The 124,046-nt window shown below is 42.7% G+C and overlaps 1 protein-coding gene across 1 annotated transcript; it reads left to right on the forward strand.

The window, feature by feature from the left end:
* The first annotated feature begins 49,808 nt into the window (after positions 1 to 49,808).
* VWC2L (von Willebrand factor C domain containing 2 like) lies at positions 49,809 to 100,083 on the forward strand. The gene is made up of 3 exons (XM_054381357.1): positions 49,809 to 50,219; positions 69,072 to 69,201; positions 99,935 to 100,083. Exons 1-3 carry the CDS (start codon positions 49,809 to 49,811, stop codon positions 100,081 to 100,083), a joined length of 690 nt encoding a protein of 229 aa, XP_054237332.1.
* The last annotated feature ends 23,963 nt before the right edge of the window (positions 100,084 to 124,046 follow it).

The raw sequence follows: 124,046 nt of genomic DNA on the forward strand, positions 1-124,046 counted from the left end.
TTGTAGAGTTTGTGCAGCTTGTGCATCTGTGAAAGATTCCATCTCAGCTGACTCCATTTAGAAGTTGCTCCCTCTTTGGCCTCTGGAGAGACAAAGAGTTATTTTCTAAATTATGATTCATCTCATCCAAAAATAAATAAATGAATCACAAGTATAATCTAGACATATAACCTGTAGATAGCCCAAATGGGGTGAGGTGTACCTCGCTTTTGATATGCGACACTCTAGGAGTTTTCATATGTGATTATGAAGATTAAGGATTTGTTTAAAATGACACATAATAAAGCTCAAGACCACATTCTAGTTCTTGCAGGTTCTGAAATGATACATGTGCATCTTCCAGCATATTCATGTTAAAACAGTTTAATCCTGAACTTTTACCCTTCATGGCTAATTAATATGATGGCAAGAGACTGAAAGGAAAAGGCAAGATTTCTGGTTACTTCTCACAGCACCTTTTCACCTTCTTCTGGTCCAGCCTGGCCTTGCTGCTTCCTTGGGCACTGCATTGTGTGCCTTGTGAAATGTGCATCAATACAAGTTTCAGTGAAGCTCCTCGTCTTAACATAGTACTTGTACTTGCAAGGTTCCCACTGCAAGGATGACAAAGGCTGGAGGTCACATTTGAAGATGAGGTTAGTTATTGAGGAGGAGGGAAATAAAGTTTAATCCGCTGTTAAGGGAATGAAGGGGAGCTGAAGCAGGTAAATGATGAGCACGAGGGAAATGAGACAGCAAGTGCTTAACAGAAAGGAGTGATTGAGAGCTCTTAAGAGTGCCAAGGTGCTGGGAGGAAGAGAAGTTTGGAGAACAAGTTCTTATCTCATTGTCACCTCAGGAGTGTTCACACCACAGTACTTTTCATTAGAATGTGTGTCTTCTGTGACCCACTTCAACTTGTGTCAGGGAAGCAAGCTGGTTTTACACTGTTCACTCTGAGACTGGTGCTATATCCTATTCTGTATTTTGAATTAGCCAGTCTATCTTCATGGATAAAGCTTCAGCTTTCTCTGTTATAGCAATATTATTCTTGAGCTGATTCAGATTCATATCTACATAGTTTATTTTGGGGTCCCAAGATTGCTTTAAAATGTATCTTAATACAAACTTCTGTTGGTGGTTAACTGAGCGAATCTGGTTTTGATCCAATATTCCCATGATATTAATACCAAGAGCTGTATTCCTCTTTTTTTTTTTTTTAAGAAAAAGTGCACCTTCTGTAACAAATACACAGTCAAAAGAAAATGTGTTAATGCTTTGAACAAAGCAAGCTTTGATTTCATGGTTTAGCAAATCAGTCAGATTTTATCATTGTTGCTAGTTGGTGTTTCCACAGACACAACCTGTAGTAGCCCTTTTTCTGCCTTTGGAAAGCTTTGGAAAGCTTAACTCCCTCACCAACTACCAAATTCCCATTGATCAAAGCAAGAAAAAGGCAAATCTATTCATATCAATGACAAATAGGTTTAATACATTATATTTGGGTCCTTTTAAAGTAAATAATCTCTATAAAGGTCTCTCTGACTTCGGTTTTAACAGGATTTCCAATACTATTTTTCTCTGTGTTGTATAAATCTCAAAATCAAGCAAGAGTCAAAATATGGTATGTAAATAGATATCCTCCAAAACTCAATGGCTTTGCTGAATATCTGTGACCTGCAGAAAAAAAAATAGCAGTACCAGATCTCATCTGACTTGACGGTGGAATAGGTGAAACCCTGACTAGCTGGCATTAACACGGAGTGCTGTAGTATACCTGTAATCACAGAATTAACCAGCTTGGAAAAGACCTTCAAGATCATCAAGTCCAACCTACCACCCAACACCATCTAATCGACTAAACCAAGGCACTAAGTGCCTCATCCAGTCTTATTTTAAACACTTCAAGGGAGGTGACTCCACCACCTCCCTAGGCAGCCTACTCCAATGGCCAATCTCTCTTTCCTAACATCCAGCCTAAACCTTCCCTGGTGCAGCTTGAGACTGTGTCCTCTTGTTCTGTCACTGGTTAATGTCACATTACTTCAGAATTAGACATAACAATGAGGACCTTGCAAAATTGGCTCTTCCCATCTTTACTCTTTCTATTTCACGAGGAGATATGTAATGGGGGACGGTGGGCACAAGTGGCACCTAGCGTGTAGCATGTGTACTCACCATGGCCATGGTAGTACAGTATCTTTGAAATTACTTACTAAATTATCTTAGCTAAAAGAGTAAGGCAATAACTTAGCAGAAATGAATTGTAATATTTCCCCTCTCTTTAATAGCCAGAAAAATATAATAAATAAATAAATGGGGGACCTAGCAATAAAAGATGTTGTCCACAGCCAATTGGAGTCAAGTGAAAACTACCTATGAGCATCAGTGGAATTTGGACTTTGAAGGATCTGAGAAAGGCAGAATGGTCAAAATTAGAACTTCAAAACCCGAAAGATTTCTCCAAGATTCTGTTCCATCCCCTTTCGATGCAGATATTTTCCCAAAAGTACATTTAAAGAATGTGAAAGGCCAGCAAGGAAAAGAGAGAGCTCACAATAGAAAGCTTTCTTGTAAATGCAGTCTGTACCCAGAGGATATTAGAAGACTTTTGAGGAAACAGTATGATTGTATCCTGGATGAAAAACACAAGAGTCTGCAATTATGTTGTGTTGTATTTATTCATTGGTGAATTCTTTTAGCTCTTTTCCCCCCATAGGATATTCTTTCTTTACAGGTCATGTGTTTTGGGTGTACTTCATTTTTAATACCATTCATAATTTTTGTTTTGTAACCACAATATTTATTAGAACAGTATAGCATATAAAAGCCACCTTTTTGCCTTTGTGCAGCTAAAATAAATAACATATATAATACATATCCATCTCAGTGCTGAATATACCAAAGCACATTCACAATACTGTACTTTACAACATCCAACTCTATGATTTAACTCTGCTCTGTGCTATTTTTTTATTAAATCAGGTAGATTGGTGATCTATTTTGCAGTGCAGGGAATGTTAGCAGTCCCTGGTACTCTTCATTCTCAGCACACACCCTCTGTTCCTTAAGATATTTATTGAAATGGTTGGTGAGGTGCAACAAGCCAGACATAATATTCCCCTTGCTTTTTGTGCGTCTACACTGTAATGAAGAATTAATAACAGATTCCTGAAGAATATTAATCATACTTTCACAAGCCAATAGGGAACCATTTAAGTGCAAGAAAATTAATGTAGCAGTCCAACTCATAAGCCCATGCAGAAAGTCAGGAAAAATGGGACCTGCCAAAGGGCTTTCCCTCATCTCTGATGCGGTGAAGCACTAGTGCAACTTGTCGCACAGACCGCTGAGCTGCCTCCATCCTCAGCAGATCCTGGCCTTCCAAAATATGTTGGTTATGTTGTCAGCACTTCTCCTGTGTTTTGTGCATAGGTACTCACTGAAAAGCCCTCTCTTCACAGGATGACCTAAAATGGAAACCATTCGTCCTTTCTTGTAAGAATATTCCCCTTTGAGATGAAAAAGTGAACTGACAATCTTCATACATCAGCATATGGGAGAAAATAGTCATATGGTCAGTAAAATATTTACTTTGGATACTTGCAAAATATTTTTTTTTTTTTGTATCTTCAAAATACTTCACTAAGAGTATTTTGAGTATTCTTTGTCATTTCATATTTCATCCCAGTGAGGCCTCTTCTTGAATCTAGCATTTGGTTCTGAGCTCCCCAGCTTAAAAAGAACAAGGAGATACCGAGAAGAATCAGTGCAGAGCCAGACTATGGGACGGGAACACCTACCTTATGAGGAAAGGGTGAGAGAGCTGGGTCTGTTAAGCCTGGAGAAAAGGAGACCAATGGGGATCTCATTAATGCTTATCAATATCTAAAGGATGAGTGTCAGGAGAATGGAGCCAGACTCTTCTCAGTGGTGTCCAGTGACAGGACAAGGAGCAATGGACGCAGACTGGAACTCAAGAGGTTTCGCATAAATATAAGGAAAAACAACTTCCCTTTGAGGATGGCAGAGCACTGGAACAGGCTGCCCAGAAAGGTTGTAGAGTCTGCATCTCCAGAGGCACTGAAAACCCTCCTGGATGTGTTTCTGTGTGATTTAGTCTGGGTGACCCTGCTCTAGCAGGGTGTTTGGACTAGGTGATTATCAGAGGTCCTTTCCAACCTCTATCATTCTGTGATTCTGTGATCTTAGAAATGGACATGAAATTAAATTTTAAATTTAAAAGCAGTTTTAAGTAGACTTGATTTTGAGATTTGTTGTCAAAAAATGTCACAATGAGCATTCTGGTCTTTTCTAATTTATTTCTGTCATTGTTATAGGTCCAGAGAATAACCTGAAATCTCTTCATTCAGAGAGGTAGTTACAATTTTGACAAATGGGTGTTTCCAGAGGAAAAAAAAATAATTCTGTCAGAGATAGTCTGACTAGCCAGAGGGCAAGGTTCCCAATGAGGCTTTATGATACCGTGTTTTCCTGAAATGATAAATCTATGACAACTCTGCAGTAGTTAGTGCCTTCCATTTTTGCAAAATGCAGGGTCAGAGGTTGACCTTGAAAAACATCTGTAATGAAAAATGATAACACTCTGAGTATAACCTGTAAAGAACTAATTTTTCAGAATCTCTTAAAATATTATACAGTGGGTAGCCATGTTTAAAAATGTCATTAATTAGACACGATGTTAAAATTTTAAAACTTTAAAAGCTTTATGAAGGAGCCTGCAGTGTTTCATGAAGGAGGGTGCAATGTTTCACTGTCATCTTGGGTTTTATTCATGCTAAACGTATTGCATCAGAAGAGCTATATATTTTAGTCAGCTCACTGTTGAGGAACTTTTCTAAATCAAGACTAAACCTTGGCCCCACAGCATGAAAACAATTGACCAATGGGAAGAATGGAGCAGGGGCTACTTGTGAATGTGAGGATTACTTTGAGGGAAAGCCTCTCAGCCCTAGCCCACTAAGGGGTTTGTTGCTGTTTTCACAGATATGTTGAATTGAAGAGACTCCTGTGAAGTAGCCACAAAAATTTGTCAGAGATATCCAAATCAATCTTTTGTTATCCCCGGTGACTTTTTCATTCCTCTCTAAAGTAAAGCGTGCTCATTGTGTGTAACTTCACACAGCTGCTCCCCCGGGTACTGCTGTGGTGTCCCAGGGTGCTCTGCCTCATGTTTGCAACCAGTGACAGAACAAGAGGACACAGTCTCAAGCTGCACCAGGGGAGGTTTAGGCTGGATGTTAGGAAGAAATTCTTCACAGAAAGAGTGATTGGCCATTGGAATGGGCTGCCCAGGGAGGTGGTGGAGTTGCCATCCCTGAAAGTGTTTAAAATAGGACTGGATGAGGCACTTAGTGCCATGGTTTAGTTGATTAGATGGTGTTGGGTGATAGGTTGGACTTGATGATCTTGAAGGTCTTTTCCAACCTGGTTAATTCTGTGATTGATTCTATGATTCTGTGTTGGGAAGCTGTACTGGTAGCTCCTGCTCTGATTCTTCAGGGAGATGGGATGCTCATTGCAGCAGTCACAGTGGGAGCTGCTCATGGAACATTCAAAGTCACTGGAGCTCAGTCTTTGTCTTCTTTCAGCTCATCCTGAGCGATGTGTGAAGATCTGTGTTAAGTCACTTGAACATGGCTATGCTTTCCCACCTCCTCTTTTGGCAGGAGGAGCCTCTCTCTTGAATTCTGTGACCGTTTTATCACAAAACATGGACTCAGGTCATTCTTCATCCCTAGTCAGCTTAGCAATAAACGTGGCAGTTGTGGTTTTATGGCTCTGGAAAAAGCCCACAATAATACAATTTCCAGAGACTCCAAGATCTTTAGGATTGCTCTGACTCTTGCTTAAGAGGGATGACGATATGAGGGTACTACACTCTGTTGTCTTCTACCTTGATTCATTTCTCTAAGTACGCACAATACTGCACCCCACGTTAACTCTACAGAGATCACACAGGAGAAATGGAAAAGACTCTCATTGGTCTTTTTGCCTTTGCTTTAGGGCAGGAGCATCAATGGTCCAAAGTGTTCAAATATTTCTTCTGAATCTGTATGCTGGATATAGATTTTAGGTCTTTCAGGCAAAGGAAGAATGACTTTGCATGTTGCAAGGAGTAATCAAAATGCACAGTGACTAAATTTAAGCTCTGATGTAAGCACCACACAAAACACCAATCAGCTCCTAGCAGAATTTCCTAGGAATACCTTGATTAAAACAGTCGTCTGCTGAGCCTACTTTCTAATGCTTCTTATTGGATTAATTCAAAGTTTTCCTCTTATTGGAAAACTAAGTAGCAGGTGTAGTTTAAATGAACTGTAGCAGACTGGGTTTAGTGGTGTGGTAAATAGATTGTGATATTCATTTCCAATTAAAGTTCTTTTGCAAAGATCAATGAAGCACATTGTCATAAATTGAATCACAGTAAACTAATAAACAAATTTCTTTCAGCCTGCTGATGGCAAATTCTTATTTCCTTACCGTGTTGGATCACATCACAGTATTAATTACATGATGCATGAGCAACAAAGAAGCAATCATTTATTTAGTAATAATTTTATTTTTACCTTGGAATTAGCTTTACAGATAATTCCATACCTATAGGCAAGGAACCCTAAGCATTAGGAAAAGAAAATTTCAATTGGATATTTTTAATGCCTGACTTCTGTCTATCATTCAAAGACTTTTAAAACCTTGTTAATGAATGTGCTGCATTATTTGTTTTGCTGATTAAAAGGGCCACTACATCAGGAAGAGCACACTGTGACCTTTGAACTCAATTAGTATAGGACACATTCACATCAGTAGCAACAGTGTTCATGAATAATAGAGCAAAGGCTTAATTTTGCATCTGTAAACACACTGCTATAGTAATTTAAAAATATTAAGATGTTAATTTACCAATCTTAAATGTCAGCAGTACCTTCTTTGCATACAGTAATGGTGTGACAGTTTTTTGAGATCCTGTTCTTACCATACAAGAATACATTTTGGTGCTGAATAGAGCCCTGATCATTGTTTGAGGTCCCTGGGGGGATACGAGCACATAGACCAGGCTAATAAAAATGATAAAATAAAGCTCTCACTGTATAGTAATGTCATTTCTTGAGATCATGTCATTATTGTAGGCATGTGAGATGCCTATCAGATTGGATTAAACATCCCCAGAAGCAGCTTTTTTAGGCTTGCACTACATGAGGTTACATAAACTAAGCTCAGGTTTGGAAGGCCAAAGTTTCTTTGATCCCTTTTTAGGCTGGTGGAGACAGATTGGTTTTGCTGCAGGCTGCTTCAAGGCTTAGACTTTTCTATCTAGTGCATTCTCTGGAGAGGCCTATCTCTCACCTTCAGCTATAGAGAAAATTGAGAGAGAAGTCTTCAACTCATTTTGTGAATATCTTCCATGTAAGTAACAGTAATTTCCAAATCTTTTTCTGAATAGATAGTTTTAAGTCCAGACATGCTTATCTTCTGCAGGCTTCTTCATGGCTCTAATGAATCTACAATATCTTTTCCTTGCACTTAACAGAGGCTGCTGCTCTATAGCATTTGGAGATGTTTATTCTGATTTTTCCATCTTTAGCTGTTTATCTCAGGTATGATGTATTGCTAATGGCAGACTCCTCCTAGATAATAGTATTGAAACATATCTTGAAAGGAGCCCTGAAGTTCTGCAAAGCTGCCTAGTTTGCAAGTAGAAAGCTCTTATTTCTTGCCTTGGGTAGACACTGACTGTAGAGAATTCCAGTTCTGAAGAGATGAGAACCTTGTGGTTGCCTTTGTCTTATTTTTTAATGCAAAACATGTCTTGATATTTTGCAGTCAGCCAAAAATCTTTTATAGGCTTAAATATAGTTATTGTGCAGGTACAGACTCTCTGGAAATCCAGCATTTATTTTCCTTATGAGACCAGAGCAAGAGATAAAAAGGAAAGATTTAGGTCATGTAAAAAAAAAAAAAAAAGTGGCTGGTGACTTTGTGTAGCTCACTCATGTGTCTCCTTTTTCAGTGCTGCCCTTGTCCTTGAGTTCCTTGTGTTCCTTGTGTTTGTCTAAGAGGTGAACTGTAAAGTGCAATCACAGTCATTTTCTTGTTCCTCAGTCCTCTGGCAGATAGCTGCAATTCTCTGGTGATAACATATTTTCTTTTCTTCTTAGTGATCTCTTTACAAAAGCCTCCATAAAAGTGATTAGTGTGTTTCAGTCATAGTATTAGGTTTCTTGTAGGGAGAAGGGGAACTGAATTACAGAAATCTGACTTTAAATAAATCATGAGGTTTGAAATATGTGACAGTTCTCAGAGTGGAGGTGGGGGTTTTATACTGATGTGCCAGAGTCCTACTGGTGATGTCAAGTGGCCTTCATCACTAGAAAACCATAATGACAGATAGTCCTTGCAAGAGGTAAACCAGTTTCTCACTTCCAACTGAGAAGACTGTCTTAGCTCCTAGATCTGCCTTAGACTTTTTCCTAATTTTTTTTTTCCAGAATACTTGAAGTTGTAATTCTTCCAAACAAGCAAAACCCCGCGTTATCTTCAGTCTTTGCTCACCGTGTCAATGCCTGGTCCTTTTGGTTCACTGATTGGCATTGGAGATAGCTCCAGGCAGTGGGTTCACACACACCTGCAAGTCTCTCCCTTGTAGCCACACATTCCAACTCAGTATTGCCCCATAAGTTGTATGAATTAATTGTGAACAGAACTGCTAGTGCTAGTGTTGATACTTTAGCCAAGGAGAAGCACTTTGTTCATCGAATTTGAGTTATTTTATTAAGCTAATGTTTGGAAAGAAAAGGAAAATAACGATTCTGATACTATAAATAACTTGTGATGGGGATATGCAGCTTAACAGACTGGGGAGTATTTATTGTAGTGCAAAATAAGGTTTGCAATATGATGAATTACTTGTGTTCTGTGGAACAGGACACAAGAAGAGAGAAAGTGACCTGTGTTTATTTGACAGGGTCATCCGGCATCCCCCCTTGGCAGAGAACAGCAACACACCCAGCATTTGTGTTAACTGTTAATTGGGGCAAATTGGAAGGCATATAGAGGGATGGATTGTGTGTTTTCTCACATAAAAGTTTGTAGAAAATCCATATATTCCTGAAGCTAAATAATTATGGGATTTCCTTAATGTGTACACTTCTTTGTGTGCATAGCCACCTCAGATTGGTACGCCAGGAGGGATTTGCTGGGTTTATTCAGGGACCTGGGAGGTCCCAGCTGACTGGAAGCTAGCAAATGTGATTCCCATCTACAAGAAGGGCTGAAAGGATGATCCAGGGAACTACAGGCTGGTCAGTCTGACCTTGATGCCAAAGAAGGTTATGGAGCAGGTCATTCTGAGTGCTATCATGCACCACATACAAGACAACCAGGCAATCAGGCCCTGTCAGCATGGGTTTATGAAAGGCAGGTCCTGTCTGACTAATCTGATCCCCTTCTACAATAAGGTGACCTGCCTAGTGGATGAGGGAAGGGCCATGGACATTGGCTACCTGGACACTGATAAAGACTTTGACACTGTCTTCCACAGCGTTCTCCTTCAGAAACTCATAGTGCAAGGCTTGGATAAAAAACTGGCTGATGATTGGGCCCTAAGTGTGGTGGTGAATGGAGTTAAATCTGTCCCACATGGTTCTGTACTAGGGCCTGTCCTCTTTAATATCTTTATCAATGATCTGGATGAGGGGATTGGGTGCACCCTCAGTAAATTGGCAGATGACACCAAGCTGGGAGGCTGTGTCAATCTGCTAGAGGGTAGCGAAGCTTTACAGAAGGATCTAGACAGGCTAGACTGACAGGCAAAGGTTAATTGTATGAAGTCCAATGAGGCCAAGTGACAGGTCTGGTGCATGGGTCACAAGAAGCCAACAGTAAGCTACAGACTTGGGGATGTATGGTTGGAAAGTTCTGACTTGGAGAGAGACCTAGGGTATTGGTTGACAGTCAACAGAACATGAGTCAGCAGAGTGCCCAGATGGCCAAGAAAGCCAGTGGCACCCTGGCTTGGATTAGAAACACTGTGGCCAGCAGGACCAGGGAGGTGATCATTCCCCTGTACTCAACACTGGTGAGGCCACACCTTGAGTGTTGTGTTCAGTTCTGGGCTCCTCACTATAGGAAGGACATTGAGATGCTGGAATGTGTATAGAGAAGGGCAACAAGGCTCATGAAGGGTCTGGAGCACGTCGCCTACAAGGAGCATCTGAGGGAGATGGGGTTGTTCAGTCTAGAGAAGAGTAGGCTGAGAGGAGATCTCATTGCCCTCTACAACTACCTGAAGGGAGGTTGGAGCAAGGAAGGGTAAGCCTCTTCTCCTTCATGACAAGCAATAGGACTAGAGGAAATGGATACAAACTGCACAAGGGAAGGTTTAGGCTGGGTATTAGGAAATATTTCTTCACTGAAATGGTTCTCAAACATTGGAATGGTCTGCCCAGGGCAGTGGTGTAGTCATTGTCCCCTGGTGTGTTCAAGTAGTGTGTGGACCTGGCTCTTAGGGACATGGTTTAGTGTTGACACTCCAGTACTGGGTCGAAGGTTGGACTAGATGATCTTCAAGGTCTCTTCCAACCAAATATATTCTGTGATTTCCACCAGCTTCACCACAACCTACCAATAGCAAAAATCTTAGCTCTTCTGAAGTCGGTGATGACATTCCCACCAACTTGACAGAACAGGGACTTCTGCCTAAATATTTAGAAGACAGAATAAAACAGATTATTGATAAGACAGATACATTGATATATGTTCTTCTCAATGTTGAAAATAAATATCGGAGCCATACATTGGTAAAATTATTAATTGGTACTGGAAATACCAATTTATTTTTGCATGTGAACTAATTTTTTTTTTTTCATAGAATCACAGAATCATACAATGGTAGGGGTTGTAAGGGACCTTTGGAGGTCATTGGGTCCAACCCCCAAACACCAAAGCAGGATCATCTAAGGCAGGTCACATAGTAACATGTCCAAATGGGTTTTGAAAGTCTCTAGAGAGGAGACTTCACAACCTCTCTGGGCAGCCTGCTCCAGTGCTCCATCACCCTTAGAAAGAAAAGTAAAGAAGTTTTTCCTCATTTGAGGGCGAAATTCCTGTGTTCCAGTTTATGTTCATTGCCCCTCATCCTATCACAGTGCACCAGTGAAAACAGAATGGCCTTTTCTTCTTGACATCCACCCTTCAGATATTTGTAAACATTACTAAGATCCCCTCTTTTGATTCATAAAAGCTCAGAATTACTAGGATACAACACTAATCTTCACAGCACAAGAGCTTAGTAGAAGAACACACGTAGTCTCTCTGAAAGTAGGGCACCTCTTTATAAATCTTTCTGTGTTCTGTACCAACAGAACAGCAAGTTTCCTTGCTTCCTCCCAGCCCTCCCCAAACCTCTTCAAAATCGTCTTAATTACATTCCTGTATTTCAAAGTTAAGCATTTTATCTCTGGCCTGAATTAGCATGGCATCCAAGCCACTCATGGGTAAAATGGAGATGGAGACATGGCATGTGCTAAAAGCTTGTGTAGGTTCAAATCAGCTAGACAGAATCACAGAAGTGTGGGCTGTTAAATATAACCAGACTGACCTGGCTCAGGAAAGCTGCAGGTTACTGACGGTCACAAAACTGCTCTGAGGAGGTATCACTACACTTCCCAGGTAGGGAGGATTTGGATCAAACAGACCTTTCGCCCCATCTGTACAGATTTTCTTCTATTCTTAGGGTTTCATCTACTTTTCTATTCAGATCTCTGGTTAAAATCCACTTCTTCCGGAGACTTTTTTCTTCCTTCTTCTCATGTTCTTCTCATCTTACGTGGCCTTTGCAAGGATAGTGTCATCTTTGATGACTCTAAAGCCTGATGTTAAAGTGTTTCTGATTATTAAAAATAGTCCAAGATTTCTGACAAACTGGGGAATAGCTGCTGAAATGAAAATGCTTTGTGGGGATTTGTTTATAAATGTAGGCTCCTCTGTTTTCTTGGGTGATTTCAATGATTCCAGATTACACAGTTTGAGACCTTTGATCACTAGGTAATGATGTGGTTAACAGAAGATTGGATTTCCTGCAAGAAGCAATTACCTTGATTGATAAGAAAATTTGAGAAAATTCATTCCAGGCTTAACAAGAGTGACAAGGTCATGGTTTAGCCAGGCATCCCCCTTGAATAGATAAGGTTATGTGTTTAGAAGAAGTAATCCAAAGACAATATGCCTCTCCAAAAAATGGATCATTTTTATCTGTGCTGAGATGATGAATGAAAACATTAGACTTGTGCCTGTGACAGAGAGTCTGGGGTGTGAAGATCAGGAGAGATTCTTCACAAAGTCATTTATAGCACTGGTATTGCTGCTGTCTCCTTTTTATACCATTAAAAATAATATAAAAATGACTTTCAGAATCTTTGTGGCCTCAAAAATCATCCCAGACCTTTATCTAGCAACTCTGTAAGGTGTTTTGTCTGTCAAAAAAACTGGAGGTCATAAGAGAAGCCATATCACTCCTGACTGCATGCTCATCTCTTCCTATCTGCAGTAGGGTCCCTTAGGGCTGTCAGTGAAGCCAAAAATGCTTTTTAAATTCATGAATCCTGGGCTCCTTCTCAGCCTGGGTTAAAAAAAGAAAAAAAAGGTATGGATGAGATAACTAAATAAGACATTAAAAGGAGATAGAAATAGATGAAAAGAGGTGATTTATCGCTTCAAACATGCTAGGAGTCATTTATGGAAAAATACATTTACACATATGTGATTTCTGTCCTGAGGTGGTGCAGTGGATTTTGTTATTTTGTTTTCTGTTACAAGTGATAAGAAATGGACATGGCCACTAGGAATGGTAACTAATACTTTTTAGTGTACTTTAAATTATGAGTGTTTGACAGCACATGAAAAACCAACCCTGTTCTTTAGTCCTTATCCCAACTCTATGGTGCTCTATATGGTGCTCTTCTGCCTATTTTTTTCTTGATATATCAAAGCTATTGGAACCAACTAATTTTGAAATTCTGTCTGTAGCTCACCTTAACTCCTGACTTACTTTCAGTATTGTATTAGTATTTACTTGTGCATAGTAAAATTCAACATACAGTAACTTTTTAACTGCACTTGGCTTCACTTTTGAAGACAGTTTGGCATAGGAACCTCTTAAAAAGCAGAAGGAAAAAAAAAGGCATGGAGCATGTTCAGAGAAGGTCAAGAAAGCTGGTGAAAGGTCTAGAGTACAAGTCTTATGAGGAACAGCTGAGGGGTTCTTTAGTCTGGAGAGAAGGGGCCTGAGGGGAGACCTCTACAGCTCCTTGAAAGGAGGTTGTAGTGAGGTGGGGGTCAGTCTCTTGTCCCTAGTATCAAGTGACAGAATGAGAGCAAACAGCCTGAAATTGCATCAGGGGAGGTTTAGATTGGTTATTAGGAAAAACATTTTAACTGAAAGAGTGGTCAGGCATTGGAATAGGTTATCCAGAGAGATGATGGAATCACCGTTCCTGGAGATGTTCAAGAAATGTGTAGACATGGTGGCACTTGGGGACATGATTTAACAGCCATGGTGGGTTTAGGTCCTCTATTTGCTTACATAGTATGTTTAAAGAATTTTCTTGCAGTGAAGGGGAAAGTATTTGAAACTAGAGTAGGAGATAATTGGATAGAAACATAGAATAGAATCATAGAATCAAGAATGTTGGAAGAGACCTCAAGGATCATCGAGTCCAACCTGTCACCCTAAACCTCATGACTATCTAAACCATGGCACCAAGTGCCACGTCCAACCCCCTCTTGAACACCTCCAGGGATGGTGACTCCACCACCTCCCTGGGCAGCCCATTCCAATGGCCAACCACTCTCTCTCTGTGAAGAACTTTCTCCTCACCTCCAGCCTAAACCTCCCCTCGCGCAGCTTGAGACTGTGTCCTCTTGTTCTGGTGCTGGTTGCCTGGGAGAAGAGACCAACCCCCTCCTGGCTACAACCTCCCTTCAGGTAGTTGTAGACAGCAATGAGGTCTCCCCTGAGCCTTCTCTTCTCCAGGCTAAACACCCCCAGCTCCCTCAGCCTCTCCTCATAGGGTTTGTGCTCAAGGCCTCTCCCCAGCCTCGTTGCCCTTCTCTGGACATGCTCCAGCAATTCAACATCTTTCCTAAACTGAGGGGCCCAGAACTGGACACAGTACTCCAGGTGTGGCCTAACCAGTGCTGTGTACAGGGGTACAATGACCTCCCTGCTCCTGCTGGCCAAACTATGCCTGATGCAGGCCAGGATGCCATTGGCTCTCTTGGCCACCTGGGCACACTGCTGGCTCATGTTCAGGCTCCTGTCAACCAGTACCCCCAGGTCCCTTTCCACCTGGCTGCTCTCCAGCCACTCTGACCCCAGCCTGTAGCTCTGCATGGGGTTGTTGTGGCTGAAGTGCAGCACCTGGCACTTGGACTTGTTGAATGCCATCATGTTGGACTCTGCCCATCTGTCCAGGCTGTCAAGGTCCCTCTGCAGAGCCCTTCTACCTTCTAACAGATCAACACCTGCTCCCAGCTTGATGTCATCTGCAAATTTACTGATGATGGACTCAATCCCCTCATCCAGATCATCAATAAAGATATTGAACAGGATGGGGCCCAGCACTGATCCCTGGGGGACACCACTAGTGACAGGCTGCCAGCTGGATGTGGCACCATTCACCACCACTCTCTGGGCTCTGCCCTCCAGCCAGTTCCTAACCCAGCGCAGAGTGCTGCTGTCCAAGCCACAAGCTGCCAGTTTGGCCAAGAGTTTTCTGTGGGGGACAGTGTCAAAGGCCTTGCTGAAGTCCAGGTAGACTACATCCACAGCCTTTCCCACGTCCAGCAGGCAGTCACCTGATCATAGAAGGAGATCAGGTTGGTGAGGCAGGACCTGCCCTTCCTAAATCCATGTTGGCTGGGCCTGATTCCTTGGCCATCCTTCAGGATGTATTCAACATGCACTCTTTGGACTGTAAGCACTTCTCTCTATACTTCATTCAGTTTTTCATTTAATAGATCACCCCAAAATGAATGCAAAGAAGGTAAACGTGCATTCATTTTTCTGTGGAGTTTGTAAAAGCATGCACAGAAACCTGCAGCTCCTGATCCACAGCAGGTAGACTAATCCTGCTTTCACTGAGCTAGTGCCAAGTATCTGCCCCTTAATTTTCTATTCATTTCACTGTTTTTGCAATTATAACAGAGTAAAAAAGTTCTCTGCTCACCACAGCAGGATTTTTACAGAACATTATGCTTTTACTGAACACTTTTAATTTAATTTGTGATAAATTCTGCAGGTTTCCTTAAAAGCCTAAACTGTACCTTTGATGAGGCAGTGGCTCTATTTTCAGGTTTCAGTAAATAATATGCTGAAACTACTCATATTTTATAGGATTTGTTTATATTGTTATCAGTAACCCTGCATGAAAACACACTTGAAATGCTAATAGATCATCCTACGCATAGTCTGTAAGGATCCTACTGCACTCTTAATGTTATTAGGAAGATTAAATGATGAGTAGTTCTACAGTCAATGGACAGAATTCTAACCTAATTTAATGCCTTTAGTACCAGGGCACAAGACATAATGCAGACAGAAAATTTAAAATTATGTGCAATTGCTTCTTCTGATGTAAATAATCCCTTTTTAACATCTGACTCGGGTTTGCATTTCTAATGGAAGCCGTTTTTCAGCAATAAGGGTGAAGGGGTGTCCTCAGTGACAGATAAGTTACTTCAGCAGGACAGTTTTGAAAGGAGGCTCACATGAGAGCAATGTGTTGGATAGATGCAAAGGCACCATGCAGGGCAGTTGGCCAGACTTCTTGATGCATGCTTAAACTTCTTGCCTCAACATCCATATGATTTCTCATTTTGTTCAGGTTATGACCATTGACATTGTTTTCCTTCTTTGTCAGTTTGTGGAACTTGTACTCCCTTCTCTTACACACATTGCTGTTCTAGTCAGTTTGGTTACACAATCCAGCAAATTTCTATTTGTTTTCTATGAAGACTCCCTAACTAGAAGGTGTTACAGACATAGAAGCCTTTAGCGCTATCGTTGTGTTTCCCTAATGACAAACATGGAACTGAATTATGGACATATTACAGGATCTTAAAGGCTTGATGTGATGAGATTTCCAACATATTCTTGGTGAAGCTTTAAAAAGTGATTATTAAAGTGCTGATAGTAATTAACCAGCTTTAAACAAAATTGTTTCTTACAGTTCTCAGCTGGAATAGATGGTATTGAGGTCTTTCAGTGAGCATTCCTATGCTGTTGGCTTGCCCATTGTGGCTGTGGTTTCTGGTTATTTCTTTCTGTTAGACTTTGGTGCTGAAGGTGCCTAGAGACTAGATAAGCAGCTTCATCCAACTGGATCATGCATAACGCCCCAGCACTTTCTTGCTCAAATTTAGAGGTATATTGCAGAGGTCATTCATTTTTATGCAGTAAGGAGTTGTGATTCCTGATGCATTCATTAGGAAAAGCAACTGGGATAAAAGATTTCAGATGAGCAGGTCAATTTGTCTTCCTTTATTGATGACAAAACCATGAATCTCCTTGAGCTGAAGAACTGCCTTGGAATGATGCCATGTTAAACTTAAGCTCTCTGAGAAAAGCTTCATTTCTTCTTGGGGTTGAAAGACAGTAATTTTGTGTCATTTCTCTTATTGCATGGCCTTTTATCTGCAGAAGAGGAAAGCAGGTTAAGTTGATGATAGATGTGAAGTCCAGATCTCCAGAACATTGACACCTAGTCATTCAGCTTCATGTGATGCAAATTTAGAAAAGACATAAATCAAGTGTTGGGTTGCATACCAGTGAGTGGCCACACTGATAAAAGAGAAAGAGAGTGGCAGCCTGTCAGGGAAGCAATTAATAATAGAGCCAAAGCGATAATAATAAGTAATCTATCCTCCTGATCTATCTCAGTACTGCAAGGAACATGTTTAACTTTTCACATTTGGATTGCTTCTTGGAAGCCATTCTTTCACTGAAAGCTGATGAAAATATTATTATACCAAAAATTTATATACCTTTAACTATGTTATAATGAAATATTTCCTCTTCCCTCTACATGCATCTGGTCTGTCTTTCTGAATCTGAGGCTCCTTATACCTGCTGTCTAGCAATTCACACATGGATAAAAACATAGAATGGTTTGGGTTGGAAGGGACCTTAAAGATCATGGATTACGAATTGTTTGTTCTGACAGAAGGAAACAAAATATTTTCCTCGTGTTCCTGTATATAAAGGGTTCTTCACTGAGAACAATGCCTTCTCTCTCTCTCTGTCTCTGTCTCATTCTTTTATCTAGTGGCTGACATTTAAGATGGGTGAAATCTTCCAAGAGATAATGTTCAAGTTTGGTAGAGATTCTGTTTTCTTCATCTTCCTTCTCCTCCATCAGTGTTTCCACCAGCTGTCAGCTACCATGTTAAATTTGGCCTCCAACTAGTTTAGCTAGTTTGGTTTTAATTGGTTTGGGGTTTGGGAGACGGGAAGACAGAGGTTAATCAACTTGTGTTTCTACAGCTTGTTTAACCTTTAAAACCAGAACATTATAGGCTGTGAGGGATTTGAAATGAAAGTTCCATTCAGATTATGGCGACAGCTTCAACTGGACTTTGCTTTACAAGGATTTAAAATCAAAAGAGTTTTCACTTTTCCAGAAATCATTCAGTGCCCCTCACCCCTCCACCCCCCCCACCCCCCCCCCTTTTTGTTTTTTTTCTTTTCTTAAACCCCAGGGCTAATTTTTTATTATTCATGGTAGGAACTGTTTTGGTACTGTCAGCCTCACCAAGTTAGCACTCATCCAGGCTTTCCAGTTCATGTTTTCCTTACTACCAAGAACTGTTGCAGTTCACATTAACCTTTTAGAAGGTCTGTCCAGTGCACTATCAGAGCAACTAAAAAGGCATCAAACTCATCTTCTCAATCTTGTTTGATGGGTTGTCAATTGACTGGGAACATCTATTGTTACCTGACATTACAGTGTATGGTTGTGCTGGTAAGGTTTCTTACTCATACGATTCTTATTAAAACCATTTCTAGGCAAAGCCCTTGATGTTATATTTTAGTTGTAGTCACAAAATATTCTGGGCATGTTACTGTCCTCCCTTTTTTCTACTGAGTATTTCTCTGAGCTATTTTTGTAAAGTGAACCATTTATCTGAAATCAAAATTGAGCTTAATCTGGACGTTTGTAGGAGCACAGAAACTGTCACAGCACATCAGAGCAATGTTTCATCTGGAGCTGCTAAGGTGTCTTGCCTTTGACAGAAGCCAAGACCAGATGCTACAGAAAATGGTTTAAAAACCATATAACGGATAATTGAGCAAAAACATGATGGGGAGGGGTATGTGGTTCTGGCCAACCTCAAGCAGGTAACAACTGCCTTATGTCCTGAAGTACGAGGGCTGAAATCCGTTAAACACTACAACACCACATTTGCCATCCTCATAGAAACTTACTGGGTCATTTAAATGTCACATTTCTCATTTCAATGAGCACACAAATTTCTGTTGCTTTCTCCAAAGCTTCATTTTCCCAGCATTGTACTTTCTTAATTATTTATCCTGTACAGCTCTTCCCAGCCCATGTTTTTCTCTCTGTCTCCACGTGGGGAGTTTACACCTGTTTGAATAAGAAATAGTCTTCTGTCTTGCAGCTTCCTGCAGATGCTTTTGAGCACTTGACAAGTCTCTCTGGTGACACAACAGAAAGGCAGTCTGATCCATCCCCAGTGCTGCAGATCCTGTCAGCAACAGCAGCGTCTGCTGCCAGGATACTACAGAACGTAAATCTGTTTGTAAAGACAGCTCTTCCACAGCCTCTTCAGTCTTCAGCTATCAGAAACCCTGCTTTGGACAGCAGCCATTCTTTCATTTAATATTTGGATGGGTTGATTTCTATCTACCCGGAGTCATAGTAGTTCTAAATTGCCTGGAAAACCTCCCTCTCTCCCAGTGTAGACATGACATTTCAAATAGCATCTTGAAAAGAGAATTTGGATTGTATTTTTGAAGTGTCCTTATAGAGAAGTGTGTGGCTCCCAACTGGGTTTTATTCTGGTATCTAAAAGAATATACACTGAGGATGCCTGGGCAAAATTGTCTAGAAACCTGTCTATGTTTCAAATGCACAAGTTAATAGGAATTTTGCATGCAAAAGGACCAGGAGATGAGAACTGTGAATAAATCTGCCTTCCAGTCATTTTTTCTCAACTGTTCTGAAGCTGACTTTGTACTCTGATACAAAGTTACTTAACGTAAATGAATGAGAATATGCACTATTTTGATCTCTTCTTTTTCTTATCTCCTCCTTGACTTCTGGTGCTTGTAAGGAGTATCTAGCAAATCACTAACATGCAGTGATAGTTCACCTTTTTTTTCTCTCAGGAGGAAACCCTTGGCTTTCTGTTTCATGTCTGGGAGGTTCCAGATGACAACTGAGATGCATAAAAGAGTGTGAGCTCAGGTCTCTAGTCTCCCCCCTTGTTAGAGAGGTGCTACACTGATTTGACACTGCTGTAAATCAGCACAAATGTACTGACAGATGAACTGAACATATCTGTATGTAGACGTAGCATGGATTGACATCTTTTCATCACTGAAACCCTGAGATGAGGTTCTAAGCTCAGGGATCCTTCTGGTACAATATAAGACATCTTGTCATGATGCCAAAATTCTGAAGCCAGTGATCTGCCCCAGCTAAGATGTACTCAGCATGAACACTCTTAAATAAATTCAGCAGCAGAATAAATACAAATATTGACAATTTTAATTTTTTTTTGTTTATTTATTTTCTGACTGCCTAAATAAAAGCTGAGCTCTGTTGCAGTAAATTATATTTTATGCTGGCAATATTAAAAATAATGTCCCTCTTAAATCCAATCTTAATAGAAACTCCCTGATGCTATTAATGGTTTCTTTAATTCTTATCTTGCCATGAGTTGCTTTGTTTCTCAGTAATTACTGATGATTAAAATAATGTGATATGCAGAGGCTGTAGTAGAGCCATAGACTGAGCTTTGGGCTAAATCACCATTTATAGCTGTGCTGCTTTTCCTATGCCACACCCACCTTGTTCCTTTTGTGCTCTTTCCGTGGTCAAGTGTATCTCAGTACAGAAACTTCAGAGCTTAGAGGGAGTTTTCTCATAGTGTTGCTACCTATTTTTTGATTTGGAAATTAGTAACATAGTGTAATTCAAGAAAAGATCCATCTTTTAAGTGCCATCTACTGCAAGTCATGGCATGATCTCATGCAATGTCAATAGCTCACTTTTGTGTACTCGACTCTACGGTGACGGTTTTTCCTTTCATCATAAACAAACACTGGAGACTATTTTTATTTACATTCTTTACATGAGAAAGGAAAAAAATTGGCCAACTTTCTTCATCATCACTTTCAAAGACTCTCTTTCTGAGAAGAGCCAAAGCAGATGCAAATCCAGTTGTCAGCTTGCAATGCTGTGCCTGAAGATTCCTATAAAGACACAATTTTTGGCATGATTAGAACCTCGTTACAAACATTATAAAGTGCAATATATTTTGTGTATTTAGCAGATTGTGAATTAGAAAATTGAGAAATTTTGCTGTTCGGAGATTGATTATAATTTCCATTTAGAATCAAAAGAGAGTATGTGTCCATTATGTGGGATGAATTGGAGATCTAACTAGCCTGCCAGCAAAGACACCTTTGGTGGCACTTGACCTGTCAGTGAAATTCAGTCATGTACATGCTTTTCTCCCACGTTGTGCTTGCAGAAATGCCCAGGGCAATCATCAAGCACTGAGTTAGCTGGGTTCTGCTGATTTATGAAAAAAACCCAAACCATTTTGCAGCTTGCTCTGGATGGGTTTTGATCATTTTTTCTAGTTGTGTCTTTGAAATTTTTGAACAGCTGAAGCAAGAAATCTGTGGGTGCCATCTTAGCCCCACCTTGGCTGACTAACATAATAAAAGTAAATTAATGAAAATTTTAACATCAGCCCTGCAGCTATGTCAAAGGTTGAGGGAGAGAGCAGTCCTGGTATCTCCTGGCACAACAGTTTGGGGCTATGCAGATGCCTGGTATCCTAGAAAAGCGCTTAATGGGCATGAACACAGACTGTAGCCTATTGCAAACAGAAAAATATCTGAAACCTGATCCACTTCTCTGAAGGGTGCCAGGCCTCCTAGTTGTGGTTTGCTGTCCCAATATAATAGGCAACTCCCACCAAACTTGTTTGTACTGAAAATACATTCATAAAGAAAAACCATATACTTAATCCTGATAATAATGGCTCTTCCCTGCAGAATTACCATATTTTACAAAGCAGATGGGTCATATCAAGAGTATTCTTAAGGGCCAGTAAGAAACTCATCTGTTCTTCAAAAAATTCTGCCTTTTCATTAAGTACTAGTCAGGAAAGCCAGCTTCAGTGCAGATCATTGCCTGCTGCTATCTTTCGCCCATCGCAGATGGTAGGAGGCACATTTGGGACCGTTCGTAAGAGAAGCTGTCAGCAATTCCTTTAATGATATAACAACACTGCCTCCTCTAAACAGAAAACAGTATGGTTTGTGTAGCAAAAACTATTGCTCAATGATAGGGACTTCATCATCTCTCATCTCTGTTTGCTTTATTTTTAAGGGAGCTAATGAGGAAACATACAGCACTTTAAGCTCCTACCAACTACCAGTTGCCTCCTCATCATGCAAAAGCAGCATTTGTTTTTTCATTCACCTACCAGTTCTTCTGAAATACATACAAGATACAGCTCTGCATTCAGCCAATGGGATCCACCATTCGATACTCTTAATTTTTCCAAAAAAGATGCTTCTGGATCTACTTGGCCTAATTCATCTGTATTCTGAGAGATTTTAAACTCCTTAGTAGAGGCTGTAATTGTCCTGTTTTGTTGCGTTGGTTTAAGGATATTGTAAACTCATATTTGACCTATTTGTTTCATCACTTTAGATATTCCCATTTCACTTGCAAGACTCATGCTTTGCTTTTGGCCCTTTCATGGCAAGTCTCCCTTTTAATTCTTGGATTGCTCATGGATTTCTTAACTAGTTTCTGATTCTCCATCACATTAGCTTCAGGGGAACTGATTTTCTCTGTAGAGTCTGAGTGTTTCCCTGGACACAGGCAGGTCAGTGGCACAAACATCTAAGTACTTTGAATATTTTCCTTTTTGATGACATGAATCATTGTCAAGAAATCTACTTTAAGCTTGCTCTGTGCCTTTAACTTCTGATGAGGTCCTTAGAAGTACCAGAAAGTGAAGCTTCTCCTCTTCAGCAAGTCAGAAAATGGCACACTTGTCTTTCTGAACTGGTGTTTGCCATTTGGTTTCCACTGATGGGCAATAATGCATATATAGCTCTGCACACAACTCAGAAACAGTATAGAAGGTTCTGGCAGGGAGGAGAACATCAGTAATGACATCTTGCTTATTATTTTAAAGTTGAAACTGCTGGATTTGTTTCATTTTGTTTCCTTTTATCTCTATTTTTTCTTGCCTGTTTGCTTTTCCTATTGACACAGTATTTTCTTGATTCATATTCCTTAATCCTTTATCATTTTCCTGTTAGCTACATTAATTTCCTTTTTCTCTTTATTTGTTCTCTTTTCTTTCCTCCTCTTATTATTTTGCATTAGTTTAATTCCCCAACTCCTTTTCTGTTTTCCATCCTTTGTGAGATACCAGCCACTCTTTTCACTGTGATCAAATAACATAATTGCGCTTCCTCTGACACTAAGGAGATAACTCCTTTGTGTGCCTCCCTTTCTTGCTAAGTGATACAGACAACTCTCAAGTGATGACAAAAGCCAGCTAAGCGGTGATGAAATATAAACATTTTCTGGCATGCTGCTGAAAGGCTGCATTAAAGAGAGGTGATGCCATTTTGATTGATTTGCTGGTGGGATCCAAGGGGAGGGATGGAGCTGTCCAAGTGTTAAGAGTCTTCACTAGCAGTACAGATGACAGACTTAAGACAAGCCCTAAGGAGTATGTCTTTGAAATTTAATAACATAAGAAGAAAAATATTCCACACTGCACTAGCAAATATAATGCTACATAGTAAAAGCATTATGAAATGCCTTTTTTTTTTTTCTTTTTTTTTTTTCCAGAAGATGGAAGAGAGCTGGTTTAGGAAAGTTTATTAAGAATGTGGTTTCCACACTGCTCCATTTTAGAAAATCATGCTGATGGCTGATGTATGTTTTCCAGCACATTATAACTTTTGAAGTGTATTAATTTTCCCTGCTGGAGAAAATGTTTAAAAAGATTGGGGGAGGAGAGAGGGGGCCTGACATCCTTATTATGCTGTCACATAAAGACTACTTCTTCAGACTCTTCAAGGTCTGTGTCTCTGGAAAAGTGACAGACTAATAGATTCTATTCTTAAATTCTAAGTATCCTTGATGGTATGCTGAGCAATTTATCTTTAAAATAAAAAGTGAAAAAAAGTTCTGCTGATACATAGTTTCAGAAAGTCACTGAGAGATAGCTGAATAAAATTGAATTTCTCCTATCTTCCAAAAATATAAACACAGAATATTGACACTCCTGCCTCTGAGTGCCTGTATCTTCACAGTATAGGACCCAATGTAATTACCAACTTACTGTGAGTTTCATTCCCATCACAGGATCTTGAGTCGGAAATATCACAGGCTCCCAAGCCTGCAAGCAACTGCAAAATTTCCAATGGGAATAATGACTTTGGATTACATGATCCATTGTGGCGTGAAATAAGTTCACATTGTTACACAATACCTGGGTGAAGCACAAACAAGATTTAATAATATAGAAATAAATCAAATACAAAACATGTATTTATTCTCTGTCAGGTCCCTGAGATCAGAAATGTGGAGCTTAACAGTAGTGGAAACAGAGAGAGATGACTGTCAGGACTAGATGATGCTGATACTTTTGCCTCTGATGTCATAATTTTTGAATCAAGCTGTAGGTTTCTAGCTGTGAGAATGCAGTAAAAGATTCTAGGTGTGCCAGAGTAATAGATAAGCTCTATAAGCACATAAGAAGCAGAAGTGTTGCTAGTACAGGGCATTTGCCTAAACAATTCAGATAGTGAATTACCTGTTCCTGCTAAATGAATAACTCTCACTTAAAAACATCCAGGCTGGCTCCAGACTGTGCAAACTAGGCAATATAAATACAGCTCATAAAGTTCAGCCACATACAAACAGGATGAGAAAATCTTGGTGCTTTAAGCAAATCAGATGTGTTCACAACATTGTCTATGTTTTGTTTTGTCTTGAGATCACAGAATAGATGGGAGGGAAATGGGAATGCTGAATAGTGGAGTGATATCAAGAACATACAAGATGATTCATGGGTCACCTTAAGGTATTGCAGAATAACAGAATGGAGGGGTTGGAAAGGACCTCTGATGATCTTCTAGTCCAACCCCCCCTGCTAGAGCAGGATCACCTAGAGAAAACCACACAGGAACACATCCAGGTGGGTTTGGAATGTCTCCAGAGATAGAGACTCCACAACCTCTCTGAGCAGCCTGTTCCAGTGCTCTGCCATGCTCAAAGTGAATGTGGAATCTCATGTGTTCTGGTCTGTGTCCGCAGTCCCTTGTCACCACAGAGAACAGCCTCACCCTTACTTGGGAAGTCATTTTTTCTAACTCTTCCCTGACACTACTTAGCTACTTTTTCTAGTGACTAGTATCAATCATCAAAAATGCAGTTTCTCACTTCACTCTAGAGATCTAATACAGTGACAACGATCCCTCGTCTCTGGGGGATGCCCAGCCCACCCCACCACACTGTCCCCCACAGATGATCTGGAGTGACTGCCAGTTTGTATCTTTTGTTTTTCTTTCTCTGTGACATATTCCAGCTACCAAGAGAACTTTATTTAGTTCATCTTTACTCCCTGACCCAATGATTCATGGAGTTTCTATACTTGCCTTCACCAAAAACCAAGCTGAACAAAAAAAAAAACAAAACCCACACCACAGTGAGCTGAAATTTTAGAAGCAATCATTAGTATACATCAACCAAATTACTCAGACTTGATTTCTTTTAATTATTGCCATACTTCAAAATTAGGCCAAGCTTTTATACATTAAAAAGTCAGCTCTCCACATAAATCTGACTTAGAAACAAGGAAACATCTCCTTTTCCATAGGGCAGATTAGTGATACAGAGCTAATATCAATAAATAACATAAAGCTACTGGGGCCACATTCTGTTTTCAGACCACTTAAATCTTGCAGCTTGAAGATACCAAAAAGGCAACACTGTTTTACCTAGCTGAGATGCAGATGAAGAATTTCAATGCTTGAGCATGTCTGGATTTATAATACGCTTTGAGAGGCAGAGAGTATAATGTCCTCAGTGAGGGAATTATACTTCTCCATTTGCAAGCTTTTCATCTTTGCCATATATAATGATACTATTTTTCATTGAATAATTAATCCAAACACAGTACAAGTTACTAATGAAAATAAGATGGAAATATAGTTGTGCAGAAGACAAATGGGTATATGAATTGCACATACAGGCAGTGGAGGTTGCTAACCATTTGTAATATGACCAAGCCTTTCAGTGGAATTAAAGTTTTACTCTTTGCATCCTGTTGAGGCAGGCAGTGTGATGAGAACTGATCCATGCAGCACTAAGAGAATTTAAAAAAGCCGTTTCCCGGCATGATTTAATATTATGAGGAACAGATTCAGATCCTTCTTCTGTTAATTCAGATCCAATACTGAGCTCTTTTCACTAATTTAAGTATTTGAATTATGGATATTGAGGTACTAAGGAAAAATGTGACTCTAATTTTTAAGCAGAATCTCTCTTTAGCATCCAAAATGATGGAATTTGGTCTGTGTGGGCTTCTTTTCTTTTCCCCTGATTTCTTTAATTTAGAGGGGATTCTACAATTTGGTCTTAAACTTCAGACTTAATGATTCTGAATTTCCTGAAAAGTGTCATTGTATATCACACAGGCCAGGAGACACCTACAGAAGCTTTGTTGGTATTGTGCAGAGGATGACTTGGTTGCTATTTATTCACCCAACATCTCAGTTTATAGATTCCACTAAAAGGCCATCTGAACATCTTTTCTCAAGATTGCTGCTGCACATAACCAATTCACCACCACAAGACCACCTTTGCAAATGAAGGGACATGTATCTGCATGACAGTGAGCACTGTGGTGGGCGTTCGCAAGCCAGCATGTTTTTAGTATCCAACTTTGTGAATTTCATTAGCAAATTAAATCTCATTGCATTAAATAATTAAGTGGATTAACTGGTACCCTCCCCAGTTGTTCAGTCACATCCACATGAATGTGTTCTAATAAAGTCCTGGATGTGTTTTGTCTCTGGGATATGTAAGTAGCTCCTAGTTAATGCACTCTTGCCATAATTGCTTTTTAATACAGTGGATTAGAAGATTATCTTTAAATTAAACAGTATTTATAACAACAAAATCACATAAATTATATGTTAATCAGTAGATTCAAAGAGTTAAGTGATTTTCTAATACTAGTTATTACAATTACTTGATGTCTTTAGAACCTCAGATTTAATCAGTAAATTACCCATGACTTATTGTGGTGCAAAACCAAAATTGTAAGGAACAAAATATTCCACTGTCAGGGACAGAGAAACAGATAATATCAAATTAGTTCTAGTCATTACCACCTGTCCACTGGAATTCTCATTCTTGTTATCCCAGACACATTAGCTCAGGAACAGCTGCAGCAAATGCAGGAACTAGATTTTTCCTTAGGCTGGGTCCCTTTAGAAACTCCTATTTCTTTGCTAAATGATTGCTACCCAAATCCTTATTTTGCTTGATATCTATGGCATGGCCAGTGGTACATCTTTTGGAGACAGCATCACTTGTGCTGGAATTGAGGAAGTTCATTCTTACTATACCAAGGATAGTAACCAGAAATATAATTGAGAGCTGGATGCCAAATCAAAATAACTTCCAACAGAAGTTGAGACTTTGGTGCTGTAAGTCATTCTGAAAACCCAGGCTATACCCTGATAATTAGAATGGACTAAAGGCAAAAGAGATGGCGTGGTTGCTGTCTATAGACATGTGGTTTTGATGTTGGAGTAAACCAAGAATAAACTGGTAGATACAATACAGGAAGCAATTTTATACTCTTCCCTGCATTCTTGATTTATTGCTGACACATTTCTATCTCTTAAGTCATTCTCAGTGTCTGCCCCTGTTCAGACTTCTGAATTTGCAGTGAGTCTTGTGAAAGGCTGTTCTCTCAACAGCCATTACCAAAAGCATGAAGAATGTTAAAGAACAGGTGTTTTTGCTGAAGCAGAAGGAACTGTGCTGAACAGCTTTCAGATTAAGGTAATTTGACATCAGTGGCTTAAATTGATCTTATTCAAGACCTCTGTTTTGAAGAAAGTGCCAGTAAGTTATTCGAACTGTGGAACTTCTTGACATAAAGACTGCTGGGTGAATCAGGCAAATGAGATATTGAAAGCTCAACAGGAGGAACTGAGGGAGTTGTGAAAAAACTAAATGAATGAGATCTGTGAAGAAAAGTCTGAACTGGTGTAGTTAAGAAATGGAGGCCACTGACAATAGTTAACAATGACGATCTCAGAGGCAGTATTTTGCTATGGGGAAAGCAGAATGACAGTAGTTGGTATTAGGGATGACATTGTGAGAAGCAGCTAAAGGAGATTCACTGGAGCTGTCAGGGAAGAAGTGGTGAAATTGTATGTAGCTGAGATGTTTTGATGGAAGGAATTGACGCTATTGCTAAAGCTCTTGACCTATTTGTTGCTCATAAAGAGTAAGGGAGTCCAGACAAGCTTCCATTAGAAGCTCTTTCAGTTATGGCAAGATTAAGGCAGAACAGAATCCTGGGTTGGATAGGGTTTTCATGATGAGTTTTCCTAAAGAATATTTCATCTGAGTTCTGCTTTAAACACACTCCTTGGTTTTACAAGCAAAAATGCGAAGAAAGAAACAAATGCTTTAAAATCAAGATTATCAGGCCAGAATCCAGTGCAGTATTGGCATCTGCTATTGCATTTATATCTGAAGCTAAAATCTTGGCCTTTAGCCTGTGAGCAGCAGTTTATGACCACTCTGGATATAGTTCAGAGCTACGCTAAGTGGTTCCATTTGAAAGACATTTTTCAATTACAGAAAAACAATTTTGGGAACAGGTTCTGTTCAAAAGTGCAGCCTGGCATGGCTGCTTTGGTTATGTTGCTAAAGGTCCAGTGAAACCAAACCAACTCCCTGGCAATTGCATAAGGAAAACAGAAGCTGAATCTGAATCAAACCATCGGAGACATATATAAAGGACTTGTTTGAATATGAAAGTGGAGCCTCTTTTTTCCCTTCAGTATTTGCTGTGATCAAAATCTCAATCCTGAGCAACTCAAGCTTTTGAGAAAATCTACAAACATGTGTGAACTGTTTTAGAACAAACGGAATTTAATGAAGCCACATGAATCTGCAGCTTTAACTCAAAGGCAGCAGATCTGAAGACTCAATTGCAGTAGGAAGAAAGAATAAACACAATAAAGCATTATCACATGGAAATGTCAGATTAATTTAATTATGGAGGTTATTAAAAGTTAATAACAAATGTGAACTGCATTATGGAATCTTTCACCTGGGGAATCCCGATGAAAGAAATCTTCATCCCTGGGAATGGAATCATGGAAGTACGGTGGAGTATTTAAAACAAAAGCTCTTCCAATGAAAGAACACAACCTAGCCCACAGATTCCTTGTCCAGAAAATAAGTTTCTGGGATTCTGGCCTAAGATCATTCTTTATGGTTTACCAGAGGAGAATGTTTAGAAGCCTTGTGTATAAATTAATTAAAAAGACAAAGGCTGTTGGTTTCTTTGGCTGGGCATGGCAGACTCGCTCTCTCCCACAGTATAGCCTAAGCTTTTCTTGTACTGGTACCCAGGTCTGTGTTCCATCCCATGGCATTGCAAGTCTAAGATTTGTGCTTTGACAATGAAAACTGGGCATTGTAATAGCTCTGCTTCCACAAAGAACTATGTCAGTATGATATTAATAAACAGCTTCCCAATTAAGAATAATATAGAGGCATTTAAAGCAGCATTTGCATGGAGCAGCAGAATTTATAAGTGATTTTCTGTAGGTCATTTTTTGTCCTATCAGAATAGTCATTTAGGTGATTTAGTAATCCATGAGGTTACAGAAGCTTAGCTGGTTGGCAAGCTAAATGAGCAATAACAAGAAACCAATGGTTCGAGTGGGAAGTGTGTCAGAAAAAGAGCAGGTTTTGTAGAGGGGCTGAAAGAGTGAAAAGGATGTGTTTTAGCCTGATGAATAGAATGATGGGTGGGTAACTGGAAACCATTAATTGCAGTGGGACAAATTTAGGACTAGGTGAGAAGATGAAGAATAAGGATTATGGAGAAAAGAACTGGACTCATGCGGAAGATGATGAGGATGCAGAAGAATCAAGACACACTGAGAAAAACACCAGCCGTAGAGCTTTACTACAGGAAGAAGGAAAATTATTGCTGGAGAAGGAAAAGAGCTATTAGAGTACAGCATATATTTTCAAAGAGGGAGCCTTTTTTGGTAAACTGGAAGGATAGGAAGGTTGCAGAAAATTGCATATTTACATATGAAAGATATAGACTGGGACCTGCATTCAGTCCTTCAAATATCTTACAAGCTAGAATTGCCTCATATCACTGCAGGTTTGCCAGAATACAAAAGCAGAAAAAGCAGTGAGAAAAGACAATACAATAGTGGACCTTCCCTCTTTTGGAGACCACGACAGCCTAAATATTAGCTGAAGCCATCCAGTAAATGGAAGGTGGATGTATCTATTTGACAGGGTTGCTTAGGAAACCTGGATTTAATGAAATAATTTAAACTACCCATGCTTATTCAGCTGCAGGAAAGGGACGGATTGGATTTACAGAGCCCTACCTCCGTAATTTCAGTGTGGCACTGGCTCTGCAAATAATTAACATCTCTAAGCAATCAGTAATATTGAAAGTTCAAGAAATAGGAACATAGTTTAAGGCACATCTTGTATCTTAACCTGATATATGCGAGATTACTTGGGTCTAGTAGGACATTTTCATTTCCGAAACTATTACACATCAGGTACTTAGACTGGAAAGAGGAGTTTGTAGGGCCTGAGACAAGCTCATTCAGACTTCACCTATGCTGACTTCTCAGGTAAAGGATGAATAATCCATTAACAAATGAAAAATATTTTTTTGGCCATGAAAAAAAAAAAGCAGTAATGCACCAGTGAGTTCAGGAGAAGGGAAAAACAATATCTTTCATGCACTTAAAGCACAGGCAATACCCCAAAACAGTCAAAAGTGTTAACCCCACTTAAACCTTTGGCAAGGAGCATTGCAAGGAGCAGCATCTGAAGTACCATAAATCTGCAAAACGTCTAATGTATCCTTCAGTGAGCTTGTCTATTTTTTAACTATCACTTAGCTGTATTTAGCTTGTATTACAAGATATTTTGTGTATACCCAAAACTATAAGAACTACATTAACTCAGGATTCTTCTTCAACACTCTCCAGCTACATCCCATTACTTCACCACAGATTTTTATTGGATGCTATCCAGTGGTTCAGTGTGGGTGTCATAAATGCAGTTATGACATAAAACATTTGTTATACTTGACAGCAGCATTTATTACTGTGAGCAACAGCAGCCGGACTCCATTTGCTTACAGTATTTAGCCATTGCTTGATGAGAGGTAAGAGTAATTTGGCAGCTGATAGGAGTGGAGCAGCCCAAGGAAGTGACACTGAGTCCTATCTCCCATGGTTCAATGCTGCTTTGTGTGCACATGTTGTCAGGAGACCTGCTGTTGAGCAGTAAACACTTTTGTTATTATTTATCTTTTTCTTTTTTTTTTTCCTAATAATAATGCCTGTGGGCTCCACTAGGTGAGTTGCAAAAGCTCCTGCCCCAGCTGATCTAAGGAGATAAGCTGAACAAAGTACTGTTACTGCTTCCTATTGCAGATGGGGAAATAAATGACATGTACTGTCAGGGAGCAACACAGTTATTGGAAGTGATCTCCAAACGTGTCCTGTCTCTGCCTCAGCCGCAAATCTGTTGATCCTCCACTAATGTTCTTGTAGTGTGTTCATGGATCTGTGCACAGAAAAGTTATTAGGTTCCTGCAGCGAATGTTCTTTGGCAATTAAAGTACTAAAGACCTAAATTTTTGTTCCCTTCTCTGTAAATAGAAACTCTTGGAGCATCAATACAGATGTTTAAAGCTACATAAAAGTCCACATATGTTTTTTGGCAGCTTACCTGACTCATGGCACCTGGATGCATGTGTTTTGCCTATCCACACTTAGTTCTTGCAAAGGGTTTTCTTAAATCCTGGTTTCTATGGAGCCATGCCACACTGTGTGATTAATTTGATTGCTAGTAATAGAAGAGACTACTCTGTCTCAGGGCAGCACCTTGATCTGAGGGCTATAAAATCTTTCTTGCAAGCTTTTAAATATTATTTTTTTTATATGCAGTGGGATGATAAAACAAGAGAGATTCAAAACCCCTATGCCAGGATAATTATTAGCTCAGGAATTAGTTTGTTCAGTGTCACTAGGGGACAACAGCAGAACAGGAGCAGGAGTACAGCCACTATCTTCCTTGTGGAGTGACACAAACACCTAAAGGACATTGACTCTTCTGATCAGACTTACTCTCATTCTTCCTCTCTTGGTTTCATTCCAATATTGAATCAAATGAGTTTTGCATTATGGAAAACTTACTGCCTACCAAGCTCATTTCCTTTATTAGTATACCTAAAGACAAAATGGTCCTGGCACACAGAGGTCTATTTTAAACAACCAAGTTTCACCTACGACTGTCACTGAATAATTGCTACACCTACTACAGATCCTTCCTAAAAAAAAAAAAAAAAAAAAAGTTACAGAAGAAAGTTTAAGAAAAAATTATATAGGCTTTGTACAATGTAGAGGCTTCATTTCATGTGTAGAAGTCCATGGGTAAGTAAGCCAGCAAAGCCCTACGATAGATTTATGCGAGCAGCATTTTCTAGCATGGGACTCCAAAGGCATAAAAGTCAGGATTTCACAGTACTATAAGGCTAATGAGTAAAGTATGTGTGATGGTAGCCACAGTAACAGCACTGAATGGGGAAGCACCTGCCTTTCTCTTAGGTGTTCTGTGACAGCCTGATATTAAAGACCTGCAAGTGTCAGAAGATGTAGGAAATCAGCTAGCCCCTTTGACAGATTTTACAGCACAGTGTTTGTACTGTCAAGGTAGTGAATATGACAACCCTGAGAAATGACAGAAATAGGAATGTTTAGGTATGGGAACAAGCCCAATAGAGATGCTGCTGTTGACAATAATATGCTTACGTTAAAAGCTCTTTGAGCTTTAACTTGGAAATGATTTTATTAACCTTCTTCATACACTTCTGGGGTTTTTTGTTTGGTGGGGGTTTAATTTTTTATTTGGTTTGGTTTGGTTTTAGAGTCTTCCTGTGTGTCTGTCTGGTTTTACCGCCATGGTGAAATACTATTTAATTGTAATGTGGAAGAAAGATAAAAATCATTCTGTAACACAGTTTCACCATGATAGTGTAGGTAACATCTGAAGGTAATCGGTGGGCTACCTCTGGAGTAAAGGGAGAGTGGGGACCTGCAGACTACATTTTATTCTGCTCATCTCTTTCCAGGCACTGTTGAAAATGCCCAGACAACTACAACAGACTGGGCATTGAAAAGTCAGGAGGGTAACCTCAGGCTAAGCTGGAGGCACACACAGTACAAACAAGGCTCAGCTTTCCCAGCTGTCTCAGCAGTGCTTTAACCATCTCTGCATCAGCCTTCCTCTCCAGGGAGCATTGTGCAGGTGTGGTGGTTTGAAACTGTCTTTTTAATTTTTCCTTGCAAAGTTCAGAACAGAGAAAGTGAAAGAATGTAAATAAGTCACTATTGGGTGTAAGAAAGCAAAATACTGATTGTTCTAAACACTTCCATTGGATAGATAGAAATGTTTAAGAACTATTACCCAAAACAAAGTAGGCACTCTGCACATTCTGCGTTCGGCAGTGGGGGCAGTTGCTGGGCTGTCTGGCTGCTGTTTTCTTCTTCTCTTCTGGCTGAAGATAACACACTGACCTTGGCAGCTAAGTTAACAACTTTCTGCTTAACTAACTCTGCTTCTCTGTCCAGGGGGGTCTGGGGGGGAAGCTCCTGGGAGAGGGAGGCCCCTTTGGGAGGGTCCCCTTGGGGGGAAGCAAAGGGAGATCGATTGTGCTTTTTCTGTTGATTGTATATATTTGTAAATGTTGTGAATTTTGTATATTTGTACATATTCATTGCATTTCACTGTAGATTTTAGACTCTGCTTGTAAATACAGCTTTTCATTTGCTTCCAGACTGAGCTAGCCTGGTTATTGTTGGTGGGGGGGGAATTTCAGCTCACACCGACACACTTTTTATTTTTGGCGCCCAACGTGGGGCTCGATTGCTTGTTTGATTTATTTCTGCTCAGATTAGGAAGCAAAATGAAGCTGTTTTGGATTTTGAGTAATTTTATTTCCTCTGTTATCAGTGTGATTGTCTACAGATGGGCTGTTTCCTGCATGATAGACAAGATTGTGAGATATGTGGCATATAAGTCATTTCTTTGGGTTAAGAACAAGTTACTGAATGTTGGTGAATTCTGTTATGGTCTTATTGGGCTAAGAAGCTATGGTAACTCAACTATGGATCTGCTAGCAGACACATATGAGTTTGTTACTCCTCTTACAACTACAGAGGGTCTTTGTAACCAGTGGTACCCTAGATATCTTGTACTAGCCTTAATCGTAAATTTGTTGCTTCTTGGAATAATCATATGGCTACTGATAGCACTGTGTCAAGAAAGACATAAGGCTACTTGCTCTTCCAACTCTGCTGTGAATGTGAAAACCAAGCCAGTAAATTTGGTTGCCACTATCACCAGAAAGCGCAAAGGAGCTGCAGGAGGAGATGCAGATGCTGCAGGAGATGGTGCAGATGGAGATGAGGGTCCTTCTACTCAGGGTCCCTCTGTTAAGAAAGATCCTTCTGATGAGGAAGAGAGGGTTAGCCTTAAAACTCTGGTAGACCTCTTGAGACCCCACATGGATGATGGAAATGTAGGTCAGGATGTAGACCCTGGTAGATTAGCAACTGCTGGTAGTGCCTCTGAACTCAAAGAAATTCAACGGAGGATTAAAATAGGATTATGGGGACAGCGACCTCAGGATGATGATGATGATGATGATGATGAGGATGACATACAGTCAGCTAATGCACCCAGACAGGAAATTAGACATGTGAGGAAGGATTACATCAGAGAAGATAATGAGCCAGTCCTGTCTTGGCTAGCCAGGTGTTTTGATATGGGAGCCCCAGCATTGGTGGTAGGTGACAAGTCGGCCTCTCAGTTGGGGATGCTCTCAAAGGATACAGGCATAGACAGGCATCTAGGCAAGTGCATTGGTAAAGTTTCTCTGTGGGCACGCCTCCTACTGGCAGTCTCGCTGAGGTACCCCAGCAGAGATGATTTACCATGGAACCCTAAGCCTTGGACCACAATAGCTGAGGGAATCAAGCGTCTGAGAGAGTTTGCTGTTTTTCATGGGATTTGACTCTTTTGAATCATCTACATCTGAAATAGCCGGAATGGACTATGGTCTTTATTCACCTATTGTTGTAGATATTATTTTAGATTAGATAAATGATAGTAGCAGCCAATGGAATTGTTTAGAAGGGGTGGACTGTGATGGTTTGAAACTGTCTTTTTAATTTTTCCTTGCAAAGTTCAAAACAGAGAAAGTGAAAGAATGTAAATAAGTCACTATTGGGTGTAAGAAAGCAAAATACTGATTGTTCTAAACACTTCCATTGGATAGATAGAAATGTTTAAGAACTATTACCCAAAACAAAGTAGGCATTCGGCACATTCTGCGTTCGGCAGTGGGGGCAGTTGCTGGGCTGTCTGGCTGCTGTTTTCTTCTTCTCTTCTGGCTGAAGATAACACACTGACCTTGGCAGCTAAGTTAACAACTTTCTGCTTAACTAACTCTGCTTCTCTGTCCAGGGGGGTCTGGGGGGGAAGCTCCTGGGAGAGGGAGGCCCCTTTGGGAGGGTCCCCTTGGGGGGAAGCAAAGGGAGATCGATTGTGCTTTTTCTGTTGATTGTATATATTTGTAAATGTTGTGAATTTTGTATATTTGTACATATTCATTGCATTTCACTGTAGATTTTAGACTCTGCTTGTAAATACAGCTTTTCATTTGCTTCCAGACTGAGCTAGCCTGGTTATTGTTGGTGGGGGGGGAATTTCAGCTTGGATTTTGCTTGACAAAAAACAGAATCCACATACACTAGATCATCTTCTAAGCTTGAAATAATAATGATAACAACAAACTAGCTTTAAGGACAAAACAGAAGTGTTTCCTGATCTTATTTACTAGAAAAGACTGATGAGTGCAAGAAGCATTAGGCATCAACAGTGTTTACCAGAGCTTCTGTTCTGATCAGGGCTCATAAGGACACTGAACTTCTCTTTAATGAGCATGTTCAGACATAAAACATTTAGGCAGAACATTGTGAGGTAAAGCAAGATAAATACTGCTTTTCCTCAAAAGTGCTTTTTTTTTGGGGGGTTTGTTTTTTTTTGTTTGTTTTGTTTTTTCCCTGAAGTAGTAGTTTTCATGACTCCTGCTTGAACTCTAGAAATAAACTGAAGTTTGGCTTCCAGGTCTGCATGGGCAAACCCTTTTGTCTGAGTCCATCCTCATCTGAGGCTTTGATCACCTGCAGTGGTTATTAGCTGTGGTGTAAGAGCTGGCTCTTGGGGTCAAGAGACTTGTGTAAAAAAAAGAAGTGCTAATTACAGTCCATTTCAATAAGCTTAGAAATACAGTAGAGACAAGTCCATTATATCAGAGTTAATAAGGTTACAAGATATTGTTGATGCACATGATCTGCTTTGTTACCAAATGCTGCTTAAAGGATGGATTGTTGCCATAGCATGAGAGTTGCACCGAATGATTAAGACTTTGGTTTAATAGAGGTCATTGCCTATGTAGGTCTGACTTTCAATGGTGTTGAAGTGCCTGAAGTTGTATTCATGTGCCTAGTTACATTTTCAGAAGCTCTGATACACATGAATCTGCCAGCAGCACAAATTAGGGAATTTCTTTTGAAAATTTCTTTGAGGTACCTGTTTGGAAATTTTGAGTGGGATTTAATCTCAGCCTGCTGCAGCAGTCTGAAAATGAGCTATGTAGAGTCACTCTGTAGTCAGTGCACAGAGACAATCACCTGCAGTAGCTGTCTATAAGAAGCAGGGTGAGTGCCTTTTGAAAAGGAAGCTGCAGAGGAAGCCCAGATGAACTAACTACTCGTCTCAGGACAGCAAGGTTAGATGAGATGAATCCCAGACTGTGTCAAAAAACAATTGCAGATCTGGTCATTCCTTTAGAGTTAATGGAAAGGATGATGCATACGCTGTCCAAAGGAAAAATAAATCATCGTTCACATCCTGCTCTCATCTTCTGTAACACAAGCATATCCATCTTACCACTTGAGAAAGGAAGGAATTATCAAAGAGGCTTTACCTGAATGACTGCAGGCACCTGAAAATAGAGAGTGGGGAAAAGAGGAAGACTAGAATACTAATTAAAGAGTTATCTTCTATTCTCTGAATGTTTTTAAAATGGTGTTTCCATTAGTCAGAGGTATGTTCCTGCATACCTGGGATTTTTCTTGACTTTTTACATTGCTCAACTTCAGTGAATTCTTTAAAATGAGACATACTGATGACTAAAATACATACAGCTCCTGTGAAGTAGGAGCTGCAGAGGCATGTTTTTGCACCTAAATCTATATTCAGAGACCTCCCTTGTAGCAGAAACAAGGAGAAATTTCAATTTGTGGTGACAGAAATTTTGCTGTGACTTAATTTTTCTAAGTTAACACATCAGTAGGTTTTATTTTTCTTAATGAAAATTGTTGTTTAATGTAAGTGCATTTTTCCCCTCTTAGACTCTTAAAACATGACAAAAACAGATAATGTGTTATGGAGCTAATATTACACACAGTACAGTAGCTGATATGTTGCTTCAAATATATAAGTTTAAAGAAGAGAAAAGCTTGTTCTTCATTATAATATTTTAGTGTGAACCTTAGCCATGCTCTGGAGCATTTGCCATCACATAGAAAGTCCCTCAGAAAGCTTCTCTGCACACAGAGCTTCAGCTTGGCAACTTCTGCAGGTAATCTTATGGTGATTTATTCCTTTTTCAAGATCACCAGATGATATTGATCTTTACTCTTTTCCTCCATTGCTTTCTTCTCATGTAGCATTTTAAAATTTGACATTTTTGTCATGTTGTTGCCCTGGGCAGCATAAGCACAACTACAGCAACAACATTACTGATGTCACCTTCTCTGAAGTTTCTCAACCAACAAGCATTGAGGAGGTTATTGCTCTGCCAAGGCTCCAGGCAGCTCCCTGTTGATGCAGTATCACTGAACACATTTCCCTTTAATGGCAATATAAAAAAATGAATGCTGTCTTTTGGGAATTTTTATTTCAGAAGAGTTTGGTGAGACTGAGGTCCCACATTGGATAGCACCGCAAAGATTTTTGCCAGAATGCCATCTGCCTTGTTCCTCATCTGTCTTTTTCTTAAGGTAGATTCATTTGGAAACACAGACTTACATGTGCACCCACATGCAGATATTCTAGGTTACACTCAAAGCTAGACAAATGTGTTCTTATTATATGCACAAAAATATTCCTTTTGGGTAGAAATGTTCATGGGGAAAAAAACAAAAATCAATATCAAAAACCCAACACAACAAAAACCCACAACCAAAAAATCCCCAGTCCTGGATGGAAGATGGAGATTGTTGTCCTTCTCTTCCAAATACATTAATTTTTAATATACTCTGTATATACCGAACCATGCCTCATTAGCACAAACAGAAAGGTTTTGACATCCTGAAGACTCTGTCCCAAAAGTTTCTGCTGTAATACTTTCTGGTTTGTTTGAACCTATTCTGAAAATCCCAACTGCTACCAAAAGGCCACCTAAAATCTACTATAAACAAGCTCATGCCCAGTTGAAAGGTAGCTTTGCACTAATGGTCTGAGTCTAGAAATCCTTGTAAAAATGCTTTAAGTTCTTTTTATATAAAGGATTTTCTTCTATAAGATAAATGCTTTCTTTGCTCTGACTAACTTTCTGGTGAATTTTCTGATTGCAAAAGGATTTGTTGAGTTCTGAGATCTGTTTAAGCTCTGGAAATAATGCCCCTTCATCCAGGTCACATTTTCTACCCTGTAAGAAGTTGAGAGAATTCCTCTTTTTCCACTGGCCAACCACTACTCCACACCCTTACTCTTCTGAGGGAAATGTATAAGGCCATATCCTGCCACACATATACTTCTCATCCAGGACAAGTCTCTATACACAGATTTTCAAAGATAATAACTGAATTTCTATGAGCACACTGCCTAGGTGATTAAAGTTTTCCTGTGTTCCTAGGGAATCACTTTCTACCTTTGTAAATGTCTATGGAACAATTCGTCTAAGAAACTTCTCTGCAGTTACTTTTCTATTACTATCTTTAATATTTGGATTTAGGAACCTGCACTATAATGCTCCTACTCAGTCTAGAAAACTGCCTTGCTCTTTAAATGGTCTGTTAGTGTACTGCTAAAAGCAAATAAAAGCTAATTTGATCATTACAAGACCTTGTGCTGTAACTCATTATTGCAATAATGAATCTGTTTGTGATGCCCTGATCCTGCCATCATTTAAGCACATGATTGCACTGCATTGAATGACTTCACATGCATTAAGGTGAGTCACGAGTTTAAGTGCATACTGAGATGAGCTACTTTTCCCTAATAACCTTTGCCAAATCTTTGTCTATTGAAATACTTCTCATGGGGGTGGGGGAAGTCATTACATTAGATAGTGACAAAAAAGATTTTATTTTGGTACCAAGGTATTAAAAACCTGTATCAGCAGACTGTTGGACCTCTTCTTTCTTTCCCATCTTGACTTTTTGGTCTCCATTACTGGGAATATTCAGCAAATTGCTACAAGTGAGTTACAACCTGCTCAAGTTTATTCTTCTATGACCCCTCCCAGTGAAGGATCTAAATAAATGCAATGAGAAAACAAAGGGGAGGAAGGGATTGCCATCATTTCCAAGATAATAATATTTAGGAATTTTTATTTACATTGGGAATTATACATTCACATTTCGACTTAGAACAATATAAAAAAAATGCATTGCTAAGCAAAAGGTAGTATGCATATGGAAGACGAGAAATAATTGCTGTAGTTTTTGAAAGCTGTTTATAGAACAACAGAAAAAATGTACAAGACAATCATATGGTGAAATCAGTTGTCTGGTAAATAATGTACTGCTTGGTGTGACAGTAATTAAGAATTCTATCTAGAGCCATTGCAGCCATAGTTGCAGCATCTGTAAACATTTTATTTAGTCTTATTATTTATTTATTATTTTTATTCTTTATTATTATTGATTCTTACACATCATGCTAGCGCTCATATGAAGAGTCTTTGAGGTGTTTGACAGCCTTCTCATCTTCCCCACCTCAGAAAGGTTCCTCATAAGTTACGCCTAATTTCATACTAAGTAAAATCCATGATCCAGGGTTGTCATAAAGCACCTCAGTGCTGTCTTCCCATTTCCCAGATCAGGATTCGAGCCTATCCATTTCATCTTTCTTTGCAGCACAAGTGATGCCAACTCAGAAGCTGGAGGTCACACAGTCACTGTCATGCCGCACTGTGTCCAGGCTGAGAAGCAAGTTGTATTGGCTCACGGGGTGAATGGTGCCTCTCGTGTGGCTGTGTCCCTGAACCAGCTTTGTATACAGGGTGGCACCTGCTGCCTTGACATGGTGTAGTGCACTCACAATGCACACAAAGAGAACCAAGTCCTCTGCTGCTAGGATGCCCAGATAACATTTAACTATGGAAAGAAAAACAAAGTGATCATGGCTAACTATTTCACCTAGCCTGAGATGTGCTCTCTTCCTAGGAGACTCCCTAGGCTGATGCAAACCGTTGCAGCTCCAATAACGACAAAAACCTTAATTCAGAAATCTTAATGAATGTAATTCACTAGGGCTGTGTCATTTATAATATAGTGAAGAGAGATTCCTTTTAAAAAGGGAACAGGAAAGAAAATATGTTTGATACAATGTGTCATGCAAGGAATTAGTACCCTTTTGTAAGCAAGCTTCCAAAAAATAAACCCTTCTCCTAGAATGTATTCTATTGACTAACAATCATGTGCCAAAATTAAGCTAAATTCCATTTTGCCAGCTCTTGAGTCCTGAGTAATGACATTGGTTGAATCATTAGTGTAAGTCCTTAAAATATAAGTGGTTTCTTGATACTTTCCACTTTGGGGCATCTTTCTTTTAAAAAAATGGCACAACAAAACCAGATGCAGCTCTATGTGCATAGGAGAAATCAATGGATGGGATCAATATTCCCTCCATAGGTAATAAATGCTGAGAAGCATTTCTGTCTATCTAAATTGATCCTAGAGAATTCTTTAAATTGGTTCTGATGTGTACAAAAATCATTATCCTATTGATCAAAGCTTTTCTTTCTTTCTTTCTTTGATATGTTATTTCAGCTCTGCCATGGTTAAAGGTCTCAGGCTTCTCTTTGCAGTTATGATAAACAGAATTTCTTAAAACCACAGAAAATTGTAATTTTAATGAAGCAAGAAATAACTGAGTTTGTTTCTTTGAAGATGAATATTTTGCTTACCGTTGGTGCAAGTATTTTTAAACTGGGAAATTGCTACATTTGAATTATTTACAATAACTGCCATAGTTTTATTTGAAGCAATTATCCAAATCCAGGACATCAACTAGTCCATTTGCTCTGAGACTAAGAGGAGAGTTTTCAGTCTTTGCCTGTCCTTGTTCTGCTCTGTAGCTGAATGAAGGAGTTAATGTTAGCTGCTGAATCTATGGAAAAAAACTTATTGTGAGATAGCGAACGGTGCTAGTTATCTGTATGAATGTCCCAGCCTAATATGCTACAGTAAGTTGTGGACTTTGTGACTTCTGTTATAATGTTGTTTTATTAACCTTTAAACTGCTAGACTACTCTAGAAACAGAATTTTTCAGAGTATTCAATAACTAAACGTTACATAATTTGTGAATTAATTTGCCTGAAGAAAAGTTTCAACCTCGGTGGTGCGGTTTGCTCAGACACAGCAGTGTGTGTTTGTAACAGTCTGGAATGTGAGAGGGATGCACAGGACAAGGAGGGCAGGGGAGGTCTGATGGAGTGGTGTCTCTGAAGTAGGGCTCTGTCCCCAACAGTTTGAGGTATCAGCTGCCTGACAACCTTTATAGATGTGATTTGTTTTAGGGTGAAATCTTAAGGCTTTAGCTAACATCATTTATTGAGCATCAGAGCCTGATATCAGTAAACTGGCCTGGGCTTTTCCAATCCAAAGATGTGTCTGGCTATTCAAACACACAAACCAGGAAAGCAGTGCTTAATGTGGACTTGGCAAGGTTTTGCTCAAAATTCATTTTACAAAGAAGACAGTAGTCATGGCTCTGATTTCTGTTAGGCTTTTATGGAATATAAATTGTCAAACTGTCTTTTGACAAGTACAGGTTTTGTTTCCTCTACCCCAAGTAATTTGGTTCCATCAAACCAGCAAATTATTCTTGTCCAGTTTTGCCTTCTGAAGAAATGTGATAACAAATTAGATTGCTTCAATATACCAGCACTATTTTAAATTTAACTACCAGTTCAAATTAGGAGATGGATTTCATATTGTACTCACATGAATGGCTTTGGGTTCGTCAGCATTTACATTGCAATATAGACATGCAAAGTTGCTTGCAGATGAGAAAAGGCACATTGTTTACTTATATGCAACTTAACTGAGCATCACTGAATACAAAAACTTTGATTGTATGTCTATGGCCTTTCTTAGGCCCATAACTTTATGTACATTTGGAAAATTGGCAGGGCCAGATTTCTGTACAAGATAATTAATTTTAATTACCCCGTTCTCCAAAGTGGGGTACATGCTTTAAAATAATTGAGTTTCTTGAGGTACTAATTGATTGTAGGGTTCAGTTCTGGTCTCAAAACAATGTAGGGATGTGGGTTTAGTATCAATAATAGTATTTCCCAAAGGGCATGAGTGATTTTTATTGTTTTGTTAAGCACAAACATATTTCCAGCCCAAACAGTACTGCATTTGTAATCAATCAATGACTAAGGCTTAGAGCATTGCCAGTCTGGAAATGGCAGCCTGGCAAGGTAGAACACGCAAGAGTTCTTTCTCTGTAGGACACCAGGACTGGAAACCTACAGTGGTAGCTTACTCAGATGCTGGGGAAACAAGGGAGCAGAAGTGCACTGGTCTCTCAGAGGAAATTCCATTTCATCCAAAAAGAAAGGTGATTGTTCAGAAATACCATGCAGAATGCACTGCTTGTGACAGCTTCTCTGGATGCCTTGCAGCTCCCAGGTTAGCTGTGATTTGGACTAGCATTTTGGTGGAAACTGTGTTTCACCCACACCATCTAGGTGCTAGTTTGGAGGCTCAGCTCTGGATTTCTTTGTGGGGCTCCAAGTAAGGAAACAGCTGTGGGCTGACTGAAGCTTGTGGTATGCATACGGCCAAAACATAATCAGCCACGTACATTTTTGTGTGCTAATAGTTCTTCCTTGGGTAAGTTGTCATCCCTCTAATGATCCCTTGAACAGAAGTTGTTTATACCTTTCATTGCCTTTGCTGCCTTTCTCTCACTCCCTTTTCTAACTCACTGCATCCTTTCTGAAGCAAGTCACCAGATGGTCAGAGCTTATGTTATTCTAAGGACATAATAGGGGTACATCAGAAAAATTAGTACCTATGCTCTAGCAATGGGCAAGAGCAAATCAGCTGTAATTAGTACAAAGGCTGCAACTGTAGGGTCTCTTCGTTGTGGCAATGTGCTTTGTCATCCCCCCTGTCTGACAGTTTAAGGAAGAAGGATGAGATCAGGACTGGCATGGAGCCAGCCAGAACAAAGCTTCATTTTAGCTCCCCATGTTGCCCATTCAGGAAGTGCACCAGCAGATACAGAGCAGGTCCTTTGGAAGCCTCATGAGCTGGAGATCTTGAGGCTGTCAGATCCAGAGGTCTCAGTCTCCAAGGCATTGCATCTTCTAAGCAAGAAACTGTTCTTTTCAATGCAAATCATCATAACCGCTGAGTTCAGTGAGTTTGCATAGACCAGCCCCACTTGACAGTTTGGTCAAAGGTATGAAGAGAAATTTATCTTCAGGCTTTTATCTTCCTCTGAGTGTTGTATCAAAGTGCCTTTGTCAGTGCACAAGTATCCTTCATAAAAACAGAGCTTTGCATGACAATTATGTAATAGTTTTTGTTTGCTTTCCTAATTGGAGAACATTTTGAAAGAGCAATAAAACACAATTTGTTCCCCCTTTCCAAAACAAGGATAGGGGGAGTAAATTTACATTGCAATGAGCAAGTTGTTATGAGCCAGTAGATCGGTGTTGACATAAAGGGTGACGGAAAGATCTTCTCATTTTGTGTGTTCCCTTCCCATTTCACTCCCTCTCACATGCATCTGCCGGGGCATCCTGCTGCTACAAAGCAAGGAAGCAGCCATACTCACAGTCAGCAGCTTTAATACATCATAACGCAGCTAACAACAATTCATATGAAATGAACTCTTCTTCACCAGGGCTGCCTCATACACCTAAACCCTTTCCCCAGCCAGTACTAGCAATGAAGGGACATGTAGTTTACTACTGCACCCACCTAGCTAGTCATTTTTTATTGTCCCTCTCTATATCCCTATTGGGTTTGTCATTTCCCAATACTGCTGGAATATTGGCATGGGCTGCAGGGCTGAGAGTGCTGTTGTTCTCCTTCAGGCATATGACTTATCTAGCAAAGGGTTTGGAGAAATACAGTGTCTGGGAATGCTCCTGCCCTGTTGCCAAGCCAAGAGGGCAAATTAAACGTTGAAGCTGTCGTCTCAGTTGTTGGTCTGTCCTGCCCTTACTTTCTGGAAGTGAACTGCAGTTGTCCAAATCTTTTCTCCTTTCTTTCCATCTCTCTTTGTAATGAGTGGGTTTGTTACTGGTTCTGAGATGCTGAAAGTGACATTAACCCCCTGCCCAGCTGTTGCGATGTCAGGGCTGCAGGCAAAATGGCATTTGTTTGGCTCCTAGAGAAGTCAGCCCAGCGACTGCCTGGAGAGTCTGGCTGCAAGAGAAATCCATATGCAATGCTTCTGTCAGCAATGACTTGCTGGAAGGGAGTTTATAATAAATATTCACATCTGCTGCTTTGGACACTCTAATCCATCCTACAGATCTTTGCTGTGTCAGGCTTTGTTCTAGATGAAGGAGCTGGGTAGTTATAGAGGTTTGCAAATAGGACATATTTATCATGGTTAGCTCGATTTTCTAGTTCCTTTTCTTGTACAAATATCCATGACCATGCCAAGCATAACTTGTGATTAAATATACTCAGTGCATTTGTAAACTGGTGTAGATTATGTGCTTCCTTTGATAAACCAAGCAAATGGCAGTTCCTGGGCTGTCAAATTAAGCCATTGGATGCCAATGAGCAAAGTAGAGAACATCATTGTTAGCAATGTTCAGTCCAACATGACCTTGTTTCCAGGGATGAGGCACCTACCGCCTCTCTGGGCAACTGTACCAGCATTTTACCACCCTCATTGTAAAAAATGTCTTCCCTATATCTAGCCTAAATCTCCTCTCTTTTAGTTCAAAACCATCACCCCTTGTCCTGTTGCAACAGGCCCTTGCTAAAAAGATTGTCCTTATCTTTCTTGTAGCCCCCCTTTAAGTACTGACAGGCTGCAATAAGGTCTCCTGGAACCTTATCCAGGTTGAACAACCTCAACTCTCTCAACCTTTCTTCATAGGAGAGGTGTTCCAGCCCTCTGATCATTTTTGTGGCCTCCTCTGGACCAACTCTAAAAAGGTCATATCTTTCTTGTGCTGAGTAGCTCATGGGCTACTTGGTGAATAATCTGAATGACTAAAAATAGCAAAGTATATCCTGTTTTTCATAATCTTCCCCAAAATGATGACCTTGGTGCCAGATTGACTTTGTCAGTGTCAGTATTAATTATTCCTCTGCTGCTGATGTCTTTGCTTTCAGATAGGAAATTGTGGTACATAGAGCTGTAATCATTTGGAGGGTATATTGAACCTGCTCCTAATAGAAAAAGGTGTTTGACCAAGATTATGCCTGGCAGTGCAATGATCATGTTCTTGGGAGGACCACATCAGCTTTGAAATGAATGCATTGATCCTCTTTTGTGTGTGTGTGAAACTCATTATTATAGTTAATTTCTAAAAAGACAGAGTCTTTACCTGCCGGCTGGATGAGCACAATGTGTTTAAAACATATCACTTATCAGCTGTTGCCTCTGTTTTTATTTAAGCAGGAATAAACTTACAAACTCATTCTGCCTTCTTGAAAGTGACAGAAACTGAGGCCACTTGGTTTGTAAATAAACACATGGAAACTGGGCACTCTTAGAACCTTTTTGAAGTTTTCTTTCTTTTTTCCTACTGTTAGACTCAATTTTATACCAACAATATGATTATTTTTGTATTTTCCATAGGGATACAAGGAAGCAAGGCACTTTGTTCACTTAGATGTATGATCTCAATGAAATTCAGTTGAAAACCATCATTTTCACCTCTTACAAAGCTGTAAAAGAAAAACAGTGTTAAGACCACAGTCTGATGCTGATACCTCTAGGTAGGGGCACTTCTCCAGTGCTTAGTCTGGGTGTCAGAATATGCCTCTGAATAATAAAATAGCTGTGCTCTTAATAAGTAACATGCCAGGACTTCCAGATTCTCTTTAATCGCTCCAAAATCCAATCTCATTATTATTGATCTGTCCAACTTCCTGACAATCTATCTCAGAAAACATGACTATGCATTTTTAAACATTAATCTTTACAGCAGCAATCTCAAAACTCCTGGTGTCGCTCTCTTTCCCTCTGCAAACCTCGATAACTTTCCTCTGAATTTCAGGTTGCATGGTGGCTCTGGTGAACAGTGATGGATCCCTTCAGGTTCTGCCACTGGAGTGTGGGCAGGTCTCCAAGCACAGCAGCCAAGTGCACAGTCTTCTCTTCCATCACCAGGCTGCTCTTCGGAGGTGCTGAGGGTACCATTCGTCTCCGGACGTGAGGAATAACCTTACTCTCTCAAGGTGTTAAGGGAAAAGCTATGGCTTGACAGCACATCAATGAGGGCTCAGTGTTTTCATAGTTAATATCTGCAGTGGGAATGATCACCCCAAAGGAGTGTTGTTCTGCATTTATTCAAATAGCATCCCCAATTTCTCCCTCTTTTATCATCGTGTTTTTCCGAACATCCAGAACCTCTTTTTTTTTTTTTTTTTTTTTTTTTTTGTGGTTTCTGGAGAAATAGCTTTACAATGACGCCTAATGACAGAGCAGCCGAATTGCAAGGCGATTGATACTTAATGTAGCACAACAGGAGGCACGGGAACAGGGCAGCCCCCTCCCCAGTGCCAGCCTGTGGCAAGATGTGAAGTTTTCACAATGCAGCGGTGGGGGACGTCTCCCTGCAGCAAAGGCTCCGGACGGCGCCCGGGCAGCGGCGAGAATGAGCAGCGAGAGTTGGGCAACGCGGCGCTGAGGGAAGGAGGGAGGGCGGCCGGCGGCGGGGCCCGGTGGCCTGCGCTGGGGAAGCCCAAACCCCTCGGAAAGCCGGCTCCGCGGGCACGGCCCGCCCGCGCTGAGCGCCGCCCCGCCTCCGCGCTCCGTCGCTGGGGCTGGGGTGGGGTTTTGTTATTCCCCTCTTTTTATTTTTCTTTTCTTGTGTGGGTTTTTTTTTATTTTCCCCCTCACAAACATTAATTCTAATAATAAGAGGCGGAGAGCGCGGAGCTGCGCGGGTATGCCCGGCTCGGGGAGTCCCGCCGCGGGGGCTGCCCGCTCGCCCGGCCGCGGGGCTCCTCCGCCCTCCCTCTCCCGCCTGCTTGCAGCCTAACCAGCCCCCTTTTCCCCCCTCCTTCCCCAGCTTGACTCGCAAGAGATCCACTGGGCATAGGGAGGGGATATAGATGTTTGGTTTGGGTGTTTTTTTTTTTTTTCCCCTGTCCTCCCCCCCTCCGCTCTCCGCCTGAAGACCTGAGGAAATCCAGCCCAAGTTCGGCGCGATGACTGTGCTGCTGGCATCGGGGTTTCTCCGCGGCGTCCCTTCCTCCGGACCGCCTCGCTGCTGCTCGCTTTGAATCCTCAGCGCCGGACTAAAGCTTAATGCTCATGTGGTCGCACGGCTGCTGCTTTCCCCTGTTTTGTGATGGGAGGTGAAAGAAAAGGGATAATTGTCCGTGAGTCAACACTGAAAATGTGATTAGGAGGAACTGCTTTCACTAATCGGTTTCTAACCTTTTAGTCCATGTTGGCCTGTGACCCCTTTCAGCTTTCCGATCGAGCCTGATTAGGTAAGTGTGAATTATTCACGCGGGGTGAGGGAAGGCGGATAGAAAGGTTTTACTTGGAGACTTACATACGGTCCTGGCCTCTCTGTCGATGAGAAATGATAGGAAAGTTCATCTGTAAACTAATTCTGAACTGAGCAGCGTTTGTTTACTTGTTGAAATCTGCCCGTGCAAGACGTCTGCAGTCTGTCTGATTTCCAGCTGAGCCGAGCGCTTCTGAGTTGCTGTGGGACACCTCAGATACTGGTGCAAAATATAGTGGTCTTATTTCTCATCTTTGGAGAACTTTCAAATTTTATAATTTGGAGAGTTTTCTCATCAAACTTAAGCAGATCCCCTCGAATGTCTCTCATTTGTTCAGACGTGAATTACTTAATTTGCTTCTGCTTTGTTTTCCTCCCGTCCTTATGCTCACCAATCTGCAATGTTGCAACCTACCTGTAGCGTTTTGGTGGGTGAGATGCTCTGCTCTGTAGATGCGTAGAGCAGCCAGAGCTGCGTGAATCACTTGCTTTCCAAACAACATGTTACAAGAGATACTGCTGACAGTAGTAGCAGGGTGCATAGTCCTTGTGATAGAAATGTAGCTAGTACTTCAATTAAGAAGATATCTTTCTGAATTTGATAAAGCTTGTGTAATATCCGGTGTCTCCCTCTGTTGTGGCTTTGGAAAAACTGCTTTGTCAACAGGATCCCTTAGATGCTTCTCTAGTATTAAAGCCTGTCCTACTGCTGGGTGGTGGGGTGGGTTTTTTGTTTGGTTGTTTTTTTTCAGTTAAGGGAGATTTAATTACTGAACATCTGCAGTCCACCCAAAATCCCAATATATGAAAAATAGCTCCCAGAGAGATGGAGGGGGAGTACATGTTTGCCTGTGTGTGTAGGTTAATGCATGTTTGTATATGCTGTGAGTATGTGTGTGTGCACATTGTGGAAACGGAGGAAGAGAAGGAACGCATACAGATCCCAAACAGTCCGTCTTTGGCTGGTGCCAGCAACCACCTCCCTCATTCCTCAATCCCTAAATGCAAGTATTTAATCTCATTTAAAAGTTCCCTGTCATGCTTTGCCTCGGTTCCATTAAGAGAGGTCAGAAACCATCTTGGTGCTGGGGTGTCGCTGGCTGTTGGCGGGTGTGCAGGCAGGACGGTGTGTTGGTGGCAGTGATGTGGCACAGCGGGCAGCCAATAGCACACCCACAGCACACGCACAGAGCCTTTGCCGGGAGCTGCCTGTCCCTGGGGGCACCGCAAAGCTCCTTTTCCTCTCTGGGTCAGTCCTCAGCTCGACCACTTCAGCAGAGCTCTCCAAAGGTCGGGCCGTGCTGCACAGCTCCTAAAGTTTTAGAAAGACTCCAGCTTAATCAGCCAGACACACTTCAGCAGCTCCATGCATTACACAGGCAGTTAACATCCTGCTCTCTGCGTTTCGCTCTGGGAATTACTGAAATGCTGAATAATGGAGAAGGTGAATTACATCTCTGCTGCTATTGGGATTTTATGTACCTGCTGCTGGATGGGCTGGGTTGGTAGCCCAGGTAGTCCCTCTTCCTCTTCATATATGCTGTATATAACATTCTGTACTATCCCACCTCTGGCAGACCAAGTATAACCTGGCACCATCTTTCATACTGGATGCTGATCTACCTAAAGATTATGTTTATCTCATTTTTTAACTCAGGTGTTCTATCTCAGTTTAATGAAGTGAGCTGTGCAGCTGACGTAGCACATAGGGACAGTGGTAGGAGGTTAAGACTGGGTTTAAAGACTGGGCTTAAACTTGGGTTCAAATCCCTTCTGAGCTGCCCATCACCATGTGATTTCAGGCAGCTACTTTAATTTCTGGTGCATCAGAAAACACGAATGAGGGAAGTGAAAATGAAATGATTCTGTGAACCACTATTTCTGTAGAGATATTTTGTGGGCATATGCTTAGAGGCATGTTGTGTCTAAGATTTTTATTTCACAGGCTTTATTTTCTTTTAACAGAAACTGAGAAGAGGCTTAATTTGAATGAAACTGTGATAGTGCAGTTTGAAAGCACTGGTTTATTCTTGGGTGCTGGTTGAAACTATGGCCTTTATAAGTCAGCATTCCTTAGAATTTTGAGTTTGTTCTCACTTAAAAATATTTGTTTTCAGACCACAACACTGGTCTCCCTATGGAAGCAGCTGTTTCAATCTGGTATTGAGATCTCATGGAGAACCTGAGGAGGGGGATGGCTCTTCATATACATGAAGCCTGGATACTTCTATTTGTAATCCCTGCTTTGGTCACTCCAGCTGCCATCAGTCATGAAGACTACCCTGCTGATGAAGGCGACCAAACCTCCAGTAATGACAATCTGATCTTTGATGACTACCGAGGGAAGGGCTGTGTGGATGACAGTGGCTTTGTATACAAACTAGGAGAACGATTTTTTCCAGGACATTCCAACTGCCCTTGTGTCTGTACTGAGGATGGACCTGTTTGCGATCAACCAGAATGCCCTAAAATCCACCCAAAGTGTACAAAAGTGGAACATAATGGATGCTGTCCAGAATGCAAAGAAGTGAAAAACTTTTGTGAATATCATGGGAAAAATTACAAAATCTTGGAGGAATTTAAGGTATGAAACCCTTTCTTCAGTATTTAATACTGGTATGCTATAGGAGTTTTATTTCTGTTGGGGGCTCTCAAAGGCACTCAGTATTTGCTTACTGCTGTTAATTGATGCTGAGCTGAAGTCCTTTATAGCTGTGATGCAGGTCTGACAAGTTTAAGAGCTGACACCTCCTTCCTTGTGTGTGCTCACTGAGGACAGGTGGCCAGGCAAAAGTCCCCCTGTGAAATGGCAGTCCTCAGAATCTGCTGCTCTGGACAACCTGCTCCTTTGCTTGTAGCGTGAGTCAAGCTGGACTACCAATGGTGTCTGAAAATGCTGGTAAACCAGTACTGAGTGGTTTTTAAGAAGCCCTTTTCCAATTTGGGTAGCAAAAATTGATGGCATTGTACTGAGAGTTGTTACTCATACCTGCTTGAGAATGCAAGTAAGGAGATTGCCAGCTTTATTTAATAGTTTAATTTTAGCTGTGATAAGGCTGTCTAGCGTGGCAGAAGGTGAATTCTTAGGCAGAGAACCATCTCAAGGAAGGAGAAGTGTGGGGTTTAATTGTCATGGTTGAGTTCCTTTTAGGAATGTCGTAAAGAAACCCTTCTGGAATATATCTTAAAAATACGACTGGATTTTCAAAACCCATTACCCTTTACACAACCTGCATCTCTCATTCTAATGAGTTTCATTGCATGTTTTCAATTCTGCTAAGGAAAATAGCATTTCACAATGAAGAACAGGGTCTGGAAAGGCAGGAGGTATACACAGGTTTGTTCTCTCAGGTCACGTGGCTTTAAGATTCATACCTCCGTAATTAACCACAACCTATATAACTCTTCATGGCTGTATGCCCAATCTCATTATACACTTTGCCAATTGATTTTCTTTTTTGACAATGAAAATACTTCCATATAGGTCTGTGTAATTCACAAGTTCTCAGTAATGTAGATCACAATTTTCTTTTTCCAGATACTCTCATTTTCAGGGAAGCCAATATTTAGTTCCTTTCTTCTATCCTGTATGGTTTATGTTCATATTTTTCTGTCCATCTGTAACTGCAATCACTCAGTATGGGCTAGACAGTTTAATGTCAGAGACTGAAGGCAAAACAAATGTATGAGGAACATCTCCTTGAGGCCCATCATGATCGACTTGTTCTCTGTTTTACTTTCCTGAGCAATGTGAAGACCCTGGTCTTACGAACTGCTTAAATAGCGCTTTCATCTTGCCCTGGTAAGGCTTAGCTCAACTTCATCCCACCATCATGTTTCAGTGGCCTCATTTTAACTGCTGTGCTGTCAGGCGGTGAAATATCCTACTTAGGTGTAATTTTGACAAATGATCAGGTTCTTATATGAGAGTTAGAAGAGCTCTTCTTGGAGAGTTTCTAAGGAGACCATTAGTAAGAACTCTTTTTGGAGATATTTTAGTGGAAGAATAATGAGATTGATGTTCTCACTACTGTGTCTTTTGTTTGTGAACAAAGTACAAATTAACTAGTCACCTTTCCTAAAAGAAATAATTGTACCCTGTTAATAGATTAAAGGATAGAGAAACAGAATTTACGGGGGAAAGGCTATTAGAGAGAGTTGGAGCAGTCTGGTTCCTTGTGTGCTCTGTTCAAAAACTGTGGGGTGTTGTGTGGCAAGTGAAGTTCCAGTATCCTCTGAGAAAATTGAAGCAGAACGTGGCACACCACTCTCACAGATGGTAACCTGAGTCCAACACTAATGTGAGATTCTTCAACTTAATATAGTTGTCAGTTGAGCTTTTGACCTGTACCTGTGTTTTGCTGAGAGCTCAATAGCTTGTGGAGTAGGGTGGAAACTGATTTTTTATTTTTTTAATCTGTGTGTTCACTTAGAAAAAATAGTGAATCTGGCAATGGAAGATCAGTGTGCACTTTCTGGGTGTTTTAGAGGAAAAAAAAGGAGCACCTGTGAACTATGACTTTTAAATGCTATAGGGAAGACAGAACTTAAGATTCAGGAAGCTGCTGCTATAAAGTGAAATCTTGACTTCATTGAATCATCCAAGCATTTTGCTGTTCACTTGAACAGAACTAAGATGACCTGCTATCTCCACAGATGAAATTCTGAGCAGTTCATGGGCTCTGAGCAGTTTGCAGGCTCTGAGCTCCGCTCTTCCTTTGTCCTGTTGAATTTATGAGGTCTGCAAACTTCTCAAGACTGTTCCACACACTCTGAAGTTAAAGAAGAGAGGCTTTCTCCAGTCATTCTAACTCAAAACCAGATTACTTTTGATGGAATGTGTTCTATGTGAACTTGTAACCCTTTCACTCACTTGATTTTCTTTTGATAATACGAAGGTTCCAAATCATCCATAGAAGCATTTCTCAGTGTTTAGTTACTGCTGAAATCAGCCTTCACTTAAAAACCTTTCCCAAGTATGTGTCTATGTGTGTGTGTGCCAGGACTGACTCATATTGTAGAAATTTCTGCAACCTGATCTTTCATGAATGAGGATTTTTTTTTTCCTAGGAGATTATTTTCTCTAGGATGTAAATATCTGTGAGAGGATTCCATTTGGAAGCATTTTCATGTCGTTTTTAAATTTCTGTTTAGGGTTGGGGTGAGAAAACTAGATGCAACTTAATCTCTTTTTTTTCTTACCACTGACAGTGACTGCCTCAGGCTAAAGGAGTAGTTATAAAGACCCATTTCTTGAATATTCACCTTTCTTCTAGTGGACTAGTCTTGTGCCCCTGATTTTCCTGACTCATAGCAATCATGAGCACAAAATACAAACATGACAACAAGCCATCTAGCTTAGACAGCTGTCCAAATATTTATGCTTGTGCCCCTAAATTGTTAATATGTGCAAATGAAATGCTGAGCTGAACTTCAACTGTAAACCTAAACCCATTAGCAGTTTTTATTATATCCTTTTGTAAAAGCTTGTAACCCCCATGTAGCATCTTCGTAACTCTGTTATGGATCCTGGAGATCTCTTGTGAGTTTTGTGCCTAAGCTGCCCATAGAGAGCCTGTCTGATCCCCATGGTTTGACTGGGTCTTATCCCCAGCTTTTGCTGAGGCTAAGGTTCCACCTGGAAACCCTCACAGGAAAGGTCAGCATGGTACTTCTGATGCGAATCAGATGTCTGACTCAGACACCTTTAATATGTAGATTGCTGCCTGCTGTTCAGGATTTCGAGTCCTGTGGAGCAACCCACAGGAGAATAGGGAGCTCTGATGCCTTTTACTGGGATCCATCTATCTCTTTCCGGTCTCATTTTCCATTTCTCTCCTTCTTGGCCTCAAATCTTGTTTCCTGATTCTCCTCTCACCCTTCTCAGAGGGAAATGTGGGATGATGGGCAGCTGCAATGTCTGCGGGGAAGGTGTGGAGGATGCTGCAAGTCTCAGGCAGTCTGTTTTCTCCAGAGAGATCTGACAGGGACTCTTGGGGTCACTTAGCATCTTGCTTTTTCTCCCACACATCAGCCATGTTTTGATTTCAGTCCTGGAGGTTAAGGTCCAAGTCCTAAGTGCTCCATGCTTGGCTGAACCTAGCAGAGATGTTTCAGGGAGGTTGTTAACCCTCCCCTTTATTTCCCAGAGAGAGAAAACAAGCAAATAACAACTCAGAGAGCTGTCTCCCTTATTCTGAGTACACATGGTTGTGTTTTAAATGAATGTTCCCAGGCAGCAGCTTATGTAAACTTAAGGAGACAGTGTACCGCCAGCGTGATGGATGTTCATTGGCAGCTTATGGAGAAATTGTGCAAATGTCAGTGAGACAACTTCTCCTAAGTGCTGATTAGTTTTCACTCTCCTGCATAACTTACTGACAGAAAAGCACATGCCTAACTCTTATTTGAGAAATGCAGTTTACAGTGCTGGTAAGGTCTGTTTGTAGCCACAGTTAGGAGCCATTTGGAGACGATTAGCTTGTCAGGTTAAAAAGTCCTTAGTCACTTCTGAACTTCCTAGATCTCTCATCACCCAATACAGCCATATTGAGACTAACCTTCTGAGGACCTGTATGAATATGTAGCAAAATACCCTTGCTGGGGAATGAATGGTCAGTTCACAAGAAGTTGTCAGGCTGACATCTCAAAACATTCTCTTCGTTATAGACCATACATGCAGGAGCTACTCTCTGCCCCTGCAAGAGAGTGAGTCCCAGTGGCATGGATTTTGATCTGGTGGTGCCATCCATCTCAAAGTCAATGGCAGAAATTTTCTGGCCACATACATTAAAATGTCTCCATTTGCCTGGCAGGACATTGGGTGAGTTATCCTTTGGGGTAGGAACATGAAAGATTTTGGAATGACAACTTGGCCTTCCTGGTAAAATTCGTGTCAGAAGAGCAGCTTCTACCTGAAGTTGTGAACTTGAGCTTGGAAACAGCTCTGAATACCAAGGACACTTTTTTGGGTGCTCTTCAGTGGCTGCCCTTTCTGCCAAGCACAGAACTGCAATATCTTCTAGCCATTGGCTCTCCCAATGCTTACCCTCTGCCTGCCCTTCTGAGTGACTTCACCTTCTTGTTCTTTCCCCTTCCATCTTCACTGCTCCCAAACCCATTCTTGCTTAAGAAGTCTCTAGATGATGTCCAAATGTTTACCCCTTGCATCAAGCACAAGTGTGGAGGGATGGGAGAACAACCCTTGCCCTGGACAGGCCTCCACGCCAAAAAAGAAAGGAAAGGGGAAAATTTTGCTTCATTTCAGGGCAGGCTTGAAAAGAGCCAGGATTTCGCTGCTGGAGCTCTACTTTATTTTTCTTTCCCATGTTTCCTGCCACTCTGTCATAAGTTCATTGCTTTGTTTGTCCACAAATCATCTGTAATCCTTCAGCTATGGTTTCTGTATCTCACTGACTTTGTGTCTTCTTGAGCAGCACTTTGCACAGCAGGCATCACAGATCTAACAGGGATCTTCAGGTTATAATCAGAATCCAAAATAAATGAGGGACTGTATAAGCATAACATTATCATATACTAGCTCTCAGCTCATTATGGAAACCTTTTCTTCTGAATAGTGGCACCTCCTTCTCCTTTGTTAATGCTTTTTAAAAATGTTTTATTAATGCAATTATCTCAATATAACTTAACAAAATAAGACTTCTCATCAAAAGGCATTAGCACATGCAAGAGTGTCTTCAGCTGCTATCCCAGGATCTCTCACTCCCTGAAATGCAGCGTGTCCATTCTGCTGCTGGAGAAAAGGAGGCAGTAAAACCAAAAAGTGATTCCCCACCCCCAGAACCAGGCCAGAAATAGAAACTAAGTGGTACAAACTACAGCCTTGCTCTGATCACTATTTACCCAGCCTGGGAGTGCAACCTTGTCAAATATGAATGAACCACTTGGGACATTCCCAGAGCATTACTGTGGGGATGATGCTCTTAGGTGAAAAGCAATGACTTATTGCAGCTCTGGGTTGAAAGGGAAGATGAGGGGAAGAAGCATGCAACCATACAGTGCATGGGGTGGTACAGTGGTCTACTCTCAGGTTCCCTCAGCCCTGCTCAGGGACATTAACTGTCCAGCTGCAGGTTTGGACTGGGGGTGCTGTTTATGTCAACATGAGAACAGAGATATGACACCTTAAATCTGAAGGGCTGCATTAGGCCATGAGAAAAACAAAGCATGGAGAAAAAGGAAGGTTCTTCACTGAGTTTTCTCCTCTATTATGTGACTGCTCACTTTCCTGGTGAATCTTGGAAGTGCTCAAAGCATAGCAAGCTCATCATTGCAAGAACAAAGCAGTATCAAAACCTTTTGGTACTGCACTAGTCTGACATCCAAATCACTAGTAGTTTTTAGATCTTCACTCATTAATTCCAAGGAACTGATTACTAACCCAAGCCTGCCCAGCATGGGCCCCTGATTTTGATACTACATGCATGCAGCAGTTTGTTTTTTCTACTATGACTCAAACAAATTAGGTTTTTTGTTTGTTTGTTTTCTTTTTGTGTGTGTTCTGCAATTTCACGTATGGATAGAAAATCATAATACAAAAGAAATTTCAATAATGTGCCTGTGCTTTAATAAAAAGGAGCCATGAACAATGCCAGCTCTGAAGATAGCATATAGTCATTGAAATCAGACAGGGGAAACAGAACATCAGTCAGATGGAAAAGTATGATTTATCATCTCCCTCCTGGCAAAATTACAGTGACAATGTCTATGCAAAGGAATCTGAAATTACTGACTTACAGTACTTCTGTCATAGTTTTCACCAAGAAAACAGACTGAAATAGATAGGCATGTCACATATCTATAGTGATGCCTGTTTTAAAATTATGTTATGTACTTAGCCACTGATTCTGTAACATATATATTACATTATGCACAAGTATATTGCTGCAGCAGGTGAAAGAAGAATTTGGCTACAAAAACTCCATGCTGCTGTTTCCCCAAGATCACAGTAATACCTGGAGGCCTCAAAAGCTCAGAGCTCAGTGATGCTGCCTGCACTGCAAACCCACTCACTCAGATCTCCCATTTGAAGTAGATGAAGCCCAAAACTTGAGGCATCAGCACAATTCAAAATCACTGAGAGTTAGGCAGAAGCCTCTGCCTTTTAATCACAGTGCATGAGTGTTGGGAGCACAGTGCACAGTTTGGACTGTATGTGCAAGCCCAAGGGATTGGGGTTTTTCCAGTAAACGTGACACAGGAATTAATGTGCCAAGTATTTGTAGCACCAGAGCCATGGCTGGGCTTTCAGGCACTTGATCCAGGAAATAGCCCATCAGCTCTGCTTGCTTCCAGAATTGAAGACTGTCCAGAGTGCTAGTGAAAGAGAGGAGATAGCTCTGCACAGAGAAGAGGCACTGGCACTTTCCCTCTCCTGTGCTGCTGCTGGAGTCATGCTGTTAAGAGAATGTGATGTGTAGTACATGCAACTGTTACCAGCTCCTTCCAGGAGTGGTAAAATCAAGTCTGAGGCTTTGTTATCCTGCCAGCATTCAGAGAAGCGCTCACTGCTTGGCTCTCCCAAGCTACGGCTGTCTCTGTCACCCACGATGTTTCTGTAGAGCTGGTCTGCAGCTCATCAGTTTGCAATGAAGGATGTCAGATGACAGATCATTGGTGAGAAGTTTCTTGGGCAACCATTTCTTACCAGAGCAAGGGGAATCACAGAATCAACCAGGTTGGAAAAGACCTGAGAGGTCATCAAGTCCAACCTATTGCCTGATACCTAATGCCTTCTGACAACTAAACCATGGCTCCAAGTGCCACATCCAGTCTTTTCTTGAACACCTCCAGGGATGGTGACTCCACCACCTCCCTGGGCAGCCCATTCCAGTGGCCAATTACTCTCTGTGAAGAACTTTCTTCTCACCTCAAGCCTAAACTTCCCCTGGCACAGCTTGAGACTGTGGCCTCTTGTTCTGGTGCTGGTTGCCTGGGAGAAGAGACCAACCCCCTCCTGGCTACAGCCTCCTTTCAGGTAGTTGTAGACAGCAATGAGGTCTCCCCTGAGAAGCACACATGTGTGTTTGTTGCGGCTGGAGTGTGCTTTGTGCAGACTTGTGTTCATTAAAAATAATGCTTAATTAGCTAATTATCCTAGTTATTGTTTTTAAAACTATAATTAGGTAAGTCATGTAGTGACAATGCTTAGTCTAGTTGCAAAACAAAAATACATGTTGCATGAGGCATTTTTAGTCTTTGTTCTGTGGTACAATTCAGAGGTAATTCTTTGGGAATTACAATAAAATTGGTGTGCTTGGAGGCGTGTTAGGGCTTGGAGCAGCTTCTCAAAGCAGGAAATCTGTGTCTGTTAACCATGACCATTCCAGGTAGGAAATTCTTTCTAAGCCCAGCATATTTTCGCATGGCAGTTAACTTATTCAAACCTGTTTTAATTTTACATCCTTCCCAGCTTGTGCTTGTACCCAAATGTGACAACAACCCCTGAGGGTCAGAAACTTTCTGCATTTTGCTGGCTTTTCTCCTGAGAGTTTAAGCAATAGTAGCTGAATATCAGGGGCAGACGGGAGAATTTGGAAAACACCTTCTCCATAGTGCCAGCTAGTAAAGAGCTGCTTTGCTCTGTGGGGCAGGTTCTCCACTGCTATGAACTGCTACAGCTCCATGGATCACAAGTGACCCATGGGGATATTACACTGGTGTAAAGTGCAGTACCAGTTAGGTGTTTTTCTCTGGAGTTTGCCTGAATCTGACCTGAGATAAGGATTTGCCCAAGGGAGTTCCCATGAAGCCTAATTCACCTAATCAGCTGACAGAGAATAAGAAGTTAGGCTAGGCTATCAGAGAGGTACAACTAATGGAGAGAGAAAGCAACCAGGAGGAAGTCAGTATTTGATATGATGTGTTTGTCCCTCTCCCACCTCTCAACATGCAATGAAAACTGGTGTCAGAGCAAAGGAAGCCAAAACCACAACAAACCCAGGCAGACACATGATGTTAACCCACTGGTACAACCACAACTTACTGCTTGTCAGGACAAGGCTTTGAAGCAGGGCTTGGAGACAGCAAAGGAGAAGGGTATGTGTGTGTAAGTGTAATCATGGGTGCTCAGAATCCTTGAGCTCCAGTGCCCTCACTAATGTGAAGGAAAAAGCAAGTCAGCTCCTAACCACTCCTTGAACAGAGACTTGGATTCAGACAACATGTCTTTCCTTGGGAGGAGGAAAAGGTGATAGAGCAAGAGAGCAGGTTAGTGGAGATCAGTAATGAGCTCTTGTCTCCAGCTCCAGTGCTGGAAGTAATCCTGAACTTGGCAGAAGTGAGCAAGAACAAAGCATTCTAGAAAGAGATGCTCCTTCAGGAGGAAGAAGAGGTCATATTGATGTGCATCTGGGATACAGGAGCTTCTACTGCAATTCTAGGGTATAGAACCTTCTTCCCTTAGGGCACAGGAGGTGGAAAGCTGTGCAAAACATTGAGGCTGAGAGTGTTACACTGTGAAGATTTGGAGTGTGGGTCCTAGAGCAAGAGGAGCTTGCACCTTCCTTTGGCTGCTGCAACTCAGCCAGGAGTCACCTGCCAGGGTGATTATTTCCAACTACCTGAGCTTCATGGGCACACGGAACTTTTCTTTAGGCATGGCAGATGGACTTTAGAGGTTGTATTCAGCTCAGCCAAACAGTCATCATCTGGTTACGTTGTGAGTAGAAATGTCACAGGGCAAAATCTATCACTGGTGTGAATCTGCTTGGTGTGTACTGTGGCTGTGGAAGGTGCATCTGATGATCCAGACTGAAAACTGCAGGAGAAGGACTGAGACCCAGATCCAAATCTCTTCTCCCAGTGATGGCTGGTTGTGTCATACCTACCACCTAAATACAAATTCAGTATTTTATCTGTACATAGAGTTGATCTCGTCACCTTTGCCCATCTTTTTGATGTGAGTGATGGAGCAGGCAACAGATTCAGGTATAGGAAATGTAAATACAAAGGGATTACCTTTTTGACCAGGTCCTTGGTTCCTTTCTCTCTGGAGGCTTTCTCCTAGATGAGGGTCTTTCATTGCAAGAGCCAACAGGGAGAGAATGGAGAGCAGGAATCTGCCAGCTGGGCTCATGTTGCCTATTGATATTAAAAGGAGCTTAACAAATGGAAAGAACATGTGAACGTTTTGTCTGTGTCCGAGCAGGGCTGTGCATCACATGTTGGAGCCACAGTCCCATCTGTCATATCTGTAACCTTTCAGAAGGAATCCTGTTCCCTGTGCATTGGGCATGTCTGAACCAAAAAATCTATTGAAACAGAGACAATAAAAATTATCACCAAAGTAATAGAGAACTCCAGTCCTCTCAGCCCCAAGGTAGGTGAGGGATAACTGTTGTAAGGAACAAAATGAGATATATATCAAACCAAGAAAGCATCCTCACAAAAGAAATGCAAAGTCAGGTTGTTATGGAAAGCTCTCCAGAGAGAGGAGCAGCCATGAGACTGCAGATCTGCATCTCCTGTGGAAAAAGGGTGAGGGCTCAGCTCAGCATTGTCTCTGTTTCATCAGCTAACGGAGGAGTCACTCTCCAGATCCAGACGTAGTTCCAGGAGCTTTTTAAACCCATCAAGTTGTGTGGTATGTAGTGGTATGTGAGTACAAAGCTCCTAATACCACCACAATCCTAAATCACCAAATGAGGGCCCAGGATACTTCAGTACATCTTTTGTGCTTTGCTCCTTCATCTGACTTGCTGCTCTCTAGTAGCTTCCTAAGAATTTTTACAAAAGGATGGCAAGGATAGTGTTGTTTCCAGGTATGGACAAACACGGTCTAGGGATGAGGAGAGGAGAAGTATATATTACCTGGGGGATGGCAGTGTCTTTATGCCTTTCCATCTCCAGAATCCGTGTCTCATCACCAGTCTGCTGAAAAGGCTTTTGTAGCTCTGAACAGACAAGAAGTTGGCCAGAGGGCTGGAGCACCTCTTCTGTGAAGGCAGACTGAAAGAACTGGGGCTGTTCAGCCTGGAGAAGAGAAGGCTCTGGGGAGACCATAGAGCTACATTTCAATATCTGAAGAGCACCTATAGGAAGGCTGGGGAAGGACTGTTTAGCAGGGCTTGTAGTGATAGGGCAAGGGGCAATGGTTTGTAACTGGAGCAGGGTAGATTTAGGCTGGACATCAGGAGGAAGTTCTTTACAATGAGAGTAGTGAAATACTGGAACAGGGATGTGGCTGTGGCCCTGTGGCTGTAGATATTCAAGATCAAACTTGATGTGGCCCTGGGCAGCCTGATCTAGTTGGAGATGTCCCTGCTGATGACTGTAAGGGGGTTGGACAAGATGACCTTTGGGGATTCCTTTCAACCTAGTGCAATCTGTGAATCTGTAAAGTGAAGGGTAAGTGAAGTTGCGCTTTGGTTGAAGAGCTAAGAAAATAGTCAAATCATCTTCAGCCTTCTTGTGGTGGGGCTGCTTTGAGTACAGAATGGAGTCCCCATTTATAGAAAATGTTTTCAGTAATGTATCTGTATCTCTTGTCCTTCTCTTGTCCTATCTGTCTCCCTTGTCCTTTTCACTGAGTGAGAAATTTGTCATTCGTTTTAGTCTTACTTTAGTAATGCTTCTAAGCATCCACTTCTGCTGCTTCATGGAAGGCAGGCCCTTGTTTTAGCAGATCTGCAGTATGGTGCAAACATTTTTCAGTTTTTGGATGGCACAGTTCTTTTGTACTGCTCATCTTCCATGGAAGTAGGATACAGCTCCAGTTTTTCACTGCGAATAAATTATCTAATGACTTAGTAGTTTTTTCCTGTTGCAAAATCATTTGCAACCTGATGGCATTTTCAGTGCTTGTACTCATCTATAATCACTCACCAGATTGTTTATTTGAGCAGCTTTCCACCTATGGAAAATCCAAGTCATTACCATTTCTGTAGCATAATCAATACTGTGTATCCTCTAATTGGATGGATGGGTTTTACATTTTTAAATAAGTGACCAAAATGAGTGATTTTTTTTTTTTTCCCTATGAGAGTTCTTGTATTGGTACACACACACACACTCACACACACACACAAAAAGAGCCATTTACCAAACTTCTAACACAATTTAGATGATTATTTATGTGCTGCTGGCTGAATAGTAAAGGCAAAGTGAGCAGCCCAGAAGAGAAATGGGCTGATTTCAGTCTCACCTTCAGGTGGGATGCTCTGACTAGCCCATTTTCCACAGTTTGGCACTTGCAAAATTACTCAGTTGAAAGCTTTCTCTGAACTTTCCTGCAATCTCCTGCTAATCTGATTGAGATCACAGGCAATTTCAATAACAATGAAAATTATTCTAATTTTGACTCCAGGAGTATCTTTGATGAATGCTATCCCAGTTTCTTTTTTATTCATCTCTCCTGGTTTATGAATTCCCACCTCAGCCATAATGGTTTTGCCCCTGATTTTATTCATCAGGTCCTTTTTAAACTTTTGTCTGTTTCTTGCTCCCTGCCAATAAATCCACCACCCAAAACTATAGCTACAAAAGCCTTTCCATCAGAATTGCCATTGTGCTTAGTGTTATTAAAAGATACAGCTACTCTGAAGATGTAAGTGCTCAGTTTAACAGACTTCACATTGCTCTGCTTTTTCTCCTGTTTTATCTGCATAGAGCAGTGTCTAAGTTTAAGTTGGAGCGGACAGAAAAATTGTATTTTGCCCCTCCCAAAAAGGAGTAAAATAAAAACATTCCACACCAGAATTGGGAATCCAAATGGCTGTAATATTTACATTTACACTAGTTACAAATGTGCAAGACTCCTGGGTTCACATTTCAGTTCATGACCTGTTCCACAACGCAGACTTCCATGCCCTCCCAGGCCTCCCACTCTTCCTCCCTACCCTCCCAAGCCCTCCCGAACAGCTCCGCTAGCAGGCTAGTTTTATCACCACCGAACCAGGCAACAGGCCTCCCCTGCCACATTGCAAGAGATACCGTGCCCAGAGGGGAGGGAGAAAGGCAGAAGTAAGGCTAGGAAAAAAGGGCTGAATGATCTCTGCACTCCGCTTGCATAGCAGATGCAGGGCTTGTGGGATAAATAACATAGCTTACAATTTCTGGTAGCCTTCTAGTCCCTTGGAGAACTGTCATCTCTCTGATTCTTAGAGACATCTAGCCTTAACCCACAACAAGCAAGATGGTATCAGTCCAGCCTGTCTGAGGGAGAAGGCTGTATGTGATTATTCAAAAGAGCACTGACACACAATCTCTTTAAAAGATGGAGAGATTGGCAGCAGGAAGGTTTTCAGCCTTCCTTCCCTTGGACTTCTAACAGTCATAGGGCTGGGACACATCCAGTCCTTCCTGGGAACCTGCAGGCTGGAGGTACATATGGATACAGATAGTGGATCTGAATCTAAGGCTGGTCAATATTTGAAGGACCAGGTTGCTTTGAAAACTGCCTTGACCTTAGTAGAAATGAGGATGTTGGCATCTCCTTCTTTTCAGGGGGTTTGCAGTTCTTTTTTGTATGATGTTTTCAAAGAGGGAGGAAACATTGCAACTCCATATTCAGGAAGACTACCATGAAAAGCATTTGTTCCCTTTGCAACATAATCTAAAAAAGGTATATACATACAACACTGTTTCCTTTGTGGTATTTAAGGGAGGTAGGAACTAACATGACTAAGGTCTGCAGTGACATCAAGAGTCCTGGCATCTGCTCTGCATTTGCTCTGATGTGATGGATCCTTGAGTTTCCATGGGGCTCAGAGAGCAAGCCCACTGGTGTAAGTCTTGGTTGCACAGGGCTTCAGATGCCCCAGTCAACCAAGCAGATTTGTCCAGTCATTCTGCCTGATTTGTAAATAGGCATACTTGACTGTGAAAAGGATCACAGGCCCTCATAGCAGGTCTGTTCAATCCTGAGAAAATGCTAAGTCTTCTACTAACTGCAACAGCCCTTGCACGATCAGTGTGTGTCTATTGTAACATGATCAGGTGGTTGTAAACACTTACAAGAAGCATTTCTGTTTTGTTCCTCAAAAGAAGTGTCATGTATTTGTGACAGGATAGTTGCAAAGTGTGTCTTGCTCTGTCGTTGTTTGCAAGTAGCAGTGCACAGCTGAAGAAGGGCTGTTGTGCAGTACAGCATGAGGACATGGTCCTTAGGTGACAACTTCACAGGACCTTGTCAATGAGATGCATGAGCTAAGGGTGAAATACAGGTGAGGGTCAGTAAGTATTCAGGACAAGAGAACATTTCTATGACAGGTGAGGTGGCTCATATGCAGTAAAGCTTAGATCTTGCAGAAGCTTCTTGGAAAATCTTGCCTAAAAAACTTGGAAGTTTTGTGTATCGATTACTTCTCTGATTGTACCAGCTGCCTTGGTCTAAAAATGTGTTTGATTCCAATCTCTCCAACTGTAAAAAGCCATAAAAGACACTGATGTTGGAATTCCATTTTCTTTTCCCTACCTCTCCCATAAGTTTGGGAAGATCTATTTCAGGTTCTTTTGATGAAGAATTGTTTGATCATGCCATCTCTCTGTCTGTTCCCACGAGTTCTTTTGGATTCCTGTAGAGCCTTCTGTAGCCTTCAAGTGTAGCCCTCTCAGAGGTGTGAAATGTCTGTGTTTGTATGAAATCTAATATCTGACTAAAGAAGGACCTGTGTGATGCCCAAACCTGTAAGGGAGTGAGCACCTTATCACTCCTAGGAGTAGCTGGATGATGCTGGCAGTCATAACACCTACATGTGCTGGCATTTGCATCCTAAAACAGGATGAAAATAGAGGGGAGGTGGTGTTTATGGCAGCCAGAGTGACGATTAAGAGACAGGGTATCTTGTTTGCCTTCCTGATTTCCCCTCCTCAGGGTGGATCTTCATTTTCATTCTGTTTCCTTTGCTGCCCTTTTTGTTTGTTTATATCATCTATCATCTATCAAGTTTATGTGCTCATGCACATAAAATCTTTATTAGCCATGTGTATTCTCTATTCTCTGTTTTAATTTTCCTTATTTCTTTGTTAACAAACTCTGCTGATTGCAGATGTTTCTCATTTGGCAGCACCTGAGATTAAGGTTTTCCAGACACGTGACCATATGAGCACTGATTCCTTCCTCTGGCTGCTTTGCTGTGCAGGAGGGTGCTGTCCCCTGGTAGAAGCAGGGAATGAACCTGCTCTCTTGGACAAACCCAAGGTCACAGTCCTTCTTGATTCAGTTCAGAAGAGAAATAGGAGTTGGGCCATGATCTTAGGTGTGGTTATGAACAGGGCTATTTAGGATGCACATCCTTGTACTACTTTGGTGTCTCCACTTCTCTCAGATTTGGGAAGAATATCACTAGTGACTGACCGAAGGAGAAGTAAGTCAGGGCAAGTGCTAAGACTGAGGTCTTTTGTGCTCTGTGCTCCACTTCATCTGTTCTGAAGATCCCTCAACTGCACTGCCCCTGCACTGACCATAATGTCAAAGACCATCATTGCCCATTCCACATAGCTCTGAGGGTTAGTGCTCTCACCTCTGTTATAAGTGAAAACCAGACAAAAAGTTCCTAAGTCGAAATGCTGTACTGACACCTTCAACAAAAGGAGCCAGTTTGCTCTTCTGGTTTGAGTGATAGGTCTGTTACTTAAAGCATGCCTTGAACAGTAGGGACTATGCAGTTGTGTGGACGTGTATCCATGTTATTACTGGGCACCACAAACATCCTTTTATTTTGGACAATGGTGAGAAGAATTGTTTCTGTATGAACATGTCAAAATCCTTCCTAACAAATCCTTCCCTGGAGAGTCTTCTAAGGTTGTGCTGTCTTGGACAGGTGGAGTGAATAAATCGTCTTCTGGCCCAAGCCTTTTATGATCCTTTAATCTTAACAATTTTTCTAGAGTATCAGTTTAAGGGACATCAATAAAGTGTTTACATTGTCCACATGGGAATGGCATAGCCTCTGATTTGTGTCCTCTCTCCTTCAGAAACCCTCTGTATGTTTTCAACCTTGTTTTTTGTAGGGGTGAGAGTTTCTTTTCAGGCACTGGTGTTAGCTGGTGTGTGAACTTCAGTGGCTGCAAAAGTGTAAACCACCTCTCTTCCCTGGGGGCTGAGTTTCAAATCCAAATTCTGGGACTTGCAAAGACTGACAGAGCTGCCTGGTGGATCCTGTGGAACGCTCCTAGTCGTGAGCAGTGCTTGTGCTGGGATAGAGAGCCAGCAAAAAAAGCAACATGTGGGTGAGAACACCACTGACCACAAAAGTAACTGCTGTGATCTGGAGAAAAATCAGAACAAATGAGGTAGATGAGAGCAGCCCTGAAGAGAAGGACTGGGGGATATTGGTGGATGAAAAATGAATATGAGCCAGCAATGTGCACTTGCAACCCAGACGGTGACTGCATCCTGGGCTGCATCAAAAGCAGCGTAGCCAGCAGGTTGAGGGAGGGAATTCTGCTGCTCTAATCTGCTCAGGTGAGACCCCACCTGCAGTGCTGGGTCCAGCTCTGGAGTCCTCAGCACAGGAAAAGACGACCTGCTCAAGCAGGTGCAGAGAAGGGCTACAAAAATGATCAGGGGGCTGAAACACCTCTCCTATGAAGAAAGGCTGAGAGAATTGAGATTGTTCATCCTGAAGAAGTCTCTGATGAGACTTCTCCAACACTTAAAGGGGGCCTATAGGGTATACAGGGAGGGACTCTTTATCAAGAAGTGCAGGAACTGAATGAGGAATGGAATGAGAGTGGATTTAGGTTAGATATAAGGAAGAAATTCTTTACTGCGAGAATGGTGAGACACTGAAATAGGTTGCTGAGATAAACTGTGGGTGCCCCGTCCCAGGAAGTGTTCAGGGCCAGGCTGGATGGGGCTTTGAGCAACCTGGTCTAGTGGAAGGTGCTCCTGCCTATGGCAGGGGGTTGGGACTAAATGATCTTCCAGGTCCCTTCCAACCCAAACCATTCTGTGATTCTATACTTCTGTGATGAAAGAATCAGGAAACAACTTTGGGATTTCTTTCACTGGTACCCTGTTCTTCACTCTTTCCCAGTTTGTCATTTTGCTGCTTGGCCCACATAATGCCTGTGTAAATAAGTTTTTTGGACTGTGTTCCGTAAATACTTCACAAAAAGGGTAGCTCCAGAGAAATGAGTAGCAGGGATGCCACAACAGTAAAAAGTTACTCAATTTGTGTGCTTGGGGTGCGTGTAGGGGTTGCAAATCCGATCCTGAAGTTCCTAGGATTTCTCCTTAAACATTCACAAAATAAGAGGACAGGAAGGCTGGAGTCACCCACAAAGGTGCCACTAACAGGTGAACAGAATAGTGAGACAGAGGAAGATCCTAGAGGGAAGACCAGATACTGTGAACTTGATAAGATGGGGAAGAGGAGCTGGCTGAGAAAACTCTTACTGTTCATTCAACAGCAGCCTTTTCACTCTGGTTGCTTGCATCGCCGAGGTCTGCTTTCCTTCTTTAAGTGTGTGCAGTTCCTCCCTCCTGAAAAGCTGCTTTCAGTGTCAGGCAACGTCACATTTTATTACAGTGTCATTTTCAAGTTACACCAACAATGCAAAAGGAAAAGATCTGTATGTCATGACTCATCTACTCAGTTGCAGAGTCATTCAGGGGCATCTTCTGCTTGTGCTGATCATCTTCGAGCCATAGATTCAGCCACAGTCCTGGAAAGGCATCACACTTTTCTTGGCATTGCAGCCACTGTAGTAGTGAAGATGAAGACAAGTCCTGAAGGATATGTGGGTGAAAGCCTCCACAAATCACAAGATCTAGTTCTCCTGCTCCATCTAATTAGTGATTAAAATAAGTAAAAACAAAGCAGCAATTTTCTTATTGATCCCTCAGCAAGTAGTTCTGTCTATTTTCTTCTGTATTGTTTCGTCTTATTAAATAGGCTTGAATAAGAAATGTCAGTCAAATGAATTTAGATTTCTCGTGCTTCAGACAGAAATCAAAGCAGGGTTGAATGAGGAAAGATAATTAGAGGAATTCCACCTCCACAGACTTCTTCCTTTGCTCAAGGAGTGCTGATTTTATCTAAATTGCCAACGCCATGAGCAAATGAGAGGTGATAGGAATTACAGACTACAGATGCTGAGACAAAGCAATGGAAGTGTTAATTAGTGCATTTTAAGGTAGAAATGTATTTCCTGGGAATAAATTATCTGACTCAAGGCGTATGGAGCTTCTTAGAGGTGAACTGAAAAGCTTTTTACCTGCCAGAACCAGTGCTCACAGGTTGTATCTGTCTTGTAAAAATGAGTGAGGCATCACTGGGGTTTGAAACACATGGGGATGAGTCCTGCTTTCCTTTGCATCTCATTTTTGTTCTAGTATAGAGGAATTACCATTGCTGCAGGTTCCCACCAATGAAACAGAATTGTTTCCCAACATACACATTTACTCGTTCAAGTGTTAGTAATGGAGCTGCCATTGCTGAGGTGTTGAGCCTACAGGTAGTAAATGGAGGTTATTTTCTTTTCAAATTATCCTTTTATTCTTTCTTAGCTCTGTTGCATTCTTTCATCATACTTGCACACATAAGAACACTGGGAGCCTTAAAACTGACCTTTCTATTTTTTATTTATTTTTTTTTAGGTAGATAGAGATTCCTATTTTTGTTGGAGGTGAAACAAAACCGCTTAGCTGGGTGCTTTAATCCAGAATGCCCTGACTTCAGCAGAGTTATTCAAGCTCTTAATCATTTACATATTCTGTGTGAGGCAAGTGCTCACAAACCTTGTTGAAACAGGCAGGAGTGGGGCCAGGAGCAGAACTAATGGTTATAGAATCATAGAATAGTTTCGGTTGGAAAAGACCGCCAAGATCATCAAGTCCAACTGTCGTGTTGTCTAAGTGCTTCTATACCCCCTGATGCAGATGCTGCACAAACACAAAATAAAGTGTTTTTACCCCTGAAAGAACAGCACTATTAGCCTCTGCTCTGAAAAACAAGAATGAAAGCATATTGAGAGCTTGGTGGATGGACAGGCCACCCCAGCAGCACCTTTCTGACAGCTTTGGGGTTTGCTGGCAGTGCTGCTATACTTGAGATATGAGTATGACCTGAAGAATCACCCTGTCCTCCCTCCCTTAGATGAACCACCACTTGTGATCTTCAAAATATCCAGCTCTGCTTCCAGCCGGGTGTCGAAGATAACAACAGATGGGTAGAGCAGATGTATGACATGGTGGCTTCAGTTTGAGGCACCTAAAGTCTCATGAAAGCTAAAATGCTCCACCCCAACTCTGGGAAACCAAGTATCACACTCAATGGTTTTTCTAATGTTCTGGTTGCCTATTTCAGATGGTGCTCTTTTGTCCTATAGGTTAATTTGTATTACCCATGATGAATGAATGCAGTCAAGAGGTACTGAATTGCTGATGTGTTTATCTTATGGCAAGATAGAAATGTTGCAAACTTGTGAGCTGCAGGAGGAAATGGGCTAATTTCAGATTTGTTCCTAGCCCTCGCCATGCGAATGGTGTCGCTGCGAGCCCAGCAATGAAGTTCACTGTGTTGTAGCAGACTGCGCAGTTCCCGAGTGTGTCAACCCGGTCTATGAACCAGAACAGTGTTGTCCTGTCTGCAAAAATGGTAAGAAAGTCCTGTATTGGCTTTAACAAAGAGATACCAAGGAAACATTTTATTAAAATGTTGTTACTTGTGCATTGCCAGGAGATATGCTCCCATCAGCACAGGCTGGCTTTGGGGTTGTTGCTTCTCCTTTTGCATGGGCTTCAGTCACAGCGTGGAAACTGAAAATTAAAGCTGCCCTTCCTGGCCTTTTTTTTTGTCATTGAAGCTAATGGTATTGCTGGCTGGAGCAAGGCTTTAAAAGATTGAGTCCTGATATTGGTGATAATTATTTCACATCTTTGGGTTTTTTCTCATAATTAGTCTATCATGAACGAAAACATATATATGAAAGGCTAACATATAAGAAAAGAGACAGTCTTTGACCTTAAGTTAAGAAACCAATGGTTACTACTTAAGACCAAGGGAAAACCCCCCAAAATCAGTGGTGTATCTTCTACTGGGGCCAGTAAGGCACCCACCAAGCCTGTAACATTGTTATCTGTGTGCAGGAGTCTGTGTGTGTAGCCTTGGCCCTCGTTGTCTTGCTGGAGTGATTTCATGAATTGAGTCTGATTCAGTAATACTTTGAAGAAAGGTTTTGGAATGACTGAAAGTACCTCTTTGGAAAATAAATCTGTTTCCAAGAAGGACTCCTCAGTCTCATACGACATCCCACACGCACATATGTCTCTGGAAAAGCACATTTCTCCTAATGTAGATATGAAGACAGATTAAAAGGTGAGCTAGCATCACACAAACCTCTCCACAGCTTTCTTATCATATAAGAAATCACTACTTAGATTCATCTTCTTGTGTTTAGAATTCACTGTCTATGTATATTTTCTCTTACATACATCACTGCTGCTGGATAAGAGTAATGGTTGCTTTTGGATCTAAATGAAAATGTTTGCAAAGAAAGAACATTTTCAATAAATTTTCTGCTCTTTAAGACAGAGAAAAGGCAAGGAGTTGAAATGGAATTGGCAAAATTAAGACCGATCTGGAAAATAATACCAAAAATACTCGGTGAAATGATGAGGTTTACATTAAACCGTGATTTTTACTCCAGAATGTTTTGAAAAGTCTTCATTTAGTGTTTTATATTTCTGTTGAAATGAAAAGCAGAAAATGTCTGTAGGAAATGTCATTGCTTTGTTGTTGTTGAACTTCAGCAAACAGGTATGGTAACCAGCTCTAGCCACCACCTTTGCACATGGCCCACTGTGCTCAGGTGCGTGAGGTTTCCCTTTGCACTCAACAAGATTGATGTCTTGGGTTGATGACTGGGCAGGGTTACACTGGCCATTGCCATGCCTGTCATGGTAGCTTAGACTCACACCAAACAAACACTGCTTGTGTGTGTTCCCCCTCATTTCAGTGGCAGCACTTGCTGATTCCTTCCCATGTGGATCATGTCACATGAATCCAAGCATGATCAGACTTCCCAGGAGTACTGACTCAAAGGTGGCTTCATTCAGGTCCAGGAGCTGATGGATTTCCCTACCAGCCCTTCACCACTATGACCATTTCCCCTGGTAACCAGACTCTTTGGGATTGATGGCTTTCTGTGTTGTAATTCCCAGCAACCCTGGTGGAGTGGTGAGCATCTGTTTTCTTAAAACAGAGTGCCCAGATAACCAGGAGTAAAGGGAAAGAAGCAGCAATTGCCGATGGGAATTGAGGACAGGAGAACAGAAGGAAAATTAACCACTCACTGAAGGGGCTCCAGTGCATGGTGTAGTGATTGAATCCCTCAGCTAGAAGCCAGGAGGCTACCTCCATGGCTCTGCCAAGTTCTCCACTGCTCTCTTCACTTATATTTTGGAGATATATACATAACATTCTCTGAACCCTGGTTCAGTCAGGGATATATTTCTCACTGTCTTCTTAAGAGCAGCCTGCATTACTTGATAATCCTGGTCTCTCAAGTCAGGGATACCAGGGCTAGCAGCACAGCTCTGAGCCAGCAGTGGATAAAAGAGAGAGGTGGCACAGTGGCTTGACTGTTCTTTGGGATCAAGGAGCATATCTACATGGGAGATACTGTGGAGAAGAGATGAAACCCTTCTTGCTTCCTAGCCTGGCTGTAGGGGTGAGATGTGAGACCCCAGTTGTGCTCTTCTGGCTGCAGCTGGAGCTTACTGGCTAAAGGTTGACCAATGCTTGTAGTTTTGGCTTTATTCTTCATATATGAAATTAAATAATTCAGACAGTGACAGAAATCAGCAAGCACCAAGGTAGTCTGCGTTCTCTCGTGGAATCTGATGGGCAAATTTTGTTTGAATGTGGCTCCAAGTGTGGCACACACCCTTCACCTCTCCCTTAGATTTTGGGCACTTCATGTAAAAGAGTAACACACACTGCTGTTTCTCTTTCCTGTCCCTCTGACATATCCTAATGAATGAGGATTGCAACACTTTAAGCTGTCTGCTCATTTTGAGACCAAGATTTTACCTTTCAACTCTCCACTGCAGCCAGTCAGTTAAAGCTCAGTTTCACAAATGCATGAAGATAACAGAAGCTGACAGACCCACTTAAATACTAAACTTCTTTTTTTTCTTTTTCTTCTTTTTTTTTTTTGTTTAATGTATTTGTTTTTTTCCTTTCACCTAGTAGCTTTTGCTTTCTACTGAAGTGGTGAAGACAGTTACAGGGCCATGTTTCAGTGTGATGTGAAAAGATTATAGCTAAGTCTATGTGGTCATCATTTTAGACTGACAAACAGAAGATCTCAAGGGATGCAGCCATTGAGGGAAAAAAATTAATCATTAGAACACCATGTAGAGCGAACCCTCATTTCAAAAGCTACTCCTTAAAATTTTGGTAAGGAGAAATCCTTGTTTTACATTAAAACACAGCCCTGCATTGTTTGCTGCACTCTGCTAGCAGCCTGGCTCACCTGCTTGTTTAGCTATTGCTGCTGTTAACAGGCGAATAATTTCCTCTCTAGACATTCAGATAGATTTTCATGCCTTCCTTAATTATGTCTTGCCAAGGGCAAAAGTGCTGTGAAAGAGTGAGGTTAATCCAAAAATCTGTTGATTCAAACATACCTGACCAGAAGATTCATAAAAAGCCAATATCAATTTCCCTTCCTCTACCATCATTTAAGAACAGTCTGAACAAGTGGCCTTAGAGATTTATTCCTTGTTGTTAAAAGAATTGTTATCTGGTACTTTGCTAAATGCTACAGCTCATGAAAAACTGACCCTGATCAGCAAGAGATGCTGCCTTACATGTGGAGCAGGCAGAGTTCACTGGGAGGCTAAAATTTGGGAGGGAAGGAGGCTGAGGACATTTTCTCCTTCATGTCCCATCATCCTATTTGTCAGAGTGGATTTTGAGGGTGATGACTCCAGGTGCTGCATAGCATTTCTGTCACAGAGATGAAAGGTCACTGGATTTCATGTTTCCTGGTAGTGGCAGACTGCAGAATTATGGCCCCAAGTTGTTATTTCTAGTCACTGTGACTTCTCCAGACAAAAGTGTGTCAGCTGTTGTTAGCTCTCTCCTGCACGGGATCTAAAACTTGCCCATCACTGTTAAAATCAAGCTCTTGGCTGCCACCATCTGTGCTATCCCCCTTGCCCCCAGGTTCTCCTGCAGTTCAGTGATAACATCCATCCAGTCTGTTTACACTGAAGCCTTTCTAAGCAAAGAATCCTCACAAGATCCCCATCCTCCTGTGGCCAAGGCTGTAGACAATGCATCCTCCTCTTAATCTTCTCACCTGACCCTGATCTCTTTGTTTGCCAGCCTCTGCTTGTCCTTCCCCATAAATTCATCTACTGCTGTGGTTTGAGCCTCATTATTGGTAGGACATGTGGTTTTTAAAGCCATTCTGCTGAGAAGTTACTCTTTATATTTCCTTCAACTCTTTGACTGTGGTCTGGCAAGGATGCAGAGGTGGGGGAGATCTCCAGTATGTCATCACTGGCCTCTCTCAATCTGGTTTAATCTGTGATCTAGGTTAAATGAGTTTATTCTCTTTGCCAACTCCAAACAACTTTCATCTACTGCTGTGCACAAAGGGAGAAATTTGTTGCGTTTCACCTTACCCAGTGCTGTTTGTTCAGATCCAAAAACACCCACTCTCAGCATGCCCTTTTTGGGAAAGGGAGTAGATGTGGTCCAGCTGGGAGTCTCCACATGGCCTTTGAGATCCTTCCTCCAGCGCCATGCTGAGTTAGTGACATGCTTATCCTTGCCCAGTGCTCAAAGCAGGTTTAGCATAACGCCTCTTGTGCATCCATCCCCTGTTTGCTGCTCCATGGAAGTAAAACCAGATGCAATTTCAAATTAGCAGCTTCACAGCTGCTCAGGGAAAGGTTGGAGATGAGTGGAAGCAAGGAAAGGGCAGCACAGGGGTCCTGACAATCCACGTTCTCCCGATTTTACAAAGTGCTCCTCCAAAATTGTATCCAAAAATAACCTTGACATTAGCAAACGTACATCATCACAGGGGATTTTATGGCACAGCTGTGTCAGGGAAATGATTTTAAAAATTCCAATAACTGTCACAATAGAATTGTTAACTTCTCCTCTCTAAAGTGGGAAATTGTTCTCAGAGCATTTCAAAAGCGCCTTCACCCATTTGCACATACATTAATGCAATTGCTAGAATAGACTTTGCCTTGGCACTTTCATTTTCTTGAGGGATGAGCAGAATAAGCGTTATAAATTTCTGGTTTGGGGTCTGGCTTTGCTTTTAATTTAATTTTTTGTTGCCACCAATCCTCAGCAAAAGAATTTGTTACCCAAGGACGCAGATAAAAACTAAAGTACCCACAATGAAATACTTCCTGGCAAGTCTGCTTGCTCACGTTAGCATGGGCTTCTGGAGACATTTGTGATGAAATACTGGGCAGCAGGAAGATGTTTTGTAGGTAAACTGTCACAGAGTCTTTAATTAAACTTTTAAATTATCACAGTTGATACAGATTTCAAAGGAAAGAGTCTGATCCTGACCACCACACCCAAGTAAAAGGTCCCTTTGACTTTCAACAGATTTTACCTTGGTAAAATCACATGTATTCGGTCAAAGCTCTTATGGGTATTTATTGTAATGTGCTATAAATATTAATAATTCCATAAAAATGTCTTTGTCTTTGAGGGCATGAGCACAAAAGTGAGTAAATAATAATTTATTTCCATGCATTTAAAGCTGCACTTTTCCTAAGCTTCTCTCTTGACTTACTGAGAATATAAACTTGCTGCTCATTATTTCTCTGTTTGAGTTAATTTGCAATAAGCATTCTGCACCCCAGCCTGTTCCTTCTGTAACACAGTGTGTTTTGCCAAGAAACCCCCGAGGATTTTCCCAGCCTGTCAAAGCTGAGGGCAGTCTTTCCTTTACCAGACAAGTATGCACTACATGTCCCTAAGCGAATTTTGCATGCTACTGTGTAGAACAACACCCAGGGCTGACCTTCAGGGCTGCCTTTTCCTAGCAAGCTGTGTTTAGATTTCCTTTTTTTCTAAACAGGAGATTTTTGAAAGTCCCCAAGGGCCAAAGGAGTGTCCAAGCTCTGCTGTGGACAATGAGGGGAGGTTGGTGCTGTGACATGGCCAGGCAGATCCCAGGCCAGGCTGTTCCCATCCTGCCCAGACACACTCCAGGTTCAGGAACTTGATTTACATTCAGAAATTAATAAGGGTCCATAATAATTAACCCTTGGATGGGTAGAACTCCTAGGAAAATCTAGATGCCACAGAACACACCCTGTCTTGGTGCTGCAGTCAATGAACAGGGCTCTTCCTTCTGAATCAGGGTGACAACCAAATCAATGCCCAGGTATGGTCTTAGGGGGCCAATGCAATCTCTTTAGTTCGTGAAAACCCTTTGGGATTTTGGGGGACAAAAGGCTTTTTATAAATGTAAATTATTTATTGTATTTCAGCTGAAGGTTATAGATTAGCAGTGCAAGTTGTATTGACAAAAAGAACTTTCCCACACAGTCCCTATTGTTGCAAATAATCAAATAATCCAGTGCCTGGATATTAATTTACCCATGTTATATTGCATAAATACAGTTTGTTGTTTATCTGCAAGATGTGGATCACTGAATCTCCAGGTCATTGTTTTGGAAAGCATCTTCTAACATGGTTCGTGACAAAAAAATCAATTAAGTGTGGAAAAAAAATTCAAAGTTAGAGGAGAAAAAGGAAGGTTTTGGGGAGAGGACTTTTTGTCTGCCATTTGATTGTATACAACTGTTGGAGGATAAAGATGACACAGAAAAGGTGGCAAGCGGATGAGAGAAGACTTCATGTTCATTTACTATGTGGAAAACAGTGGTTTGGAGCCATGGGGAAGTTCCTTTAGGAAAAACAACTAAATAAAATTCCTCTTCTAATTTATTTCAGGAATTCCTGAAATGGCCAGATTTTAAGGTTGCAGTTAAATCCCCTTCAGTCAAAGTCAATGCAGTGTGGTGATTGATTGTGCAGATGCAAGTTGAAAGTGGCCAGTCCACAAGAAGATGTATCTCCCTACGCTGGACATTTCTGGACTCTACGATCCTCGTCATAGGTCATGGAGACTGAAGCTGATAGCACAGCAGTAGCTACATCTCCCTTCGCTCTTGGTGGATGAAATATTCATGGCAGCCAGCCAGCTTTCTGGGTACTCAGTTGACCTCATCATCACCAGTCAGATGGCAGGCTGAGGGGTCCAGGAAGGACTTGCTCCATGCCCAGCGCATGGGGGCTTGTGGTTGCTTCACATCTGTCTCCTCAGTGCTGCTGAACTAATGCAGAGATGCCATTCCAAAGCAGGATTTTAATTCCATTTTTGGAGAACCTGTAGATGCCACCTTAATATTGTGATGACAGACCCAGTGCACCACAGCTTCATGGCCAGCTGGGAAAATCAGTGGTTTTGGCAGATTGAATGCAAAAGAAAATTCCTGAGATCACAAAGGAATCAGGATTGTTTGTAGGCCAAAGTTCTTCGGGTTTACCAGCAGCAACATAAACTGTGGTGTCCTATTAGCCCAATTAAAGCAGCGATTTGATTAACAAAAGAAGAAAAAAAGAAGTGATTTAAAAACTGGAGGAAGATCAGGACTGAAAACAAGATGGTATATTTGGGGCAGTCACCAACCTGACAAAATGCTTCAGTACTTGCTTTACTGTTCCTTGGGAAAAGAAGTGATTTCACTGAAATGATTCTCAGTGGAGCTTGTTCACCTCCATCACTTTGGGCCAAGTGGTTAAAGGCACGTAGATACCAGACTTCCTGATGAAAGTTAGGCAGGTAAGCATCTCTGAAGAGCTAACCCCTCCATTGCTTTTGGAAATCTCACACAGTTGGATTACCCAGATGCTTCAGTACCCCACTGACTCAAGTCTATGACCTGCTCCCTGCCAGAAAAGTCACCTAAAAATGGTGAAAAGCTTTGTAAAGGTATATAGAAGTTAAACCTTCCAAAAATTATCCATCCTGGTGCTGGATAACATCAAGGAGAGCTGAGTTGAATCTGCCAGCTCCTGAAGTTTAGAAGAAGGAAAGACTGAAAGAGGCAAGGGAGAGGAAAAGCCTTTAGAGAACAAAAAAGGCATGAACCGAACAGCACTTAATGTGATTAACTCTATCACACAACTCAGTGCTCACACAAAGTAGTAGCTGCTGGACTGTGTAGTGCCAGAGTGACAGGGACACTGTTGGGAAAAGCTCCATTCAAAGAGTGCTGTGGTAGGGAGCCAGCAGGACAGCAGCCCCTTTTGACCCGATGTGTTTCTTTGCATGCTCGCAGATCTGCTAATGCTTCCTGAGAGCTTGTGATCTCTTCCTCTGCCCAGGAAGCAATAAAAGGAGAATTCATTAAAGAAGACAGGAGAAGATTCTACCAGACAGATGAAGGCCAGGCTGGAGCTGAAAGCTGCTGTCCTGAATTTGTATGCCATGTCCTAACCAGGTTTCTGTGCTTCCATCCCAGCTGAGTTCAAAAATGAGTGTCCACAGGCACCCTAAAGAGAAAGGTTGGGCTGGATTATAAGCAGTCATGTCACAGAATCACAGAACCTTAGGGGTTGGAAAGGACCTCCAGAGATCATCAAGTTCAACCCCCCTGCTGGGACTTGTTCCAAAGCACTTGTTAAGTGGACAGAACTCACAGATATGTGGAACAGTTACATGGTCTGCATTGCTCTTTAAACTCAGATATACTTAGGAAGAAGCACCTGCTCACTGGTGATTTCCCCTGGGAAAATGTTGCTGAAATTTGTGTGCAACATTTGAGATACACTATCATCATGGTAGCATAATGCAGAGGAGGGAGTGGGTTTGGGCTGTTTTGGGGGAAAGGTTCCTGGATTCAGGTTGGGAAACCAGGATCCTCTTCAGGAACTCATGCAGCCCAGGCAGTACTGGAGTTAAAGCAGGCATGATGTCGCTGTCTCCAACCTGACCAAATTCTTAGCATAACTTAAAAGACCAAAAGTGACATTATTGTCCAATTACATTGCTGTAAACCATTTTGCTGCAAGAGAAGCCTAAAGCTAAATCCTGAGTCTGTGTCATTTGGCGTAATGCTGGCAGTGTTGTTTTACTCTGATTTACTCCAGCTGAGGATCTGACCTGCAAGAGCTGATAGTCTTGTGGTGACTCACAGGCAAATTGCAGTCTGGGGTGTTTTGCATAGTCAGGCTTTCTAAAAGGATTAGAGATGGGTTTGCTTTTGCTGCTCTAGAAGGTTGGGATTATTAAGCATATCTGTATGAGAAGAGTGGCAGACACTGTCTTCATGTATTTCTAATTTAATGAATGTTTAATGCTTCTTTTATTGGAGCCTACATACATGCAGCATAGAGGACTTTAACAAGGGGTTGACTTACGTCAAATAATTGATGTTTGAGCTGCTCCTTTTACATGAAATGCAGACTTTACAGAGCAAAGAGACTGTAATGAAAATATGAATTAAAGATTAGAGCTAAGCAAGTTTGAGAAAACTTAGAATTAAAAAAGGCACTTGGAAGTTTTCTCCTCCTGCTTCCTTTCCTTCTTCCACATTTCTATGTCTCCATCCTCTCTTCTTTGATAGGGTCCTGCATTTCAGCCACAGCCTTCTGTCTTTTCTATGCCTACACACCTCTGCAGAGGAAATCAGTGCAACAATCTCATTCTGGGTATTACTGCATGCTTGCACTTCATCCTAGCCTGTTGGAGTGGAGATACCAGAAAGTATTTCTCAGGTGCATTTTTTCTTCCTATCTATTCCTAATTTGCTGATGAGTGCATCTCCTGGGCAGAATGAAAATAAGTGCAAGTTTGATGGAACCATTGGCCAGAATGCCCCACAATTGGTTACAGCATACCTGAGTGAGGGCAAAGGATCATTTTTATGTGGTGATGATACTATGGAGAGGCTTCCTGCAGGACAGGCTCAAGGCTGGTACAAATACTGCAGTCCTTGTCCAGAGGTGCTCTTCTGACCATAAACATCAGCATCCATTTCCTTCCATCCCCTTGACCCACTCATCTCCTCAGATAGCTGTCTTCATGCTCTGACTTTCCACAAGTGCTTTCAGCAGCCAGTGCCAGGTCTACAAGATCACTCCTGCAGCATGAGGCTTTTCTTGCCTTTTTTCTCTGCACAGACTGGTTCAGGGTGATTTCTTGCTTTCAGTGTTTGTGTTTGGAAAACCCTTCTGCAATGCTGGTCTGAATTCATACCTAAGACTAAAGAAGCTTAGGCTTGGTCATCAGCAAATAAACGCCCAGTGGAAAAGAGGAGAGGATGTTGCTTTTTTTGCTTTGGATGGCTGGGTTGGTGTGGTTTGGTTCTTTGCACCTCTGGCTATATTGGTACAGCTAAATAAATGAGGGCTGGGCAGAGCACTTGCCCCTGGACTTGGATTGTCAGATATGGGTCTATGTGAAGATGAGTACAAAAAGTTCTCCCTGACCTTTCAAAGCTCAGAGTTTCTTCTGTGCAGCCAGTCGAGACTGTTTGAAGGAGATGGGAATATGTTGGTCAGAAAATGCTGAGTCACTGAAAGATCCCTGGGAAGAAGGCCAATTACAGCAAACTTGCTGTTTGCATGTTAAAATATGTCAGGAAAAAAACCTTGAAATGATCAGATGCCCCTTTTTAATGTCTTCAGAATGAACTAACTCAAATCTAGGAGGGTAGAAGGGGTGACATGGTTTTGAATTTAGTTCTTGTATAATTTGGAGCATTTCATATAGATAAATGAGAAATTAAAGGGGCTTTTGCCTGATTAATTATTTCGGGCAACCTCTTCTAATATTTTTTAAAACCAAAAAGTGTTTACAACTGACTTTTCCTCCCAGTTCCAATGGGAGATGGATCGTAGAAAGCTCTGACTGCAATGGGAAATATTCTTCCTGCTCAGCTCCTGCCCTTGCTTGGGTAAGTAGTCAGGTTCAGGATGGGATTAAAATACTCCTCTGGAGTTAGATGCCTTTGGAGCCACTACCACCCGTGCCTGGCTGGAGGGGGCTACTGGCACCCACTGCCTCTCTGGAAGCCTTCCACACCTTGCAGAAGCAGGCTCACAGGCTTTGTTTTTGGCAAATAGGACCTTGAATTACACTTTATCATCTGATTGAAATGCATGGGAAATGTCAGGAGGCACAGGTGGAAGAGCCCTCGTTCGATACTCCTGAGTCTCATTAGTTCAGGTCACTGCATTTGCCTGGTTTCTGGCTTGTGAACTGAAATACAAGCGTGGTTTGTGCCATCCGCTTTCAGCTCTCACCACATACAGAAAGGGCTACAAAACCTGGGGAGTAAATAATGCCCCTGTCAGCTCCTGAGGCTGCATCTGAGCAGGGGTTGGGGAAAGCTCTGCAGCTGACACGCAGCCTTTCAGTGCCAAGCCAGCTCATTTTGCCAGTCAAAGGCTTGGATTTCACGAGGGCCAAGCCAACATTGGGTGTGCCTTCCAGAAAAGCCTCTTTCTGATCTCTGACTCATCACAGCCACTGCTGACATCCAAGGGACTCCCTCTGCATGAGGATTATTCATCTGAACTGGGTCTGCAGCAGCATCCAATGCGTCATCCCTTATCTCCCAGCAAGCAGAGGCCAGCAGTAGTCAGGCAGGAGGTGTGGACACTGGCCCCTTCCTGACGACACAGCAGTCACAGACCTGCCCACTGGATTGTAGATCAGGGCAGTGGCTGCCAGCTATTGATGAATGAATTTATCTTGCTTTTGTTTGACATGCTGTGGGTGATGCATGTGGGGCTCTGGTAACCTTGTCATCCTACCAGACAAGAGAAGATTTTTTGGTTACTTCTCAAGCTGTGTCAAACAAAAAGGAAATGTATTACAGGAAATATCAAATGGTAATTATTAAGGACTCGGAAAAAATGTGGTTAAAAATGGAAACCCATCCACAATAGTAACAATTAGATATATTTGCTGCTTTGCACAGAAACCACATTTTCTCTTGGCTACATTCATGACCCCTAGAAAGCACAAAAACTGTGATGCAGTTCCCAAGGCTGGTGTAAATTGGCCTGGCTTCCTTGCGGCAAGGGAAACGCCCATGCTTCTTCAGCAGCTGAGGATTTGCCCCCTTCTCTTATTTGTCCTGACAGCTTGACAATGAAGCTGTTACAAGCAAAAAAACAGCCAGGGTCAGTTCCTGCACCTTGCAAACCAGCCTTGTGCCCTCCAAGTCAGGGTATGCTGCTGCCATTGCCCCTGTGAGGTGGACAAACAGAAAGACTGAGCGGAGAAGTTGAAGTCATTTTGTGCTTGTCCGGGCTGGGAGGGTGTGCACACATCCTCACTGCTGCTTTGCCTCTCTGGTTTTCTGCTGTCTTTTGCCAAAAAGATCTGCCCAAAATCTCAGTAAGAGATTGAGAAGCACAGAGAGGCTGTGCTTGGTTCAGCTGTCCTGGTGTTTGTTGTGAACCTACCGGAGCCACTTCTTGAGCAGTTTCACCCATACTCGAGGGACTTCCCTGCTGAAATGGTCACTTGGGTTTCCCAAGTGAGTCAGCTCATGCAATGAAAGTGATTTGTTTTCTTTACAGATTTAGCCTTATATCTATGGATCTATTGGCTATGGAGGAGTGGTGGTGGAAGGGGAATGGCTTCAAAGGAAAGTGATTACAAGGCCTCCAGCAGCAAAACCAGAACTTTTCCTTACTTCTCTGTTGTATGCAAGTAGTTTCTTGCGGTTTGCATTGCCCCATCTTCCCTGCTTGTTTTCTCTGACTCAGGGGAGTACTGCCTATGCTCTCCCTCCACAGCTTTATGTAATTAAGTGAGAAGCTCCTCTACTAACTGCAGGTTAAACAAAGTGCCATGGCTGTCCTGTAGCCAGAGAGAAGATTAGAGAAGTCTGCCAGCTAACTTGGACCAGCAGCAGTGGCTGTGCTTGGCAGGTTCACATAGGATGCTGACAGGAACCATGAGACTGGCCAGAACATCCTGTGACCAGCAAACAGACCAGACTCACCCAACCCCATGGATGCACTGGGGTTTTGAAATGGTATGTGCTTTTCCTTGTATGAACAGGGTCTGGCAGATTTGAAGATGATGCTCAAGGTGCATCAACAAAATCAGTGCATTTTGTCCTCCTGACTGAGGATCATGCTTTCTAGGCATGACCTGCTCTAGTACACTAAACACTGGCACAGGAAGGTCTACAGTGACCCAGATATTGCTTGTACTGGTTAAGTATAGAATTCTAGTTGAGGGGCAACCCAACAGTTCTCTCTCACTTTATGCATTAATAGGCAGGTTACTGCTGTTTGGGTTAGCAAAGGGGCTTTGTATCATTGGCTTTCTATTTTCCACTAATCAGTTTTGGGGAAAAAACAGATAATACCCTCCCTCCACACACCCTCCCAAGCTCATTCTGTCAAGAGCTTTCCCAACTGTGAAGTCCAAACTGTGAGTCTGGCAGTGCTGGCAGGTGTCGGATGTAGAGTACTGTGGTCAGTTTTGGGCCTCTCTCTACAGGCAGGGCATTTTGTTGTTGGAATGTGTCCACAGAAGAGCAATAAAGCTGGTCAAAGTGTAGAGAACAAGACTTACGAAGAGTGGCTGAGGGAACAGGGGTTGTTTAGTCTGGAGAAAAGAAGGCTCAAGGAAGACCTTGCTTTCTACAGCTACCTGAAAGGAGGTTGTAGTGAGGTGGAGGTTGGTCTGTTGTCTCAAGTAACAAGTAATATAACAAGAGGAGATGGCCTCAAATTGAACCAGAGGAGATTTAGGTTGTATGTTAGGAAAAAATCTGTCTTGGAAAGGGTTGTCAAGCCCTGGAATAAGCTGTCCAGGGAAGTGGTGGAGTCACCATGCACGGAAGTATTCAAAGGACAAATAGATTTGGTGCTGAGGAATGTGGTTTAATGGTAACCTGGCAGTGCTGGATTAACAGTGGGGCTTGATGATCTTAAAGGGCACCTCCACCCAAAACATTTCTATGCTTCAATAAAGACAACAGGGTTTGTTCACTGGGTTTGGCAATTGCCTCATGGTCTGGGGAAGAAGGATGTAAAATAAGAGTCAAGGGGGATAAATAGATGCTGTTTGCTCAACAGCATTCGCTGAAGGTTTACCCAGCCCTGGCCTCTGCTCTCTATCTGTGTTTAGTCTCTTTTGCTGATGATTGATTCATGATATGGTGCTTAACAGCCCCATCCTGCAGCATATGTGCTCAGTGCATCAATAACCTGCAGCTCATTAGGGGCTTGGGTCGGGCTGACCAGTGGCAAAAGCCAGCTCCCAGGCAGCCAAGCCGGAGTGGTCGCTAGCAACCTGAAGCTCCTAGCCTTGCTTTATCACTCAGCACCTTCTGCAGTGGCTTTTAATTAAAGCAGAAGGCAATGACTTGCAGAGGATGCAGGGGGGTCTGGAATCCTGGGAGGAGCTGTCTGTGGCATAAATAAGATGTTGAGAGAAGGAGGAAGGGAAGGTGAACACAGCGAGGGTTCCTGGCATGACAGCACAGATTGGCTTTATTTAGACTCTGAAGCCCCTCCTTTCCTCTTGCTTTTTTCCAGTGAGTACAAAAAGAGCCAAAAATAAACCTCCTTAGGCCCTGCTGCAGGATCTCAGCTTCAGCAGGGAGGGCAGCTGCTTTGAAAGTCCTGGGTTGATGCTGTCTTCAAAACAAATATTACCCTGGCTTTCTTCTGAGATTAAAACCCTTTCTGAGACAGAGACGCTGGTTGTTGCAGCCCTCTGTGCTGCCTTTCTCACTGTGATCACTGCAGAGGAATGAAGAGGAGAGAAAGATTGGGGGGGGGGGGAAAGAAAGAAAAAAAGCCAGGGGAAGGAATGCAAAGCCAAACTAATAGAGTAACTCCTGGCATTGGCAAGTGTTCATCTTCCAAGGTCAGCCTTGATTTCATTTGGAGAGCGCTTTGCTCGTTTTAGCAGTTTTGGCACTTGCAGCCATATGTACAAAGGACCATCTGGAAATCAGTTCCCAACTTTACTACTTAACATCAAGTTGCCATGAGCCTGTGCTTGCTCACTGATTGCAGCAGCCCCATGTTCAGCTTGCTTGGACTTCCACTCATATTCATAGAATCAGAGAATGGTTTGGGTTGGAAGGGACTTTTAAGATCTTCTAATTCCAACCTCTCTGCCATGGGCAGGACACCTTCCACTAGACCAGATTGTTCAAGACCCCGTCCAGCCTGGCCTTGAACACTTCCAGGGAGGGGCCATCCACAATTTTTCTGAGCAACATATTCCAGTGTCTCACCACCCTCACTGTAAATAATTTCTTCTTAATATCCAGTCTAAATCTGCCCTCTTCCTGACCAGTTAGGCAGGGTGTGCACAACACTCTCGAGATGCCCCAGGAATTTCTACCCTCCTTCAGCTGTGGGGTTTTGGGCTGGTCTGGATTTTGGAGTGATTAATTTTGCTTTTATTTTTTAACTGCATGTAGTTATTCAGCTCAGCTTTTGTTGTACGCATTCAAGAGTACAGGAGTGTATTTCATTTTCCAGATTAGAAAATGCTCAGAGGTATAATCAGGTCTTTCCACACTACTTAATTATCCATAATTAAAGGCATCTACACAAAGTAGCAGATTTTCAAAAGACTATTCTTGTGTTACATTGCTAATGAATTAAGTAATTAATTGGCATTGAAAAAAATACAATAGGAAACATTAATCTTTTAAAGTAAAGCATTTTTTAGGCATTTTATAAAATCATTAACTTTTATCAGGTCACTAGCTGTTCTAATGTCTAAATCTCCCTTCTGGCTTAAAAAAAAGCATTTCTAAAGGACAAAACGAACACAGGAAAAACAAGGCCAGGAGTAGTTCCTCAAGAGTGTGAAAACACTCAGAATTAGGGAATTGTATTTGAAAGTTGTTGCTCATCATTTTACTGCTTTGTCCCACAGTTCCTTTCTCTGCCAGTAAGGTCTGAACCAATATCCATCACTTTTGAGAATGCAGTTTGCAGCTTCAAACCTGTCATGTTCCTACAAGAGTTGTTAAAAATAGTTTGCTGCTGGATTTAGTTTTAATAACCCCTCAAGTAGGGCAACTGCCTCTGTGTCTCAGTTTCCCCATGGCCATTCCTGCCCGACAGGGTTGCCGTGATGAGGGCAGGCTCTTGTTTGCGATCCATTCAGTGGTGCCACCAAGATCAGAGTAATAGTTTTATCCTGTAATTAAGTAATAAAAACAGACTGGCAGAATGAAGGGTAATGAAGCAAACTGAAAATCTGGGGGGAAGTGCAGAACCATATAGATACACCATAAATTTTCCCCAGCCTTTCATCGTTGCTAGCTGTTACCTTACAGTGCAGAATAACCATCCTGTCCCGGCCCATCAGCATAATATCACTTGGCATCTGCTGGAGTGTAAAAGCCCATATAGGCTATGGTAATGCATTGTGTAGTGGCACCTAGAATTATTAGCAAAGGAAAGGACAATCCTTTTCCATTTGATGGTTTCATTAAATGCAACTATTCACATGCAAAACTAGCACCACTCATTTTATTTTTATTAGCAACCTGACTGTCTGCATGGCACCGTCAGAAAGCAGTGGAAATGCCATGGATACCATTAAATTCAGGTAGCATAATGGGCCCTCAAAAGAGCAAAATCTGGGGACAAAACACAGATTACAGCTACTTCTGCAGCTGTTGGAGGAATCAGGGCAGGTCCCAACAGAATATTATAGGAGCCTGTTTATTCCAGAATCACCAACTTCTGGGTTGTCTCATCTGTCAATCAGACCAAGGTGTGCCTGTCCTTGCAGTGGTTTGCTTTCCCCACGTGTGTCCTCGAGGTCCATCCATCCTACTCTGCCCCTTACTCTTCCTCCTCCTTCTCCTCCTGTTTCCTCAGGAGCTGGAGATTTCAACACCACAATTTCTCAGCTCTCTAACAAAGCTTATCAGTTGTTTGTGGAGTGGCCAGAGGGGAGATGTTTCTTCACATGCCCATTTCTGTGTCCCAGGCAGGTAACTAAATTCCCCAAACAAATGAGGAATCATGATTCCGATGCTGTGGTTATTCTCCTTTTTGGGGTAATCAGTTGGTCTTTTTGGATTTGTATAGAAGTGCTAGCTGTGATACTACAGCTCAACCTGAATTCATAAGGATGAAAAAAAAAGACCGGTGCCACTTGGCTCTGTTAAGTACCCTCCAGAGGAGTCCATCCTTTGACTGGAAGAGGAACCTTTGGTTACTGACAGACTTCTAGCTTTTATACATGTGCATGTTCATTAAATTCACCTTTCACTTGGGTCTTGCCTGCCTGTGGCCAGTCATTGCTGTGTCTGTCATTGTGGAGGCCAGGAGACTGGGGAACGGTGGTGAAGACTGCAGAGCCCAGGAGGATGGGAATAGTGGTGAAGATGGCAGGAGATGGGCTTGCTGTGTCACACAAAGTATGAAAATGGGGTTCTGCTCCAAATCAGCAGCAGAAAAGTGCTCAACAACTCAAATATTAACTGAGAGCAAAAAGAAGTGGTTTTGGCAGCACCTGTCTTTTTACATGAAAAGTTTTTTTCTTTGCTTTGAAGCTCCATTTCTAACATGATCCCAAGTTCAAAACCTTCATTGGAAAAATCAGTTGCATGTGGGAAAAAAAACCAAAACCACTCAGGGACCATGCTGATGCTCTCAAAGCATCAGATTTCCTCTCATGATGGTGGAAAGACATAAAGGCATTTTCCTACCAATTGTCATGTTCACACAGGCATCTGGATTGTGATGAAGCTCTGTGTTTTCGACAGGAGCTGTGTGGTTTCCTGCAGCCAAACCAACCCTTCTTCCCCTTGGCAAGGGGTTTGCACAGAGGTTTGCTCAGACCATGACTGATGTCATTGGTGGTGTGACTGTCATCCTGCGTTAACTGATGGAGTTTCATTGCCCATTGGTGGGTTGGGTTTTCAGTGGGCAGCACATCTAAAAGCACAACTCAGATAAATGCCTACTAAATCCTTATTCTTCCCCCCGCACCAACCTCCCCTGTTTTGTATCTTTTTTTTCCTCCTGTTTCCGACAAAATTAGCACTGTCACAGCTTCCAATTCATTTATGACTGATAGAAAAAAAAAACACAAAACCACTCCATAAAACATCATTCACAGCTGTAGTGACCAAGTTAGATTCAATTCTGCTTTTATATTGAGTTGACGTGCAGCCAGCTCTCTTCCATACATCATCTGTGATCGCCGTTAAGGATGAAATACTGTTTTAATTCTTACACCAAATGTGGGTCTTTTTTTTCCAAAGAAAAAAGACATAAAACTGTTAAAATGAGCCATAAAAATCATTAAATTTTCACACCCAGCACAACCAAGAGGTGAACAAGTTGGCTAAAAGCTCAAAAGACCCAGAGAAAAAGTCTCAGTTATTATTCTTTTGTTGTTAACCTTCCCTTTTGAATGGGCATGCCCAGGCAGAGAGCAAAGACCAGGTACTTTGGCAATCAAGGGCTCTTTTGCCACTTGCTTCCCTAGATAAGGGTTTCTCCTCACGTCTGTATGGACAATGAGCTGCTGCTCCCTGCTGAGGTCTGAGGATGGTGCCTTGGGAGGTACCCCAGTACTGTAGCAATGTGGTAGGATAAACACCCAGCCAAGTCCCTGGAGGAGTTTGCCACTCTGCATCCTAAATCCTTTCTTGAGTGTCCTGGGAAATCTATATAAGGACAGAACCACCTGGACTGAGCCTGTCCCATGGCATGTGCTGTTCCATGGTCGCTCTTGGGACCTAAGCTGTCAAGGCAACGGCAGCATAAATATATATATATATATATATGTAGTCTCTGGATATAGATTTCTTCTCTTAAAGGGAAGGTCTCTGGGAGGTCCAACTTTTCCACCCTTTGGCTGTTGTTTTTCCAGTAATACTGCTACCTGATACAGTATTTTAATGACATGTTATTGTTTTCTTTTAAATTATCCTATTTGATACCAGCTCCAGGAAAAAAAAAAAGAGGAAAGAAAAAAACCAAACACTACCCCTTATTAGCCATTACACATTAAAAGAACTAATGTACCTCCAGCTCTGTTGGAGTTCATTTTGAGAAACAGCTGTTTAGACAACTTTTTAAAAGCCTGAAAGGCTATAATGACCCAGGAGTAGCTTTCGTTGCCTGCAAGTAAAATTTAAAGAATCTGTGGGATTCTCTCAAAGCTTTGCCTTATCTGCAAAGATATTTTGTAAGAGCTAATCCTTTTCATTTGGTCAGGTAAGTGTTGAAACATGCATTTCTCACTTAATAGATGGTTATTGCTGTCTTTGAGGGGTGACTGTTTTCCTTCTTCAACCTTGAATGTAAAAATCTGGTTTGAAAAAAGCTGGTTTCTATGTACACTATCTGCCTGTGCAGTGCCGAGCACCCTGTCTCCGTGGGCTTTTTTTTTTTACCATAAGCTAAACTTTTCTGTGCTGATTAAGGTATTTGCACACATAGATCCTTTTCAAATGAAGAGGAATTTTGTGGCAAATTCTATTGGTAACTTTGAAAATGCAAACCTGTGTTTTATATTAAAATAGAGGGGGAAATCCTATAGTAAAGTGAGCTCTGTAGCCTTGCATTTTGCTCTTCTGAGAGCTTATCTTGAGCCACACCATGCGTTGGCTCCTCCATGACTTGGGTGGCTGTGCTTTCACTTGAATACTGCCCTCCATTTGGGTGTATTCTTCAATCAGCAGAGTGAGGAAATTATTATAAATTTGATAGCAGCTATTAATTTGTACTGCAGCATTGCCTAACCCTACTGCTCACCTGTCCATAACCTACCACTGGAATAGAAACCCAGTAAAATGGGGAAACTTGGGGTGGAAGTATTGGAGGGAGAGCAGAGTGCACTCAGATGCACTCCCAGCCTTGATTTCGATGCACTTGGGATCAGAAGCAGAGAGGCTGAATGTAGAGGCATGGAGGAAATGTCCATGCAATGAAGCCAATACCCTTCTAAAGCATCAGGAAACACACCACTCGCTCTAGTCTTTAGTGTGCCCAGATCAGTTTCATTAGAATATCTGCACTGGTCTTGGATTGATTAAACTCTTTCTAAAAGATTCAATCTCAGGGTTGAGAGTCCCCATAGTTTATTATTTTTATCTCAGCCCACAATATTTCTGCTGCAGGAGAAGTTCTGCTCCTTCTGGGCTGCAACCCTGGGAACTGGCCAGTTTGGCATCCCCCTGTACCTGCCATCGGCAGTGTCGGCCGACAGTCATTGGCACCGCTCATGGCTGATCTGTTTTCTGCCTGTAATGAACACGGCTTTGTCTCCATCATCCCCATCAACTGCCTTCTCTGCAGCAAGCTGTGCCAAATGTCTCATCTAGAGCTTTGTGACCACCCTGGTGCAGGCAGTGCTGTGTGTCAGAAAGCAAATAATGGCATTGCCCTGGAAATGGGTACATTGGAGGTGACCATCGTCCTTGGGCTTGGCCCTTGTGTCGGTGTGAGCTGAAATTCCCCCCCCCACCACCAACAATAACCAGGCTAGCTCAGTCTGGAAACAAATGAAGGCTGTATTTACAAGCAGAGTCTAAAATCTACAATGAAATGCAATGAATATGTACAAATATACAAAATTCACAACACTTACAAATATATACAATCAACAGAAAAGCACAATCGATCTCCCTTTGCTTCCCCCCAAGGGGACCCTCCCAAAGGGGCCTCTCTCTCTCCCAGGAGCTTCCCCCCAGACCCCCTGGACAGAGAAGCAGAGTTAGTTAAGCAGAAAGTTGTTAACTTAGCTGCCAAGGTCAGTGTGTTATCTTCAGCCAGAAGAGAAGAAGAAACAGCAACCAGACAGCCCAGCAACTGCCCCCACTGCCGAACGCAGAATGTGCAGAGTGCCTACTTTGTTTTGGGTAATAGTTCTTAAACATTTCTATCTATCCAATGGAAGTGTTTAGAACAATTGTTATTTTGCTTTCTTACACCCAATAGTGACTTATTTACATTCTTTCACTTTCTCTGTTCTGAACTTTGCAAGGAAAAATTAAAAAGACAGTTTCAAACCACCACAGCCCTCCATCATCATGTTTATCCCACAAGCACAGTAAGTGGAGAGAGAAGTGGGGCCTGCAGTTTTTGGCTGGTCCTTTTTAACTGTCAGGGGAGCTGCTGTCTTTATTTAAATTGCTGAATTATCATTCTCAAGTCTGTCCACACAGTCCAGATCTATAGCAGTGCTGGTAGACGTCACCGCTCCTAAACAGACTGCTTTTAAATTGCACCCATAGATCTTCTTTGCACCAAAACATTCTGGCTTCAGTATTTAGTGATGCCTGAAGTTGTCTCCACATCAAATTAAGTAACCATGCTATCAATAAGAGGAGTAATGTGGTGCATTCCCTTCTGGATGTCTCCTCGTCCCTCATTTGTTTGCTGCTCCTGATTAAGACAGATAACAAGCAATCAGTAATTTTCTAACCGCAGTGCAAAGTTGTGAGGATTAAATCAGTCTGTGTCATTGGGTTATAATTTAGGGAACTCAAGTGGGTCCCCTGCATTAATTAGACATCAAGGCAACAGATACTTGGGGTTGTCTGAGAAAAGCCTGGGTGATGTGGACATCTCTGCACAGGGAGAGCCAGGAGGTGATGTGGGGACACCAGGAGATCCCTGTCCCACTGGGCTGGATGAGAGGAACTGTGTTTTATACCCCTGTACTCAGCAGTGGTGAGGCCACACCTCAAACACCATGTTCAGTTTTGGACCCCTCACTGCAAGAAAGGTATTGAGGTACTGGAGTGTGTCCAGAGAAGGGCAGCAAAGCTGATGAAGGGTCTAGAGTACAAGTGTTATGAGGAGTGACTGATTGAACTGGGGTTGTTTCGTCTGGAGAACAGGATGCTGAGGGGAGACCTTTTTGCTCTCTACAACTGCCTGAAAGGAGTTTGGAGCCAGATGGATGTTGGTCTCTTCTCCCAAGTAACAAGCAGTAGGACAAGAGGAAACTGGGTCAGGTTGCACCAGGGGAAGTTTAGGTTGGATATTAGGAAAAAAATCTTCCTGGAAAGGGTTGGCAAGCCCTGGAACAGGCTGTCTAGAGAAGTGGTGGAATCATCCCTGGAGGCATTGAAAAGTACCTGTAGATGTGGTCCTGAGGGGACATGGTTTAGTGGTGACTTGGCAGTGCTGGGTTAGCAATGAGAGTTGATGATCTTAAAGGTCTCTTCTAACCAAAATGATTCACTGGTCCTATGATTTATTCTGTTGGCTTCATCACTGGTAAAAGTCAGTGGAAAGGCTCCTGTGGCTCTGAGTTTAGCTTTTCAGCTCAGTCTCGTGTTTTTAATGCACTCCTTTTAATGTTGTAGGCCTTGCTTAGAGTAAGCAACTTGGGTTTAACTTGGAGAAGGATACTGCATATATATATATATACATATATACACACTTTATATACGCTTTTTTAAATGCAGAGATTAAATAAGTTTAGGGCATCTTCAGGCACCCAGCAATGCGAATTATGGCTGGAAAAATCTCTAGCAGTGCTTGAGAGTCCTCATCTTGTGAGGAGCAAAATATGCAGGAACAGAGCAGCTGTGAACAACTTTGGAGGAGATTAATTCTTTGGGGCAATGGTGTGCAAGCTTGAAAGCTCATAGTTGGCTAGGAGATACAACCAGTTGACTACAGGGAGCTTTTAACCATAGCCAATAGGGTTTGTCTACAAATTAAAAAAAAAAAGAAGGCTCTTATTTTGCCACATTTTAGACAGCAGAGTGAAACTGGGGGCACTGGAGGTGTCTTCTCTTCATGGGTGACTGGATAAGGTAGCAAAAGAAAAGTGAACTTTCCACCTTGGGTGACCTCAAAGAGGTGACACTTGTTACCACAGCTAAGAGCCATCATCATGTGATGCTCTGCCTAAATGTGGAAACATCCCAGACAGGAGGTGACCTTGTCAGAGAACATCACTTGGTCCATCGTTGCTTGTATGCCTGTTTTGGTTCCTTTCAGCAGAGGGAACAGGCATGACAAACTCACCTTGCTGGGAGCTCTTTGCACTGTCAGCACTGGTGACTGAAGACAGGAGCAGGCTGAGCACAAACCTCCTCTACTTCTGGGAAAACACTGTCTCAAAGCAAATGAACAAACTGCCTTGGCTTTGCTAATATCTAGCATAGGTTGGTAGAATCATAGAATTGTTTTGGTTGGAATAGATCTTCAAGATCACTGAGTCCAGCCATCAACCCAACACCACAATGCCCACTGAATCATGTCCCAAAGTGCTATGTCTACATGGTTTTTGAACACCTCCAGGATGGTGACACATGTATACAGATACACACTTCTGTACTTCTGGTCCATGCAAGGTTTTCTTTGAGGATCTTAAAATACCAATAGCAAAGAAAAAAAAAAAAAATAGGAGGCACAGGGCAATTCCTGAGCTTTTGAATGGCAGAAGGGGGGCTGCTGGGGCCACTGCTAGCCCTGTGCTTGCTCGTGTGTTCTCTGCAAAGCTTTCTGTGTCTGTCTTGGCTTTCATTCCTCAACAGGACAAATCCCATAGTGATTTCATTTCAACATCCACTTACTAATGGGCCTGTCACCAAAAAAAAACCAGCACTGCTTTTGCCTTCCTGTGTTTGCCACCTGCCCCACCACAAGACAGAGCCCCCTTGTCCTGCCAGATGGGCAGGCCACGTTCCTGGCAGCTGCTGTGCTGGGTAGGGCTTCCTCCTCCCTGCAGGATGTGATTGCCATCCAACAGGTCTGCGGCGGTGCCGGAGGTGGCTGTTAGCAGATGATGGCTTCCTTGTGCTGGGGACCAACTTTCACCTGCTCGCGCTGAAAACATTGCCATGCTCCAGCGTGCAGCACTTCCAAGCTGAGATGTGCAGTCAGTCAATATTTGGGGTGGCAGATGGCTCTGCAAAGTATTTTGCTTACAGCAGTGAGAACTGCTACCTCCAGCAGCCCCTGCCTGCCTGCTGCAGGGATTTTTAGTTTACAGTGCTGAGGCTGGCCCTGTTTGGTAGACTCCACGCTTAGTCCCTCCCAGAGACAGAGCAGCATCCAAATTTTATTTTGCCCACAGTGTGTGTTGGCTGAGGTGTTGTTGCAGCCTCCACGTTTGGATGCAGACAGCTTGGGAGAGCTTGTCTGCTGTTGAAGAGAGTGAGAGGGCTGGAAGGGACTTTTCAAAGTCTTGCTGGTGATCTGCAGGGGGCACTGACCTGAAACCATCCCATTTCCAGCACTTAAGGAGCCTTTGTGGGGTGGGGAGGTACTATAGGGGAGTCCTGGGTGGATATTTTCACCTGGTGCATGTATTGGGAACGTGGAATTATATTAGATGTCCTCTAATCCTGTGCAAAGACCTGTGTCCTCCATAGCTTGAAGGATATGGACGTCGCCTCCAGGAGCAGTGAAGAGGCAGAAGTGCAAGTGTGGTCCCCCTGACCACCAAGAAGCAACTAGTGATGGAGCTGGGATCAGACGTGGGCATTATCAGTGTGAACTCATCCCTCCATAGGCCATGGTCACAGCAGCCCTGCTTCTGATGCATCCTTGGGCTTCAGCAGTTCTTTGAGTGGGGACCTTCACCTTTCAGCCTCTTTCTAGCACAGAAAGAGCTCCAGGGTTGTAATCTTCAGGTGGGGTTTTCAGCCTCCCCTGCAGAGCATCACCAAATTTAATATTCAGTAAGGCAAAGCTCAGCATTGACAACTGACTGCTTTATGTCTCACCTCTGGCTTCACCTGCTGCCTTCTCCTCCCTCTGGGGAGAGGGAGGACAGGCAGACTCAATACCAGGCAGCGAAAACAAGACTTCATCCCTCCTTGACTCCTTAATTAAAGCCACAAATTGAGCTCTTTTCTTGCAATCTGAAGTGATCACATAAATAGCATTGACAGAGCTAAGCGAGCATTTGAAAAGATCCTGCAGGATCAGCAGAGAGGAGCTGTGTTAACCTCCAGAAATGGGGGCTGTCATTAGGACGAAGATGAATTTTTCTTCCTCACTGAACACAGAGCTCAGCCTAGATGTGGAAAAAAGTCCTAAGGTGTACGCAGCTGGTGATTTCTTCCCTCTGCACCAGAGCCTGAGGGTCACATCTTTCTGCTGTGTTTTGCCTCACTCGTTGTTGGGAAGTTGTCTGTGAGCATCCTTGTGCAGGTTTCAGGGTGCAGTCCTCACCCAGTCATCGTTTTGAGGGGCTGGATGCTTGGGGTGCTGGACACCAGCACTGGAGACTGCATGGCTTGTGGCACGGGCTGATCATGGTGAATAGCATGATATGCCTGTTTTGTGGATATATGCAAAGAAAAATCTGCCTTCCCACTGAGAAGACACTTGGCCATGTTCCCTAGAAATGGCTCCCCCAGTTCAGTGCAGCTTGTCAGCAGTAAATTCCCACCCCTGTTGCATTTGTGGTCAAGCTCTGAAAGCCAAGTTGTCAGGACTCATTCAGCTGAATGAGTCGTCCATGGGGATGTTTCCAGGCTGTATCCATTCCTAAATCCTATTGGAAAACACCTCCACTTTCCGCTTACCCTTGCAACTTTAATTGTGGGGTACATCACAGAGGAGCCTGAGGGATGACTGGGTAAATTGAGTTGCTATTTAGTGGCTACTGGTGCGGTAGATAAGCATAGCCATCAGCACCTCTCTCCCCGACGTTATCCATTGACTGAATAAGCTAAATTCTCTTGGAGTCAGCCTTGGTATTTCCTAAAGGGATGGGGAGGCTCTTATAGGAGTGGCAGGAGACAGAGAGTTATTGTTAGAAGCTATTTACCCGAGAGGAAGATACTGCTCCTTGCTGAAATCTTATGTTGTACCATGAGAAGTTCCAGTGAAGGCAGAGAGCTTCATCTGGTGCAAGATGCCATTCAGGGCAAATCTGAATATCACAGTTGGCCTGAAGTGATTTGTGCTCACTGTGGTGCTTAACATTTGATTTCCTTTTATTACTTCTTTGCACACATGGAGCTAATTTGAGAGCTGCTGTAAGCCACAGGCAAAGCCACTGAGTTCAGTAAAAGTAACCCAGGAAGCAACTAGGGACATCCTGGAGCCCGCAGCCCCAAGGAGCTGGGCTGGTGTTTGGCACTGAGCAACTCCAAAGCATCAGCATGACTGCGTGCTCCTGGTGTTGGAGGGTATCAGACACCACATTCCTGTTGTTTCCAGCTGTAACTCAGCATCTGTGTGGGGTGTTCTTGAATTAGTGCTTTCCTCCCCGTCTCCATAGTGCTGTGACTACACAGAAGATGTGGCTTGCTCTTGAACTGGAGTGGTTGCTTCCCTTGTGCATAGGCTGTGAGTTTTTTCCGCTGTGAGTTTTTTCCACTGTGATGGGGAGCACCAGACCGGAGGGCTTTTCGAGTTTCTTTAAAGCATTTCCATGCCACTAAGTTCCAAGAGGATTGAACCTCACACCCCTGAGTAGCATTGCATGTTGTGAAAGGCGTGCACTGAATGACCATGCATGGGATTAGATGCATTCCCTTCATAGCAGGACTTCAGTTTACCAGTGCAGACCAGATATCTGGTCTTAGGCATACAGTCGCAAAATTTGCTGTCATTCTTGGCAGACAATAACCATGTATGATTTTTCTACATGTCTCCCATCAAAACAGCATCTGAATATCCCTCATATATCTCCATAAAAATCTGCACAGTTGTTCTAGCAAACAGCCTGGAGTGCTGTAGTCTTTTATGAGTATTAGCTATGTTAAACAAAGCAAATCTCACCATTATATTGTCTGTAGGAGTAGCAAACTTCTCCCATCAGTCTTCCTGAGCGAGAAAAGAGGGTGGCTGCTGTCTTGTTTTCATCATAGTTGTGGTTTAAGATGCTTTTGCAAAGAGCAGGACAACAGCCCTTGCCCAAAGCAGCTTCTTTTATGATAACTCCAGGTAACTTTCTTGATGTGGTTGACAGGTCTTCAAATGTTTCTGACCAGCATCTTCCTTTGAACAATTATTGAAAAACGCATGTTGCTGTGCTCTTCTGTCTCATTCTTCACAATTTCTTTCTTCGGTTTGGCAGACCCTGGTCTTTAACTTCTCCTGTCATAACCACAGTGGGAAAAAGCTCAGGACAGTCTCCAGCAGCATGGCGTTGAGGCACTCAGCTTTTGAAATGTTGGGAGGCTGATCTAAGGGAGGAAAAAAAAAAAATCTGATTAGCTCTGCTAAAACAAAACAACAACAACAAAAACAAACAAAAAGAAAACAAACACCTTTGTTTCTTGCTGTGGGATCTGGCTGTAGCCTCCTGGGCTGCAGCTCCTCCACATCACAGCACAAAGTCACGTAGCTTCCTCAGGTGCTGGATGTTGTCTCCAGCAATGCATTAGCTGTCAGCTCCATAAAATCCTGAGGTGGCTGGAACACTCCCTGGTGACTTGTGCCGTTCCAGAGAAAATGCCACTTGTCTGGGGCCTATTTTCCACTAAATTTCATCCTTGCAGTGTCCATTTTCGAATGCATCTTTCTCCTGGTTAAGCCACAGGTGCAATGCCCACTGCATCCCATTTCGGACAATCAGGGCCCACTTTTCCAATATGAAGGTGGAAGAAGTTTAAGTGGGGGGGTGGGGAAGGGGGAGGGGTGTCTGACTGGCAGCAATTGTGATTTAAAAAAATTGGATTTCAGAGAGTGGGAATTTCATTTGAATTATCACAAATGAGTTGTGGAAATTTTGCCATCCATTAGAAGCCACGTTTTTAAGGGGTGAGGATAGCAGACAGGGAGAGAGGATGCAGAAATGCTCCATCCAGCTCGCTGCAAAAGTTTGCAAAAGAAACCATTTCACTCTGGCAGTGCAGAGGTGGCTGTTTTGAGAGAGCACTGGGGCAACAAAAGTTCCAGAGCAGTGGTAGTGTTGGCCTAATGAAAAGTACAAAGGTCTGAAGAATGTCCCAAAATGGCAGCAAAACATCTCATAGGAGGGCAGGTGTCAGCAGATCCCAATGCAAGGTTTTCATCCATTTTGCTAACAGCCAAGAATAAGGGAAACAAAGCTATGTCCTGTAATTTCGCCCTCAGTTCAGTCTCTGGATACAGCTCCTTCTGTAGGTGTGTGCTCAGGTGTATCTGGCCAGCTCAGGGACACTCAGTGCTGCTTCACTGAGGACTGGTTTAGCCACCCCCTGATTTTCTGTTAGTCATAGAGGCACTTGCCAGGTCCTTCCTGGCTCAATAGATGCCAGATGTCAGAGGGGCAGATTGTGTTTAATTACCATTATGCAGAACTGCTGGGTCGGGGACATTGCTGCTGTGGTGTTGTCCCCAAAATGCGTGATTCCCTCTCCGTTGGGGGTCTCAGACATTTGAGTGATGCTTTTGGTGCATCACTTCATCATGGTGTCTGCTTTCTGCTTCTCAACTCTGACAGCAGTTGAGCTATTTAGTGATTTTTTTTTTCCTGCAAATGGGGAAGATCAAGAGGGGGAAGGGACTGGGAGGAGGAGGGAGGGCAGCTGTGGCTGTGATGCAGCAGCCATGGGATGGACAGGTAAGCTGGATGCAAATGAAAATGATCTTTTCCCCAGTTTGCAATACCCCATCAGCCACTTCCCATTTGTTTGTCCTTGGCTGACCATGGCCCATGCGTACTTGTCCTTGCAGTGTTTCAGTGCAGGGATGCAGCCAAAACCCTATGAAGGGGCCCCAAACTCAAACTAGCTGTCCCACCTGCGAGTGAGAAAACATGCCAGCTCCCATTGCTACCAGCCTCCCATGTTTGTTTAGCCACAATGCATGGGCCAGCAGTGCTCTATATCTGCCATCATGCAGCACCCAGAGAAGGCTGTGTCTGGAGAGGTGTGTGGATGTCAGGGCAGTATTGGCTGCTCAGAGGAGATGATTCACAGGGCAACAAGAAAGGAAACAATCTTCCCCCTTTCCTTGCCACCCTGATTTCTAGAGGAGGCTTCTTGTTTACATTTTAATAAAAAGCCTTTTAGCACTAGGAGCATGGAGCATGCTGCTGTGGGGAAGTTTCCCATGCTGGACATCCAGCAAGTAGTCTTCTGATTGCATCCTATTAAAGGATAGGCACTTACTTCATTTTCACTTGCAGCTAGATACAATTATTGGCATTTTCATTGCATTTGAATCCTTGGTATTTAACAGCAGCAAATGAGCCAACCTGATGGTGAAGCCCTTGCTGGGTGTTGTGTTCACAATTTGATGAAGCAGAGAACTAAAATCTGTGGTGAATAGCATAGACGGTGACTCAGCCAGTGCAGAGACCCAAAAGCCCTGGGAAGTGACAGCTCCAGTGGCTTGCCAGGGGGATACAGCAGTTGGGATCACAACCTTTCCAACAGGGATTGGGCCTTCTGGAGAGACACCAACTTCAGAAATCTTCGTCTCATGATCTGAATGGATCATGACTTTTTCAACTGCATACATGTGAAAAACACAAATTACATATAATGTGTGTGTGTGCATACAGAGAGTTTGGCTTTTCTCTATTGCTACATGTCTTGGCTGGTAACTCCAGCTTTGAAGTTCTTTGCACTACGGAATCAGAAAGGTTAGGGGACCTTTGACAATTGTCCAGCCCAAAACTCACCTCAAATCAGACTTAAAACATCTCCATGCCCCTTGCACTGCCAGCAGACCAGTGTAGCCTGAACTCTAGCTCAAAAAGTGGTGTTGCATTTCTTTGTATGGAGCAAAAGCCTGCTTCTTTTGGCATCCTGACGGATTCACGTGCTGGCCAGGCAAAGGAGGAGGTCTGTGTCTTTCATGGGGAGACACAGACCTTCCCAGTGCCACAGCTAACCTTCCCAGCTCCCACCTGTGGAAGGAAGTGTAACCCTTGGGGTACACACAGTCAACCCAAATTCTGATACAGGAACCATCAGACCCTTATGTTGTGACCTAAGATGCATGTGAAAAGCTGCCACACAGATTACACGCATTTGAAGAGGTCTTTAATACAGGTGGAAGGTCACGTAAACACAAACAACATTAAGGTACTGGTTTGGCTCAGCAGGATCCTGCCTGCATCTGTTTAAGCCCAGCCCGGTCAAACTCATCGCCTTTTGAGCTTGAAGATAGGATCCTTAGTAAAGTCAAAGCTCTAATAAATCAGTGAGGTGAAATTAATACTTCTCTGAGACTATAAAATGTGAGCCCCCCAGCTTGCCCTGTTTCCAGCCATGCAGGGACCCTGTTTTCCCTCCCAGACAGTCTTCAGCCTTATTTTAAGCACTAACAACTTGCCTGCAATTTTGTGTCTGTACACACTCATCTTTCAAATGCACCTCATGCACCAGAGGCATGGATTAAAACCAGTGGCCAGCCAAGGGGTGACATTTCAGAGCAGCATTCAAACCACAAGACACTTTCAAATGTCTTCGTGCTTTCCTGATGCCACAAATGCAACTGCCTTGATTTTTTTTTCCCCCATGTGTTGCTGGTTCTGTCATTAATTCCTGATGTTAACTGAAGCAAGAACAAGAGAGGAGGAGAGAGTCTGCAGAGGCACAGCTGGGCAATAGAGTTTTGTGGGGCTTGCATGAGAAGATAAGATTCTTGCTGTCTTGCTGTTCACTCTGATATTCTGTAATAAAGAAGCCAAAACCAGTACCAATAATGAGCAGATTAAAGGAATTCAACCCAAACCATTCTATGATTCTATGAATTGCCCTTGAGAAAAAAAGAAAACAAGAAAAAAACCCATGAACATATTTTATCAGAAATCTTATTTGAGAGGTAAATTATTTTATAAATTTGACGTTATAAATGATTTGTGGTTAATAACCCCAAGCTGTGGTGAGGGGTCCTTGGGGTTACTGGTCTTTCTGGCAGAGTTGCTGTCATCCTGGGTGGGTGAATCAGCTCTGGTCCCTGCAGCTCAGTGCAGGCTCAGTGGGCTAGAGAAATGAAGGCTGGTCTCTGTCCTGATGCTTGTCTTCATGGTCTTGTCCATCTCACAGCCAAATTTTGGGAGCAAAAGCTGCTAAACTGGTGGGCAACTGGATGGAAAAAGCCAGGTTCATTGATGGGTCATTGGATGCTATTTGTATCAGGGGCTGGGTACAGAAACAGGATGAGGAAAGTTTTCAGGCCGTTTTGGTTTTTTCCCTTTAGTATCTGAGGGAAGCAAAAAAAAAAAAAAAGAGAGAAGTGATTGGCGTGGGACAAAGGCTTGGCAGGGAGCAGGCTGGGAGCATTGCTGCTGATTTTGGCAGCGGTGACGTTCTGGCCAGAGCACAGCGAGGGGCTGGGGCTGAGCACTCTGCCTGCTCCCAAGTGCTTGCAGCAGAGCTGCTACACCCCCATTTGAAAACAAAGCAGCACTGATTTCTTTTACTCCCCTGTGTTTCTTCAGGTCCAAACTGCTTTGCAGGCACCACGATCATTCCCGCCGGCATCGAAGTGAAGGTGGACGACTGCAACATCTGCCACTGCCACAACGGGGACTGGTGGAAGCCAGCGCAGTGCTCCAAGCGCGAGTGCCAGGGCAAGCAGGCTCTGTAGCGGCACTGCCCCGTGCCAGTGGCACCCCCAGCCAAGCAGCCAGCTGCTGCTGCTGACAATGACAAAGGAATGGCTTCCATGCTGCACACCTGTCCGACCTCCCGAGAGCTGCAACAGGGTCACCAGCAAAACCTGCAAGGGTTCACACAAGCAGAGGTTTTTACTCACGGGGAAGGGCCTCCCTCTCCTCCCCCCCCCCGCCCCTCCTCTTCTCTTGCTTCACACACTACGTATCCAGTATCTAGGTATCTACTCTGCTTTCATAATTATCAGTGCTTGGTAGGGATGCTGTGGTCAGCTTTGGGGAGGAAAAGAGAAAAACAACCCATGCACGTTCTTGGACTGGTGATGCCTCCAAGACACTGACTGGTTCACCACTCTCAGTTTCTACAATGTGGACCCAGGGTTTTTCACTTTTATTTATTTAAGGGTTTTTTGCTACTGTGATTTTTTTTTTTTAAGCCTCTTCCTAAGCTGGGGTCATCAGGGCAACACAGCTGTGAGTGAAGCGATGAATCATTTTCATCGTGTCTATAAAGAGGAGGCTGAGTAAGGATGGGAGGGAGGTAGAAATCAAAAGGGGAGGAAGGGGTTGAAAATAAAAACCCATCTGAAATGTAGCCTGTGGAAGGACCAAGGTAGATGCACAGGTATATGAATAGACACCCAAGACACAAGCTGTATCTGTGTTATGCTTTCTCCACTGAGTGGGGACAATAAAATTAAAGACACCTACACAGTCACCATGACGTTGATCAGAGCATGAGCCAACACCATCTGCATGGACAGGTAAGGCTTGCAAGTCAGCACTGGAAAGGCACCAAGAAAGCAACATCTTCCCTGGGTTGTGTCTTTGTGATGCCTGGCTGGGCCATGGGTAGTGGAGCAGAGGGAGGAGTGTCTCTCCTGTGCCCATCTCCACTGGCTCTTGGGCTGAGCAGGTGCTGATGCCTTGCCCCAGCCTGGCTATGCCAGCACTGAGGGTGCTCTTGCTGGAGCCAAGGGCATTGCTTCATTGACTCCAGCAACATCAGGACTCAGCTGCTATGAGTCAAAATATCCAATCCTCTTCCTTTGCCAATTGGCCTTAGGGAGGTTTCCAGACATCCCATCACTGTTCCAGCACTAAACTGGCTCAGCTGGCAAGTAAGGCCCTTTGCTGCAGCAGAAGGGAGCTGCCCTGGCTCTCTTCCATTCCAGGGAGTATCCAGACTGCTAGGGATAAAGCAGCCAGGGTGCACAGGGGCACTGAAGATGGACTGGCCATGTCCACAGGAATCGGCTCTTGCTGAAGTGTCTCTCTAGAAAATGGCTACATGCCTACCTGCTTGGAGGAGAAGTCCCTGTGGTCCCCACTGGCAGCTGAGGGTCCCCTTGGGCTTTTTGGCATCTCTTGCTTTCTCAGGCTGCAGCTTCCAAGAGATACTATGAGAGAAAAAACACCAGTGTACTTTCCCTGCTCTGAATGCCCAGGTGAGCACAGGAAACTTTCCCATCACCACCCCCACTTGGTTTGCTGCTGTTTGGTCATGGCTGTGAGGGTGATGATGCTCATTTTGTTCAGGCTTCGGTCCAGTGGCTGCTCTTAGCAGTGGCAGCAAATCCTCCTTACAGCATCCTCCACCGACGGATCGGCGTGGTTGGTCTGGGTTTATGCACACTGTTGCCTTTGCATTTTTGTTTGTTCCCTGTTTTGGGGTTTAGGGGAGGACAGGGCGGGTAAGATGAGCACTAGTGCAGTGACTGCTGTACTTTGGCTAGCATTGCCTTCCTGCAGGTTGAACTGGTGTCATTACAGAAGTCATCGCCACATTTCTCTGTAAGCTGTTGCCTGTCGATGCCTATCCAGTTTCAAAATCTTCAAACAATAGTGTGCCTGAAACTAGTGAGAAAAAAAAATCTGTAAAAAATGGGGAGGGGGTCTAGAAACAATATTTGATGTGTAAAAGACTATATTATTAAAAAACTATTTTGTTAAGTATAAAGTGTGTGAACCAGGAAAAGCCACCAAAATTATATATTTGTGGTGTATTTTACTCTGCTGATTGTCATCCCCTCAGGCTTCCAGTTCCTCATCCCTTGCTCCAGCCACCAGCTCTCTGCAGTGTTGGTGAGTGCAGCTGGGGTGGCTGGAGCAGCCTTGGAACATGTAGATAGGCCTGAGAGTCCTATGGATGGGATGGGTTACACAGGGAAATCCTCAGCATTAAATCAGCTCTGCCTGGTCAGAAGATACCAAACTGGGATTCCCTTCTGGGGAGCCATTGTGGACTGACACAGCTCCCAGGCTCTTGCTTTAACCTCCATCTGGTTTTACCTTTTACTGGTGCCATTTTATATTTGATGCCATTTCCTGAAAATGGAAATTTGCTTTCAGTTCACAAACTCCATTTGGTACCTCCAGATGCATCATTATTTACACTGATTAGTAGTTACTCTAATTAATTACAGCTTAATTACTGTAGTTAATGTTTGTACAGTGCTTGGAACAAGTAGAGCATTATACGTGCCACATATTATTATTTTCTTCATTATTAATTAAGCACCATCTCCATTCCATGCTGTGCTACTTCATTATTTCCCAAGGAGTCACAGTAGTGCCCTTATTCCCACCCAGGAGTACTTTACTCCCGTTTCTCACAGGAAGAGGAGTGGGATAAGCAGTCTCTGTGCCGAGTGGGATTGCTAAGCAACATGAGGATGCTCAGGTTTTTTTTCCCTTCACCCTTTCAGGGCATTGAGATATAAAAACCAATGGAAAAGATAAAGCTGATGTCAGGGGGATGCCTGAAGGATCACAAATGGTGAGCTGGAGCGTGCGTTTGGGTGAAATGAGGGGGAAGCCTTCCAGAGTCTATCACAGATTCATGGAAGGGTTTGGATTGGAAGGGACCTTAAAAGATGATCTAGTTCCAACAACCCTGCCATGGCCAAAGACACCTTCCAACAGAGCAGGATGCTCAAGGACCTGTTCAACCTCACCTTGAACACCTCCAAGGAGGGGGAATCCATGACCTCTCTTGGCAAACCTGTTCTAGTGTCTCACCACCCTCACCGTGAAGAAATTCTTCCTAATATCCAGTTGAAATCTCCCCTCTTCCAGCTTAAAGCCATTCCCTCTCATCCTATCACTACAAGCACTTGTAAGAAGTCCCTCCCCAGCTTTTTTGTAGGTCCCATTCAAGTACTGGCTCTCTTCTCTCCTACATTCCTAGAGGGAAAAATACAATTAAGGTTGCCAGGAAGGAGCTGTAATTGAGTCACTTGTTTAGCCTGGGGGGAGTAAAAACACACATACCACCAGGTTTGGCTGCTGCAAAAGAGGGACATTTGTCAGCACTGGACTAGATGGTCTCCAGGGGTCCCTTCCAATCCTTATCATTCTGTGATTCTGTGAACTGAACTGAAAGTGTCAAAGGAGACAAATTAAGTGGTGCTCCGTGAGGTGCTGGCTCAGACTGTAGACAGAATCCGATTCTCCCAAGTCCAGTGGCGTTAGGCACGCGGTCCCCTTGAGGGATCCCAGAGCTCTCCCTGACCACCAAGGCAGCAGCAGGGCAAGGTCTGGGATGGCATGAAGGAGCAATGGACACGATGAGGAGTTTATGTGGAAGAGACAATGGTTCCACAGCACCTGGGGTGCTTGGAGCAGTAGCCCCCCAAAATCATTGCTGCCAGCTCTGCTTTGTAGCACCCATCTCAGGCCAGACAGGGTGAAACCGGATTTGAGATCCCATTGAGCGCTCTCCGGATATGCTATTTTTTTTTCTGAACCAAAGAGTTTCAGCCTCATCTCAATCTCTTTCTCTTCTGCTTTATTTTTTTAATGTTTTAGTTCATTTCTCCCTTTAATTAATCACAGCTCTGGGCCAGCCAGACCCATTAAGTACTCTTCTCATTTAGACCTTTCGGAGATGCAGTTGCAGATGCAATTTAATTTGTTGACCCATGATCAATAGCAATTAATACCATCTCTTTAATCTTGCTGAAAGGTTCGTCTTGGGCTTCCAGAGGCTGCCACCTCAAGGGAAAGGTGTCTGATACATATGTTATTTGATGGGGGAGCACAACCTCCTCTCCCCGGTGCTCTCCTTTCCTTTCCCCTGCACAGATGCTTGAAAACACAAGAGGTATTTGTGGGAGATGGAGAAGAGAAGGTGGGCAAACGTGAGGAAAGATGCTGAGAGGTAGAGAGAAGAGCCAGGGGGCTTGGTAGGGCAGGAAGTAGGGGAAAGCAGAGTTGATGGATTGGAAAGATGGAGGATAAAAAGTAGCATGGGGGAGATAGGAATGATACAGCCTGGAAGACTTGGATAGAAAAAGGAGACAAAAAGATCTCGAATTAGAGCAAAAGAGCAGGTCAGAGAGGGGATAACTTAGAGGAAAAGCTTTGTCATGAGCAACAGTGAATTTTGCAGAAACACGCTCAGAGCCAGAAAGCAGATCCTTCCTACTGAGGTGCTTTACATCCAAGTTTCACTGTTATGTGATGCAATGTTTTTCCCCCTTCAAGTGTAGCAGCTGCATGCAGCCTCCTCCAAGCAGTGGGAAAGCCCAACCTGAGAGCATCACCTTTTCTCTATCCTCATTAATATGCTGTCTCCCAAGATTATTTTATGATTATGGGGTTATTTTCTGCACACCCTGGGGGAGAGCTCTCTCAGCTCCAGAACAGCTGCAAAGCATCAGCAGGCCAATGTCACTCACCCTCAGGAGCCTGCCAGGCACAGTCAAAACCTGGCTAAGGCTGGGAAAAACCTGGACTTCTAGTACTTTCCGTCCTACATTCCCACTCAGATGGCTCCACAAAGTATCAGGATGCTAAGCACCAGCATTTATGAGTCAGCAGCACAGAATGGATTCAGTGGCACCTAATGAATCCCATCTGATGTGACCTTCCCCTGGCTGAGCTCTCCCAGCCAACAGGGATGCTGAATCCACTGCTGCAGCCCTAGTTTGGCCACAGCTCTGCTAAATATAACAGCAAAGAGCAAATCCTTGACTTCCAGCTGAGCAGTAACGTGTTTCATTTTGGTGGCTAAGGGAAAAGAGGGCACTTGTGAGTGTGCAGCAAATGAATGCTTTTTAGACAGGAAAGCCACGTGCAACAGCAAGTCAATGGAGACGATTAAAAATTTATCAAAAATCCACCTTCCTTTGCAGTGTGGAAGCCTAGATTTTTAAAACACATGGAATAGAGCACATGGAAAGGAGGCAAGCTCCTGTATTTATATATTTAATATACCATTATGTATTTGTTGATATTTGCAGGTATACTGACTACATTTTCAGAGTGTTTTGTTTTGTTTTTAGGAATGCTGTCTTTTTACCATGATTAACTTCAGTATGTAGAAGAGTTCTGTGCTAAGAAGGTGCCAGTTGATGCCCCCACTCAGCCACACTCTTCCTGTATGCTTCCAGGAGAGCCAGCAACACCCTAGTGAAACAGAGCTGCACTGGCAAGTTTGCATCCAAATACACCCAACATGGGGTAATGCCCAACATGACATGGTGACATGTACTTCCCTGTTAGCATAGGAGTTCTAGGAACATGACTGTTTTGGCTTACATACTAAGGTGATGAAGATCCTCCAAGTTCTCTTTAAGGGGCTCCTCAGTGCACAGGATGTTGTAGGACCGCCATGAACTTGGTTGTCCATAGCTCAGAGCTATGTCCTCCATGCAATGCAGATTCCTTTCCAGCTCAGCAGAATTCTGTGGCCTCTCCACTTTGATGGCCCAGCTAGTCAGCCAGAAGGACCCTTTGCTGTCTGACTTTCTGATGTTTGCATCAGATAGAGGAGATGTAAATCTGGGGACAGAAAGGAGAGAAAGAACTTTTAGACTTGTTACAGTGAGACAGAGCAGAATGTCAATAATAATTAATGCCAGTATTAAAGATGCTCATTTAGACTGTAAGGCATCTGGCACTGGGAAGGACACAGTCAAGGTATTTTTAGCCATTACAACACATGCACACAATGTTTCAAGCTGTTGTTCTCTTTATAGTGATAACCCATAAAAGCTTGAAGAGAAACTGCTGTGCCACCCTCACACCTGGTTACCCACAGGGTTATCCTGTTACCTGCAATGGATTATTCCTTCAGTATTTCTCCAGTGGCTTGGCTTTTTGTCTGGAAAGACAGTCACATCCCAGCCTAGTGAGTTCTGGAAAACTCATATGAATCTGGAAGGCAAACCTCCAAGAAAGCAGGTGACAAAAAAGGCTTGCAGGCTTTACCTTGTCTCTCTCAACAATGCATGATGAAGAGAGTGGAGACCATGTCTCAGAGCAGGCTACAAAGACAAGAGTCTCCTACCACCAACTTCGTAGCCAGTGTGCAAAGTGCTGGGGTGGCTGGGGCCAGCACATTCTGGCTTTTAGGAGCCTTGGGTCCTCCCTTGAGGAGAGGCTACCATAAAACCAGGGTGAGGCATCCAGCTGGCCTGCTGAAAAGTGTTACCTTAAGTGTCTATATCATCTTCAATACTGCCATCAAGTATTTGGTTAATAGAAACCATTCCAGTGTAATAGATAGGGGCTGGTAGCCTTTGCTCTTTTCATTAGTCAGCTGTCTTGATGGACGCAGCCTCTGCCTTGCTCCAGCACTTTCCTGGCTTCTTAGGGCCCAGGTGTATCCCTTTAATTTGGCAATATTTGCCATTTCTTTCTTTTCTTTTTCTTTGCCCTTTTTTTTTTTCTTTCCTTTTTTTTTTTTTTAAAGGACAAAAGCTTTGGTGAAGGGAAGAGATAAAAACGTGAAGAACTTGCTCTTCTGCAAATAATCCACTCCCATACGTGCTGGAACGCTCATTTTGCAGTCCATTAAGCTCAAGTTAATGCAGGTAGAGCATGTCTGGCACCGAGAGGATGGTAAAGGTTTCAAGTTTTAATTTTACTCAGATGAAAAATCCTACACGTTCCTGGCTGGTGTCAGTACTTCTGCAGCAAATACAACAGGCCCCACAGGAAGCATGAGGCCAAGGTTAAAGCACTTCTAAGTCAAGATGCTACAATACCCAAAGAAGCAATTTCCCATTGTATTGCATATCTTCTGGCACTTTATCAGCATGAATAGAAACTGTGAGCTGAAGGGGTGCGTGGGGACCCATTGGAGCTGCAGATGGCTTTAAATTCCCCCTAACTTTCTCTGGATTCAAGGTTATCCTCTCGGCTCGCTGCAGGCCTGCACACTCGGGCTAATTGCATTCCTAAACAAATGATGGTGTTGCCCCTCCTCACCCTGCCAGCGTGAAAAGAAAGCAAATGGAGATGTGACTGGGAAGTGAAGTGTCTTTGTTAGCAGGCTGTGAAGCCCCACAGGATATTGTAGCCCTCGTGGGTTTACTTAAAGCATCCTAAGTCCTACCACTTTTGTCAGCAGGGTGAAAAACAACAAACAGAAGGAGGTGCAGGTGCCTCAAGAAAGGGAGCAAAAGGCATGCAGGAAAAGACAGCCCTAACAATTTCCCCAATGGTGAAAAAGTCTCCCTGGGATAGTGGACAGTGTGGGAAAAGTGGAGATATAAATCACATGAGGGTGGAGATATCACAGATGTCATGAGATGATGAGGTTTCCCTGCCTGCTCCTCTTGAGTGTTTCTGAGAAGATACAGGGCTTGTCTCCATTCAGCTAGAGCCTAAGTACTGATGTATCATTTGCAATCACAACTCTCACCAAAACTTAGTGGCAAACTGGGCTCCATCCTTCTGGATCTGAGAAAGCAGATGACAGCCCAAACCCGTCCTTTCCTAGGCCAAACTCCCCCAGTGTTTGTATGCTACCAGTGACTTGGATGCCTTGTAGCAGAAATACAGGAAATTTCTTCTTTGAAACCATGTTAAAAGCAAAAATAAGAAGTTGCCGAATGGGAGACAAGATCCTGAGAAGTAGGTCAGCATAGAAATAGAAATATAGGAGGATACATGTTCAATTTTTTGACTGGTGAAGCAGACTCACAGCCTTTGAAGGATGGAAAGTTTCACTGGCAAGGTCCAGTCCGTTGTGCATCCAGCTTTGAGCAGGGTGGAGAGGAGACTGAGAGAAACCCACATGCACTATAGACTTGCTCTGTCATTGTGTCAGATGCACTTTTCAACAAGTGGTGTTTGGCCTTAGTTTTTGAGAGAATAAAAACACCTGTAGGAACTTAACACATAGCAAAGATTTTGCTACCTCCATGTGCAGGGGTAACCACTGGGCAACAGTGCTGGAGCCTTGTCCTGTGGAAACCTTGAAGTATCACAGCCTTTTTGCTACCAGTAAAGACAAAAGAGAAACTGAGTGGGTTAGAAAACCAGAAACAAATGAATTATGAAAACAGCTGAGCCACATTACCTTCAAACTCGTATGAATTTGGACCAGAACTTGCTCCTGGAGAAGGTGCAGGAGAAAAAACTTGGCCTCATGCAAAGATGCTACATCCACCATCACCAGGTGTCTCTAGCCATTCCCCAGTCCCAGCATGAATAGCTCCATTCACCGTGGGAAATATTCCCATGGGTGTGGGCAACAGGTGCCTCAATCCAATTTTCTCATACAGGTGAGCATCAGCCTGTTCTCCTAAACAACAAGTGGCAGAAAAGGAGGAAACTGGGTCAGGTGGCACCAGGGGAGGTTTAGGTTGGACATTAGAAAAAGTGTCTTCACCAAAAGGATTGTCAAGCCCTGGAACAGGATGCCCAGGGAAGTGATGTAGTCCCCATCCTTTGAGATATTTAAAGGACATGTAGATGTGGTGCTGAGAGACACGGTTCAGTGATGACTTGGCACTGTTGGACTCAATGATCTTAAAGGTCTCTTCCAAACCAAAACAATTCTATGAATCTAGATCTACTTGGGCATAAATGTCTGTTAATCTAGTACCAGCTAACCTGTACCACCTCTCTGACCCTGGAAATCTGTGCCTTTTTACAGGTAAAATTGAACCTGCTGCTTTTCCAGATGCTGTTATTCAGCTGCACTCTGTAATACAAAAGTGAGAAAGGCGGCAAACACAATATCAGTAGAGCACATCAAAGCCCAGGCCAATTTAGTGATATTAAATCAGTGCACAGCCTGAAATTCCTAAAGAGAAGAGGCTGGCATGGAAGTGATATAACTATTGATGCGATGGATTATCAGTTTTATTCTTATTATTTTTTATTAAGGAATTTTTCATTCTTCCTCTGCTGTGGAAATGCCACACAATAAAGGGTGAGGGCTTGCTTGCCTGCCTGCAAAACAAGAGCTTTATTACTTGTTCTGAAATAGATCATTTACAACAACAACAAGAAGTGGTATTAATAAAGTTTGGGGATAGCCAGTTGCAGGGAGCTGTGTTTCATATCGCTGTGAGCGAGAGCAAACTTCGGGAAGGAAAATGAAATGTTAAGCAAAAAGCCATTTCCAAGAGGAATAGTCCCACTGCACATCATCAAACTAATAAAAACATGCAGTCATGTAACACAAGGAAATTCCTCCTTCTCCTGGTCACAAATCATGTCACTCTGTTCTCAGTGTCAGAACACAATTGCAGGCTTCCATCAGTTTTGTGGGCAAATTTAGACAGCTTTTTATTGCTCACTTTCTTGTTCTCATGGTGATCCTTTTCATTAATGGATCACTGAAGCATTAATTAATGTTGAAGAGGCAGATAGCAGAGGGTTTTTTTTTTATTCTGTGTATCTGTAATCAAAGGTGAGCCTGTGTTGTTCAGTTGTAAGTGGAAATCCAGAAATGGAGAACAGCTTTGCATACCCAGCAGGAAATGTTTTAATATGAAACTTTAAATGAAGCATCAGCTTACAGTACCAGTTTACAGAGGAGGCCCAGCCTTCACTGACTCACAGAATCATTTTGATTGGAAAAGACCTTTAAGATCATCAAGCCCAACCCTCTGGTGCTTTACTAGTTATTTGGTTTTGTGGATAAACAAACCCTACTCTGTGACCAAAGAGGAAGAGAGCTCTTCTGAAGACTTGACACAATACTCCAGCTCACTTGCAGTTGTGGCAGCAAATGGAAAGCAAAATCTGCAGATAAGAGCTGCCCTTTGGTCTCAGTGGTTGAGGAGTGGAAGAGCCCTGAGGTGGACTCCTGCATATCTTTAAGCTGTGAGAAATGGCACCAAGGTCTCAAGAAGGTGGGACACAAGTGTCCCTCAGCCATTGGTATGTCCACAGGCTCTTTTCTGTGGACTTGTGGAGAAGTAGGTTGAATGTTCAGGGTAAACAGCTGTATTTTATGGGTTCATTTACAAGCCCCATCATTGAAACAATAAAGACTGAGGGCTTAGCACATCTGAAAAGTCAAGTTTGTTGTTTTCAAGGCTGATGTCTCGAACTGAGACAGGAAAAAAAAAAAAACAAACAAAAAACAAAGAACCCAAAGTAGTTTCATGTGATGTAATCAATGGCTCCAGCACAGGTAATGCTGTGCTCTGCTTGTCTCAGGATCCTGTCCTCAACACCAGCCACCACGGTGTGCGACCAGGATGAGAGAAGATGCACAGCGATAACCACTAAGACTAAAACCTACAAAGGAGAGCTGCTTTGAGGCAGAACAGGCTACTTCTGTCTTCTCATCAGACAAACCCTTCAACAGGTCCTCCCAAGGCACAAATCACTGCCTGTGTGCCACCTTTCTAAATGAAATGTTGCTACAATAACAGATCTCAAGTGTCCCCTGAAGGCATGCTGTTCGGTATTTATAATCACTTCATAAACACATGAGAAATGGCACAGTACAGACCTGCATAATCTATGTGCAATGATCCTTGGTGACAAAGTATAAGTGACCAAATCCCTTTCCAGGTCTAATGATACTCTGCTCTAGTAAGCCAGTGATATATCTCGTATGGCAAAAAATAAAGCACTCATGCATAAAATTAATACAGTAAGCTCTGAAGACATAAAGCTTTCAGTCTGTGATATATTAGGTGGGAAAATGACTGACCTGTAATTCAAGTTCTCCCAGTGCCTTCTTCCTGATAAGCTGTAGGGTCACCTAGATGTTGCATGGTCAAAACAGGCCGTTTCAGAAGTGTATGAATTATTAGCCAACCAGTTAGGAAGCTCATCAGGGTCACCTGCTCAGAAAGCCCTTAGAGGACACAGGGAGTAGCTTCTCCTCATAGAGGTCAAGTGTTTCTGTTGTTTCCAAACCTGCATAAGACAATTCCAGTAAGTCAATTCCATCCACTTTGCTCCCCTTAATTTTTCTAGAATGGCTCATGATGCAGCCAAAGGTGTCTGGCATTTGCTTACTGAATTAGCTGGGGCCTCTTTCTAGGCAAGTTTCCCAGCTATTCAACAGCAGCAGAGCAACTCCCATGTAGGCATCCAGCATAATAGGGAATAAGTTCCTAGAAATCTCCAAAAGGCAATGTCCACAAGTAGTCTGTGCCACACACTGCTTCCAGAAACACCACCTTGGCTTTCACTCCCGTGACCCTCTGACAGACCTTACACACACCAGCCACTCCAGTGCAGTGACAGACTGGCTGCTGGTTATCTCTGAGTGGTTGGACCATGCCTGGGCTTGTGGTCCTTTGGAGACTGACTTGTCACACATTGAGCAGCCCTCCAGGAGTTCTTGCTGTGCCCTGATCTTCTGTAGCAGCGTAAACTGGTGTCAGGGAAAATTTCTCCAGCCACCTTGAAAAAGTGAGGCACCATCCAGAAAGTGAGAGCAGGGGCAGTGAAGCAACCAGCAGCGTCAAGTGAGGGCTATGAACATGCACTGCCATTGCAAAGCCTGTTCCACACAGCATCTTGCTGTGGGAAGAAGGACACAGTTCCAAACACAAAACCCCTTCATAAAGAGATCGTAGAATCAGAAAACGCTTTTGGTTGGAAAAGACTTCCAAGATCATCAAGTCCAGCCATTGAGCTGGCACCACCACGGCCATTAAACCATGTCCAGAAGGGACATGTCCATGTGTTTCTTGAACACCTCCAGGGACAGTGACCCCCACCACTTCGCTGGGCAGCCTGTTCCAATGCCTTACAACCCTTTCAGTAATTTTTTGCCCCCAATATCCAGTCTAAACCTCTCCAGGGTTTATTTCAGGCTATTTCCTCTCATTCTATCACTTGATACTAGGCAGAAGAGACCAAGCCCCATGTTGCTACAACTTCCTTCAGGTAGCTTTGAGAGCAATGAGGTCTCCCCTCAGCCTCCTCTTCTCCAGGCTATACAACCCCAGTTCCCTCAGCCACTCCTCAGAAGACTTGCTCTCCAAACTGTTCACCACCTTCATTGTCCTTCTCTGGACATGCTCCAGCAACTCTGTGTTCTGAGTAGATGCTCTATGCACGTGTGCTGAATAGAATACCTTTTCATTGCAAACTGTAGTAACTCAGGGATCAGAAATCCAACCCAATGACAACTTTCCAAAGTCTTTCCATAAGAAAAATGCAGATTTTGCTTCCTCTGACTGGCTGAGTCAGGGATCACACACAAGAACATATTGTAGGCTCCATCGACCTGCGATCCATCCCTTGTTTCAACCAGAAAAATAATTATCCTTTGCATGTGAAATGATCAGAGTGCTTAAAAAAAAAGAAAAAAGCCCAAAGTCCAGCTCCTCAATCAGGAATGCTGCCAAGCTATCAAATCAATAGGTTGTTAGATACTTGAAGTATGTGAATATGTGAAAGCGATCAAATGATTTCTTTGTTAATAAACTGCTCCAGTAATTACCATTAGAATAGAAATGGAAAGATACAGATCAGAAATGGAAAGCTGTGAATGGTTTCTCATTAAGTGGAATTAAAGCACGTGGGATTTTTATTTTTTTTTTTTTTGGCCTTGGTTCTGCAACATTTTGAGTTCTCATACCCAGAGCTGCTCATGCACTCAACTTCATGTACCCCCATTTCACCTAAATACCTTCACATCAGCCAGCCTCCAGTAGAGGAGATCTTACCTGGCTAACAAAGTCAGGAGTATGGGGATGTTGCACCTTGAAGGACTGAGCCCCAGACATAGTGGAAGACCATCCTGCAGCAGTCTGGCCTGCAATAGTTGTCACAGAGGTGTCCGTACTGGGGCGCAGGTAAGACCAATGCAGATGTTCTCTGTGACTCTCAGATTTTATTGCCAGACATGAGTCTTCCATCTGAGCAACAAGTGTGGTACTGGGAAATAACAGTGTGTGGTGGGTTGAGAGAATTGGAGGGAATTACCCCTCAAAATAAAATTGCCAGACTAACTAGTTCAGTTTGGGATGGAAGCAAATGAAGCTATATTTACAAGCAAACTAAAATCTGGAAATAGGAAATATGTGATGAATATGTACAAAACATACAATATTTACAATTTATAAACAACACAAGAACCCCCCCCCGCCCCCAGACAAAACCAGGGGGCTACCAATAGCTTCCCCCTCTCTGTCCCCTTTCCCCCCTGTACAAGGGAATAGAGAAAAGCAGAGAGTAGCTTGTTAGTATTTAGCCAGAACTAGAGTGCAGCCAAGGTCAGCAACAGCCAAGCAAAAGGTATCAGCTAGAGTGAAGAAGCAGAGAAAAAGCTAGTTTATACAACTAACTTTGTGCTAGTTATCAGACCAACAGGATTATTTAGACCCTATCGTTATTTTTCTTTTTCATCCAATGGTAATTTATTTACTTTCTACTCAAGATCTGTGCAAAATTTCCCAGGCATCAGCCTAAAACTGCCACACAGTGACAAGATGCAAAATCAGCTGCTGGTTCACAGAGCAGTGTTAGCATTTCTCATCTTGCACATACCGTGATGCTGCCCAGCCCCTCAGCTCTGACAGGAGTAGCAAGTGGGGTACAAGGGAGCAGAGAGAACCAGGATATTATATTCAAAAGAACCTTGGGGAAATCAGAGACCTGAAGGCTAAATCCTGGTTTGGGGGTAGACAAAAGCGCATGAGAAGGCTAAGGACAATGGTGTGGCTCTCCAGCAGGGCCTTAGTGGTTGGCTCCAAGGATGGTTCAGGCCATGCTGACTATGTGCTAAACACAAAGACATCCATCCAAAGTATCATGACCCAAAGTCTTACCTGTCAAAGGCCTGCAGTGCTAAAAAAAACCAAAAAACAAAAAACAAAACAAAACAAAAAAGAACACAAAAAACAACCAAAAAAAAAACAGGTTTCTGTTAAAGAATATGGCAAGTTCTGAAAATCATAAGTGTATCAGGAGGCAAAACAAATAGCCAGCAGCCAGCCCTCCCTATCCTTCTGCATGCCACCTGTGGTCATTAGAGCAGTAGAATTTTTTCAGTGAGACAGTCTGACCTTGTCTGAAGTGCAGGTCAGAGATTGCAATATATGATAACACTTAAGAATTCGGCTTCACTCTAATTAGCAGAAGCAGAAATTGTCATGCTGGCTTTGGAGAGGGGAGGAAGAAAACCATTTGCTGCAGGTGGAGGAATTGTTGAAGCTAGCTCATCTGCCCACACAGCAGCCTGAGCTGCCCCAGCATCATTCCTCCTTAGCTTGCCTATAGTTGAGAGAGCACATGGGTGAAAGCGCATCTCCCCTTCCTGCTGTAGGAGATGCAGAGCAATCCACTTGATGAAAAGAGCAGGTCTCAAAAACCCCCAAAGGAAAACAAAGGTTGGAAGATACCTGAAAGGCATCATTCAACATCTGCAAATCCCATGTTCCCCACAAGTGCTGCAACAGAACATTATCAATAGCCCCACAGCTTTGCATGTACAGAATTTCAAGTGCTTACAGACCCCTTCCACACCTAATGTAGTTACTGAAATTGGTTGTCTTCTCCTAGCACATAAAGAAAGGGGGGGGAGGGGGGAAAGGCCTAATGGAGGTACATTAACCTTTTGGTACTAGATTTCCCGATACTAGCTACTAATGCAGAATCCGTTAAAAGGAAACGTCTGGGAACCATGGTGTGTCAATGCTATGGCAGGACTAAGTCTGTAAAAATCTGAGGTGGGCATGGCAAGGACAGAGACCTGTGCAAAGGTGGCTGCAAGTGCAAGATGATTAAAGCAAGCTTTCTGATTTGGTCTGGGCAGAGAAATCCTGGGGGCGGGGGGTGGGGGGAGAGGGAAGAAAAAGAAAAAAAATGGGGTACAGAGAGGTGAGAATTTGGAAACAGCTTTGCAGCTGCCTCTCTTGCAGAATAATTTTGTTGCTCACCTCAAGGGCACCACCTGCATAAACCTTTTCCACTGCCACACACAAGATTTTTCTTGCAACTTTCTCTTCCATTGCTTGTCTGTCTATGCATTGCCCATCTCACTGCTGGAGGTTGTGGTAAGGGAGATGAAATGGCTTTGCTTGCTTCAGCACAGCCTCTCACCATAGCATGCCTGGCTGGCAGGCAGGGCAACACTACCTGGGCTCCTTCGAGTGCTTGTGCTGGCCTGGGAAGAACCAAAATGATGCTCCCCATCTTTTGGGCACCTAAGGCGCCCACCTGTCATGGGGAAAGCAATCCCTCATTGCTTGGAGAAACACCACAAGAAGGTGTTCTTTTTTCCTAGTGAAACTGAGGCATCATGCTAAGGGGCATCACCCCAGAAACAGCTGCCCAGAGAAATCAACTCTTCAGTCTTCCAAGCAGGTAAAAATTCATCTTTTGGTAGGATCATCATTTTGAAGATGAAAAGAAATACCAGGAGCAGCCTGGGCACAGTGTGAAGCAGGAACAGAAGAGGTGGAGGTGACCATGGCATTGGAGACAGATATCATTCCTCATTCCAATTCATTCCAGGAATTCTGCCCTTTTCTTTCAGGGATGTAAAGAGAAGTGAGTATTATCATTTAATGCGTGAAGACAGTTTCAAAATTTACCTTAATGTGCACTAATTAGGTGTGGGAATACCAAACTCATCCCAGGGGCTGGCCTGAGCCTCTGCCCCTGCTGCACTCGGAAGTGTTTTGCTCCATGATAAAATATCTTCCAGCTAGATCCAAACTAAAGCTGGTCTGGCTTTCCCCTGGCATCAGCTGTTCAAATATTATAAAATGGACAAAGATTTATCACCTGTAGGGCACAGAAGAAAATTGTGATTTAGCCTCCTTGGCAGTCACAGCCAACAGCCATCTTCTTCCTCAACCAGGAGAGGCCACAGTCCAGTTTCATTTACCATCTGGAGCCAGCCAGAAGCTGTGAGCACTGATCTGGGACTCCCTGTGGCGTTTGGACCTGACAAAAACTCTTTCCTGGTGCTGGAGCTCTCAGTACTTTGTTCTCTTTACAGCTCCATGTATGTGGAATGCAACAAGGCCAAAACAAATCCCACCCTCTTTTCTCCCCCTACTTTCTCTACCTGTCAATGAGAGCGTCCTCAATACCCACAGGGATTGACAAAAGCTTGCCTTGCCAGCAGCATCAGTTGTGTTCTGCACCAGTCCAGGGTGCAAGGCAGGCTATGTGCCCAAGCATTCTCCCAAGCCTGTTGTCATGCAATGGGGTGGGAGGGCAAATCTGTAGCTCACAAGACCTGAGCTAGGTAGGAACACCCCACTTTTAAGCAGCAGATGTACGCTGCTGCACAGACCATGGGAACTTCATATTCAGTGTAAGCAGTTTCTCCATTGCTCATTATTGAGTCAAGGTCAGTTTTATCCAGCAGGTTTTCTAAAACCTGAAGCCAGTATTCCATGGAAAGTCTTGGATAAATCCTAAAAAAACCCACCCAATAAATGCTTATCCCAGGCTGTTCCCAGGTATTTTTCTTTGCTTGTACACAGCAAGCAAAGAACCAGAGACCAAAAAACCTGTTCTGTGAGTGAATTGAGTTGGGGAGAACATCTGCCTCCGATTTTTCAGTTAAACAAAACTGTGACTTTTAAATATAATAAAAACCTTCTGCCTACACCCACAGATAAAAATCACTCAGGTTTGGCTGAGTTTAAAACCCAAACCTGGCACTTCTTCAGAAGCGTGTTAGAGAGCTTAGGGTAGAAAAACCTTCCCATTTTGTCACCTGCAGCTGCTGGAACTCGACTGCTGAGAGCAAAAAAGAAACACTGCATGGAGCTGAGGCTCCAAAGTACATGAACACCATGGACAACATTTACATTAACAGCAATATTGTCTATGTCTGGGCTTTAAAACCTATGCATCCCACAAAGAGCAGCTGGTCTGAATCTGGGTTACATTGACCATACAGGTGACCTTGACTTTTTACAGTCAACCTGAGGGCACATGAAGGAATACAGCCCGGAGAGCAGCCTGGCTCTTTTGCCCTCTCCATGCTATCGCCTCCTGCTTTCCTAGAACAAGCCTGGGGGACACAGCTGGGCAGAGCATATGGGCAGTACATTGCTGCACAGCATACAATAAACACAGGGGAAGAAAAAGATCCAGCACTGGTGGACTTAATTGAATTAAACATTACTGTGGTTAATGCAATCAATACAGCATTGATTGCATTATCCGTATTAATATCGTATTCAATTAGAAGGTCCCTTAATTTATTTTTTAAATGTTCCTTCTGACATTTTATGCTGCAGAAAAATAAGTTAAATTTTGCTAGAGACCGTGACTTCCAACTGGATTCAAACTAAAGCTGGTCTGGCTTTCCCCTGGCATCAGTTGTTCAAAGCTGACCCTTCCAGTGGAGCAGGAGAGCATTTCCCTGGTCAGGCTGCCAGCAGGACCCAGTGCAAACCTCGTAAAACAACTGGGACCCTGGCAGGGGAATGTGGAGCACTCAAGCATTACGGCAATCGGAAACCCTCACTTTGGAGGCCTTTGTACCACCGTGGAGCCCTAGCTGATTGCTGCCAAAAGAGGCAGCCTCACACCTGCTCCCCCCACCAAAAAAATAATTCTTTTGGCTCCTATGAGTATTAGTAGTAGTTCACTAGGAGGAAACTAACCCAGCTCCATGGTAGCTGAAGAAAGAAATAAATTTTTGTCAGGTCAGCAAGCTGAGCAAGGCAGCCAGCTTAGCTGTTTTTTCATACCCTATGTTTTAGTACGTATTTTAACCCCATTCTCATCATGTATTTGTTTAGCTGTGAAGGTAAGCACTGCTCCTTCTTGTGATGCACTCATGGCAGCACAGCACAGCACTGATCCTCACCATGTGCACTGTAACTCAACAGCCATAGCCCCAAAGTAAATCCAGACCTGAGAAAGAGCTGTTTGGCTTATAAAGCTGTGCCCATCAGGGAAGAAAGCTCTCTGCTTCATAAACACTCTTGGACTTGTAGGGTAGGTACTGTAATGCAGCTAATCTTAGCACTACACACTTCTTCCAACAGTTCCAACATCCAGGAAATCAAGACATGGCAACCCCTGCTGCATAACAAAACTGTGGGTACCAGGCATCCCATTACCTCTCACTGCCTTAGCATCTCTGCTTGTTGAATAACACCAGTGTCTCAAGTACACAGCAGGAGCTGCTGATGGTTCTCTGCTACTCCATCAGATCAGACCTCCTGCCAGGAATTAAATTGAAGCACAGAAAATGCTGCTTCTCTATAGGAAAGAAAAAAAAAAAAAAAGAGACAGGTGGGAGCCTTCCTCCCCTTCCCCCATCTGATTACACACAAAATGTTCTTCTGCTTTTAAGGGCAATTTAACACTAGTTAAACTATCGTTAATTTAAATCAAACAAGCCTAAAAAGATAGAACATGCTGCACTGCTATTAAAAACAGCTGAATCTTCATTTGTTCCATCCGAGGCACTGCTGCCCATTTCCCAGCCAATTATATCTGGCTGTCCAAAGACCTCTCACAGTACTTTTTAAGCTGATATTGAAGCCTGCTTTGCTGGCTTTTGCAACACAGTGTGGTCTGATTTGGTGTCAGAGAGAAAGATTCAAACCTTGCCATCAGCCTGCTTGTTCTTGAAAAGTATGGAGTCAGGAAAAGGACACAGGGTCAAACTTATTACTACCAATTAACCTGACATCACATTTGCTCCATTTCCAAACCCAGGTGATTCCCCAGCACTGAGGTACAAAGCAGATGAGGGGGAGAAAGAAAAGCTTTGCTCTGCCATGGTTCACAGACCTGTCCCCCAACAAGATCTCATGCCACTGCTCTCCAGACTTTGCTGGCAGTTCAGCAGATCTACAGTCAGGCCAGAACAGATGCTCCTGCCCAGAAGCTCTATTGGCACCACAGCACTGGCAGTTACATACTGATTTCTCTCTTTCCCCCTGCCACCCTGCTAGGAAAGCTAGCCCACAAGAAGTGGAAGCAGCTCAGAAAGCATGGGCAGGGGGACCAGATGATCCCTACATTCCCATGTTCTCCCCAAATAGTATGTACCAATCTAGTAGTTTTAAACAGTCTAAGGCTTCATAGAATAGAATCACAGAATCATTTACAATGGAAAAGACCTTTAAGATCATCAAGTCCAGCTGCTAGCCCAACACTGCCAAGTCTACCATTGAGTTGTGTCACTCAAACAAATCTACATGTCTTTTAAATACCTTCAGGGACAGGGACTCCACCACCTCCCTGGGCAGGCTGTTTCAGAGCTCAACAGCCCTTCTGGCAAAGAAAATTTTCCTAACAGCCAACATTGCTCTCCTGGTGCAACTGGAGGCTGCTTCATCTATCACTTGTTACCAGAGAAAAAAGACCAAACCCCACTCTGCTACAACCTCCTTTCAGGTAGTTGTAGAGAGCAAGAAGGTTTCTTCTGAGTCACCTTTCCTCCAGGGAAAAGGAGAAAAAACCCCCAACTCCCACATAGACATCTTTGTCCTGCAAGTTGCCTTAGTCAGTGGTGATCTGCCAGAAGACTGAAGTATAAAATAACTGCTCCAGGTTAAGTTTGGTCTGAAATAAGACACTGGACCTAGGCAGGGAATAGAACCAACTTCAATTTCCTGCTTGGAATGATTCCCGTTCAATGTTTTTCACTTCAGTCACTCTTGTTCCTTCTATAAACTCTGCTGAGGCTGATCATGGATAATTCTGTGTCAGGTCCTGCTCATCTGATCAGGTCCAACCTCAGCTCAGATACTTGTGAAAGAACAGAAGAGAACGTCTTAGACTAGTGAAGGTTGTGCTGAAACCAGTTGGCTGGCGCCCTTGGTGAAATCTTTCTTGTTAGAGAGATGCAAGTCTTCAGATCCTTCCATGCTTGTTCTCCTTTCAGCAGAGGACTGCGAGACAACAGACCCCAAGCACCTCCCAGGCGTGCCAGTTCTCATTGGAGAGCAAAAGAGTACCACTGTTTGGTAGTACCTGTTTGCCTGGTGTTTCCTTGAAACACTGACCGAAATAATGCAACATCCAACTCTCCTACGTTGCTCTGATAAGCTGCTCTTCTTCGTAGGCCACTCGCTTTTACCTCAGAAAAGAAACTTCTGAGCACCTCAAGTAACAAATGAATCCTTGCTGTTCAGCAACTAAAAACAGATTTTATTTTATAGGTAAAGGAACAAAGTCTGAAGAGAACTATTGATGTTTTAGGAATAAAAGAAACTGAGGAAAGGTTTGAAAACAAGTGACCAGATAGAAGTAGAAACAGCCAAAGTCTGAGCTATTCTATGACTACATTGCCTGGGATCTATTCAGGACACCAAGGCAGGGAAGCAATCTCCATGCTCTCAAGTATCTGTCATTTCAATAAACACAGACACACACACACACACACACACAAAGTAAACCCCAAATCCCCACACAATGACTAAAAAGAAACCAACCAACCAGGCTTCATACAGTCTCCCTTAGACCACAGCCATTCAAAAATATCATACAGTATATATTAAAAATGTTACATTCTACTAACAATTGGTGATGTTGAACTGATGCCACTGAACTCCAGACATTGCTGCTGAAGGTGTTATTAGGCGTCTCAGATGAAATAATTTGCGATGAGAGAAATTTCAAAGGAAGCTGCCTGAAAATCATTAGCCTGAGATTCACAGCATTTTTGAGGTACAAATCATAGACTCATAGAATATGAGGGTTGGAAGAGACCTTTAAAGGTCACCTAGTTCAACCCACCTGCATTGAACAGGGACATCTTTAACTTGATCAGGTAGCTCAGAGCCCCATCCAACCTGACCTGGGCTGTTTCCAGGCATGGGAGTTTCACCATCTTTCTGGCCAACCTGGGCCAGTCTTTCATCACCCTATTTTTCTTTTTTCCCTCCCCCTTAAATCTAGTTTAAATCTCCCCTCTTAGTTTAAAATTCTTAACCCCTTGTCCTGTCACAAGAGACCCTGCTAAAAAGATGGTCTTCATCGTTCTTAGGTCCCCTTGAGTGTTGAATGGCTGCAATCAAATCTCACTGAAGCCTTCCCTTCTGCAGGCTGAACAACCCCAATTCTCTCAGCCTGCCCTCATAGAAGAGGTGTTCCAACCCTCTGAGCATTTTTGTAAGCTCCTCTGGACCCAGTTCAACAGGTCCATGTCTGTCTTGTGCTGAGGACTCCAGAGCTGGACACAGCAGAGCAGGTGGGGTCTCACATCAGATAAAAGGGGTAGAATCACCTCTCTTGACCCACTGGCCACACTGCTTTTGATATGGTCAGCCAGGATACAGCTGGCCATCTGGGCTGCAAAGGCACATGGCAAGCTGTGAGCTGGCTCATGTCCAGATTTCGTCCCCCAAAGTGCAGATTAAACTTGTGCAATCCAGAATGCAAGTCTTTAGACTTCTATCTCTTCAAACCATCAATGCACATTAAGTATATGCACTTCAGTGGGAGAAGAGATAAGGTTCTCTACTAACCTTTAATAGATTCTTTGATGAACTCTTCTACTCCTTGCTTCAGTCTGTGCCAAAATGTACAGCACCCATAATGAGCTGCAACTTGAAACACCTCTTCTGGTTTGAGTTTGCTTCCTACCTAGCTTCCTTTAATGCACCCTTGGGTTTGGACTAGAAGAGGCAGTGAGGAATGATCCCTACACACCCATTACTCTATGCCTCACAATTTTATAACTTTGCTCTCATGAGCCAGAATCCATCCAGTCAATTAAGGGACTTGATTTATCCTTACTCTAAGACTCTTTAAAGACATGTTTTATCTAGTGCTATCCTTCTACTGAGCAGCAAGGGTCTATGTACTTACCTCTTGCTTCACTAAAGTTTGACCCCTGCTGCAGTTTGGGTGTCAGTCTACTTCTGTTCTGTGAGGATCTGCAAGCGTTTAAGTCTACAGAGATTGGACACACTCAAACTGAAGAGAGCTGAAGGAGACAAACCACAATTAATCCTGTGTATTTACTTCAACAGGAAGAGTATGGCATCACTCCTCAGTATTATATGGAAGAACTCAATGTGACTGAGTTCTTGAAAACAGTACACAATTTGCTCAGGTGACCAAAGCCAACAGCATCCTGATACACATCAGAAATCTTGGGACCAGCAGGACTAGGGAAGGGATTTTGCCCCTGTACTCAGTGCTGGTGATTCTACACCTGAAATACTGGGGTCAGTTTTGGGTCCCTCACCACAAGGACATTGAGGTGCTGCAGCATGTCCAGAGAAGGGCAATGAGGGAACTGGGATTGCTTAGCCTGGAGAAAAGAAGGCTGAGGAGGGACCTTCTTGCTCTCCACAACTATGTGAAAGGACAGAGTAGAGAGTAGCAAGGTGGGTGTCAGTCTTTTCTCTCTAGTAACAAGCAATAGGACAAGAAGAAATGACCTTAAGTTACACCAGGGGAGGTCTGCAATGGACATAAGAAAAAGCTTCTTCAGCAAAAGGGTTGTCAAGAATTGGAAGAGGCTGCCCATCCCTGGAAAGACTTAAAGGATGTGTAGATTTGGTGCTGAGCATAGTTTAGTGACAACCTGGCAATGCTGGCTTAATGAGTGGACTTGATCTTTAAGGTCTCTTCCAACCAAAAATCATTCTATGATTCAAAGACCTCAGGAAGAGTGTGGAGCATGACTTAAAAAAAAAAAAACCACAAACATTGATGGCAATTTTCTAACAATGCCTTTTCAGCTGCCAAGGAACAAGAGCCCTTAAAATTTATAAATCTGCTTCCTCTACTTCAGGACACAACAGGATTACCAATGGGCCAATTTCCTCCCTAAGACCTGAGCAGAAAAGCTCTACTCTTAAGAAGTTTGTAGAGATTCACTGTTACTTTTGCAAAGCACACTGCACTGATGTGCTATGAAATGCCAAGCTGAAATGCACTACAATTGGTAAAATAAATGACCAATTCCACACCAAATTGACTCTGAACCTTCTTCGCTGCCAGTGTTTATCTGCACAAACCCCCAACACACATCAGTTCCAAGGGCTGTTCCATTTATTAATGAGCTTTATGTTTTTACTTGTTCACCCAGTCATGTGAGTAATTAAAACTGCACTTAATGAAGAGCAAGGATTCAGTCTAGCGTAAGTGGCAGACCAAAATACTTCCCCAGACTGAAGTCCAGTAGATGCTATTGCAGGTTATACCTGTGCTGTCCTTGATGTGTAGAGTTCCAGGAGTTCTACAGAACATATTGAAAATTGGCAGATCTCCACCAGTGATGGCTACAGAAAACAATTTTCTTGCATGGAAGAGTTGCTGTTGCAGGTGAATGTGCTATCTTCACAGCTGGGGCAGGTTCACAGAACAGTACTTACCTTTCTATTTACCCAGTGAGATAGCAAAGCTCATCCAGTAAGATACTCCAAACTTGCTGGCACCAAAGTTTTATTATTACAAATGCAAAAGCAAACAAGAAATCTCTTTTTTTTAAATCCCACAACCATCATTCTCATTGTACATGACTACAACCTACCATTTTAAAAATATTAATTCACAAACTAAGACAACACAAAAGATGTGACACATTACAGAAGGGCAGAATGAAGAAGTAAAGTTCTGATAATAACTTACGATCAATTATGACAAATAGTGTAATAAATACAAAGGAATCAAGCATTGGTAAGTTTGAGTGCAATTGCACAAGGCAAGGTAATTCTTTTGTCATCATTAATTATTATTTTTTTCACTAAAGGTATCCATGATCCATACTTACAGCAATTCTTATCTTAATAGCTTAATAGGGATCTTGATGCTTAGAAACCTTCAAAAAGTA

Source organism: Indicator indicator, chromosome 5, assembly GCF_027791375.1.
Source record: "Indicator indicator isolate 239-I01 chromosome 5, UM_Iind_1.1, whole genome shotgun sequence".
NCBI classification, from domain to species: Eukaryota; Metazoa; Chordata; class Aves; order Piciformes; family Indicatoridae; genus Indicator; species Indicator indicator.

Coding starts and splice junctions, on each gene's coding strand:
- VWC2L (XM_054381357.1), top strand. CDS start 49,809: ATGGAGAACCTGAGGAGGGGGATGGCTCTTCATATACATGAAGCCTGG. Junction 50,220..69,071: donor AAATCTTGGAGGAATTTAAG/GTATGAAACCCT, acceptor ATTTGTTCCTAG/CCCTCGCCATGCGAATGGTG. Junction 69,202..99,934: donor TTGTCCTGTCTGCAAAAATG/GTAAGAAAGTCC, acceptor GTGTTTCTTCAG/GTCCAAACTGCTTTGCAGGC.